Genomic DNA, 144,179 nt, shown 5'->3' with positions numbered 1-144,179 from the left:
ATGTCCTCTCTAATGACCAACACTTTCGGCTATTTATGGAAAATATAGAATAAATCTAATACACAACAATAATTACAATTTTTATACATACATGTATGTTCTTTCAATATTTACATGTAAAATTCTTTAACTTTATAATTTCATTTTTTACAACAGTAAACATGACAACTCTGACCTTGACCTCCTCTGTTTTGTTTTCTGTTTTTGTTGTATTGTCAACTTTCTCTGTGTCTTTTTTATCAGTTTTATTATCATCGACCTTTTTATCCTCAGCAGGTTTTTCTGTTGTTTCTTCTTTCTTTTTGTCCTCATCGGCTGGAATCTAGTAAAAATTAGAATATCATTAAGAACAGATATAAAACTGATCAGTAATGTAATTTAACTTTTGGAAGAAAATTACACTAGTACATTAAAACAAAAAAGGCACTTGACTTAATTTTCGGATATAGATCTACCTTTATAGATGTATTTGATGTTTAAATTATAATGACCTCCTCATAATCAACAAGTTACAGAACTTTACTGAAGATGGTTAAATTTTTATTCTTTGTAAAAAGGCAAGGCATAATACAAAGTTAGTTTATGTTTCTTAGAATATAAACACATATTTAACAAACATTCAAAATACAGATTTTAGCCCTTTAACCAAGTATTACATGACGATGAGAAGCATATAATCTGAACAATCTGAAACAAAGTGTTATACATACACACTATGACGGAAAACCATTGTCAACCGATACATATAATCTGAATGTCTTATTGATTAAGGACGTCAGCAAAAAAAAAAAACCGTGTCGTATTTAATGACGAATACACTCACCGGTTCACTAATCTCCTTATTGTTTGTTTGATACACAATCATATAAAGCTTCATTATTTCTGGCTCGCAAGCATGTTTCCTACACTCGCAAGCATTTCATAAAGTAAGCTTTATCGGAAGATTGATTAGGAGAAATTTCCACGCATATGGCATTACCGTTGTGTTACCCGTTGCCACGTGTGTTGCAAAGGCTCAGGGTAATTTGTTAACTGCGTCTACCAATGCATGAAAGTATAATAAAATAAAATGTACTGCAGTGACAGAGTTACATAAAGATTTGTGGAAGATGATTAGGAGATGTAAGCATTGAGAAACACATGTAAACACTTAAATACAGGAAGTTTAGTAAACGTAAATGAAAACAAGGACAGAAGCTATGATATTTTTCAGGAACCTTTTTGTCCCCCGTGTCTGTCTTTGGTTGTTGCTCGTCAGGCTCTTTTTTCCCCTCACCAGACTTATCGCTGGATTTGTCTCCCTTTATGCAAATAAAGCACGCAGTTCAACAAAAAAATACAACCAAACTCCAAAATAAAAGATAAAATGAAAATAAAAAATAATAATAAACCAAAAACAACAACATTTAAGGATGGGCGGATCAAGGATTTTTTATGAATATCATTTGCATAAAAATAAATGAGCTTTAAAAATCAAAACACTGACCAAATTTGTTAGTACAAGGTATGCAATGGGGATAGTGTTAATAGAATTTTTGGATCAAAACTTCTCTACAAAGCAGTATAAACATAGTTTATAAACAGTAAACCTATATTAATCAGTGGGACTTACCTCTTGAGCCGTTTCATCTGTAGCTGGTTTTTTCTCCTCCTCTTTCTTGTCTTTCCCTCCAAACAGTCCACTTATAGTATCACCAAGCTCTGTAAAGAACATTCAAGGCATTTTAATGTGTCAATAAATAAAAAATTAATAAATTCCACTTTGTGTGTGTGTATATACTATAGTTCATATTTCTTGAAGAAAATTTCTCTACTCACTTGACCAAGTGGATTCTTCTGCCTCGCCTTCTTTCTCAAACACAAATTCTACCTGTTATTAAAAAAGAAAACATTTTGATATCAAATATGCACTCCATTTTTTAACACAGTGTTGTACAAACTCCCATGCCTTACACAGTCGCCATACCTTATCCAGATGCAGGATTCCATCCTCGTCCATCCTGAAGTGAGACTTCACCCCTTTACTCTCGGCTTTTTCAGCATGTTTCTTTAGTGCCTCCTCCACTCCCTTCAAGTGATAGGTGTGGATCAGAGGATCAGGGAAGGATCTAAACAGAAAAATGAGGAAAATTTAATATCAAAAACCTAATATCTATCTGCAGTTGATAATAGTTTTACCAAAGAATGACATGAAAACATTAGTCGCTTATTTGACAAACTTCTGCATTTTAGTGCCAAAGCAAAGAAAGAAGAATTTACAAAAATGTATATATTCAAGATTTTACTTTGCTTACTTTAAATCCTCACCACTTAAAAAAAAAACTTATGACTCCATATTTTGGTGTCAAAGAAAAAAGAGCATATTCATAATCAAGATTTTTCTTGATCTACTTTAAATCCAGAGCACGCAGAAAACTATCGTCTCCAAATGTTGGAGTCAAAGAAAGAAGGAATATATTTATAAGATTTTTTTCTTGACTTACTTTAAATCCTCAGCACTCAGGAAACTTAAGTCTCCATACATGACATTGAAGGAGAAATCTTTCACATGCTTGTTGAAGGTCATCACTTTCTTCTGTGGGTATGGGTTCATTCTTCCAAACAAGGTCCTTCTGACAACCTTAGGTTTGTCCTCTGTACTTTCAGCTGTCTGTTTTTCAAATTCTACCTACAATAGAAAAACAAAACAATTTTGAGAATTTTTTTTTAATTGAAGTAATTGTAAAGAAATGAAAATCTGAGCTGGAAAATATTTCAAGTGAAAACTTCCTACCCAGTTTTCATCCTAAGATGGTTGTCTTCAGAAAAAAAAATCATTTTCCATATTGTTTACATGTATTTTTAACAACTTTGTTTATAGATGTAAAGAATAATAGCAATTTCTTTAAAGTGTGTTTTAAAAAACCTCTTCTGTTCTATGTAACAATGATGGTGCATGCAAGATTCAGTGAATATTAAACTACTAGTGAAAGTGTTGGAATCCAGTTTTAAAATTTTAATTTGAATCTGATAGCAAGCAAGGTTCTCTCTCTCTCTCTCTCTCTTAAAATGATTTCAGAATTCTTAAAGTTCGATACTTAAAAATATGTACAAATAAAGAAAATGTTAACCTAACTTACAACAATGGGATAGTGACAGGCATCCTTGATTAAGAACTTTTTAACTTTGAATCCCTTCCCAAGTTCTGCAGCATGATACACAGCCCCTAATGCTGCAGCTTCATCTGTGTTTATGCTTTTTCCCAGGACATCTCTGTAAAATAATTATATAGGTTCAAATTATTGCTAGACACAAAACAGCTGAACAAAACAGATGACTGTCTTGTTTAACTACAGGTGACAATTCCATATATTCTAGGAAAATTTAGTCTTTACATACCTTTTGATGTATTTCAGTAACATGTCCTGCATTTTAGGGACTCTAGTACCACCACCCATCAAAATGACGTCTGTAATTTCTGGCTGTAGGGGGAAAGGGAGAAAATAAATACAACTTAAAGTTAGAAATACTAAACCAATGAGAAATCATACAAAACTATATGTGTTGCAATTAAGGCTCATCAACCTTCTTTTAACCAAATAAACATTTTGATTTCATGCTTCTGATTTTCCAAATGAAATCTAATTTATAATTAAATATGCACATTTTCCACATACATCACAGGGTTGAAAGTTAAAAAATATTGTTTATGTTGCAAATTCTATAAAGGAAACTAGACATTCATCAATAAAGAGTTATCTCTCCTATCAGAGGGTGAAAGAACCTTAAATCCTATTGCCATACCAGTGTAATGTGTGATGTTTTAAGTGCATCTTCAATAGGTTGGAGGACCCGGTCAAACAAATCCTTGTTCATTTCTTCAAACTCATCTCGAGTGACCTTGGCCTTGAAATCAATGTCCTCCAAAAGGCCTTCCACCTGAGGGAAAAATGAGAAAAGCATTCAGTATACTTCTTTGCGGGGGGTAGGATTTTTTTAAAAAAATCATCGTTTCATATGTTGCAAATTCTATAAAGGAAACTAGACATTCATCAATGAAGAGTTATCTCTCCTATCAGAGGGTGAAAGAACCTTAAATTATATTGCCATACCAAATGTGTGATGTTTTAAATTTTTGCACAAAAACTTTCCAAGCTGGGATCAAATGAATTGTAGATTGAAATGTTATATGAACAGTGCACATAAGCTTGAAACAGTGTACATATGCTTGAAAAAAAAAATCGGCCTTACTTGTGCCATGTGTTCTGAGTTCGCACTGAGGACTTTCTTTAGTCTATTAGCCTCTTTAAACAGTTTGCCCATGGCTCTATCATTTGTAAAGACATCAGTTTTGGTTTTCTTTTGGGCATTAAATAACTTGGCAAGGTGCTCCCTCAGTCGTAGAGTCATCTCCAGACCTCCCAATGACTTGTCAAACCTAACAAGAATAGAATTGTTAAAATCAATTTGATTGGAACCAACAAATATCAAATATAGTTATATATATCTCTAGTCAAACACATATCATTTCCTTACCATCCTCCAAGATTGCAAGATGAAAACTAAACAGGCAAAATATAGTATTTCTTTTTTATCAAGGGGGGGGGGGGGTCCTGGTTATAGCTCATACACATAGAATGTTTTATGTTTATCCCAAAGAAGCCCTCTAACTGGGACAAGTCCTTACCCTACTCCCTTGACAGACAGCTGAGGGTATGTCTCCACTCTGTCTCCTTCTTTCACTTTCACCATCTGATATCCTGTACAAAAACCAACAGTTACCATTTATCTATTAATCAGTTTAACTTTGATATCTCAAACATTGATATCTTGAATACAATGATTATGTCAAAGTGATTTGAAAGTCCACCATGATTAAGGTATTTTACTCTTGATATCTTAAATTCTGGAATACAGTAGAAGTACTTTTTTCCGCATGGTAATTATTTACAATATGTACACCGTCACAAATTTTCTGCAGAAATTTGTCCAAGCCTACTTAATATAAACACAAGGCATATAGTGACAGTCTGAGATATCCACGTAATTTTCAACCCGCGGAATAAACGGAAATTGAGATTTCACAGAATTATGACCCCATGGAAAAAAGTATGTCTACATTATCTAAGAGATTTTTTGTAAAGTTCAAGATATTGAGATTTGACTATACTTGAAATCTGTCAAACTCCATATAATTTTCACTCCTTGGAAGTTTAGTACAAACCTATAATTGTGGCAGTTGTACTTGTGGCTCCAGCATCATAAAACATGTAGTACTGTGTAGTGCTATTGAACATTTTCCTTCTAAACACACCATAGTTCAAAGCAACTGTAAAAAAAATTGAAAATGATGCAGTTTAAAGATGTGTGCATAGATTTATTATTATTACAATAAACTCACATCAATTTATAAAAATCCCATTCATTCATAACTAGAAAAGTGTTGAAAAAGAACAAAAGATATGAGGCCATTAATTTTTTTTTTTGGAAAGGGGGGGCTGCCCGGGGGCATGAATGTTACTTTGAATGTATATGTATTATAAATTACCTGCTACATTATCACTGAGCAGCTGTAGGACATTTATTCCCACCATTTCAGCAGATTCTCTAACAGCCCGTCTCTCAGCTTGTGTAAAGTATGAGGGAACAGTGATCACTGCATCAGAAATAGGAGTATCTGAAAACAAAAACAAATTACAGGGGTATAATAGGTTCATTATAAACACTTGTGCATTGGTCAAGCACTCAGGCACTTTTGTCTTCATAAACTTTGCTTGGTTCAAGTCTAAAATTTAGAATTTATACAGATTATCTGTCACTATAAATAAGAATCAGTTTTCACTTGTACTATCAATAAATTTAATTCTCTTTAAACATGTTAAAAAGAGAACTACCTGCAAATGCCTCAGCTGAACTCTTGGCTTTTTCCAGCACCATAGCCAACAACTCTTCTGGGCTGTATGTGGTCTCACTGTAAAGAATCACTGTATGTTTGAAACAATGACAAAATTAAAACCTGCACTTCTTTAAGATGCATCTTCTTTTCTTTCAATATGCACTTATTGTAGTTACTACATGTACATAAAATTTAATACATGTGCATCTCAAATATTGCGGAAAAATAGATACATTTTTATACATTAATTAAAATAGGATAAACTCATCAATTGCTTTGAAGTAATTGAAATGTTCAGATTACTTTTATACTTACTCATCTACTTTAAATAGTGGTGTCCCTCGAACTTCATCCTTGATTATGTTATAATAGGGAAATCTTTTTCTGTACATGTCTACATATGGGTCTTCAAATCGTTTACCAATTATTTGTGTCAAATACCAATATGCCATCTTGGGAAATTTCACAGCCTGCAAATGTTTTAATAATCATATTAATTTAAATGTATGTATATTATCTAAGGTGAATCTCTCAGAGAAATGTTCTATAAACTAAAACAAATGAAATATTCAATTTTAAAAGCTAAAATGCTAAACAGATTATATAAACATCAACAAACCGTATTTTCTGCTGCTGAACCAAACATTCTTTCCCCATTTCTAAGAGCTACAATAGTTGATGTCTTTCTTGCAGATTCACTAAAAAAGGCAAAATATAGTAACACGAATTAATATGATTTCACCAAGATGAATTCCTTAATGGTGGAAAATGACAGAAAAAAGGTTTTCATGCCAAGCTGGCTTGTACATGTAGTAGTTTTGTCAATTTTGTTAATAACTGAAGTGTGTCATCACAAATACATTGTCTGGTTATGATAATATACTAACATAGAGACTTGACAAAATTCTTTACAGGTCCATCTCTAAACCTTCTACTTTATTTACTGCAAATTATGCAGAATGATCACATCTAACACCAGACATAATCTTTTTTTTTTTTTGGTATTTTTTTCTTTATCAACAGATTAATTTACTGAGTACTTACTCATTCAGGACAATTTCCATAGGAACACCAGGCTGAAAAATATGCAAGAAATATTTAAAAACCTTTTTTACTATATATACATCACATGTACTCCTTCTACATTATTATATCAGTTTCTTTGTTTTTCAACAAATCTAGATTTTATTCATCACCTTACCTTCACAATTCCTATTTTCATGTATTCACTTCCAAGATCAATGGACATCACAGCAAGACTGGCACCATCTAAAAAATTGGAAAGTCTACCAATGTCATTGTATCTATACATCACTATTCTTAATATTAGAAATATTTTGGGAAGAGTATGTAGAATTACTTAAGAATTAAAATATTAAAAGTTATTTTGTAATTTTTAAAACTTTATTTGTATTTGTTGATAAATTGGTATTATATTAAACGTGATATTCTTATTTCTACTATTCAAAATGCATTACTTACATGCTGTTGGTAACATTATGCTTATTACTGCTAGCAAAGCTAGCCATCCTCCTCGAAGGCAGTGCATAACTGTAATAAAAATAAACTTTATTTAGCAACAAAATTTTATTGTACTTATTCAGGGTTCATGATATTAACCTATAGATTTTATAAGACAAAACTTTTTCCACCATATAATTTTAAGTTATTAGTATCAAAATCAGGAAGTATTAATGAGTGTGTATCATAAAACCTACATTCTCCTCTGGGGCTTAACTGATGACAATAATTACATAATCTGCTGATAATAATCAAACTGTAACATGATATTGATAAACAAGATTCTGTATGTGCATGACAATTGAGTGACTTTGGACTTGATTTTCTAGACATTTAATTATATTTACACTGATCACAGCATATTTGAAGAAGTTTTATAACCATTTCAATGTATTACAGTATTTGACACCAAATTACTGAGAACATGTTTGCATTTTCCCAGGACTGTTGGAGAAGTTTCTAGAAATGTGAACATTCAATAGCCTATGCCAGAATAATTTGATACAAATATAACAGGTTATCCTTTTTTAATGGATTTTTTTTCATTATAACCAATATAATCTGATAATCGTGCACGATATGTACAATTGCAGAAAGATGCAATCAATGGTACAATTATCAAAAGTAATATTTTCCTGCAAGACAATGACATATGTCAGATATTTTTCGTCCTCATCAGTCAGATTAACTTTATTTGAAAGAGACGATTGGTCATTTTTTAAATTAAATTGCTATATAGTTTACTACAACTTATAAAAGATCCATATACAAATGACAAGCGAATCAGCTGGTTTAGTTGGTTGTAAACAACACGTGGATTTCACTGTCCACAGATCTGTTCACCGAAGCGGATGGAAGCAGACATTGGTGTATTTAAGTCACTTACCGACAGAGAATTGTCCCTCTACTATAGGCTTATGTTTTTTCTGTTCAAGTTAAGGTGTTTAGTTGATGCAATGTTAAAGTTATTTTGCCGTACCGGCAAATGTGGCAACTCTTGATTGGAAGTTGTCGTATTCCGGTTCTGCGCAGCTGTTGCTACACGTAAACTTCCGGATCGATGCATGAAATCGAATGCGGACAACAGAAAAAGACCCGAACATCGCACTTGAAATATTCTTCCTTATTTTTCCTTTTATATGTAAATATAATTGAGTATTAAAAATCTTTTCCATAGAACAATGTCAACGTAAAAATATTAAGTTCAGAAATTTGTTTGAACGGAAAATTCGATGATAAAAATTGATGTGTTTGTGAAATTCAGAGTTTTTTTAAAAGTAGGTCAAACTCCAAGGTTAAAGAATATGTAAAAGAATTTTAATAAGAAATGTTTGTATTGTAAAAAAAACAAAAAAAAACCCAATGGTTTGCCTGAAGTAGTACTCCTGTCAATCCTAACACCAACAGCTGAAAATTGGCAAAGGATAAAGTTTTGTTCCAAAAAGTACGTCAGATGTCAAGGTCAAAAGTAGCTGCAGATCTGTAGCTCTCCGGAAAAAATGTTGGTAAACCGGTTTATCAATATATATTTTTTCGGAGAGCTACAGATCTGCAGCTAGGTCAAAAGTAATGGTGTCCAAAGGAAGGTCCTGTCACATGTATTACACATGTGAAATATGAAAGTCCTAGAACCAATCATTCAAAATTAAGTGGTACCCAAGAACAGGTTTAATCAAAAGAAATACACATGCATGTAAAACATGAACAGCTGATGAAGGTCACAGCACTAACTTTTCAAAAATAGCAAAGTTTAAAGTCTTTTTTTTCAAAAGTACATGTAAACTAAAAGTCAAACTAAGGTCAAGGACAAGATCGTTAATTTTCTAAGAAAGGTATTGTCCCTAGCTAAGAATACACGCGTGGAAGAATTTTAACAAGCCCTAGTCCTTTCAAACATTTTGGATAAGGCTGAAGTTTTTTTAAGTGGGTCAAACTATAAGATCAAGGTCGTGAATAATTACATGTACATCAAAGAAAAGTCTCTTCACGAGGATTACACTACGAAGCTTTGATAACAATTTTTCTAGGATTTTCATTCTTCACATTTGCATTCAGACCTTTCCTTTGATATTAATATTTTTTACCTTGACATTTGAGTTTGACACACTTAAATAAAAATTATCCTTGGCAATGACTCTTGAATATTGAATATAGTACTGGAGAGGTTTCACATGTGAGAGTATGATAGATCTATAAATTAATAATAGATCAATAGTATAATAGATCAATAAATTCCAGAGTGGTAAAGATGTCGATAGTTTTTGAAAATATCTCCACTTTCTAGTATTGGTCAATCAACTACCTAGCTTTCACTCCCTAATTCTATACACATTATGTATTCAATAAGTTTATTTTATCCACCTCCCAACCATTTATAGTTTTCTCTACAGACAATAAACTTGCTTGAAGTGAATTTTCAGCAATCTAACAAAAAAAATTTAATCAAGCGAGTTTATAACTTGTAGAGACGACTATAAAGGGTTGGGAGATGGATAAAATATACAGTTAAGTTAAATAATGTGTCTAGGAGTAGGGAGTGAAAAATAGTTAATTGACCGATGCTGGAAAGTGGAGAAATTCTCCCCAAAAGTGCGCAAAAATATTGCGCCGTAAATTGCACCTTTTTGGCATTACAGGATCTGTAGCGTTATGGTCAAAGACAAATATAAAACCATAACGCTACAGATCTGCACCTATTTCACAAGTAAATTCATTGATAATACGTCCTTTCTTTGGTTAACATATCTCGTGCATTTGAGCATAAGCTGACATGTGGAGGCATCAGAGGTGGTTCACGACTTCTGAACTTCAAACATGGTCATACTTGAGGAACCGGGGGGGGGGGGGGTGATTAAAGTCGATTAAAACGTCTTCAAGAGTTTTTTGTTGTTGATGTTGTTGTTGTTGTGCTTGTCAGTGAATTTTGGGTAGTTGATAATACCCCCGTTTTTTTGCCCTATTTGTCAGTCTGCTGATCTGTTTGTCCGCTAAAACTTTAATATCGCTTAGCTAAATTACATTACATTTCACATATATTATGCATTCCTTGTGACAAGACTTTTCTTTTGGTATTTATATAACTGACCTCTTAACCCTTGTGTTTGACCCGCTTTTATAGAAAAAATATCAAATTTTAAACCCCATTTTATAAAAATTAGATCTTTGAAGACATTATTATTTATGCTCCGGATCACAGGTGCCTGTGCTCCGGATATGTTCTCGCCCTTCAAGGTTGATGAATATTATACTCCTCAGGTGGCTATATCACCGTATTGACCCATAGGCGCCTATGTATTAACCATGTTGAGCTCAAAAACAACAATTAGGGTGCTGAAAACAAGAACTGCGGAAAAATAGTCATTTTCTTAATTTTAAACATAGGGCATTATTTGTGGATATATTTCGATGTGGAATTCTTCTCGTTTATTTTATTTCGCCATAATCAGTTATCTTAACCATTTATAAGAATATTGCGACCCATTTTCACTACCCATGAGGTTTTTTTAAAAAAAAAACTGCTTCGCAAATGCGCGCTATCTTCACAGGATGTGACGTCAGAGACGCACAGCAACGATAAACAACATGGAAGTCGGATTAGCAGAAAAATCTGTGAAACCATTAAGACAACACGTTTTTCTACCATAAAAACATGTAGAAGCGTAATTAACTAAATTTCAAAAGGATTAATATTACTTGAGTCCACTGTGTGAATAAGAATGTAACTTTTTCTAAGTTAATTAGCCGACTTAGGTGTTATTTTAAACCAACGGGCACCTGTTTGTTTGCTGAAAAGATTTCAATGATGGTTGGAGGGGGCAGCGCTCTCAATCTCTCGCTGCTTAGCCGAGGAGTAGGCGAAATAACTAAAAATGGACATGAAAAAATTGATGTTGTATTTGAACCTCAGGTATTTACACTTTTGTACTACTGAAAATTTGTTTATAATAGTGTTAATTGTTCACGAGTTGACATTCGATATTAAAATTTGAAAATTGTCATTATTACACCAAATGAATGTAGATTCGTATGTGCCTGCCGTTTGAAAGATGTAACTTTCTGTTTCATAATTTAGATTTGAAAAATTAGACCCCTGCCCCCATTTCTTAATATAATTTCAAACATTTAATCAAATGTCAGACTCAAAACTCTTAAAATATGACAGTAGTAAAAAAAATCTTCACTTTTTCTAGATGCTTCCTTTTTAGTTTTTAGTAACTAAACATCTTTACATAGATATGTAACAATTAATTGACTGTTAAGTAAATCTGACTGAATATATGATTTAAAAAGAATAGGTTAGTGTGATTAGTTCCACTTGGTTTGATTGGAAACATAAGGTCATGAATTAGAAATGGGGAAATTAAACCCTAGAGAGAGAACTCGATTTAAATGCATTGTTGTGCTAAGCTTCAATAAAGAACTAATGAAAAATGTATACCATGCAGCTCATTAATGGTGGTTAAGCACGGCATCAAGATTTTTATCGATGTGATACAGATCTAGTTTAAACAAAAGATGATTGATAGCAGAGAATTGAAAGCTTCAAGTAGACGGTCGATATCAAATTTATTTTATTAAAAACTTCCTGATAGGACTGGTACATATTAATTATTTGATAAAATTTAATTGAATCTGGAATTTTACATTGAAGAAAAAAACTTGAAGTACATGTACATAAACTATGTATGTGAGTTTTGTTGTGCTAATACTAGTGTGAGATTTGCATGGGAAGAGATTCATGTATATACACATGAATTATTATGCTCATAAAAACAAAAGAAAGAAAGACTACCTGAGTACAATCATGTTAAATTTGTTGTATTAGTACTCCTCCCAATTTTTTTTAAAAAATGTATGAAAATTAATTTAGTTTATGAATTGATGATGACTGATAGTCTGCACATCTTATTCAACATGTTCAGTTCAAATGAATTTCTTTAGGCCATAATAAATAAATTGCTAGATTCTCATCCGTTTTTATTTAAAAATCGAGGCGGGCGGGCGGCTTTTATTTTATATTTTTTATTTTTTCAATTTTGCAGATTTTTTATTGACCTTGTCAACCGGTGTAATTTTTTCTACAATACCTGAATAAAAGTCATATTAAAGGTTCAGTTATCGCTTACTTCACATTATCACCAATCTTTTTCAACCAATGACCCTTGTTTACAATATATACGCATGTATAACAGCAATCACCACCTTTTCAGCTGTCAAAAATCATGACGACTTTCGCGGGGTTTTAAAACGAAAGTAGAATGGTAGATGAATACCGATCCCGATCAGAATTAAACCGTAGAAAAACAAAAATAAAAAAATCGAGGCGGGGGTATAAAATCGGGGCGGGCGGGGATGAGAATCTAGGAATATTTTTATTATGGCCTTAGAATAATTTTTTTATCCTAGAAAAAAATTTCCATATTAAGAAAATTATTATGTCATATACAGTATGCTAAAGTGGCATCTTAAGGTCTGCTGTGCAATATGTATGTAAATCAGATTCTATCGTTTTTACATTGTATTTTTGTATTTTACATGTCACTAGTCTAAATATGTACATTGTATATGTAAGACTCCAAAGTATTACGGACGCCAAAGTCCGATGGTCACGCCAATGTCCGATGGCTCGTTTCCTATGAGACACATTGCGCTAAAGTGCGATGGTCTGATACGCCAAAGTCTGATGGTGCGAAGGAACAATCGACATTTGTGACGTAACAATATTCCGACGTCATGACGTTGTCCTGCATTCAAGATCCATCGATTTAGTTTTTGTCTTGCATAAAATTTTACTGATTTTACTTATTGTATTCGCCCACCAGAGCTATTAGGGTTGTCCTTGTACACCATTCGACTGATAAGGCTTAGTTCTTGAACACCAATGTGTTTCTTTGAACTCACCCGAAAGATTTTATGGTTAGTCCTCGCACACTTTTGGACTGATTTGGGTTAGTCTTGCACCCATCCAAGATATCTAGATTATAGTCGTTACACATTTTTCGACTGATAAGTGTAAGTCTCGCACCTATATCCAAAAGATTAGGGTTAGTCTTTGCATTTAATATTTGTTTGTATTTATTTTAAACAATCGGGCCTTGGCATGGTGCGGCATCGCATTTTTGCGCAGTAGTACTATGACGTTATAAACCTTAATTGTTTTCATCACCGTCGGACTTTGGCATGTCAAACCATCGGGATTTGGCGCAGACCATTGGACTTTGGCGTGACCATCGGACTTTGGAGTCCCATCGCACTTTGGAGTCCTACAATACATATATAATCAAAATATTTACTAACTTTATACTAAATACAACATTATATTTTATAGAATCACTAGCTTGTGAAGTTCTATATTTCTGCATTCGTATCAAATAAGAATGGGTAAATACATGTAATTTAATATCAATTAACAGTATTAATGCTTTTATTTTTATTAACTTGTAGGACTACTACAATTTTGTGAATGACTCCAGCAGGGTCTACCTTCCACCCATACAGACATCTTACCATTATGACGAACCAACATATTCATTTTCACGGGCATCTAAAAAGTCTGTCCAAGAGATTAGCATGCCAAAGACATTCACCACCAGAAAAGGGGCTCTGCTACTGTTTTCTGAGGACATGGCACACAGAACTAGACAAACACACCACCATGTCCGCAAAAGTCACATGAGCATGGATGACAGAGAATCCCATCTGTCAAAGAGTGCTGATGAAATTGATTTGAGAACTGTTGATGATTTGGCTAAATCTATTCTTTCCTTTGGTGCTCAGGTAATCTTATAAATAAAAATTTAATTAAAGTAGCAAATTTTGCACATTGATGAATAAAATTTAGGATATTTTATGTGAATTGAATAACATATACTGAAAGCAAAGATCTTAATATTAACTTTGAAGCTTAACTAGTTTTGCACGGATACTTTATTATTGTCATTGGGCCATGTTTTTCTTTACTAATACATGTATAAGTTAAAAGTAATGTTGTTGCTTTATACAGGATTCAGACAGAGATGATGGCATGTACCTCAAGTTTGTTCATGGCAGAAGAAAGAGGGACTATTTTGATAGACAAATCCGTCCAGGATTTTCAGCAAAACGTTATTTGTCCTCCTGGACCAAATGCTGGGATGACACCGTCTTAGAAAAGGTTATCAGCAAAGGTAAGCATTATCATGTGTACCACAAAGATCTTGAAAGTCTAGAAGGGAAAATGTTATCTTTAATTATTTGAAGGCATTTCAAAATGTGTCAAGAGACTTTTGAATTCATAAAGGGCATTTATTCCATGGCTCTTTCTATTCATTTATCTATTGTAGGATATTTGACGGAGAAGTCTCTATTTTACTACAACCCACTGATGCCCCACCTCCAGCGTCGACTGAATGACGACATGTCACATTACCCTACCCCTTATAAACTGATGAGGAGTATGCTCATGTCTCCTGGAAGCCTGTCTGGATACACGTTCTACAGGATCCGACCGGAATCAGCAGAAACGTGTGGTGAGTATTAGAATTCTCATAATGGTTCAAGCCTTAAATATTACATGGACTTGTAATTTATTTTTCTAAGGATTTGAAAAAAAAAATTGCTGTTAGCTCTTTAAAGTACAACATGCTACTATTAAATTGCCAGGGACAGACAATTAGCTTTGTTATAAACATAACTCATAATACATGTTAAATTCACAATTTAGTGTAAAGCAAAATCACTTTGCTTAAATGTTAATTAATTATAAGGGGGTTCATTATAACAGTGTTTAACTTTATAAATATATAGTCAATATATATAGAAAAGAAACTTATCGTGTAAAGAGAAATTTTTAAAGTGTCCTTCCTCATTTGAGATTATTTACCTTCTTTATTACTACCTGAACAAACAAAATCTTCATTGATCATTATTTTCAATTCTTTCCGTAACAGTGACCCAGGATGTTGATATTTATCATGGATTGCCACCAAGTCAAGGGGCCTCCATTAAAGTCATCAGTACCAAAGATGGAGTTCAAAGGGAGGTAACCTATGGCAGTCTGGACAAAAAGGCCCAGGAAGAAGTCCTGACAGACTTACTAGTGAAGAGTGCTGTTCATTACGCCATGAAGAAACAACAGGTTTGTGTCTATCTACTCAGATTACTGGGAGTTTTAGGATGTTTAGTTGAATGTGATTTCAAAAGAAATACAAAAATAAGTACCACACATGACAGATGGCAGCTACTAATCAGTCAATATACCGTATAAGCAGAATTTTTAGCGAGAATTCAATTTTGGCATTATTAGCGAGGGTGCTGAGATGGCTAAAATTGAATATCGCTAAAAATTAATTGCATTTTATATGTAATAGCTACTTTCGTGAGCATTTAAAAATCGATAATATCTTATGCTACATAATGTTACATCTCGCAAAAAATACAATACCACTTTTTAAGGACAAATCGCTAAATTTGCGTCTCACTAAAATTTCCACTTATACGGTATTGGCTATTTAATACAAAATTTGTAATGAGTTACTCATTTTCTTTTCCTTTGTACGTTCACACTACTTGGTAATTGAATCTGTCAATTGCTTGATAAAATATTGAAAAAATTAATAAAACATAGATACCCTAAGGAAATAATAAGTGCAGTTCGGACACAAAGTCATACATGTGAGATAATGCATTGTTCATATTAAAAGCTAATGTATTTTTGAAATTTCACAGGAATACTTTGAAGACAATATGATCAGAGCCATAGAAACCAACAAAATCCGAGAGGTACCTGAGGGGCATGCTACCCCTGCCTCCATGCCACAGTTTGACATGCAGGATGCTGTTGAGGTGAGTACAATCAAATATTTAGATTTCCAATGTCTTTGTTCGAGATAAAATTACAGTTAGTCAATGTACTTCATTTCTCTATCAAAGTACTGGTTCATGGATAGGCGCGGTTAAAAAAAACACGTGCAGGGTGGGACAAATAGAGACAGAAGCAGGGCTTCTAGCACATGGATTGGCGGACTCAATACCATCTAAATATAAGGAATAACTTATTTTTCAATTTCATGACAATGTTCAATCAATTAGCTTGTGTGATAATTTTATGCATAAACGGCTTCGGCAAACAATTGCAATTAATTTGAGCAGTGATCTTTCTTCAATGTACCCTGTATGGAGACATGTTTAAACAAGTTTTTTTGGGGGGGAAAATTTATAAGACTTGCACCTGGAAAGATCTAGCTGATAAAATAGTTAAAGAATACATTCCTGATAATTGATTGTAACAATGTTTTTATTCTGAAATTGTAGTTTGCATGTGATGTAAAAAATGACATATGAGAATATGTAAAGAGGGTGTTAAAATGCCCCTCAAGTGACTGTAAAGGTGCAAAACTGCTTGATTATTTATTGCAATTTTTTCCCCTTAAATTCCGGAATGAGTTTTGATACTGTTTATTTACACAGAGTTGAGGGATACTTAATTAAAACATATTAATTACAAGTTGTAATTAATTAATCAATTATAAGTTGTGAAACATTCCAGGTTCAAAATACTCATTTAGAAAAAAAATGGATGCAAGAAATATTGAGATGCCCGCACCCTTGCCATATTTGTGATCTTTATATCAGTGTTTACGACAACAACACAATTAAATATTACAATTTTTAAAAAAACATACCAGTATATCGTCATAATAACTGACTTATCTTTATAACAATAACCTTGAATATGTTCATTTCGTTCCCACAGCCTCAGAGCTGACATTTAAATCATTTAATATTTTTCAAATACATTCATAAGTTTGCATTACAAGTTGATTGTTATCAATAAATAGAGATGTTTATCTCGTTAATTATCAGTTGTCTATGATCTGATCAAGACAAAACCATTGGCCTTGAAAATATTAGTTATTGTAAAAGTTGGACTGTTTAACCTGTGAATTGTTTTGACGCAGTTTGGTATTAATTTGCTTTGTTTTGATGTACAGATGCACATTGACATGCACAGTTTAAAAACTTGATTGCCCCCTAGATGTAAGATAGTGAGCATAGAGAGGGCACACTATTTGGGTGTGGGGGTTTGTCTCCCTGACTCTATGTTCTTCACTTTATAACCCAAGTTACACCTTCTGAACTATGCAAGATAACTAAAACTTCACATTTTGACAATTTGATCAAAGGTCAATGTCAAAGTGTCTTGCTGAATCAAGGTCATATAGGACACGTATCATGATGTGCACTCTGTTTTGAAAAACAATCCCAAGGTTTGCAAAATTTTCCCATATTAAAGTTTACTCATTTTCCTGTAATGATTTTACTAGCTTCTTTGAAATACTTTAAATATGTTTTTTCCAGTTCATGGGCAAAAAAATAAACTCTTCATCCTAAAGAGGTTTACATAGCTGTAAGATTCTGAGCAGCATAAAAAAATTCATAAATCACTTTATCCTTAGGTTTATATGCTATGAAAGGATAATAGTAAAATTAAAAGTTCTTTCTAAAATTAAAAGTAAACTTTAAAAAAAATTTATTTGATTATATATGATTAAAAAAAATATACCTAATGGATGTTTTTAATATTATGCTTTGCATCAACTCAGTTTCCTTTCTGAATTTGAATTTGCTTTTATACTGATGATTAATGGAAAAAATCAGATATGGATTTTCTAACAATACTCCCTTAAAATTTCCCAATATTAACTTGTTAGGTGTTAGTATTGTCAATATTTTACTTAATCCTATGAATAGACCCTTTTTTCCATAGATAAGACTGTGGATTAAGTCTAATGTGACTTTTCTGTTTATGAGAGATTACAGCTATGAAAGAGGTGTAAATTAAGTGATCAAACTTTTTTGAAGTTTCAAGTAAGGTAATGCAACATACAAAGAATACTATTCATATAGGCATGTCAACTCTAAGATTTGAATCTAACACCTGATCTTGCTCGTAAGTGTTTGGATGAAAGCCTTGGAATCTGTGGTGTTCTTTCTTTTATCTTAAATTTTTGTCACTACTCTTCTTAGATTGGTTATCATAATTTTTCTTAACTTCCAAAAAGGAACTGAATGGTTTTCTTTAGCAAAATGATAATGAGGGTTCTACAGCAGATTAGTATAATTTCTTTTAAAATCTTACATTGAGCTAGCTTTCTAATCTTAATTTCAGGTCTGTAAATTTTTTTTCAGTATATAGAAATCAAGCCTAAACATAGATTAAAAAGATTTGGTCCACTGCAAAATGTCAGCTTAAACACCAAGGGACCTTAATTAATTTACATAATAATTTACTGGGGAGGAATTGCACGTTTTCTATCTATATGTGTATTTTGAAGAAAAAACATTGTAAATCTGCTCATGCAATGTCTTGAGTAACTGAAAAATTATCACCACATTTAGCTTTATGGTTCAGTGGCAAAGCAAAGGTACTTCCAGACAAAAAATCCAGCGTACCATTTGGGACTTTGAATATTCTTTGACACTGCATTCTTTGACTTTCATAATGCTGGTTACTCCATGATGATGGTGGTCAAAAGAGTCTGGGTTGGTGGCATTGGAGACAAATACACTTAAGTTTAGAAGTTAGAAGCTTAGATTTATGGAAAGGCATCTCTCTACAGTTCAGGAGGGGATGAGTTCAAATCCTGGTCTGGTTACTGTCATTTTCTCCTTCTCGGTAAAAGACCTTGTTTTTAATGTTTTTAGGGAAGAAAGCACTTAATTAAGGCAGGAGTAATGTTTGATCACTGATGGCTAGGCTTCAGTCATTAGAGCACCTGATTAAATGGCATGGATCATGGGATTTATTCCTGGTCAAGCCTTAAAGAGGCTGGGGGGTTGCAGCCTATTTCAGACTTTTTCGATCTCCTTTAAAAGAAGAGCTCCATATAAAGATATACAAAAATGATCAAATTTTAAAACTAAAATGTATGAATTTTTTCTTTGCCAAATAATAGTTGACAGCTGAAGATACCGTATCGAAAAAAATAAGTTAAATCTGGTGGTTAATTTGTGGTTAATTTGTTGACCCCCCAGCCTCCTTAATTTTTTTTCCTTTCTGGATGAACACAATTTAAGGAGAGAGGAATATAGTGGGTTTGGCTCTATGGATATCTGCCTGGATTGCACCTGCCCAGATATATAGAAATTTTGTATGAGAGGGATCACAGGTTCCATTCCCATCAAACCATATTTTTTTCCAGTAAAACTGCCTAAGAACTTATAAATTGTTAGTATTTTGCAAAACCATCCCCTGTATGCAATTGAGACAAGAATCACTTAGAAACTATGGGTCAGTGTTTTAATATCAACTGAAAGAAATCTATAGTTTTGCAATTTCTATATAGACATAAAGGTTTTGCCCTAGTTATGTGTATGTCTTTACAGATCATGAATGTTTTGCCACTGTAAAACCTTTTTTGGACTTTTAAGATTCCTAAATATTTCATGGTTTCATATCCCAACACTTAAGCTTGAATTTCTGCAAATCGACATGAAAACTAGATTCAACTGTATAGATAATGGCCCTGGTAAATTGATTTTTGATCCCTTTTCGAAGTCTTATCTTTATTGTTAGTGTCACTTTGTCATCAAAAATGCAAAGAGAAGCTTTTTATATTCAGAAATTTTGTCACGATTTACCAATTTCTAAATTGTTATCACTTTATTCATTCCCATTGTAAAGGCAATTTTGTATTCAAAAGGGTACTGCAATTGGTTATCTTAGATGAAGGATGGAATAAGTGTTCTTGGTTAACTGTGTTTACTACTGATATGTATAAAAACTGAGCAATTTATGGGGTTACATTTTACCAGTAGTTGATATATCAAGGAAAAAGAAATGCTTTTTAAAACTCTTCATGATGAAGTACCGTATATCAGGATTTTTCCGCGTGTATCCAATTTCCGCTTTGTTCGTGACGAGTTCTGAATCGCGGAAAATAAAACAGCGTAAATTTAATACAAAGTTTTTGTCTTGTATAGTAGGATTATTTCTTAATGCTTATATAGTAGAGGGTAGAATAGCGGGATCAGAGGAAAAGCGCAAGATACCGGTAATAGGTCCAAGCCCTTATTGTTTGTTTACTAATTGACAAGCCAGCTAATTATATGGGTCACGTTTCTTGCGAGAAGCTATTAAAACTAATTATAACTGAGCTGCTAGTCAGTTTGGAACAGTAAATGAATTGACTGCCGTCATGAGAAAAGGGCCCTTATCTTTTGACGTCACAATGCTCAGAAAACAACGTCAAAGTCGCGGTATTGTAAACACGGAAGTAATTTTTGTTGACTGCATTTTGTAAACAAGAAATTAAATTGAATTTCAAAGCGTAAAAAAATTTGAAAGTTGATGCGGACATTTTTTTAATAGGTATATGATATTATTACAGTTTAGTAAATAAATTTATTCATAATTTTGTTTAAGTATTTAATTTAATGTTGATATACGGGGTATTGGACATGCACATTGCTAGCTCTGGAACAGCGATTAAACCGATGTCTATGCATGACTAAATTAAGGATGCTGCATATTTGTTTTATTAGCAATTTACAAATGCTTAAATTTGAATTCATGTTAAGAAGTCTTAATATTAAAAGGAATACTCCATATACATGGATATTTTTTTTCAGAGAGAGAGAGAAGAGCAAGCGAGAGATCTATGCACAAACAGCAATTACTGTTCTTAATTATAGGCGCTACTTTTTCCCGAAAAGTATATACCATAATTTAAAACGTATTTAGCCATTTTAATATTAACCCATAGTTAATCGTACTCAAGTACCTCGATAGTCAGCCTTCGGTGAACTGTCGATTTTAAAATGTGTGTAAATAAGGGGGGAGGGGAAAGAAGACAAGCCAAAAAAAATCTCCGAATAAAAAGACCGGTTTAAGTTAAAGCTGAGGCCATCCTTAAAAAAATGTTTGTTTGGAATTGCCGCCTGAAGGGTTTCAGACACAGGAGGGAGGAAGGGAAATTACTTTTTTTTTTAAATTGAAGATAAATTTTGATAAAAATCTCAGTAAACAGTAAAAACATTTTTTCTGACTTTAAAAAAAAAGCATCTACCATAAAAAACCCTAATTTTTACATAGATCTGAGACTATATTTCAGTGTTTTGTATGGTGCATGTGATACATGTAATGGGCAAAAAAAAATTGATTAAATAAAAAAAAATCTTACTTTTGGTCAATAAAATTTTTTCAGGAGGGGGGTATTTCAGTGAGGCGGGAGGCAATTCCAAACAAACTATAATTTTATTTTGGCCTGAGAAACATAATCCCTTATTGATTGAATAAAGGTACTGGTAACTTGGAAGATCCAAACCTTCTACATGAACAATATTAAATACCCGCGGTATTTTTTACTAAAATATGCTAAGGGGAACAGTGCGGATGATGGGGATCCCACGAAAATTTTTCTTAAATAAATTTTGTTTCAAAAACTAATTTAAAATGATCAAGTAAATACATTCAAAGGAATTGTATGGTAGAAACTACTATTGTTTCGATAATATCAGATATATGGCTACGTCTCTTGAGAATACATCACTGAAAGAGCAAAAAATATGTGACAAATGGTTATGGGTGTGTTTTCCAAAAGTCATGAAAATGTTTGAAATCTTTAAAAGCTTTAATGAGCGTAAAATATATATCATTGACTATTGAATTCATGATATGAAATAAATAAGTCACATTTTACGTTGGAATCTTCAACTCTGATACATGTATCAAAATACCCCGCATATCTCGACATTAATTTCTTTAAGGTCCGTTGAAATCGAGATAAGACTTTATATCACAATCCTATCATGACTCTACGGAAAGTAATTAATAAACAAACACATTTTTTCTTCTTTTAAAGAAAATATCGGCCATTACAGTACTTAGCAAGTAGCAACGGGGGTGAGGTGGGGGTTACAATGAAAGTCCGCCCCCCCCCCCCCCCCCCAACCTCCACACACACACATATACACTTTTTGTTGCAGCATAGTCAAATTCGTGCACTATATGGCAAAAGAATCAGGCAGTGTATTATGTTTGATTAAGAAAATTTGATACTGACAGAAGACTGAACCTACCCCCCCCCCCCTCCCCAGCGGCGAAGTTGGATTCGAGTTTCGACACCCCCTTTTTTTGGTTGAGTTGTTTTTTTTAAATTAATTTTTTTTTTTCTGACTGAACCCTCCCCCTCTTTTTTACACCAGTTTTCTGGGGACAGGCGAAGGTACGAGTTAAATGGGTTTTTTTATTATTATTTTAATATGTTTGGTATGTTCTGAGGTAATAACTAGGGAAAGATTGCCTAAATATTTTCAGTGAAAAAGAGTCAAATTATAAAGGTATGTTATTGCTAAATTAACAGCATCGCCTCATGCAAAAAGCATTAACGTATGTTGGATGTATTAGATCTAGTTCATTATTAGATAAGACAATCCCATCAAAATGTGAAAAGCTTATATGTATCAAGTTAATTAGCCATTGTCACCAAGGAAAATGAATAGATGAAGGAAAATTTGGTGGTTGGTGATCATAGTGGCGGTCCTTGTAAGAAATATACAAATGCTGTGTTAAAGTGAAACAGGGTACAGGTCCACAAAATAAATAAAAGGTTAATGTGCAGAAATATTTGTAACCGATTTTAATTGTGATTTACTTTTACAAAAATAAGAAGTTAAAAGACAGTTTCAATTTGAGGTATAAATTTAATTCAATGAAAGATTCTATTTAAGGTACTGTATATAAAGCATTGTCCTTTGATTGCCTCTTTACTACGTTTCTACTCCATAACTAAGACAGGCGAAGAAAATGAATTGTATAAACAATGAAGACTTAGAGCTTAAAACATTTTTAATAAAATATTCAAAACGTAAAAATTTTAGAATCCGCTTGCATGGAAGAAGGGAACGTATATTCTTTTAAAGAATGTTTATGAAAGGAATAAACGTTTTTAAAAACAAGTTTACATATCTTGGCGAATCTGAATTTATTTCTCAATGAATTTTTTCGGTGATACAGAAAATACATGGTGTTTTTTTTATATCGTAACAGTTATAGGGAATAAAGTGACGTGCGTGTGTGTTGGTGAGTGAATGCTGTCTCATAAGATTTTTTTTTAAATATTGGGATCGATGTGCTTTTTGCATTTGCGAGGGGTGTCCCGTTTTGTGCGCGGTGTCCTTCTGCATGGGATTCTCTCTCTATATATATATTTCTTTTCATCTTTAAGTGTTACAAGTGCTTTATGTATTTTATAAATTGAATAAGATTATTTTATATCAAAATTTGTATGGATTTAAAAATTATTATTTCCCTTTTGATTATGTTATAAACTGTTCCTAGATCCTGTCTAGACCCCCCCTTTTACGAAATTACTAGATCTGCTCTAAATTTAGCATGAAAATAGTAATAACACACGATCGAATCCCTTAGAAATAATAACATACTAGTCGCACGGAAGAAACAAATTAAATACTTTCTCAAGTTTTTATTTCTCAAAACGATTGAGTTTATTTAAATAACGGATAACGCAGGCGACGTCATTACGTTTTCAGTGAGTAACGTCAAAGTTATTTTTGGAGTGCCTCACTAAAATGCTCATAATATACCGAAAAAGTGAGATATTTTCAAAATTTATGTATATTTGCATTCAGAAAGAGTGTGACTATCAAAATTTACCAAAAAGTCAATTTGTGAAAATTTGACCTTAAGGGCCCTTTTCTCGTGACGGCAGTCAATTATAATTGTTTAAATCTTAAAAAATAATATCTGTGCACAGTGGATTTGAGAGTAAGTACGCAACACAGGTGTGTAATCAGCCGAGCGGATCTTCCGGAATTGACGAGGTGAAGGTCGGTCGATCTATTTCTCACCCGTATGAAGCTTAATGACTTAACATTTTACATCCATTTCCTTTATAGGGTTAAAAAATTGTTAATAATAAAATCACTGGGACTTTGAAATAGTGAAGATTCGTGTAAATTTAATTTACTGATTTAGGTTCTGATTCGCGGAAAAAACATGACGCGGAAAAAACCCTGATATACGGTATATTCAATGTTCAAACATGTATTTTGGCCCATTGGCCTCTTTTGAAACAACACCATTTATAAATATTTATTTTGACTTGAGAATTATGACAGATTACCCCGGGAGTTATAGGTAGGGTAGGGAAGATCACATAGATCTGACAGGTATCCACGAAACCGAAGCTAACATAGGTTTCTAAGTCATTGATTGGGCCTTCCAGCTGAGGAAATGTGCCCAATCCGTGGACAAGCACTGATCACTTCTATGATAAATGAGAGGATTTATGAAATCAATGACAAATATTGGGAAAAAAAACAGACTCCAACTAAACTAACTATCCAAGTGGAAGAAATTATCCTAAATAAATCAAAAAAGACTCCTGAAGTCGGAAATATGTGTATTCTATTATTGTCACTTGTGGAATTGATTAAATTTTAATACGCTCATAGAATACAATGTGCTGAATTCCGAGTGCCATCCGTATTCCACATATCAGATTTACCACAGGAGTATATTGGAGTACTTTTGAAAGGACCTGTATTAGAATTTGATAAATTGTCTTAAATATCAGCAGATTATGGAGTCAGCTGATTAAATGGGTATTGTTAATTTGTGAGCTTATGAAGGGCTTTGACAATCCACACAAGTCACACTGTTATCTTTGTCGTGGAGTTTCAAATTACGACTTACATTTAAATTGATTTAATAAAATTGACCTCTCCTTTGACACCTAGCAATACACATCTTTGGAGGGGGAATAACGTAACAGTGGAATATATTTTCGTAACATTTCAGGATTTAATTTTTTGGTGATCGGGGTGGAATTAGTGACACTTACAGTTGTTAAAATCGTTTTTATTTTTCTTTGGATTTTATTTATTGTGATTAGTCTGAATTTAGGAGATGATGGATACGTTTCATTTCACAATTATCTGCCATTGTAAAGGAACAATGGTTACCATCAAAGATTATCGGAAAGACAAACAGGGCAGGAATGGTCATGATTGACAGTGTGTAATTTAATGGCAATTATAAGGCAATTTGAAAAATTTCAGTCGTGAACGTAATATATGTTAATGGATAATGTAACTTTAAAGACGTGAGTAAAAATATGGCCAAGGAACTTTTAGGTGCAACAAGGAAAAAAAAAGTTCTGATAACTTATAAAAATACAATGGGTCTCTTTTGTTGTAAAAATCAAACAATTCTTTTCTAAATTGTATCAAATTTACATTGCGATTGAAAGTTTGGTGATTTAAATTTGTATATTGACTAATCATTAACTGCTGGGCCTTGCATCTCCTAAGTCAAGCGTCTGAGCTTTGTCTAAATTATAAATATTAAGTCAGGTGGGATTTATACTCAAATCAAATATAAGTAGTCAAGTAAGCACTTTAAAGGAAAATAAATAATTGTGAAAATAATATTGTGAATAGACGTTTAGTGTCAGATCTGGTCTTTGATCATGTTAAACTGTTTCCAGCAAAATGCTTTCCTTTCATCTAAAGCTGAATTTATATGGATTTTAGCCATTACACACTTTGTTTTATGTTTTTTGATATAATCTTGGTATGATAAATTTAGAAGAATTTTTAAAAAATGTAAAATTAAAATCGGAATTTGCATAAAATAAATGTATGAATCAAATTTAACTATAAGGATGTTAATTTAGTGATATAGTGTTGAGAACATTTACAACATGGAACATAGGACATGGAATGGATAAATGCTGGATAAATGATGAAGATTTTAGATGAATGACAACTAAAATGGGATAATCTTGTGAGATGATTCCTGCTAGTGCTTGAACACTGACTATGAAATGATTTTGGGAATAAAAGTGTCATATGCTTTCCTGATCTGTTTTTATGCCATTTCATGTGCTTTAAAAAGGGAATATTAAATATCCTAAAGATATTTCAAAATGGCTGGTGTGGAATGTCTTTTTCCACCCATAAACCTGAAAAAGAGCAGCATGCGTTCCAAAAGAAAGAAAAAAGATGGAAAATCAAACTTGATGAATATGTTCATGAGACCCAAGTTAAGTGATGTGCCTCAGAAGATTATCAAGTGTGCACTGCCAACTGTGTCCGTACCTAAACGTCTGTCCACACGTCCCCACCACACTCGCTTACGACGACTGGGGGTGGGGGCACCTGTCCGGCCGAAGTATCACCGGCTAGGTTCTGGTCTTCTTGGTCCTGTTTGCTTGGACAGCCAAATCTTAACTAACATGCTGGTACGGTCTTTATATTTATGGTCACACCTAATGTTAGATCTTTGTTAACCATGTATTTTTTAGGGGCCATTTATGTACGTTTTCACAATCCATGTACATGGTATTGCCAAAGGTTTCAGTAGAAATCCATACAGCTTTCCCATCCTGATTTCCAAGCCATTCCCTGAAATTTATGAAGTACAGTCAAACCTTTTTATCTTGAACTCATTGTGACTGAGAAAAAAATTAAGATATCTGAGAATTCAAAATATCCAGGTTAAAATACATAGAGAATAAGTGGTTAAGACTTCAAAATCACTTCAAAATATCTATGGTATTCCAAGGGAGTGAGGACCGGGGTAGTTATCTTGAGTTTTGCTAATTTTACGTTTTAATTATTGCAACAGTTTTTGGAGGACATATTAAAAACTTTTGAAATATTCATACACTTTATTATTAAATTTATCAGGTGAGCTACTAAGCCTTTTCCTGGGCTTTCTTACCTTGGTAATCAATGATTATCAAGATTGCACAAAAATTTCAAACATTAAAAAAAACAAGTATCTAATGGTTAATCGATGCAGTAGATTGCCTTCTATAACCATTAAAATATCAATTCATTGTCATTCAGATGTGCACTTAAACTTAAGATTTCCCTTGTCATGATTTTTTATGTCCTCATGCATCCAATAATCAATACAGATAGTGCAATAAAAATGAAATGCAGGAACAATATTGCGATACCGGTATTTTATGTACAGAGAAAAAAAGACAATTCCTGAATCATTGACTTGTATTGTATGCATGGCATCCTAAATGATTCAGTCATGCACAGAATAAAGTGATTACAACATAATTACTTCACATTCATAAAACTTTCGTTTGACAGAAAATTGCCGAATATCAGAATGAAAACTGGGTACTGTTATCATGGATTAGGGAATACAGTTGAAAAATAAAGACGCCAGTTACTGTTTAAAATATACATCAAATGATTTATGCACTAGATAACTCAAAGTAAATTTTTTGAAGAAAAATTTTGACCCAGTATTGACACTCAATTTTTCTTTATAATTTTTAAAATTCTAAATTGAATTACCTTAAAGTAAGGAAGTCCAGAAGGGTTTTATATTTTAATTGCTAAGGTGCCACATGGTTGAATTTTTCTTTTGTGAATTTTTTTTTAATCTTATATGTGAAATGGCTTGAGAATGGAGATATTTGATATCAGTGGCTTAAGATCAGATTAAATGTGGCCATTAATTGAGAATGGGGTAATGTAACAATTCATGCAGATCCCGCTGGCAAACCTTTGATGCCAAAGAAATAAAAGGGAAAGTAAATATGTCTAATTAAATCTTTACTTACCATTACACCTGTTCAGTCAAAAGTTGAAATAATTTAACTTCTGGAGGAAGACAGTTACACATAAATGAGCTTAGATATGGCACAAGAAGTTTTTGGTGGAATATCAATTTTTGATAATTTTCAACTCAAGTGTTAATTTAATGAGAGAAAGTCTTCAAAATGGTGAAAATTCTGAGGAGACAGTATCCCCATCCTAGGAGTTATCCATTTAATGTTATTTCAATGAGAAGCCATCAATGGAGACTAGATTTTTTACAGCCCATAGGATTTAGTAAAAAGCTGAGATATATCTTAGCTATACGTCACCCTACCAACCTAAGGGTACATGTACATTAAAAGATGCACCTAATCTTGGAGATGCTGTAGTGATCAAATCAAAAGAATTAAGGTTTTTGTGAATGTCTTATTTCTATTTTTGTATTTTTTCAGTCACTGTTAGATACCCAAAGAGCCAAGGGAGCTGTGATTGAGGCTGACCTTCCCGAGGATAAGTCATCTGTAAGGTCAGGGTCACTGAAGCCAAAACAGCCCTACAAGAAGCATGGCAAAGAAAGAGGTAACTATCACTGATTATCCCAACACTTCACTAAGTCAGTAAATCATAGTTGGAGCAACAAAAAAAGGGTTATGTACTAATATTTTTCAAGTGTAACATAACGAAATAAATTGCCAATATATTAAAACCAGTATGATCATGATGACCCTTCTTTGAGAATTCTTTAACTTTGTTCAATGTATGATGAGCAAGAATACAAATTGTACAGTAGATCTGATAAATTTTTGTATAGTTTTCTTTGCATAGTAAGCAAATTTTATATCATTGATGATTGTTCTGTTTTTTAGTTCGATCAACCTCCTCCTCCCCTGCCTTTGAGGATAAGGAGTACATTGGAGGGGTCCCTGTGGTCTCCTTCAGGGATGGATCAGGCTCCCCGAGCTCTGTCCCCCAGCTCCCCCACATACCAGGAGCAGTTCCCCTGACCCCCATAGGAGAGACCAGCAGGGAACAGACCACAGTAGTACCACTGCCACCAATAGGAAAAGGTGACATATCCCACCACTTTTATATTCTTTTTATCCTTTTATTCTCTCGGCATGCATGTATTCCATGATGTTCCAATATATATATCCCAGAATATTCTTTATGCTTAAAGCACAGAGGAATGTATATATAGTCGCTTTCTGTTGTATAAAGTGTACTTTTTATTCATACATTTCATAATTATTTTTACAGTTAATTTTTATTAGGTCTCTATATAATATTCAGAGATTTTGATTGCAAGAAGACATGCATGCCTTAATTGACTTCTGACCTTGGTGAAGGGAGATAACTCGGTGGAGGTTAAGATGCCTGTTTGAATATAATTACATTGATTTTCTTTTATTGCTCTTCTCTTGTCTACATAATGGTCCCTAAACAAACTGAATTGTCCACAAATTCCAAAAATTCTAACTAGGGTTTATGATAACTCATGAGAATTTAGAATCATTTGACAGACAATAATAATTTTAAGAGAATTTCTAGACATTGTTTACCTAGAAATAGTTAATTGTTTTGGATCTTTCTGACAATTATTTTTTCTTGTGTTGAAATTTCATTTGCTTTTAAAAGTGCAGGCTATAAAAGCTAGACAGAGGAACTTTAAATATTGATAAAAAGATTTTAATTAGATTTGTTCGTCTTAAAGGGAAGGCCGTCTACAAAGCCATTTCAAAAGTTAACCTTATTTAGTTAAAGATTACTGTAACCATATATATTGAATGATAACCAAAAGTTAAATGACTATTTTTATTAAGTTTTAACTTTATAATGAAGAAATGATGTCCAATTTTAAAAGGAAAAAAAATTAATTTGCGTAAAATAATGGATTTTTAACAAATATTCCTAAGCAGCCGGAAGAAAACAAAAATCGCAGTCTGCAGAAAAGTTAGGTTTATTTAATTTATAAAAGCTAATTAAAATTAATATATCTTTGAGAAATGAAAATAGCCATACTATTTACCGGTACATAATCATTGACACAGATTACTTTAAAACATGCTTCTAATGAAATGCCAGGGATAAATTTAAATTTTAATCAGTACTGTAACATTTTAAAAACCCAAGTAATTAAAATCATTTAGCTGTAATAATGAATTAAGCATGTTTGCTGTAACCCTGTTTTTACAGTAATGTTTTTGTAAATGATTCAAGTTCCATATGGATGTCAAATAAAGACCTGTAATCCATCCACCATCACAAGAAAAAAATTATGAGAAAAAGAAGGAAAAAATTGTTATTATTTATTTTCTAGATAAATCAAAGAGCAAGATACACATTCCATTAGGGAGTATGTCTATCCTGCATTATAAATTCCTGACCTGAATTGTCTAATCTAACACGTCTTTGAAATGTAATACTGTACCTTTGTTTACGACCTATCCGTAATAAATAAACACAAGACAAATATTGTCTGATCCCTCTGTTTGTTATTCTGTTTGTTTATTATCCCCAAATCCTAATTAAATCTGGGTGTGTTTTTTAATTAAATCTATGTGTTCTGATTTGAAGAATTTGATCACAGGTCTAGAATCTGAAATGTCAACAGGTCTGGTCATTATGAATGGAACCTAACAATCTGCTCAAGGTGATACAAGTTTAGTTTGGGTCTTTAAATGGATAAACATAGATATATTCAGTTTTTGGACTTACTGTAGAATTAATTGTGTAATTAAATTGTAAATTAAAATGAAATTGTGTCTTAAGTAAGGAAATATTAAGAGGTTTTATAAAATTACAGTTAACACAAGTATTTGAAGTTACCTGGCACTTTGTTCTTTGGCATATCAGAAAGTTTATCAAAAGAGAAATTATTGAAAATGTATCAGTTTGGAATTGCTTACCAGTAACCATAATACAGTAAGGAAAAAATGTAAATAAAATTTCTTTGTTGTTCGTTTTTTGAATAGTTCAGTCTGATAATTAATTTATGAATAGCTTGAACTTGTATCACCAGAGCTGCCATTTGTGTGCCACAGAGTTATGGCAGTTTGTACTAATATGGCTGACAATAGATTCTGTGTATACCAGGCATACCATCCCTGAACATTCAACCTCCAACCCCACAAAATACAACTCTAGACACTTATGATGCCACAAGGAAATCAAAAGAGAATCTCAAGTCGGTTAGCGAAGGTAAAGCTGGGTCATATTATAGCTTGTGTGCTGAGAACCAGTTGGTAATTATATCTTGTGTGCTGGGGACCAGTAAAGCATCCATATGTATATCCACCATTTTGTATACTGGTACTTTTATTCTGCTATTTTGATATATTAAAACTAAAACAAAAAAAAATCTAAATGTAATTAGCTTTTTTATGTATTTTGCACTTGGTATGATATTGGCATTAAGCTAAATTTTCAACAATTATTTCTGAATTTTAAAACAATATCTCTAATGGTTATTAAAGTGTAGTTATTTGAGAAGTGGTGGATTTTATGATATATTTTCTTTATAAATATATTTGACTGGGTTTGAAAAGGTGCACATTTGTATCAGCTAGCACTCTTTGCTTGTTTTCACAATTATAAATATACTCAGTATTTATTTATTACAATATTTTAGCTTTTATCAATTATTTTTGCTTTCTTTCCTTATTTATTTGAAGCATATTCTATTTAGCTCACTTGAGTAAAATAAAATAATTAATTTAACTTTTAGGTATTAAACTAAAATCTTCACCTCATGAAAATTTGCATTTCAACAGTACATTTTAAACTGTAATTTTCAGTGCAAGTGTAAAGTTTTCTTTTATCTTGAATATACCATCTTTTTATTTTAATACATGTACATGTATTAGCAATATGAATTTCAAAAATAGATTAATAGTATAAAATAGTTAAATGTAGGAAATAAATAAAATGGCATAACAGAAAATATTCCGTTGAGTTGGGATCTGACAGATTTTGACTGTTTTAGTTGACACAGAGGAGGAATGGGGGACTCACGTTTCCCAGGCAGCAGATCATACATCTGTTAGGGGGGATGTGGATACTGAGTCTAAGAAAGACAAGGGTAAGAAGGCTGTCTGTGTAGATATCATTGTCTTCATTGCCTTCACCAGTCTGTGTCTGTAGACATCATTGTCTGTGTTTTGTTGTCATTGCCTTTACCAGCCTGTGTCTGTAGACATCATTGTCTGTGTTTTGTTGTCATTGCCTTTACCAGCCAGTGTCTGTAGACATCATTGTCTGTGTTTTGTCTAAACTTTCATTGCCTTCACTAGCTTGTGTCTGTAGACATCATTGTCTGTGTTTTGTTGTCATTGCCTTTACCAGCCTGTGTCTGTAGACATCATTGTCTGTGTTTTGTTGTCATTGCCTTTACCAGCCTGTGTCTGTAGACATCATTGTCTGTGTTTTGTTGTCATTGCCTTTACCAGCCAGTGTCTGTAGACATCATTATCTGTGTTTTGTCTAAACTGTCATTGCCTTCACTAGCTTGTGTCTAAAGACATCATTGTCTGTGTTTTGTCTTCAATGCCTTCATAAGCTTGTGTCTGTAGACATCATTGTCTGTGCTTTGTCTTCATTGCCTTCACCAGCTTGTGTCTGTAGACATCATTGTCTGTGTTTTGTCTTCAATGCCTTCACCAGCTTGTGTCTTTAGACATCATTGTCTGTGTTTTGTCTTCAATGCCTTCACCAGCTTGTGTCTGTAGACATCATTGTCTGTGTTTTGTCTTCATTGTCTTCACCAGCTTGTGTCTAGCAACAACATTGTCTGTGCTTTGTTGTCATTGTCTTCATCAGCTTGTGTCTGTAGATATTACTGTCTTTGCTTTGTCTTCATTGCCTTCACCAGCTTGTGTCTAAAGACATCATTGTCTGTGCTTTGTTGTCATTGTCTTCATCAGCTTGTGTCTGTAGACATTATTGTCTGTTTTGTTTTCATTGTCTTCATCAGCTTGTGTCTTTAGACATCATTGTCTGTGCGTCTTCATTACCTTCACCAGCTTGTGTCTGTAGACATCATTGTCTGTGTTTTGTCTTCAATGCCTTCACCAGTTTGTGTCTTTAGACATCATTGTCTGTTGTTTTGTCTTCAATGCCTTCACCAGCTTGTGTCTGTAGACATCATTGTCTTCAATGCCTTCATTGTGTTTTGTCTTCAATGCCTTCACTAGCTTGTGTCTGTAGACATCATTATCTGTGTTTTGTCTTCAATGCCTTCACCAACTTGTGTCTGTAGACATCATTGTGTTTTGTCTTCATTGCCTTCACCAGCTTGTGTCTGTAGACATCATTGTCTGTGTTTTGTCTTCAATGCCTTCACCAGCTTGTGTCTGTAGACATCATTGTCTATGTTTTGTCTTCAATGCCTTCACCAGCTTGTGTCTGTAGACATCATTGTGTTTTGTCTTCAATGCCTTCACTAGCTTGTGTCTGTAGACATCATTATCTGTGTTTTGTCTTCAATGCCTTCACCAGCTTGTGTCTGTAGACATCATTGTCTATGTTTTGTCTTCAATGCCTTCACCAGCTTGTGTCTGTAGACATCATTGTCTATGTTTTGTCTTCAATGCCTTCACCAGCCAGTGTCTGTAGACATCATTGTTTGTGTTTTGTCTTCAATGCCTTCACTAGCTTGTGTCTGTAGACATCATTATCTGTGTTTTGTCTTCAATGCCTTCACCAGCTTGTGTCTGTAGACATCATTGTTTGTGTTTTGTCTTCAATGCCTTCACCAGCCAGTGTCTGTAGACATCATTGTCTGTGTTTTGTCTTCATTGCCTTCACCAACTTGTGTATGAACATATCATAGTCTGTGCTTTGTCTTCATTGTCTTCACAAGCTTATTCATACATCATATGTCTTATACCTTTTTTGTGTGCCTGTGTGTGATGCATTATTTTTACTTTTCGTGTTCAAGGTGTTATGGTGTTCATTCATATATTCATTTGTATGTTTGTGGTATTGTGTTATTGTGTGTTATCTGTATATGTCTTTGGTATAGTAGCATTCATTTTTTTTATGTTCATATGTAATGACTATTCCTAATAAGCACAGCTCTGAAAGTGGTAATAGTCACCATGACATAGCTATATCAGTGTCCTTAATTATGCAAATTTTATATAATCTCCTGCTGCTTATCATCCATATACGCACCAGAAATAGACACATTTTCTATTAATAATAATTATTAACAGCATATGCATGTTTTTGTCTTAATTGTGTTCATCAATCCATCTGACATTAATTTGAAATCTCAAACAATTTTTTCCAGGAATTCTTTTTTGTGATATTAGAAATATAACCATTTCATTTTGCAGGTGAAGTATCTTCACATGCCAAGGGTTCAAACGAGAGTGTTGGCACTGGTGTCCAGTCACTGAAGGAAAGTAAACTCAACCGAACACACTGGAAAGGAAGTCAGACTAGTGTCAAAAGCTCCAAGAAAGGATGTAAGTTATTGGTCAATTATAGGAAAACTTTATTAGGCCAAGCTTAAAAAATTCTTTGTTTGCAGTTGCCGACCTATAATTTTTAGAGTGGGTCGGTAGGTAGGTATGATTTTTTTTTTTTACAGATTTTAGTTATAAAGTTTTTGTTGGATTACAAACCATAGATTTTCAAAGGGTTATTTATGTAAATAAAAGTCAACTTATTTTATGCCACTTATCGACAGAAACTAAAATTTAGCAAATTAAAAATTCAACAAGTTTCAACATCCTTAAAATTTGAAACTTCCAAAAAAAATTCTCAAATAATGGCTGAAAAAAAGTTTGGGTCGGGTGCATTTTTAGTGGGACGGTCGGCAACTGCAAACAAACCATTTTTTATTTTAGGCCTTACTGTAGATTCCTAAATTTATAAGAGGAATTTATTCTCATTGTTATTTCGGAAAAAGCATTGCTAAAATTGCTCAAATTTATTTTTGTACATGAAACTCTAAATCATTGTCCAGCCACCTATTCATTATACTTTTGTATTTTGTTATAGATCTATGATTTGTTTCTTGAAATGATGTTTGAAAAAAGGAATCTACAGTATTTATTTCAGATTGTGCAATTTATTTCATGATTGTGTTTACATGTATGTTAATTTTTATAATGAGTAATCAAAATGGTATTTCAGCACAAACACAGGATAAACTACAAAGCGATGAATTGTCAAGTACAAACACTAGTTCTCTGGAAATAGCTTGTAAAACAATAGAAAGGTTAAGCAGGCTTCATAATTACAATCAAACACCCTCGAGTTCTCAGTCGCATGAGAGTTCTACTCAAACACTGCCTTCACGAAGAAGTAGCATTCAGAGCAGCTTCTGGGAAACGGAATGTAAAAGTTTGATTAGAGATCAAGTGTAGATTTGATTAGAGAGTAGAACACAAAAAATTGATTATTTTCTTTAATTTGTTTATTTACACACTTCGAATTAAGTTTTAGTTTTTTTTTCCTTCTTTCTTTATTGTTTTTGTGTTGTGGTATTAGATTTATTGATTAAGACAGTTTTATTGAAATGATAGCAGCACATAGTGGGGATAATGAAAGTAGGAGTTCTGTACATCAAGGTATTGTTACTGAAAGGATACTGGGAAAAAGTAATAAGCATTAATTTTACAGACTCTCAATTGGGATAAAGGGTCATAAAAAATAATACAGTTTATAAACTACACATACCTAGAATTAATGGTGGCAGGAAAAATATACATCATTTAAATCAAAATTTAATTTGTTAATAAACTGCAGAAATTTTTTGATCAAGTAGTTTGTATGTGATTTGCAGTGATGATTTGTGTTAGTGGTGTAAAATCAACTAACTTTGTAATATAATATTTACTGAAGATGTTAATTTATCTAAAGGAGAGGTTATACTTGTGTAATCCTGATGTAAAAAGTGAAAATAAGGAATTGTAAAAGTTTCTTTCAGAAGCTTTTTTTCCAGATTTTAAAAGTAGTTTCCAGCTATTATCAGATTAAACATACTAATATGTGACTGAAAATTTAATTTAATTAGTATTTTGAATTTTTATGTCAAAATTTTGCTTTGCATTGTTCTGTTGTTTTTGTTATAAAGCTCTATCACCTGTTTGTTTGTGATATAGCTGGCAGTATAGATGATGGTTCTGTGAAGGGAAGTGTTATCATGGGACCAGAAGGGGAGATAATTAATGTTGGAGGAACAATCAAACCACACCTTAGGGATATTGACATGGTTCATGATGCCAACAAAGTCTTTGGAAAAGGTAATCTCAGTGAAATGTATTTTTAAATTTGGATATCTCATGAACTTTTCATTTTTCCTCCTTATCAAGTGTTCACAACAAATGCTTTTGTATTGTATTAAAAGTGACTCAAGTTTCCATAAGTCATTTTAAATTGAAGGTGGATAATGGTGTATGTATATAAGGCTTCAATTTTATATTCAGTAAATTTACATTTTTTTTTTTTAATTTATTGCAAAAATTAGTCTTCAAATGTAATGAATTAAGCTTATAACTAGACAACTGTTCATCCCTGGCACTTTGTTATAAACATTTGACTGTAATTCTGATCCTGATTATTTCAGATCTGATGAGTGACGAGTCGGATGTAGATGACCAGCCAGATGAATGGAAAAAACACAGAACACTTCCACCTGGTGCACGCGATCAGATGAAAAATTTTGCTAACAAACGAGGTACTTTGTTTTACATGCAGTAAATTTTAATATTGACCCAAAATTCAATGTTGAATTTTTATTTTTTTTAGAAATCACCTCGAAGAATTAAGCAAATGTGCTTGATGCCACTCAAGTTAAATCAATAAATATATCTAGAATATTTCAAGTATCTAAGCAATTACTTTACTAAGTTTTTGTATTTTTATTCCGATTGTGATTGATTTATCCTCGTAAATAGCGACACCTTCAAACCTCTCCGTGACGGAGTCCGTTCCTCGTCAGGCTCATCACGTTGATTTCAGCAGTGAGTGGTAGTGTAGTCTCATAGCATGGCCAGTGCTTGGCAGTTTTTATGTAGCGTCTCTACAAATATATATAAATCTTCTCTTTGTGTATAATCTTCTTTGCTGCATGAAAGATTTGAATGCTGCATGAATGTTTCTTATTTTTCTGCTCTGAGATTTGATGATTGATTTTTGCTTCATTTCCTAGAATTGATTTGAGATAGAAAAGCTTTAATCTGTGGTTGATTAAATTATAATGAAAATAGATTCTAGTTTGGAGACTTGAGTTATTGAAATAATGCAGGTTTACAGAGTAAAAGCATGCTATAAGCATGCTATGCTATGGGAAAAAAAATTGAAAAGATATTCCAAACTTTCAGTGCTAGTACATGTATATTCTGAGTTTAATCCTTTCCTACCTTAAGGCAATGTACTTTTTACTGGATAGGGACAAATCTCCTTTGTATAAAGATTCAAAAAAAGATAAGAATATGTTCAAGAAGGGGTAGGCAAATTTGGGGTTCTATGAGGGTAGCTGGAATCACATAAAGTGGGGGAGGGGAGGCACTAGACTTGAAATGCCAAGCTGTTTAAAGAGTTATTTGCAGACCATATTTTTAGTGGATATTTGCCGCATGACGAAGTAAAAAAGTTTGTTTTAATATTATTTGTAATGAAGGTTAGACATCATATATAATTTTAGCTTTGTAGCATATTTAAATATTTTTTCTCTAAACTTGTTTTCTTTCTGTACATGTATACTGATTGCTTTGTATAGACTATATCTACATTCTTTTTTTCATATTCTATTTCAGTAGAGTTTTTTCTTCCATGTACAGTGTATATTCAATTGTGTTTCTTGATTTCATACAAAATGAGGATATGATTTTAAAATATCTGTAATATGTATCTCAACTAGAAATTTTAAACTTTTGTTGCTTTATCATGATAATTGTTTATTAAATTAAGTTGCTCTTTTTTTTTAAGTGTGTGTACCTATAATTATTTATTTGGATTGATTCCTTTGTTTGTTTGCCTGATTGTTGATATTTTTGTGACTCTGTAGAGATAGACTACACCAGCGGGGACATAGACGCTACCCTCTCCATCAGTTCCTGGAGTTATGCCCCCCGAGACCAGGACCCCGAATTAAATGACCTCCGAAAAACCAGTAGCTTACAGAGTCTTCCCAACCTAGAAGGTAGAGGGTATAACCCTGGGGTGGCTAGCCACTCTGTGGAATGGCTAACCCTAGGGTGGCCTGCCAAACAATAGAATGGCACCGATTTCTCTTCAGTTCTAGCACATCTTTACTCAGAAAGTCTTGCCTGGTATTCTACAGTAACTAAATTCTCTTCAGTAACCAAATTCTTTGGACTTTTCTTAATCACTCTTTGCTCATTCTTTGAGATATCTATTTTGCACATTCTCTTTGTGTATTTTGAAAATTTCTTTACTTTTCCTTAATTTCTTTTACACTTTTCTCAATCACTCTTTACTCAGCTTATGAGTAAAATCTAGTTTGCACCTTCTAACCATTTCTGTATTTCTTTCTCTTATACATTTATTTATAATATTGAACTGACAATCAGTTGGTGAGTTGTCATTTTAAAGATTGTTGGAATGCTGTACTATTATAAACTTATGAATCTTGTGTATTGGTTCATTGCTTAAACTTGCTATCAATTCTATAATCTATCATATAGCTATGAATTAGACTCTATATTGCATTAATTCTAGGTAATGGCTCAATGTATCCTTCTCATAGAAACATATCCAAAATACTTGTATACTCCTTAAATGACAGAATCCTCACTTCATATACTTTATTTCAGTTCAATTCTTAAAAGATTTAACCATTCTAAGTCGAGCAACTGAGAAAACAGAACCAATAGACCGACAAAATACTCAAGATGTGGACACCACTGAAGATTCCAACAATGTTAACGCCAGTTCTGGCGGCCCCATGACGGACGGCATCAGCTCCCTCCAGACCCCCTTCACACAGTCTGTGACCCCCGGAGGCAGGATCACCAGCATCCTAGACACGCCCATGGGTCCTCAAGAGGACACGGTTATTGAGGAGTCAGAACGAGAATCTCCTGAGCAGATATCCGAGAAAGATGAGGAGGAGAATGGAATGGAAGGGACCCTCAAGTCGAGGACAAGTGAGGAGTCAAGGAAGTCCCCCAGCAGGAAGGGCTCTGTTATGTCCAAGTCCTCCACTGTTGACCCAGAGATGAATAAGTCTGTGAGTGGGAGTCTGCCAAAGTCCCGGGCTCCCAGTGTGGATCTGTACACCAGAACGATCATTAATAGCAGAAATCGCAGGAGGTACAGTTTGGATCTTGGAGGTAAAAGTCGGGGTATGTTGATTGAGGCTGATAAGAGTCTTAATAGAGCAGCCAGTGTGGATCTGTCCAAGGATTTACAGTTGTCTTTGGAGGATTTAAAGAATAAGGTGGCTCTGAAGAGTAAGGAGGATGAGCAGAGTGAGGAAGGGGGTAAATCTAGGGCTCCCAGTGTCAGCGAGGAGAGAAGGGGGTCTGTGAAGTCACGTCTCACCTCCAGGGAGTCCATCCTCAGAAGTATGTCCAAACAGTCACTCAATCAGGAGGAAATCTTGTTTGAGGGTCCATCGGAAAGTGAAATTTTGGAGGTGGCTTCCGAGAAGAAGTCGACCATAACAGGTGATGAAGAGTCTGTGTTAGCGGTGGAGGGCCAGGGAATTCCTCCCGGTCCTTCATCTCCCTCTGTTGAACAACCCATTTCCAAACCCGAATCTCCCAAACAATCAGAAGACACTGCAACCCTCCGTTCAGGTATAACAGGCCTGGCAGGCATTCCTTAACATTTTATTACAACTTAATCCACAACTGAGATCACCAGTTAGAGTTGTAGAGACTCAAATTTTTTTTTTAACAGTCAGTTTTTTGATCCCCCTCACAAAAGTTTTGGATCCTCACAAGAAGTTCACCTACGTTATGATTTTCTGATTTTAGACTCCTCCCAACAACTTCCCTTTCACTTCAATATTAACCAATTTTCAATGTTTACTCATTTCTCACTTTTTCACTTACCGGTAATCTATTAATATAATTAATGTTTTTTTTTAATTTTCAGGTTAGAATGATTTAGATTTAAATGTAGTTAAGATATCGAATATTATGATTTCTTAGATATTTAAGAACACAAGATGTAAATCTTAGAATGATGTCACATTATAATTATTTTTTATTGACTAGGTGAAAATCACTGCATGTGTTTGCTGTTTTAGATGGTGTTGTTCACATTCACATTGAAACTAATTGTTTATTTTGTTCTATTTCATTTAAATTTTTTTCTTGTTTAATCATATAATAATGTGTTAAAATATTTAGAATAATCAAAACAGGTTGATATATATTTTATTTTAAATGATATACCGTATAATACCTATTAACCGCCCCTGTCCCTATAAGCGCCCCCTTAGGTCTTTTTTAATTGTCAGGAAATAAGGCCCCCCTGTACAGTAATTCAAACCATCTAGAATCGTATCAAAAATTTGAAGAAAGTGAAAATGAAACTTGTCTATTAACCAATTTTTCTGTGGAAAATGAATAATGTAGCATAATTTGGGTGGATTATCTTCACTGAAAATAAAGTCAGACATTATTTTAGTGGTTCCTTGTATTTATGTTTTTTTCAAAAGATTTTTTGAAGTTAAAATATGACTTTAAATATCATAAAGAGAATACCAAAATAACCCCCCTTTTTGCAATTTTCTAAGCGCCCGGGGCGGTTAATAGGGATTATACGGTATTTGAAACTGTGTATTATACCATAATTTTCTGAATATCAATAATATTTCATGGTATGATGATCATGCATATTTTCAATAATGACTGTAAAATTTTATTTTCTTAAAAGTTTTAACTCATGTAATCATGAAATTTTGACAGATTCTGCAAGATCCAAAGTTTCAGAAAAGGAGATTGTGGATGCCTTGGCAAATCATGCCCAGCAGATTGCTTCGAGCGTGCTCAGTCGCAGTACATCTGGAAAAGACCTTGAGGATGATGTTAGGGTAAGGGGAGAGAAGTCACTGCTAAGATTCTATGGAGGGCAATGATGCACAGTGTTCATGTTGTGAACTTTACTTTGAGCTTCAAAGTTAAAATGTTACTTTTAATCTATAATGTAAAAATATTGAATTTATTATCAATAACCTTTAAAAAATTCATTGAGTTAATTCAGTAAATGTAAATATTGAAAAGATTTGCATTAAAGTCATCAGTATATTGAAGAATAGCTAAGAAACTGTTGGATTATTTATGAGATTGAAATTTTATTTTGCATTTACAAAATGCTTCGAGTTCTGATATATGCTTTTTGTCAGCTCTATTAACTGTTTTGTTCTATATCTCATCTCTGGTTTTAAACTTGCTTCAAATCTGATTCAAATGCCTCTGACACTGCCAAATATTTTCCTCTGAATATGCATGATATGCAAACTAACCTCTGACCTCTTCTAGCGGGCGGCTAAGCTCTGGATGGACACCCACCCCCCACGAGATATTTCTAGAAGTCACTCGGTTCAGGACAAGGTATTTACACACTGGTTCACTGGTAGAATCTATTTATGTTAGGTTTGTCTGGGTTAAAAAATTATTTCTGAAATTTTGTCTTTGTTTACATTATCGTAAGTAACACAGTACTTTCATTGTTTGATACCTTATGGCGGTCTCATCTTTTTCTCATCACCCAGTGATGAGTAAAAGTTGGTATCTAACAATGCAGTACATGTACCTGTAAAAATAAGTGTTTCTCAATAATATGGCAGTTATTACTGGTAAAAATAGTTGGCACATGGTATTTTGGATTGAAGTTGTTTAATTTATTTTCTTTTTCAATTTTTTACCAAGTTACTTAATAAAATTTTCTTATTTTTATGCACATTTCTTTAAAATCTATTCATATTTACAAATCAGAATTATCCACATGGTAATATTTTCTAATTTATATTTTAAATATTCTTTAATGATATATTCTTACATATATATTTGTTTATCTTTATATATTTGTATGTAACAAATAAGATGAATGCTTCAGTTTGTGTGTAAAAGAAAGAACTGTAAAATAAATTAATTACTAAACTAACAGAAAAAAATACATTTAATTTTTACTAATGTGAAATAATGTGTTGATCTCAAACTAAATTCATTACATGCTTATAACCTAAAAAAATATTTGTATGGCCTTGAAATTTGTACTCTAAAAAAATCAGTGCAATTAATAACACCTGAGATATTTGATAATTAAATGATGGGTAATGTGGACACTACAATCCTGAGAAATATAATGCTAAATGCTTATTTGTTTGTAGTCCATTGTACAAGAGATAATGGCAGGACAGGAGAAGAGAAAGAGTGCAGGACCCACAGCAGGAGAATACAAGGAACTGATCAAGGCCAACCTCAAGACAGCCAGTAAGTATCTATCTCAGTGACAAAACAGAACAGATGCTGTGGTAAATTGACTGTGTGTAAGATACTGTAAACTAATTTTTATTCGCTGTGAGAAATTTTCGCGAAGTTCGCGAGAGCCCCGTCATTGGGAATATCTCTCGCCGCGAACCGTCCTTAATGTGTATGTGTCTATAAACAACAGATCCAAAAGGCTTGATCGCAAAATTAATCGTCGCTAACTAGTTTATCACGGTAAATCGCGAAATAAAGTTGTCGCGAATAAAAGTTGGTTTACAGTATCTGAAACACAAAATGTAAGCGAGGAGAGGAAAGATGGCTGAAGAGTATTGGAGTATAAATACAGTCGAGCCAATAATCTGGAGGCTTCACCCTCTGGACAAAATCTGTTAGGAACAAAATTAACATTTATATCTCGTATATTTAATTTTTTTCAGTACTCCAGGCACTTCACAAGCTCTATGATTTGTTTCGAAAACTCAAATGTCTAGATTTATTAGATTTGACAGCTTAATATTGTTACAAACCTTCATTCTCATTGAACAGACCACATGTTCTTTTATACACTGTAATTTTCTCGGTTTGTTCCTGTAGTGTCCAGTGCTAGTGGTGAAAATGTTCCGGCCGATACAGAGGTCAGTCCAGAACTGATAGACACACTGGCCAAGGAGGATGTGGCTGCCGAGGACTTAGAGATCGTACAGGACGACGACGGAAAAAGTCTCATCCGCACCAAAAGTCAGGTCTCCATGGCAATGGGCGGAGTCAAGGAAGGTCATATCTATGTACCAGTGGCTAAAAGTAAGCTAGTGTCTAGGTATCTGCTGCAGATGTCATGGAAAATTTTAATAAAAAAATAAAAGTGGGGCGTTTTTATGATAATTCTATAACAACAAAAAATCAACATCAAATACTTTCAATTTACTAAAGCTTATTATAAACAAGTATAATTTCAATTCTTTAAAAAGTTAAATTTTGTATAAATATCCTCACATTGCTATTCATCAATATACATAGGTATAGATATTGATAACAAACTTTTCCTTTGATGTACAGTACTTTCAAAACCTTGATATTTGTTGCACACTATAGTTATAACTTGGCTAACATTAGGATAACCTTTCTATTAGGAAATAAACTGCTAGTACTTATAATAACTCTGGTATATGGTACAATTTGAACATCTTTTAGTTAACAAGCCATCATTTCAACTGATTCAAAATTCATGAATAAAATTCAATGTTGTAATACTGTCTGCTAGTGAAGCTAGATAATAGTCTTTTGTGTAATTATAGTGTAATATATATATAGCAAGCTTTTAACCTGGTGATGGTATCCGCTTGGGTGTTGCGGTTGCTTGGTAACACTGCTTAACCCTGTTGCTTTGCAGACGGGCAGAAGGCTCCTTCTACTAGCATTCCTGTGGATCGGCAATCTAACGCTGATATAGGGGAACTGGCTGTCATTCACTATTCTGGGGACAAAGACTTGGTAAAGGCCGAATCTGAGAAAAGCCCCTCAGAGAAGGGCAGTAAAACCAAGTCCCAGCCCCCCTCAACTCTCGGGGAATCTATTGTAGAGGAGGAGCCGTTTCCCGATGATACCTCAGAACGAAAGTCCCACGTGTCATTCAAGGATGAAGAAGAAATTGAGGATGAGTTTCAGAAAGCTGTTAAGGAGGCAGAACAGGTTTGTAGTGTTGGGATGAGGTCACATAGACAAAAAACAATCCCTTACAAATATTTACGGGGTGGATAAAATTTTTTTCTCCTAAGATATTGTAAACAATTGTCTTTTGAGTGGATGAATAAAGTTTTTTGATACATTCAGAAGTCTGACAAGCAGAGCATGAAGAGTGGGAAGACCGAGTCAGATGGTAAAAAGAGTAAGGTGTCAACAGAGAAGTCCACATCTCCAGTCAAGAAGAAGGAGGAATTTGTTGTGGGTAAGTTATAATTTTTTTTAAAAAAACGTTATTATGTCATTCAATTTCTCATTCAGTATATTTAACAAGGAAAAGTTAATGATTAGGTCTATAGAAAATGAATTTATTGAAATGTATAATAATAATTGACCTCATGCATCCTCCGGGGCACCCAAGAAGATGATTAATTAAGTATGGTAATGATAAGTCAACATCATAATTCTGTTGATAAAGTTAAAAATTTTAACCCATAAAGTTGTTAAATATATTATTTTTTCATTCTTACTTAGGTAAAATGTTTATTTAATTATATCATATGTACAGTCATAAAATGTTTAGTTTATTTAGTACATTTTTGTATATCTCGATTAAAATTGGGGCCGTTCATCATAAAAAAGGTACCTTTTTTCCCAAAAGAAAGGTGTAAATTTCCCAATTTCCATCCAGAGTTAAATATTAATTAAAAAATAAAAGTCCATCAAACCTAATCGCAAAAAAAAAAAACCCAAACAAAACACATTTGCAAATGAAAGTGAAACTGTACTACTATTTTATTAGTTCGCGCCAAATGCATTCGTAAACTGGTATACAACTATGAGTGCAGAGTATCTTGTTATGTAGTTTTGACAAAAACCAGCATTTTGGTTTCAAAAATAGACATTTCATTTAAACATTAGTAAGCTGCACCTAAAACATACCCGCGCTTCGGCATGTTCAGTCTCGCGCTGTATTGGTAAGCAAAGTTGCCTATGTGATCGAGGAAATTGTGTGACTAGCGACTGTCACGCAGTAAGACATATAACCACAATATCAACACTCAAAGATATATATAATGTACTTTCATAAATAGCCTACATACCCATGTTTGTGCTGTTTAACTGTTTATTCAAACCAGAGTTAGCATTGATGATAAAATGCTAGAAAAGCAAAATTTGAGGATTTTTTTTAAAAATGAATTTGTGTTATCCAACTTTTCCCAAAATGACGATAATTTTCCCAATTTGAACGGCCCCGGCCCCAGTCCCCAAAAGTGGTGTGAGAGCCCTGAGTCTATTAACTTAAAACACAGGTTTTACAGCTTCTTTGCCAATGAATTTTGTATTTAATAACTTGAAATATTCATTATATGAAAAATTGCCATAAATGCTATTTTTATGAATGCATCAAATAGTCTGTGACCTATATTTGCAGTACATGTATTGTGGAAAAGTTGTAATAATTACATGCATGTATAGTATTTCATCACTATTAAACTAGCATCTCATTATTTTTACATGCATTTATTCACAATTTTGATGTAAATACTCCTCAGGCAAGGTAGATACAAAGGATGATATTAAGGCCCTGTACGGTCAGCCTGAAGCCCCGCCCAAGGAGCCATCAATGGGTGAGAGAAGATTGGGACTAACCCTTCACTATGTAACGTCTCGCTGCCACTTAACCCATTAAATTCATCATGTCTAGGTCTAAGCTTAACCCTGCTTCAATGATTATACTGTATTGTAAATTGTCATGAGCATGTAGACTAAAAACAATTGTTTTTATTGCAGGAATTTTAACCACTTTCCCCTGTACAATAGGAGATTTTTAATTTAATTTTCATGTCTAATTGTCTCTTGTTCTAAATCATGCTTGTCTGGTGAAGGATTCATGTCATGCATTTTACATACCATTATTAATTAATTGACTAATTATGATTTTGATGTTTCTTGCTGAATTGTACAACTTTCCAGAATAAGCTTCCATCATTCCTCATTGTTAGAAGCCAAAGGTTGGTCTCACTTCTCTTGCATAAGAGAAGAGACGTAAAAACTGGCTATGGGTTTCTTCTTATGCATTCCTCTATCCCATTCTAAAATAATAACATCTTACAAATGTGATTTACTTATAGAAAGATCAAGTTATGTTGTGTTTTAGTAAATTCATTGATACATTTATAAAAGTACTTACTGTGTAAGTTTGCATGTACTTGCTATAGGGGTTAAGAAAGCCAGTCCTGTCAAAGAGTCGCCTCCCTTACCTTCCCCTCCCAAAAGTGCTGGTGAGAGCGTGTGATGTGCACTGATATCACAAACAGACCAAATCTGTCTGCATTTAATCACATAATTCTAAAAAGAATAACATATATATTTAAGGTGCACACAAGAAATTTTTTTATGGATAATATTCATTAGAGTATATTCACTTCACTGTGTATAAAGACCATAAATATAAAGGGCCACTTTCTTGATCACTTTAATATTGATTCACAATAACATAATGATAATTATTTTTTGCACATGCAGTAAAATTGAACATTTTTTTAAATAATTTCCTAGAATTCATGGTGATAACATCAAAGAAAAGACAAGAACTTGACCCAAATCCAGACAATAAGGGAGATAACTCCTCCATTTTAAAACCCTCATTACCAATGCTAGAAAGTTTAAGTGAGAACAACTTATTTCAATTATCAAAAAGGGTCATAAGGTACCTAGCACTCACAGAGTATGATTTTTCTGGATGGAGTTGATGCATATTGTAAAATATTTGAGGTGAACCCTGTGCATTCCTAAGGGGAATATAGGTGTATACTTTTAAACAGTCTTGCTATATTCATGGGGTGATATTGGAGCAGAGTACTTGTAGAACTAGATAGGGGATAATGCACATCTTAGAGTGGCTGGTTTTGAGGAACACTTGTGCTATTTGTTTGCTTTGCAGTCAAAAAGTCACTGGAACTGGTCAATAACGTTTAAAGATTTAAAGAAAAACTGAGTTCTGAGTATTTTCTAAATATCTGTATCAAAAGTTCACTAAGAATGATGGGATCTTTCTGATACTTGAAGGAAAAAAATCAGTTGAGGAAGAACCAAAAAAACTTGTGGTTGAGCAAAAAAGCATCAAATCTGCAAGTACGGCCAAGAGCAGTACCACTGGTACTAAAACTGCGACGTCAGTTAAATCGGAGGAAATGGGTGAGAAATCAACACCAGGCAGGTCACATGACTACACAATTTGAGTGTGAGAGCAGGAATGGTTGTACACAGGAATTCTCAGTCACTGAAACAGCAAGACACTTAGCTTTTGAACAGTTAGGGACTTGTCACATGCATCTAGTTTTAAAAAGTTTAGAATAAGGAAGAATTTTAAGTTTTTGAAGAAAATTCACACATACACAATTTGATTCACTTTTTGGAGTTTGGACAGGTTTTTTTCCCATTCAAACACTCTTTGCAGCTTTAATCACTAATAATAGTTTTGCTTTCAGGTTCAGTGCCTACAACAATAGAAATAATTTTAATGCTTATTTGAATTTTGTAAATTCTCTTTTAGCTCAAATCCAGCAGGATTTCCAGAATGAGATAAAAAATCTTATGGGCAAACAGCCAACCCAAAAAGATGTGAAGGGTAAATTGTTCCCTCTATAACTGAACCACCCCACAGTTTACTGGATGTAACACCCCACCAAGTGACTCTCTAACAAACTGATTTAACAAACTCAGTTCTCTGCTAATACTTTGTTTCTCTTTGTATTTTTTGCAGGTGTCACTCAGCAACATTTCCCAATTAAATTCTTCAGTCAAAAGATGACGTAAAACAAAAGGCTATTTTTTGTGTGTTAACTTTTGCTAAGATGCCTGTTTTGTTGAGAGGCTAGTTAATTCATAGATCAGTGTGGTAATTAGCCAGATCTTTTTATGTTACAGGGAGAGTTGAATACAAAGATGAATTAAAACATCTGTATAATAATCAGGCTAGAAAGCCTGAAAAACCCAAGGGTGAGACTCAGCTCAGAGCGTCCATATTTTAATTTTGCATTTAGAGATTTTTGAATTTTTAGATACTACATGTATTGCTTTATACTCTATATACCAGTATACATTTTTTTTTTACTACCTATATTTTAGGGATGGCAATCCTTGTACATGTAAGGGGTGATACTTGAAAACTGTTTTACAGAGCATATTTAATATACAATGTACAGATATAAGCCATTAAATGAAGTCAATTCATAGATACCTCAACTTCAATAAAAAGCATATGTTAAAAGCATAGAGTGTGATGTGAATTTACGTTTATGTGAAGTCAATGTAAATGTATTCATTGATTGATAAATTAAAGGGCTACATGTGTTATATCATTTTTTTTTTTAAAAGACACACAAAAAAATTCTCAGACCATAGAAGTTGGCCATAATCAACATAGACCATACAAGAAATAAGTTCAGTTTGACCAATAAGTTGGTTCTAAACCAGGAGAAAATTGCCATTCCTACTAAATTTTTTTACTCAGCCTCTTGTATATATACTTTACTGCAAAAAATGAATTTGATTTCTTTTACTTTATTGAAATAATATATAGCCCTCTGACTTTGTATATTTATACACAACAGAATATTCCTTAAGCACTGTGTTTTGATCTTTTTCCACCCTTTGTTTCAATTAATAATACATGTATTTATTTAATAACTTCTTTTCTTTGGTCCTGTTGTTTGAATTTACTTTTACCCTTTCTTTTGTATCAGATGACATCTTATAAATTAATGACCTTTATATGTACTCCAGTGCATTCTCTTATTTTCAACTCTTTCCTGTCTGTTCTGCTTACATGTGTTACCATTTTGTTTTACAGAAAATTGTTCTTTATTATTTATTGCATATATGCATTTTTTGCATCTTTCTCTGCAAATTATCTTAAATAATTGTCCTTTTGAAATATACTATGAATGATTTTATTTTTTACCTAAAAATTGCAAATGTTACATGCACTTAAATTTTTCCATTAAAAAATGTTTCTTAAATATTCTTTAATAAAAACAGTTGTAACTCTAACATTTCATTCAGTAAGCTTGAAATAAGCCACAAATTGTTAATAACTGACTATTTATCAACTTTTAAAGGTGGCAAGACCAAAAAAAAGGTTCCTTCCCCAACAAAAAAGCCTGCAGTCAGCAAGGAGGCTAAACCGAAGGCCAAAGGTAAAGCCAAGGCCAAAAAGAAGGAGGAATCGCCCGAACCAAAACCAGCCGAGCCAGAACCAGTGCAACCAGAACCTGAACCTAAACCACCCACACCGAAACCTCCCACACCACCCCCACCAAAGGAGGAGCCACCCTCAGATCCGGAGACTGACAGAGTAAGAGTCAGATACAGTGTAACTGGTTTACAGTAAATACTGGTATAACAGATACCTTAATAAATAAGAAAATTGTCATGTTTCCGTATTAACTTCCTTAGGAACTACAAAACAGAGTTCTATTGATAAAGTAACTTTTGCCATATTCCAGAAGTTCAGAATGTCCTTAGCTTTGTTTGATATAATTTAAAAATGTGCTTGAGAAATTTAAAGTAAAATGTAAAGATCCATTACAGTGGTGGGTATATTGTTTTGCAGAGAAAATCTATTGCTTCCAGCATAAATGTTAACCTTAAGAAAGTCAAATCAAAGGTATAAAGAGTGATACATCACAGGTCACTTGTTGACTAATGAACCTATTCTTTTTCAGTGACATCTATGTTTCACTGTAATCATTTTGCAGTGCCCTTTTTTATAGAGATGACATTAAGACATTCATATTAATGTACCACTTTCTTTTCATACAATTTCATGGTCACGTTCAGTTCACTGGAAAGACCACAAAAATGTCAAAGATTTCTTTAAGTCTAATATACATAGATCATTTTGAATTAATGATGTCATAAACTTCACTATTCATTAAAAGTGAGATTTTCTCACTTTTTCACAACTAATAGATTAAAACTATGCTTGTGTTTACACAGACTATTTTTTTTTCTAAAAGCGATACAAATGCAAAATGGGGAAAACATTGGTTTATTTAATAACAAGCAAGACTTCTTCCAAGAGTTTCCTACAAAATCAATAAAAGAAAGAAAAAAATGATGATTTTAATCATACCTTGTAGGAGTCTGTGTCAGACTTGAAGAGTGAGGAAAGCTTTGAGTTCCACATTGTCAGGGATTCCCCCTCACCCAGTCCACCCCCTCCCAAGGCCCCCTCAATCCCGTCTGTGGAGGAGGAGCCAGAAACAGAGGAAGAGGAACCCATAGAGGATGAGGATGTAAGTTATCTTCCCTTGTACATGTACATAGTCACCTTAAATGTTGTCAGTTTTGGAAATTTAATATTGGTGATGGGTAGATTTTGGTGAATTGGTAATGGATGATTTTATTTTAGACAATCTTAGAAAAATAGAATACATAAAAATCTTGGTAATTCTACAATATTTAGTAGATGAATTCCATATGAATTATGTATCAATGTCATATTCAATGACAATGAGCAAGTGAAGTTCTTTGTTTGAATCAGATTTTACATTTGTCAGAAAAGGATAAATTTAGTAAATTATCTTTTCACATATTATGAGGTGCAAATATAAGGTTTATTTTTCATTTGAACTTGAAGGCATCTAAACAGGTAACGAATGCTTGATAACTCTGTCACAACAATGTCAATATCTGCACCCTTCATGTCTTCTTAACTAGTCTTCAATTATAGGAGATTCCCAATCAAAAACAGAACTCATTAACAGTGAAACAATCATAATAAACACATTTCATGATATATATATTTTTCATGATTAATAATCATTAAAATTTTAATGTAATATTCTCATAAAAGGTACCTGAAACTGAGTTAACACCGATTTTTTTTTTTTTTCAACAAATCTATTTATCTTGCAGTCAGCCTCTATATTTTGGCTTTTCCTGCAATAAACTACTGAATAACTATTACCTACAGTAAAATCCTTAACAGTGTGAATTTGGTTTGCTATAAAAGTGTTACTTATTTAAACAAATAATGATATTCCTATTCCTAAATTTTAGCATTATTATTTGTCAAAATATTCCAGGCATAACCATGCTAAATTAGATCCAGCATTCATTTAGATACCTCCAAATTAATAGATTCCTTTCTTATCTGAGGAAAAATACTGTATTGGTTTACAGCTCAATCAAGAATTAAAATTAACAATTATGACTGATCAATAATGAAGACAAGTAATCAAAACCAGATTCTTTGCCTACTTGTTGCTTTATTTTGCACATTCTCCTTACCAATAAATTCTCATCTTAACTTCTATCCTTTGAAAATTTACTTTGAGAAGATGAAAATGTACACTTTTACAATTAGTTAATTAATTTATCATGTATAAATCTGTGTTCTATTCAATTTTCTGAACATGTATGACTGATTGATTGTTCCTTTGTATGTTTGGATTTTTTGGAATGATGTTTGTGTATTTATATCCATTTGTTTGGTTGATATCCATTACATGTTTAATATTCTCTTTTTTTCCTCTAATTCCCACCTTAAAGAAATTGGTGAAGAAGGTAAACTTAACTATTGTAACTGCACGTGATCTTAACATTGGTGGTAGTCAAAGAGCAGATCTGTTCACATATTATTTCAAAAGCATAAATAAATGTATGGGAACGTGTATTGAATAATTTCTATAAGTGATGAATTATCAATTCTTTTTCTTATTATTGATAAAATCGAGATTTTTTTTCTAAATGTTACTTTTGAAAATGAAAAACTGCAGTAGATATATACTAGCTGGTAATTGAATTTTTTGTGCTTAAAGCAAATTGTCAAGAAGACAAAGGTATTTTTGTTTAATTTGCATAGAAATTGCTTTTTTATCTTTTTAATTTTTATTAATTTTATTCTATATCATATTTTAAAAAGAAGTTTTAGCATGAAACGTGCATCTCAGTTATATCCCTTACTGCCCTACTACCACCAAATATCACCACGGTGTGAATTCTATGTCAACCAGGGTCATTTAATTGCATGTCATGTGACCAGTGAAAAAGCATGTCATGTGATCAGTAAAAAGTGTTATCATGTGATTTGTTTAAGTTAAAATCAAATGCATGTCAATGGACTTAGTTACTTTTCAAACCAACTAAAAGCATGTCATATGACAATAGTATATGTAGGATGGATCAAAGTGTATGCAATATGTCTTGACTTTAATGTATGTTTGCTATGCATGTCGTGTCAATTTTAAGTATGTACTATGATCAACATTAACACCAAGACTGACAAACTGCATGAAAGATATCTATATATCTAAAAATTATAACAAATTAAGGAAATCATTTAGTTATTTTAAGTGATCAAATGTGCTAAAAGAAAAAATATTTCTTATGACAAAGATAAAATTTTTATGAATGTAGGAAAATACAAATAAATCTCTTGTCACTTACTTAAGTTTTTGTATTGCACACTTTATCTAAAAAGATCATTAATCACACTAGGTGACAATTTTTTAAATATGTCCTGCACAGAAATTGTACAAACTCTCTGTACAAATGCACATATTTCAGTTGCTACAACCTAGCATTCTGCAATTCTTCTAGCTTGTAAATGTTATGAAAGATCTGTGTAATAACGAATTTTAATTTGAATGTTAAATTGTATATTCTCAATAAAATATGTTTAAACTAAATTGTATGTTCAGAATCTTAAGGTGTCTCTATTTTTGCTTGTGCTTTAAAAATCAATGTTTTGAAGAAAAAAAATGTTTTGTGATGTAAGTTTTGCATTAGATATTATTTTTTGATGGTAATTTTTAATATCAGGGAGGACCTAAGGTAATATATTGTGATCATAGATTTGAAAAAGTGATTTTCTAACTAAAACTATTTCACAATCACAATTGCAAATAAATAATCCAGGTAAATATGCTTTCAAAAAAATTATTGGGAGGGGGGGGGATTTGTCTTGTGGATATATACCGTAAGACTCCATGGAATTAATCCCCCCTCCTCTCCTCCTGAACTTATTTCTGGGAATCAAAACATAAAATGCACACAAATATCAAAAAGAAAGATTTCCAGAAGTTATTTTTCTTTGTATATCATAATTTCAAAAGAGAGAAATTAATCCTTAAGCATGAAAGCCCCCTCCAAAACACACACACAAACACGCATGTCACATGCAACCTTGAAGAACAAACATGTTCAGAGGTGAGGTAATAAACAAGACACAGTGTGTTTTGTCATCACTTTGATACATGATTTAACAGCAGTTAGAAATGTGCCAGTAAATCATTAACTGAAATTGGTGACTTTTGAATTATTGATCAGAATACCATTTGGTTTTTTTTTTTTTAATGAATAAAATCAACTTTAAAAAGACATATTGGAACATCTATATGCTTAATATGTTTACTGCATTTTTTAATTGAAGCATGGCTTGGAATACTTTGTCTAAAATTGCATCTCCATTTCCATTCACTTAGGACGAAGCGGCCAGATTGCGCATGATTTCCAACAGAGAGGCCAGGGCCGCCAAGCGGGCTGCTCAGGCGGAAAAACGACGACAGGAAGTAGAAAAACGCAGACGTGAAAGGGAGGATCAGCTGAGGAGAGAAAAGGAAGAATTCGAGAGACAACAGCAGCTTAAAGCCGAGCTAGAGGAGGAACGCAAGAGACAGGAGGAGCAACGAAGGTCAGCCATTTATAATTTGTGTTATACAACACTGTACATGTACTTTGAAAATTTGTTTGGTTGCCCTCTCCTGACTAATGGCTAAATATTATGGCCCAACTCACAAAAAAAACTTTTATAAACATCCAGAAAACAATTATCTTTTTATGCATTCCAGAAAATAGATTTTCAAAATTCAGCAACAATTTTCTCTGAAAAAAATCCCATCTACCTACCTATCCAAATTTTTCATCCTGAATTGTGAGAGGGCAAACAAATATTATTTAAAGTTGGCCTTATACATTTTGAATTTTTCATATGAAATTCTCAAAGGTGTGTCTTGGGAATTGAAAATTTGAAGTTATCTCTCTTTGGTTGTAATGTTTTCCAGACTTAAACGTGAGCAGGCAGATGCCGAGAGAGATGATGAAGAGAGAAAAGAAGAAGAGAGATTAAGGAGGCAGAAACTTGAGGAGGAGAAGGAAAGAAGAAGAAAGGAAGAATACCAGAGGAAACTAGAGGAAATGAAGAGGAGACAGGCAGAGGAGGAAAAGAGGCGTCATGGTTAGTAGAGTGGACAGAATCAGGATAAGTCAAGCAAATTAGATACTTTGAATAACCTTTAACTTGAATTAGGACATACAAATTGGAGTGCAACAAATTCTGAGAAGGTTACAGATGAATACATTGTACCTTGAGTATTTTAAAGATATTTTAGTGATTAGAGAGGTTTTGACACAAATGTTTGTAAATTACAGAGTCATCATTGTTAGTAAAAATTCACTGAAATTAAATGAAATTCTGTTTTTTGATTTAATGCACAATAATTTAACAGCCCAAGGCCTTCACTGTTTCCAAGTGAATGCATCTAATCTGTGCAATCAAAACTCCAATGAAATATGTAAGATAGAGAATTATGATTTTGATTAGTTATATAGAGCCTTCATATTTCATAATTTTTAAATTGCTTTGGTTTGTTCAGAGGAGATGTTGAGGTGAAATCGCAGGAAAATAAATATACCTATTTCAGAAGAGGAAGAAACAGAGGAGGATTGATATTTTAGGCAGGTTTTGACACAAGATGGCTGCCATGGAAGAGGAAGAGAGGAGGCAGTATGAGCTTCAGAAGAAACTGGAGGAAGAGGAGAGGCTGAGGAAAGAAGAAGAGGAGAGGTGAGATGTTACCACAGTGTGATAGCTAGAAGGGAATACTGTAATCCAACCGTTATTTGTAATTTTAAATTAATATTTAGGATTTTGCTGTGGTTCCTCATCGTCTGAGGGCCAGAAAACTTAAACAGCTCACTTTTGATCTTGGTCTCACTTTTTCCAAAGGAACTAATAGTGGAAAAGTCAGACTGAGATCAAAAAAGAGCTCATCTAAGTTTTATGGCCCCTAGGCCAGATACCCAAAGGTGATCTTGTCTTCCATTTGTGATGAGTCTGGTATATTTTTTCCATGCTGATTCATATATTTCTTAGGCCCTAAACTTATATCTTTTTTTCAGAATTCGTCGTGAGGAGGAGGCTAAGAAAGCTATGGAGGAGGCCCGTCGGTTGGCCGAGGAAATGGCGAGGAAACAAGCAGAAATGGAGGCCCGACTCAAATTCAACCGTACCCTTCAGGTGGAGGCTCGTGGCTTGGAACACTCTCAGGACATCACGCGAGCGTTTGTCTTCTCGTACTTTGAATTGCTCCAGTGGCTTGGGCTAGACATTCCAGAATTTGAATTGTTGAAATTGAATCAGTATTGATTTGAAAAAAAGCACCTGTTGTTGCTTTTTATGGTTCTAATTTAAATTTACATTGTAGCAGTATTGCTGAGATTTTTATGAAGAAAATTTTTCATTAAGATGACTAGTCCAACAACTGTTTCAGCTTAAGAAAGTTCTTAGTCTTTCACTTTGTGTCTTATTCTGACCTATTTTTTGAGAAACTATATTTCATAAAATGCCCTTTAAATTGTATTTTTATATTTATTTACATGATTCAGAAATGTGTACATGTATTGCACTATGTTGCACACTGTACCTGCTAATTTATTTTTAATATTAAGAAATATGAATGATTTTTTTTTAATGAACATCCACTTAACAGGACAATAACACCCCCCCCCCCCCCTGAATATTTATCCACTTAATAAAAAATGCATTTTATAAAAGAAACATCCACCTTACAAAAACGCACACACACATATCAGGACCTGTATATTTACAGTACATAGGCTATTTTCAGATTTCCTGCTCTGCATGTTACACACGTATAGGAGGTATTTGGTGCAAAATCCTCCCACAGTTTACGTACTTGTAATCTCAAAGTTGTTATCATAGATAGCAAGTTTATTTTGATAGACTAGCTAGTGAGTATGTACTGCTAGTATTTGGACATTATTTACTACTTGGGAACATTTGTATTTTTCTTTCCAAAGTACTTAATTTTTATAGCAGTATTGACTGTAGTAAGGTCTTCACAGTATTACGTACAAAATCCTGCAGTATTTTCTATTCAGAATGTATTTTTTCAAATTATGCTCTATTTTACTATTAATTTACAGATACTTCTCTATTATGTACAGTTTATAATTGAACAATGAGATATTATATTAGTTCATAATTAATTTTTAAAAATTTTTCAGTAGACTGGAAAAGGGGATATCTTTGTGCTATATATATAAAGTATCATTTTTACATCAACTTCATTTTAGCATGTTCATTTTAATCACATCAAAAAAATCACATAAATCCCAATTTTTTCAAGATTTTTAAATGTGATGTAATGTTTTGGAACAATTTTGTTTGATATGACCACCTTTGAATATTGTTGACCACCACCTGCTGACCACCTGTTTGATGGTCACTATTGTTTGCAGCACCACCCAATGTCCTGCCAGCTGATATATCTGTGATGTATTGAAATTTTTATGTACTGTGATATCATGTTTATTTATACTCATATTTTCAGTGAAATAAAATAATTTACACATTTTATTTATTTATTTTTTTTAATTTTATATGTAATCAACAAAACTTATTTTTTTATACGTAATTAAATGTATACCTCTATAGTTGTGATCTGCAGTTTTATAGACATGTGTATGAAATTTGCTCTTTTAAAGTTAAAAAAGAATAATTAGGTACGTATTCAGAGTTACGAAAAAAGATTCACCTACATTTCAAAAACTTTTGACATTTGTTAGCAAACATTTTGAAGAACAACATACAATTAACATTTTTTTTAAAAAATAGGTCAATTTATAATTTTGTTTTTATTCTTGTTGCATTCTAGGATCCCTTTTGTTTCTTGTAACATAATGAAGGAAACAATGTACTTTATAACTACCAAAAGTTAAAGGGCTTCCTTTGAACCTTTTTGTAATGAACTATACATTACAGTACTTTGAAATTGACGAACTGTCAAGAGGTAAACCATTGCATTGAAACTAAATTGGAATCTGATTTCCTTTTTTTCCGACGCTTGACTCAATATCTTGAATATTTTAGCCTTGTTGTAATTTCTTTTGATGTCGAATCGACATGAAATGGTGAATCATTGATAGGGTTGAGGAGGGGGAAACTATACCAACTCGATAATTACTAATTAGCCCAGGGAAACACGAGAAAGCAAAGATTTCAAACATTCAATCAATGCAGGTTAAATTGCATTTACCCTTTTTCGAGAGACGATGTCAATTATCAGGTTTTTAGTATCAGGAATCCTGTAAATATTCTTGGCAACAACCTAAGACGAATACATTTTTTTTAGAGAAGGGGGTGTCTTTTTTTTGTTCCAAAGTACACATGACCTGTAACAGATATCTTTGTGCCACTTTGCATCAAATATACATATAAATAAAAATGTTATAATCAATTGTAACATGTTCAGAGAAATTAGATATAAAAGTGTATCCTCTAATCTGAGCTTTTGTGCGTGCAGATTGTTAATTAGCTTTGTGGGTTTAAAGGCAGAGTAAATAATCCATTAATTTTCATGCTTCAAATCCTCAAGTTCCCACCATCGGGTGATAACAGTTTACGTCATAGCATTCAAAACCTACACGTGCTACGACGATAGTCGCAAACCGCGAACTGTGCAATATAGCCGAAATTAAACTTGTGAAAATCTCGATATTCTGGAGTTATTTTCGTATTTGGACGAAAGTAAACGATAGGTATAGGTAAATATCTAAATGAACATCTTTCAAGTCGTAAAACACTGGCTCGAGGCATCTGGAACGTAACAACTCGCATCAAAAGGATGCTTCGATTTATTGCTGAAGAGGAAGCCCAGACAATGCTGTTCTCAAAGCAATAATAGCTACTGGAAGGAACCATAAAACTATGCACGTTGAGGCGATCTTGAGTGTAATCTGTCAATTATAGTTCACTTGTTTAAATGAAACACCCCATCACGATACCATCTTTCAAACAATATTCTGTCATTCATCCTGCATTTGTTAGACTTCATACTAGCCTATGTGAGGAAGTTTACCATAATTAAGGTACCTGACCCAAAATAGCCTCAGATTCATTAAAATCGAATGCATAGCAGTTACGTAGGGGTTGCATTCTCAGTTTATTTGAAAATACTTAAAAATACTTTTCATGTTCTCGTATTAGTACATGTAAGAGCAGAACACGCCCTTTCCTTGATGAGTTAATTATTATGAGAGAATTAAATGATGGACGATTAGGTACCAACATCGGACAATACCTTAAGATACATCAAAATGCAAGTATTGGTTGTTGTTCATCGTCTCATCGAGAATATTATCTTTACTTTTAAAGATTAAATACATTTGGAATTAATTAGGTCACTGGTGATTCAGTGATGATAATCCACACTTTCTTGCCATGGGGAAAACCAAAACAAATACTTTCTCAGCATGGCCCTGCAACAAAATCTCGAACTAGTGTACAGGGCTACAGGCGAACACCATGAATGCGTTCTGAAATAAACCTTAAATTTCAACAACAAAAAAATTGAATTGTATGTTCGTTTGTTTTTTGATTGAAAAAATTGCTGTTCCACGCTACTTTCTGGCCTTTATGTCTAGCGAGCTGCACATCTTCGTCTTCCAGGTGGACGTGCCTTGAATACGAAGCCTGGCCCGTATATACTGTTTGAATCAACGCTTCTAATGGATTAGATGTGTCAGCTTAATACGACAGAGTATCTCATTATCTAGTCCCTCTACAAAATCAGGCTCAGCTAGGGTGGCAGCGGAGGGGATCGATACACGACCATCTTATCTCCTCTATAAATACCATGACTCACTGCAACACACAATGTGCTCTGCAAACTAAATAAATATATTCTGTTCAATAAGAAAAAATAAATCGATAGTAATTGAACAGAACAAATGGAATATTGTGTCTGATTCAACTTTAGGGTATATAGGGAAAGGTTTGGGATGGGTTAATCGAAAGAATTTTGTACATTAATATTGTGCGATACGTTGATTATGGAACCATGTTGCGCAGGCAAAATATAAGTACCATAAACTCGTAAGCACTTAGATATATTTACTTATTACCATGTACCTCCCATTTATTCAATTAACAACGCTCAGAGGCTCTGCTTTACCGGGACGATGTACTTCAGGCAGGTGGGTAATTTGGCGGGGGAGGACGACTCGATATTCGGAATATACCTGGGGCCGTGACGCCAGGTAATTCTGGGATAAGCAACAGGGACATGGTATTTACTTTGAGAGTTTGTAAACACAGGTGGCAAGTTATACTCTGTCCTTACAAAAATGCGTCAGTTTAGCCAATTTTAAATACAAGCACAAATAATCCTGACGTATTTGTCTTTCTCCCGTAATCCCTGTTATCTTTGCGGATTAAAATCGCTACTGATTTTGTCATTAATGCCCTGGGCAAACTAAGACATAATCATGAAGTCAATATTACTTTTGAAGAAAGGAAGAGTTAATATCAATATTTCGGAAAAAGACAGATTCCAACCATTGGAGAAATACATATGATGGAAGTTCACACATTTATTATTTGAATTCATTTTCCCCAAAACTAACTTACAATATACATACACATACCACATGCTGTTACTCCTCATCATATAAAATAAGATTTGGCAATCAAATTACGAATTGTTACAATTCACGTTGACCGAAAATTGACCGCCAATCCCTTTATTAGTTTAACAATCTATACCAAAAAGGACCAAATTTTATCGGGTGCCACCAGTCCGTTTTGCTTTAGCGGGCACTGCATCCATCACCTGGAGTGAACCATAGTTTACCAAGCAACCCGATCCAGCCAGGATCATTACCCATAACCTTGCGGCTTTTCACAGGAATCTGATAGCCCTGTTCCGGCCGTGTACGCAAAATAGATTCTTTCTTGCTTCAATGAAAAAGAATGATGCCAAAAATAACATCTTTGCAGACAGGATATGTTTTTTTTCCTTTATTTCGTGGAGGGGAAACTGATCTGTATTATCTACTCAATGACGCAGAATTTAATGAGTTCCTTTTCATGCAATATGAAAAAATATTAAACATTGATAACATCGGCTATTCGTAAAAATGCAAGTCAAAGAACATTAGTCTGAAAATATACAGATCATGGATCACGGATATTTTTTCTCTCCAAAATTTAATACCCAAATAAAACTGATATTTCAAAGACACTGAGAGCAGCTCATTTGTTCGTCTGTCTGACAGTTGTTTTCAAACATTAATAATTTACATAAGTTGACAAAGGAATCTAGTAAATACCAATTAATTGTAATGTATATGTTGATAATATACACCGGCAAGTTCTAAAAAAATAAATGATTTTTCAGAATATAAAATAATGTTACCAAAATGAACATTGTCAAAGTTCGTGCGCTTGAACTAACAAGATCGACACGTGCATTGTGCTTACATAGGTAGTAGCTAGAGCACGATGCGGTTCTTTTATTGAGGAATCGGGCACTTGTTTCTGAATAATAATTTTTTTGTATCCTTTTGTTTAATATTAAACTACGCTATGGGTTTTACACATTATTAAAGGTCCGTGTGCAAAATGGTCATGATCTGCAACTATGATTATTAATGTATAGTGGGTGTGAATCTTTGGTTTGTATCGTAAAAAAACATTTTTGTTACATTAAAAGTACTTTCAAGGGAGGGCGTAAGCTTTCAAGTGAAAAGTCTATCAGTTCTTTATAAGGTTGAAGGTAAAGGCTTATTGAAAGATTCAAGTTTAGCAAGAGGAAAGGTATGAAAATCATAGAGTATTTATGAATTGATAAATTGCGGATAAAATCACAAAGTTGGGGGACCTTCACCGATTTACATTGCTTTTGTATACTAAATGTATAATTAAAAGAGTAAAAATGTAAATTAAATTTCAATAACAAATTTTGACCGTTGAAAAAACTCTAAACAACGATTCAACTTTTGGTTATCCATCCTAATTCCATCGTCGCAAACCATGGCCAAAATAAAATGTTAACCAACATTTATTCGCGACGACTTTATTTTATTTCGCGACTTACCGGGAGTAAACTAGTTTCGCGATGATTAATTTTCGTGATCAAGCCTTTTTTTTTTATTTGTTTTTAATAGACACAGTGACTTTTAGAACCGGTTCGGGACGAGAAATATTCTCGATAACGAGGCTCCGGCGAAAATTTCTCGCACGCGAATAAAAGTTGAAGAGAGCTACATGCGGACTCCGGGCTGTGGCTTGAGACGATGTCCTTATAATATTCCAATATCCTCGTGACGTTGATAAGGGCCCCTTCTCAATCGTTGCTCACTGGACAGAACACAAACGGACATATGTTATTATGAGCTTTTACTTTCTGTGTAAGCTTTCTTTGACCTTCATATGTAATAAATCATATTTGTCACAAGAAAAACGGAAGAACTTATTCAAGGGTCATTCAGACCCTTAATCCTCTCCGACATAAGATTTAGACGGGAAATTATTTGTGGCAGTTCATTCTTTGCATGGATGAGTTTTCTTTTGTACATACAGAATCCTAGCTTATGTCTCTGAAAGTTCTGTGGTCTCATTCTATCTTTTGAAGTTTATCGTGAGGATAAATAAACGTTGACTGGATCTAATATACTTGTCAGTCTAAATCCATCTTGTATTTAAAAAGTTGCGATCAGCCTTTTTCCCTTCGTTTGCTCTGAAAAATATAACTAGTTCCTGCAAAGCGAGGATCCATCCCTTCAAAAACCAGTTAATAAAGGTAACCGATATACCAATTTATCTAAAGTAAATTAAAATACGCCGTGTTCCGTCACTAAGAACTAAAATGTTAAGTAGTAACATAAACAAATTATTGAAATTCATGTTCAAGGGGTGAGTTTAAATCAAAGTAAATGTATTTTGCGCCATTGCAAATATGAAGTATTCAAATGCATCACAAAGAAGGAACTCATCACGCTTGCGTAACTGATATTGTACCTGTATATATAGACGAAGACAAGATCAAAATTCAAAGCGGGGATTTAAATCTTTTCAAATCGATCTGTATTTTTGAAAGGTGATTTAGTGCATACCCACAGAGAATACACAAAGACGAAGACAAAAAATTACCACAGATTGCGTTAACGACCCCTTAGTATCATGGTTGGGCATTGAAGACCTTTAGTATAGAATGTTACTCGATTACACCTAGAATTAATGCCTGTTAAATCGACTTGAGCGATAAAATCTTTGATGTGAATCAGCTCATTCTTTGATGCCTCCTTTGTTGTGACATCGTCTTTGGAATCCGTTTTCTTGATGTCTATCAGCCATTTCACATCTTCAGTCTAAGTACACAAAAAATAATCACCAGTATATAATTTCACTTCTTTATATTACTACGCGCGCAGGACAAAAAAGGCAAAAGGTATCAAGACATGATGCCAGTATTACAAATTAACAAGGGAGCAGGGCATCCATAGTTTAAAAACAAGTGATTCGATTTCAAATATCATTAGTTTCAGACAATGGGTATTTGAAGACCCCTGTATTATTTTACCCCCGAGAATTGGAAAACAGTGGGAGTCCCTGAAGGTGATTCTGGGTAAAACAGTTTGAATCCCTCTTGCTGACGCATTAACAAAGGCTTCATATCCTATCTGACATTTTCTATTTTGTACAACTGAGCACCATGTGCCTGAATAAAGTAAGACCCTGGTGCAAAGTGGATTATTTGGATCTTCAAAGAACTTCAATAAATGAAAAATCTTTTTAATAACTGAGTAGATTGGCATAATTAACAGTTAAATTTGATATCATTTGCAACTGAATTGAAATATAAAAATCCAATAATAATTATATCAAATATTTTAAATTAAATTTGAATGAGAGGGTTAATTTTATTCTGAACATCATATATACTAAGTGTGTGAGAAATATATTGCAATTTGAGTGAAGTCTTGAGATTATTCAATATTTGAGTATTAAAGTAAAACTATGACACAGCAATAACAAATTCTCTCTCTCTCTCTCTCTCTCTCTCTCTCTCTCTCTCTCTGGTCATTCACTTTCACTTGCCTGTAGGATATTTTTATGGTAAACCCTTCATAACAATTGTGAATCATAAATTAATGACTTTGTTTATGTTGTTGTTTTTTCTTCTTTCTTTTGCCAAATGCTTTATGATTTTAGTGCCCATCCCACACATATCTCAACGAGAGACCTAGGTGCCACATTACTCACCTGAACACTTTGGTAAGAGAAAGACAGATATCAGTTCAGTATTGAAAAAGTTAAAATGTTTTATATCAGAATCTACAATAACCACAGATGGTTACACATTTTTGACAACATATGGCTGAAGAAGATTTTAAAAGATCCTTTCCTATATATTCTATGCAAAGCCTGTTCCATTTGCATTGAAGTTTAATTTTTTTCTGCCTCTTATGTTCTAGTGCAAACAGGAAAAGACTTAAAAGATGCCTTGAATTTTTCACTAATCCCCCCCCCCTTTCAAAGATGTTCATTTAAACTCTCTCACCCATTATGCTTTTTGGCACTTAGTTTGGATGAAATTCACCTGTGATTCTGAAGAAGATTAATTAAGTATGTGGAAAGTTTACAGACAAAATGACAGACTAATGGAAGCAGAACACGTTACAATCGGAAAAACTCACTTGAGCCTTCAGCTCAGGTGAGCTAATTAAACCTGTCACCATAAAGAACAGTCTCTCTGTAATATCAGCTGCAGTTGTGATGCATCTCAAGGCAAAATGAGTTCTTTCATTCAAAGAAAAAACACATACACACTAAAATATGCTGAGTTATCCATGTTTTTTGTTTGTTTGTGCAAAACATCTGTTTGAGACCCTTAAAAACCTCTTGAATTCATTAGCACTAATGCTGGTACATTGCAGCCCTCAGACAGAAAATCTCAACCTATTTCCAAACAATGCTGTTGATGAAAGACACTACATTTTCAGAATACTGAATAGTCAGACCATTTTGTCTTTCTAATCCTCCATGTACACATAACTTTTTCTTAAAACAGGTAAATTATATTATCTGCCTAAACTAGGTGAGTGGTACAGGGGATGTGACTAATTACTAATTAGAGAGTCTCGCAACAGACCAGACTGTTCCAAAATTTATGTAACAGCTGTATTCTAAATTAAACTATTAAAAGAATGATGAACCCATTATACACTCCTCATTGTCTTTGCCTGCAATATATTGCAGCATTTACATAATGTTTTGCACCAAATACACCTGCAATCATTGCATTACGTCATCCATTATACTGCAAACACCTGAGAGAGTGCAATGACACCTGAATCTGACAACTTTTGACCTTCGACCCTACAGGTAACAAACTCTCTCAACCCAAATTCCATTTTCAATTAGAAACGGTGTAAAAATAACAGTGTCTGTGTGTAAATGTCAAACTCTTCAGTGATCAATGGCAGAATTATGGGAGGAGAGGAGTTGACATTGGAAGAAGGTTACCTAGATGTTAATTATGTATCCAAATTAAAAGAGACTTGTCATTGACAATTAACCTTGTGTTAATTTTTTTTGAATGTTAAAAAACTAATTTACCTTTCAATGGTGATAACAATTAAGTCAGTTTATGGATTCATTGAGTAATTATTTCTAAAGATAAAATAAAATAGGCCAGTATAAGCTGTGAAACGGCAGGGGACATTTAGAGGTACACAAAACCCTAAGCTGGGCAAAAACGAGTAGACATTCCAAAGGACAGGAAGAGCCCCGGAAATCTGGGATAATCCTGGTTAATCAAACTTATGGACTAAACAAACTGTTATAATCTGTTTGTCAGCCACAGCATGGGGTGATAATTCTTGGTCCTAATTATTTACTTATTGAAAGAAGCCCAGAAAAAAAGTCAATAAGCTATTTAAGAAATAACAAAAATTTATGAAGCAGAAATAGGAACAAAACAAATTTTTATCTAAACTTCCTTTAGTGATCATATGTAGTGATGAAGGGGGGGGTTCAATTTCTGTATGTCAGCTTCGCTCTCCCATTAAAAAAAAACAAATTACTTGTAATATTTTCCTGAAATTTTGAATACTTTCTCACCAAGAAAACTTTTCATGTACCGGTAGTAGTTTTCTGAAATCTTGAATCTGTTTTCACATTTGTGCATGTTCAGAAAAACAAATAATTTTAGAGCCAGAGTAATGCCAAAGTTTACTTCCAACTCTTCATCTTTATCACTTTGTACTTGATTTTCTATTTTGTGAAAGCCTAATTGTAAATCAGTGCCTTTATAAATACCCCTTTCAACCCCTCCATTACAAAACTGAGATTGGGAAGCTGGGAATTGAAACTTCAACTGAAAATCCAATTTTTATTTTGATTACACCATACTTTTATACAGATAGGAAATTTCAGTATCTCCCTCACTTCAATAAAGTCAACAACATCAGATTGAACATCAAAGACTCCGAAACTAATGAAAAATTCGACTTCAAAGGAAGTATGGGATATCAAAATATATCTTAATTTCCTTGTTTTGACAAGATGCTTTGGAAACACATTTGTTTGTATATAGGAGCAGACAGCCCAAATGTACCAAAAAATTGCCAATACTTTAAAGCTGCCAGATTCATGAAAAATCATGAAAACACATGCTTTTACCATTCTCTTGTATTAACCCTGGCTCCAAACTTCATGTCACATTATTTTTACTAAATCCTTATGTACTTTTGACAGAGAAATTTTAAATCCAAAGAGAGAGTCGATATTAAGCATCAAATCAACCGCAAAAATGTTTATTTTCAATAAAATTTACAACAGTGCAGTTTTTATGATCTTTACTTTTTTATTTTCTTATTATTTATTCAGTTTTTTAACATCTTGAAGAATCACTGTTGCCTTATAAACTCCAAGTTGGCAACCAATATAAATGATTCTTACTTATTAACCTTGGATTTAACTCTTTCTGTAACAATGAACTAAAGAAAATCACTTTAATAATACACTGTACAAACAACAGGTGAGCAAAATAGCCCTTACGGACTTAAATCATTTCATTAGAGTAATAGGATTCAGATAACACAAATTAATTCCTACACTGGCAACTGATTAAACTGTAATAGAATTGTACATCCCCAACAATAGGGTCACATTGTTATCTCCGATAATTATTAACATTATCTGCTTGTGATAGACCATGGAGCATTAGAGAAAAATTCACATGGCCCATTAGCTCTCTTTAACAAGATCCACACAATTCATAATGAAAATAATCCCATGTCTGCATGCATTTCCAGGTAGGGAAAGGTGCACTGCATTGTGGGAGACAAAAACAGTGTTCAGCACATATGCCAGTAAATTTTTTTAGGGTCACCACTTAGAGAGCTTTGATGTCTGAGAAAATCGGTGACATTAATCAGACATCATAAAGCCTTTTTGATAGGTAAAGTTTCTAAATGCTTGGGAGAAGGTTGGTTACCTTGAAGATGTTATGCTGGGCAAGGGTGGTTTTTAAGCTTGGCAACATTGAAGATTTTTGGAAATTCAGAAATAATATAAATTTATGACCAATATTTTAATGTATGTCAAACGTTATTCCTCAGAACTGTTGACTCTATGAATATAATTAAGTCTAATAAATGCAGGACAGTTTAATATTTGTTTTCAGTTTTTTTGATTAAAATTCATATTACATTTTACACAAGGCACATCAAAGGGTTCCGTATTGTGCTGGTGAATAAATGCATATTTATGTACCATGCTCTGACATATGAACACATTATAAAACTGTGGATGAGAAGATAGAGGCAATTTTTCCAAGACTGTTTCCTTAATGAGATATCGTCTCGCCTTTTATACCGGAGAAACGCCCTGTTTTTATTTCCACTGAGAATTTTTTTCTCTTGGTTAAAAAAAATGTTCGATCGTTTCGACATTGAAAAAAAAAATAATGATGGGTGACCAATGTAGGAAGTAATTCTTTAAAAACCTTTCCAGAATTATGTTCTAAAATTCTTAAGAGTACCCATTTACCGATAATTTCATTCATAAAAACGTGGGTTGGGAAATCTTTAATTACTTGCATGGCTAAAAATATGTTTTTATTAAACTAATCAACTATCATTAATAAATCCTGATACTGCTAAAATCAATTATATTGATCTAGCTAGAGGTTCTATTAATGTTGACAAATAGAAATATCCTTCCTGCAATTGCAAGAAACATATCTTCCCAGAATTCATCCAAGATTCACTCCTGCTATGAAATATCTTTTTTGGTTTGGGGGTAGATGCATGGGGGGGGGGGGTTTCTGATCTGGAATATAACTGCCATCACCATATAATACCAGTGTAATTTTGTTTAACGCCATGTTGCATAACTGATTCATCCTCAGCGGCCATGAGTCATGGGGGATGAAGATGCAATCATCTGCTACAAATCCATTTTCACATCATCTCTGTAATTTGGTTATAAAGGCTTGATATTCTGTTAGATTTTACTGCTGTCTAGTTTAGCCTGTCTAAATATGTTGGAATATAATTGATTAAAGTATAAACTTTAATCAATAAAGCAAATAACCCGTTATTGGAAGATGTGACAAAACAATGTATTGATACACATGAATAGATTTATTCCATGAGAAAAAAATACATAGTTACAAGAATATATAGAAGGTATTTTACTGTGCATCTGTAGCGCAATGAGGATAGGATCTAATGAACATTTTAAGCTAAAAGCTAGGCTATTTTTGTTCTACTAAAAGATAGAATTGCATTTAAACAGTTAACTTCAATCAATTTTTTTCTTTGAAGTTTAATTAGAAATGTAATGCTCAATTTTTCTCTTTCTAAAATATTTCATTTTAAAGTATAATGAAAAGGGTCTTAACCAAATCCTCTATTCCAAAATCATCTTGAACAAAAATTGTGCAAGCATGCTTTGTCAATTTATGCAGCATTAGTACCCCGTGGACATCAGACATCTAGAAGATATCCAGAGTTAACTCACGTCTGAATTGCTTTGTTTCCAGTGGGTTTATTTAAAGATGTTTTCCTGCAATTCACTGCAGGAGTTCCTTTACCACAAAATAATGATGCAAGATTCCGGATAAAAGAAAATCTAAGCCTTAAAAATAATCATATTCTTCTACTTCTCACAATTTTCTGGCAGAGGGTCTGAAAATTGAGCAAAGAAGATAAGAAAGAACTTTGATTAGAATAATGTTTTTCTAGACTAATGCAGATATCTTGAAAACATCACATCAAATATTGGATATAGGTATAACATGCTGAAGGCTTTATGGGTTAAATATTTAACCCTTGTGCAAATGGATGCTTATTTCTATTACTTTGCTTCAATATCTTAATTATTTAGACAAGAAAGAATGGCATGCAAAATCTGCCTGCATATTACAAATGTGTGTGGGAACTTTGAGTTAATGTATATTTGGTTATGGCACAAACCTTCTAGCTAGGCTCATATACTTATGAAGGAAACATCCTCCACCCACCCTTTCCCTTTAAGTTAATGCTTTTCCAAATAACATCTACCATATACATGTACCATGATTCACATAGACATATAGTCGGAGTGCAATGACCACACAGTGTAATATATGACTTATATGAACAAAGATGGTAAAAATGTTAATGCCCCACTCGGTGTTGTTTGGTGACATCTCTCAACTAGGTGTGATGGCTATCACAAACATCAACTTGATATATATAACTATAACAATTTTGATGAGATGCACAAGTACATTGTAATGTCATCATAATAATAAACACTATGGAAAACCAGGTTTCACAAAGACGCAATTTATAAAGAATGCACAAAAAATTATCAAAATTGGCATAATTTGTTTGTATCACCAGATACATTTGATGTCATGCATTTGCAATTGAAATTTGATTGCAGAAAAAAAGTATAAGGCTTGTATATATTTTCAATAAATCATTGCATGCACTTTAGTCGCATTTGTTTTCTTAAAAAAAGAACAACATATATAAACCTTGGTTTATGAGTTGTTTTTGTCATTTTAACATGATCTTAGCCCCTGGGATGTTTATATTCCAATTGTGAGATGCTCTGATGAGAAGAAAACCAATGTCCCATGTACTTTAATTCACAGCATTTACATATATACCATTATTATCATTTACTTAGCTTCTATATACAGATGGTTATTTTTATATTCATCATAACCATATACCAAGGGCACCTGCTTAATTAAAACTTCAAACAAACTTTAGACTTTATTAAAGGTTGTATTGGCCTGATTAAATATTTAAATTGCGCTGTTTCACTGTCTTTGCTGGAAAAGGTGATAAGATCTTTGCATTTTTTAGATAAAACAACATCCCATAAGCTTCACTTTGAAAATACACAAGAACTTCAAAGAAAGATGAAAGTGTTCTAGATTATTACTGCTTTGGGGATCAATTTTTTTTCCAAACAGTAAAATATTTAACACATTGAAAATCACAAGTGTTTTTTCTTAACACTTGCTGAGGGCAAAATTAAAGACTGCTTAAGTTTTATTACATGTACATGTATAAGCAATTATAAAAGTTTTATTTCAAATACAAGTATTTTTTTAGTAGGACAAGTGCACACAGTACATTGGTTTTTATTCATTTAAGTTAATGTATAAATACAAGTTCCAACCCTATTTGATAACATTAAAATCCATTTAATATTCAGTAAACATGTACTGAAAAATTGTATATTTTACATAGTCACTGACAACAGCTGTATATGTACTTAAATACATTAGCTAGCTAGGACACACTTATAGCAGCTCATTATATACCATATTAACTCACTTTGTCTTGAAAATTGTACAAATTACTTGATAGAACATTTGTGCAAAAGAGGACATTTGTAAAATGTCACAAGTTCTTTGTGAAAAAAATTTGAAAAAGTTGACTTTTATAGTTTTACCATTCTAGTTTAAAATCCATTGCTGGAAGCAGTATAAATTTAAATCTGATAAAAAAAAAAAAACCTTATCACAAGTCAAAAAAGTCGACAACAACAACAACAACAAAAAAGTAATAGAATTTAGACATTGCTTTTGTTCATGCAAATGTTCATATATACTTTTTCTTCAAATTTTTGTTATTTTTTTCAATTCATGCAAATGTTCATTAATAATTCAATTTCAAATAAGCATTTTTTTTGGAATCAAATTTTCTATATAAAATTTTCATCTTAATGTACTGTGAAACATTAAAGTGTATTTGTTGAAAAATACACACAACTTTACATGAAACATTTGGGTGACTCAAAGATACACATTGGTTTATTTTCCATAATCATCCCCAATTTTTATTCCTCATGAACAATGCCTGGATCTGCGGTGTCATTATGATATGATATTAGGACAGGGAAAATAATACACATGTACTAATATTCTGACATGTTGTCACTCTCATTCAATTTAGAGCAGACTTGACACCTGAGATAAATTTCTATTTGCAGCAGACTGTGCATATAAAATTTATCTTTACGATGCGGTTAATCTCTAAATTACAGCATGGAGTCGAAAATTTGCTAAAGGAATAGCTCAGTTAAATTAAATTAAAGTTTATCATTCATAAACTACATCCAGAAACCCACAAAAAATAAAGTAAAGTTTGGTGTAATGTATTGGCCATGGTGTAATCAGTAAATGTCATAATTACATAATATTAGTCATAAAATTGCATGCTGTTAAATTTTTATAAATGTGTGGGAAATATAGTCCAATAGATAAATTTCCCCTACCATGACCATCAGCAGAATAAACTATTTTTTATTAAAATTTAAGTAAATTGTATTAATGTTTGTGATTTCAGTGAAATTGAAATTTTATAAATCACACAGTCTATGTACAGATTCTAAAATTGGTTTATGTTTCAAATCTAAAGTTTTTATACAAACAGTCCTCCCTGTGATCAACTTTGCTGATCCAGAATGTGTCAGCTGAATTCAGTTATAATCTAGACTACTCCTTAAGGGTCTTTGATCTCCAATAATATCCTACTCATATGTGAAAGTGTGTATGTGGACGGTAAATATTGTCCCAACAGATTGACTACACTCCACTGAAAACTCGGAGGTCTATTTGTACAAGATTGGGCTAGCAGTAATGTAAAGCGTTATCATCTGTGTAGACAAGAAGTGTTGTCCCCAACATTCCAGGGCCAAGTACATGAAAACAACACACTTCAAGTGTATATCCGATACCTATAGAAAATCGGGAACAACGTCACAGCATGATTTCAGTCATTTTAAACTCCGTACAGTCTCAATTTCAAAAAGAAATCATGATCAAACTCTTCCTTTCAGTACATATTCAAAATCTACATTTAAGACAGACAGCTTTAAACCTTAATGATAACATATTGATTTCTCCGAGCTTCACCTTTGGTGGAAATTAAGAGAATTTTTACCCACATCTTGCCTTTTTTACAGCTCAGGAAACAAATAAACATTTGACTTGTGGCACTTGATGTGTGCAGGTTTGTTATTGCAGAAGCCTCTGATTCTCTATAAATCATCACAACTCTGGCATGCAGTCTCAGCTTGAACATAAGATTGCAACAACTGTATACACTGCTTAGCAGCTGCTGTGGATATCCCAGACTTTTAACGAGGCAAGGAGGAATGCAGGGGGAAAGGAACACTTTAAGCAGTCAAGTGGAGCCTGGAAATCATGAGGTTCACAAACTTCAGACACACATACAAAAGCTGGGCATCAGGAGGTTCAACTTTTTCCTGATAATTTTGGGCATCAGGGTTCACTTGATTTTACCTTCCTGATGAAGGGAAGTCAGGTGTTTGGAAACAATATAAACATAGTGTAATCTGAAAGGGAACAATCAGCCAAAGTGTTCCAGCTGTAACAAGATTCAAAGCTTGAAAGGATGTATTTAAAATTGATTGAGTACCAAAAATAGCCTTTCCAACTTCATAATTCTCTGTGTAAAGGGGTCTTTCTCATAAGACATGGAATCTTTTGTATACTGTAACAGGTCCCTTGCACTAATCAAGGGTTGGTCAACTAAAACATTGGCCGAGCAAATAAAAAAGACTGGAACTTTGACCTTTTTTGAATTCTACACCTTGTATAATTCCCTTGAAAATTTCTTGCCAAATCTTAGCGTTTCATTGTGTTTGGGAAGGGTTCTCACGAGCATAATATAGTTATACCAGTATGAGAATAAACCAAACTAGAAACTCTTGTTGCTACAGCAACAAAGAAGGTCTTCCGTTCTCCTCTATTTATCGCATGAATGAGCTTTTATCTATGTTCAAAAAGGCATATGCTATTTTAAATGATTTCAGGAAAACAAACAGCCGGAGGTGTAACTTACCAAGATTCTTTATTTTACTTTAGACAATAATAGTCTTAATAACATGTACAAAAATCTTTTTCAATTTTTGTATCACTCCCGGTGACGACCTGAAGTGACGGCGGACGCATTTTACCCTATATTTGTTGCCCAATCTTCATGTTTTTTTATTCATAGAATTTTAATGTCTTGATATGTAACAGTTTAAGAGTTCTCGTAATATTATCTTCTCATTTTGAGGACAAGAAATCACGTGACCGGAAGTTAATTTTTGATATTTGAAGTTATTCTAGACACATCAGTCTGAATAACATGTCCTAAAATCATTTCAAATGCTATTTTTATCAAAAATATTTATGGGATAGTATGATACTAAATTTGTGCAGTTTTTCTTTCATAACCGGAAGTTGTCGATTTTGTTTCCTTTAGGACAGACATATTTCAAAACTACAAAAAAGATGCTATAATGTATTACTAAGAAAGATTCCATAAGAAAAGTTTTTATTTATTTGTTCACTTCCAGTGACAACCGGAAGTGAGGGTGGACAATCTTATCCTTACTGGTTTGCCTACTCATCAAGATATACCACTTGTAAAAGTTTGGTGTCTTAATCTCTTACCCTTTACGAGATCTAGTAATGATAACTTCTCATTTTGAGGACAGGAAATAACGCAACCGGAAGTTAATTTAACGTAGATATTTGGCGTTATTGTAGGCAGTTGCAGTCTAAATAACATATCAAAAAATCCTTACAAATACTTCATCTATAAAAAATATTTACAGGAAAGAAAAATACTCTAATTATGTAGTTTTTCTCTTATAACCGGAAGTTGTTGTTCTTTGTTTCCGGCGTTACTGACATATTCCAAAACTACAAATAAGAAGCTATTATGTGATGCAAAACAGGTTCCAGAAAGAAAAGTTGAATTTTTTGGATTTCTTTGATTACTTCCTGTGACGACCGGAAGTGACTGCAGACGATCTTATCCCCTATGGATTTGCCTACTCATCAAGATATACCACTTGTAAAAAAATTTGGTGTCTTAATCTCTTACCGTTTACGAGATCTCGCTATGAAAACTTCTCATTTTGAGGACAGGAAATCACACGCAACCGGAAGTGAATTTTACATATATAGTTGATGTAACTGTAGACATTTGCAGTCTGAATAACATATCCAAAAATCATTTCAAATACTTTATCTATAAAAAATATTTATGGGAAAGAAAAATACTCAAATTATGTACTTTTTCTCTTATAACCGGAAGTTACCGTTTTTGTTTCCGATGGGACTGACATATTTCAAGTCTACAAGTAAGATGCTATAATCTGATGCAAAATAAATTTCAAAAAAGAAAAGTTGAAATTTTCGATATTTAGAAACACTTCCTGTGACGACCGGAAGTGACGACGGACAATCTTAACCCAAATGGATTTGCCTACTTATCAAGATCTATCATCCCTGTAAGTTTGGTGCCTTAATCTCTTACCGTTTCTGAGATCTCACTCGGATTAAATATTTTTGAAAAAAGCGGAAATCGGACATATCTGACGACCGGAAGTGAATTTTGAAAAAATGAAAAAAACGTCTCGGGGTATTATTAATATCTATCATCCCTGAAAATTTCAGAAAATCCGTGGATCCTGCCGATTTGGGGAAAAAAATAATAATAAGAATAATAATAATAAAAAACAGTAGAATCACTATAAGGTCTTCCGTCTGAAACGGAAGACCTTAATAATTTGTTCAAAATGCCTGAAATGGTGATGGCTAGTTCTCATTAAATTTAAAAATCTGGTAGATTTCCTTTACAGAATTTGAGAGATGGTATTTTCAACCAAGCGGGGAGTTCCTCTATCAATTTCAATATAATAGATTTACTACATTAGTTATTATGTTCCCTAATAGGCAAAAACTGGTAGATCTTACTAAATATGTTCATCATAAATCAATCTGCCTGTCATCCGATTGTCGGGAAGACTAAATATCTTACAGATAAGTGGATATTAAATTGATTACCAGAGACGGTCATGCAAGTGTACTGTCGTAAAAATCATTAGACGCAAGAAAGCCATCAATACAGAGACAATATCCACATGGTGGGCAAAATTCTGTTGAAGCTAAGTCAGACTGAACTGGAATTATATTTAATTTTGTCCTCTCAAATGTTACTTGTCACATGATAAGTACCTAACATAATGTGCCAGGTATGAGGTATGGTTATGATATGACCATTTTCTCGGTACTTGTTCCATACATTTATATTTATCTCATTTATTTAAGGTAGTTAGTTGCATTGACAACACTTTCAACTTGCAAACTGATCTACTTCAAGTTCATCCAAATTGTTGGAAAACAAGTGCATCAAAAAAGTATGTCACCCTAAAAACACATAATGTGCTGCATAGAATTTTTGAAAATTGTTATCAACTTAAAATTTGAAAACTGCTGGTTTCATTCATAAATTAGAGAGCACTCTTGTTTCCATCCTCCACATTATATTCTGGAGCCCAAATAACTATAAATAAACAAAAAATTGCATAATATAGTAAGAGATCAGATGATTCTAATTGTCTTGCTAAGGAAGTTGAGAACTGCATAACTGCTATTAAAGCCTAAGATTATGAATAAAGTATATCAAGTGAGCTATTGAGTGTAAGTGTGTTTTTGAGTGAGGATTTCCCCTTAAGAACAGTCAGAGTGTGACTAACTGTTACTCTATACAGTGAGGTACTTATAATGCATTAGATAATCTGCTCCATTAAAATAATTAAAGTTCTTATACATTGTATTACTAAGTAATTCTCATAAAAATTCTTAAGTTTCAGGAATTTATCATATCCTCCCATTCGCTATTCTGTACACTACATTACAGTGCAAGCCATGGTTTTTGTAAATCCTAACTAGGCAGTTGAATTCTGTACATGTGCTTACAGACTGAACTATAGAATAAAAACATGATTTGAATTTAACTAGTTTTTATTACACATACAGCACTGGCTGTTAAAAATTACAATTAGGCATGCAGAGATTTCTATCTCTCACAGACAAAAAAAGCTTTAAACACACGCGTCTCCAGGTGTTTTAAAAAAAAGATTCACAAAAATAAAAGTTGACTGGCACCCAGCCAAAATTCCTTTAGCCCCAAAATATGATACATCTATTATCAATGAACTTTATCAATCCCTCTGGTGAAACACAAGAATTCTCCCTGAATAAAATTTTAAACTAGGTAAATTTAACTAGATTTCCTAATCTTTCTTCAAAGAAAAACAAAACACATGATACCAGATTGAGAATTTAAGTACTACAGTTTGCTGAGGGGGAAAATAGAACTTGTTCTCTTGGATACAATGTTCACTTGTGAAACAAATGTAAAGATTTAATACAATAGGGTTCCTTCCAGTACATGGGAACAGTTTTTTTTCTAACCTTTTTTTTTCCAAATTAGAAAATTAAATCATATCAAAAGAGCAACCTGTGCATTATAATAATAAATTTAAAAAATATTCCACTGAATTCAACTTCAGAATACAACCATTTTTGTTTCTGTTATTTCTATACATTAATAAAAAACACTTGTATTTACAGCAAGATGTATACATTACATAAGAGAAGTTTACTCCAATATATCAAAATTCTAGATAAATTCAAGCCCAGACAAAATGAGATATTGTATTTGGTTCTTCACATTTCCTTGTTTCATGTGTCACCTGCCAAAAAAAACATCTTGAATAATTTTTGAGTGACACTAGCAAAATAACTTCATTTAACAAAATCAGCTACTACTGTGTCATTAAACGTTTCTTATATTTATAATACCGTGATTTAAGTATAGACCCAATTTATATAAACTTGAGAAACTTGTTCAAATTAATACAACACAAGTGAGAAATTAATATATATAAAATAAGAATGACTCCTATACACATGCCATAGACAAAATACTCCCATAATGACAACGTCTTCCAGCCGACACTTTCACACCTCAGAATTGGCATCCTGATCATGTATACCTTGTATGACCAAGAGGCAACTTTGTATGTTTTACAATCAAGCCTGTAACATACTCTCATAAAAAATGGGATTTAAAGCTAAAAAACATGTTTATTTACAAGTAAAAGAATCTAAATAAATTGACACAGACATTTATACACATAAAAAAACATGTAGAATTATATTAGTGTATAAACATATTTTTAAAAAAGTAATAAATATACATGTATACTTTAAACATGTTAAAAGAAAGAAATGTAATCGTATTAAAAAAAGTGTTGAAGAATCCAAATTTTCACATTTTCCATATTTGTTTTCACTGTATCAATGATTAAAATGAAATATATTACATGATTCAAAATATCTTTGTTCATGCAGCTATCAAGCTTGAAACCAGAAAACTTTTTTTTTTATTTTCCCTTTTTTTAAACATAGATTTTTGGCACATGAAAAGAACGTAGAACTTAAGAGATACAATATACACATATGTTCATTTAACACACAAATTAACTTAATATAACTTGAGACAATTATACATGAACTATTTCACACACATGTACATTATCTCTGAATGTGTACTCTTATGGCAGTTAAATTATTTTAGCACAATCACTCATGCAGCAAGTATTCACATAATTAAATTTTACACCTGATGAATTCAATTGAAATTCTCAAGAGAGCTATGTAATGGCATCTTTGGAAGGTGTACAAATTATTCAAGTCAATGTATTACAGTATATATTTCACTGACAACATGCTTCTTATTAATCAATTTATAAAAAAATTTATAAATTCTAATGAAGTCCACTTAGGTTTTCCTTTTGCTTGCCATCCAAAGAAGGTTTTCACACGTTACTTTCACGTTTGTTAGATCCACAAATTTTGGCATAAAACCTCTTCCACGAACTGAGGGTTTTTCCAGTCCATATCCAAACCCCTGAGGTAATTCCGACAATGACTGTCATTAAGTACTTGATCATAAACACATTGAAGTCAGGCCACGGTTTGTCCCCTGACCTCAGCAGTTCAATGCCTTCGGGAGGAGCATCTGTAGAGGATGCTAAACACTCTTTGGTAAACCAATGTAACATCCAAGTGTCTCTAGATGCTTGTTCATAAAAGTAACATGCAATAACAATGGTAGCTGGCACAGTGTATAATACTGAAAAAATTCCAATACGGACCATTAATTTTTCCAGTTTGTCTGTTTTTGTTCCATCACTTTTCATAATGGTGCGGATTTTAAAGAGCGAAACAAATCCAGCTAATAAGAAAGAAGTTCCTAATAATAAATATACAACTAATGGAGCCAACACAAATCCTCTCAATGCATCCACATCGAAAATTCCTGTGAAACAAATCCCACTAAGTGTGTCTCCATCCACTTGTCCCATGGCTAAAATGGCAATGGTTTTGATGGCTGGCACTGCCCAAGCAGCAAGATGGAAGTATTGGGAGTTGGCCTCTATAGCCTCATGACCCCATTTCATTCCTGCTGCCAGGAACCAGGTCAAGGTCAAAATGACCCACCAAATTGAGGAGGCCATGCTGAAAAAGTACATCATCATGAATAGAATAGTGCACCATTCTTTCTTAGTTCCTTGTGTAGTTATAAGCACCGTCTCTGGTCTGTTTTTAAATCTGTTGCATGCTGCTGCTTCTTTGTCAAGGGAAAATCCAATTACATATGCTAGAGCAACCATGAAGTAACATCCAGACAAAAATATGATTGGGCGTTCAGGATAGCGAAAGCGGGTCATGTCAATGAAAAAGGTTAAAACCGTGAACAGCGTAGAAGCCAAACATATGCTTGACCACACACCTATCCATAATTTGGCAAAGTGTCGCTCATGTTCATTGAAATACATGTTTTCACATGGGGCCCCACATTCTGGGTACACTGTAGATCCAACTTTCAAACGGTAGTCAAATCCTACTGAAATACGGTACTTTATGGGGCATGTTTTGTACGAGTTGACCACATCACCCTTTTGGTCTCCCCCATATCCCGGTCTATACTTATTTTCTTCATCATCAGGAATAAATCCAGGGAAATGTTCATCACGATCATTCCCACCTCCTCCATTTCCATCAGGAGGATGGGGTGTAGACTCCACTGGATCAGTTCGATTTTCTCCAACACACATACCACTCTCTGGAAATTTTTCACATTTTAAGCTGTCTGGCCATTCAAATCCGAACTTATTCATTAATGATTCACATCCATTGCGAGCCTCATTACACATAGAACGACAGGGTGGAATAGCCTCTTCTAGCACTGTACACACAGGTGCATACATTGTGCACAAGAAAAATTTCAGTTTAGGGCTGCACTGGACCTTCACAAGAGGAAAGAATTGATGCACCTCTAATCCGGCATCTTCTTGTTTTTGATGGTTCAATAGATTCGGCATGATCGTATAATTGTACGGCAAGTCTTTGCACAGAGGAATCGAAATCAGTTGACATTTTGCATGTGGTTGAAACATTTTCTGTCCATTCACAATAAAGCAAATCGAGAAAAGAAACGTAACAAAACACACTACTTTTAAAGCTGCCATTTTTGTAAATAATCCGCTGGGTTGAGCCAATATCCAGGTAATCAATATTAAGACATGGTCCTGAAATAATCAAAATCACACATTAATTAACTACACACATCGTCATGTTTTCTAATAAGTCTAAACGTTAAATAGAGTTCGACTTACATGAATCAACTATGTGCATCTTCTTTCTCCTGTCTTTGTGCGGTGAATTGAATTAGAATTTCGAAAGTTTCTAGATCAGTGACCTGGAATACCAAGCACTAGCCTGTGTGAATTGGGGATCTAGAAACTATTTATGCGCCAGAGAATCTCCGAAGTAACGAGGATTACAATTGGTTAAGAACGCTGTTACTTTTACACCCCCTTCAAAACTATTATCAGAAAATCCACGTTCTATAGTAATGTTTTGATTTCGCAAAAAAAATTAATGTTATTCAGTGAGAAAAAATCCTTTAGGCAATTATCATATGGTCACCTGAGGACTCTAAAGGGCGTTTATACAAGTACTAAAAGATTAAATCTTGTTTGCCCCTGTCAAATGCAATTAAAAATAAATCACTCAATTAAAGTGGACATAATTATGCTCATTAATGACATTAATCCTGTAATCATTGATGTTAACTAAATTAACGGTTTTAGGGGTGGGCGATATTATACATAGAAGCGTCTAAATACCTGTCCAAGTCTCAATTATTTAGTGTTGATTAAAAGTTAATTGCGATTACCCCCCCCCCTTTCAACTGATAACATTAATTTAAAACCCTTTTCAATGAAAATGGGTATTACAAATTCAAACTTACTGATTTGATGCAGGTATTAAGTTTATAAATTTGATTATCAACTTCAGATTAACCTTTTATAGTCTGAAAAAAGCATTTATCAATCGGTTTGTTTAATATTTATACGACATTTCATTTTTGTGGGTATTATAATGTGTTGAGAATGAAAAGCTTTCAGGCTTTGTATTAATTTAAACCACATTTTAATTGAAAATAACGAGCAAAAATTTACAACCGCTTTTAAGAGTGATTGGATGTGAAAAATTGATTATTTTAATTACCAAGTAGATAAAACTTTAAAAAATATTAATTAAAATTACAACTTCAAACCAACTCACAAAAATCTCAAATTTACGAAATTTTAAAGAACTTTGGATGTGAAAAACACAATAAAACAAATAAACTTCGATAAAAATGAACAGTATTCTCATTGTAATGGTGGAAAACCCTTTTCCAGATATTTCACTGTTTCGGGAGATTTTTAAGTTACGAAATACTTCTTGGAAATAGAAAATGCGTTCTTTGTGAGTATTTGGAATATATATTGCTTTTGATTTTTACGACAACCGAGAATCTGGTGGGCTTAGCGGTAAAATAAAACGAACAATCGTCTGATCAAACGACTGTATGCGAAGGGATCACTGAAGACACAAATGACTTGTTGAGTAAGAGCTGGTTTATTTGAAAATTTTAATTACAGAGCATGTAATAAGTCACTCGAACACACTTCCGGTATAATATATACAGTGAGCGTTAGTGACGGTATTCTCGATGTAATGGCGCGTAGTCCTATCTGCCTATTTCAGACATTTCTGTATTATTTTTTTTTTTGAGACACGGATTACTCATAAAGCGGAGAGATTCTTTCCCTTTCATTTTTGTTAGCAACCAACTATCAATATTATAAATTGTTATGAAAGTTATTGTAAAGAGGAAAATCATACTTGACCAAATAGTTTGGACCTAGCATCGGTTTTGAAAGGGGGGGCTGGAAAAAATTGAAATGTAAATAGCTTAGTTAAAAAAACTTTCAAATTATACTTACCAAAGGAGCAATCAAAATTACATCAAATTTACATCAATCTAATTATACCCCACTCAGAAGGAGGGGGTATACTGATTTACCACTTGTGTGTGTGTGTGTGTGTCTTTCTCTCTACAAATTTTCATCACAGTTTTCTCAGTAACGACTCATCGCAGATGCTTGAAATTTTAGCACACCCTTTATTTAGGCATGTCATATGGTGGGATTTATTTTTATTCAAATCCCTTGTCAATTTTCTGTATATCCGCGCGTTCGATCTTGAGTTTTCCTATGACCTTGAACTAACTATTTTTTTGTATGTGTTTTTGCTCAGTTTCAAGATAACTATTCAAGATATTTTTTTAATCAAAACTCATATTTTGAAACATATTAATGCCAATTTTATTACTGTAATTATACTTGGAACTCTGATTTTTCTCTTGACCTCACTATCTCCCATTTTATTCAATGTGTCATTATTTTCTGACTTTGGCATTCCCCATATACATGTATTTAATTTCACTATTTCTAATTATGCACCCGGATCGCTGGATCCGGGGCATATATTGTTTTAATCCTGTCTGTCTGTTTATCTGTTTGTCTGTCTGTTGTCAACTTTAACCTTCAACGTAACTTTTATAATGTGAGAGATAGAGACTTCATATTTGGTATGCATACTCCACTGATTAAGCTCTTTCAATGACACCAAGGTCAATGACCTTATAACCTTGACTGTGACCTATATGCTAAAAATAAATTTTTCGAACTTTCGCTGTAACTTTGAACCATAGGAGATGGAAACTTTACATTTGGTATGCATACTTCACTAATTAAGTTCTTTCAAATGACACAAAGGTCAATGACCTTCGGACCTTGACTATGAACTAAATGCTTAAAACAGCTTATTTGAAATTTCGCTATAACTGTTGAACCACAGCAGATAGATTCTTCATATTTGGTATGCATGCTCCAATAATTAAGTTCTTTCAAATTTCACCAAGGTCAATGACCTTTTTCTTTATATCCAAATTATTGATTAGCCTTGAGCCCTTGACTGTTTTCCGACAGGTCAATGTTTATGCTAAAAATAGCTTTTTAAGACATGCAACTTTTTGTTGCACTCTGCTATCCATTTTGTGTTGAGCAGTTTCTTTGCCTTTGACATAGTGTTTCACAAAGACATCTTGTTTTTAAGTTTTTACACGCTACTTTTTTTTCACAGTTTTTTACTTATCTCAGTGAAATTTCTAACAGATAAAAATACTTAGATACTAAATTTGATTGGTTTTAATGAATATTGTTGCCACAATAGCTTAAAATAAAAAAATATGAAAATTTTTCAAAAGTACACTGTATACTACTTACAGATTTTGTCAGATTGAAATAAAACTTAGCACCAAAAGAAATTAAACCAAAAGATCATTATTTCATTCATTGCTGTTATAATAGATAAAGGACAAATTGCTACTTTCAATCTTTCTTCTATAGAGGTACAATCTCTTCAGACACTTCTTGTTTACTCTTACTCTCATTTGATTAAGATTGAAATTTATCTACTTTATACAGTGTAATGCAGCCCCCTATCCCCAGCTGTGAAGGGGAGCCTGTCACCTGAAAAGCAAGAGTGCTGAAAGTCGAGGGGTCCACTGCGGCCACACCAAGGACGGCAAGATGCTATGCATATGCCTTGCACTCTGTCGCTTTCTTTATTTCCAAATTATTGATTAGTCTTGACACTCCTTGACTTTTCCACATTCGTTATTAACAGGTCAATGTCAGACTATCCTCATTCTGGAGACAAAGTGCGGACCGTGGCCTGCAAGTGGGAGTGGAAAGTCTTCAAGGATATACTGCAGCCAACCCAAGCATGTAAAACATGCACTGTGTACATCTGTACATCTTGCACTCTGTGTACATGTACATATCTCATTTTGTGTTGAGCAATTGTTTCTTTGCCTTTGACCTGTTGACGTCTCTATTAACAGGTACAGGGTTGGAATGATCTCCTTCCGCACAAGAAGAGCAGACCGTCACCCGCCAGCAGGAGTTGGGTGACTGCAGCCAATCCCCAGACGCCAAGGTAAGTTGCAGAATGCTCATCTAACACCCAGTCTCTTTCATTACTGTGCATGTAATAAGGAAATATCTAAACTGTGTTCTTTGCATGGGGTGAATTTCTATAGCTCTAAGTAAGATTGGGACTCTAGCTCTTGCACTCTTTTGTGAACCTTTACTAGTTAATCAATGTTGAGCATATCAGGCCTTGACCTCTCTCGACTTCCAATTGACAGGATGCGCAGAGAACAGAAGTGCCTGTGACAGGATTCCCAGCAAGCAGCAGAGCCCGGCAGACGTTGCAGCAACCGGGATCCAATTCCGTAGCCAGGAAGCCTTACAGAGAAGCATTTTGAACTTATTTCATACTGTCTCCTTTCCTATCATCCTAATCTAACATAGCTAACCATTCCCCTCCCCCTCCATCATGCATTTTCCTGACCTAACTGTCTTCATTTGCTGACTTCCTTTTGTATTAATTTTCATGTCATGTCTCTGAATTTCTGTGATTTGTTGGATTGTTTTGAATTTGTACTAATTTTCTGTCAGTTGTGTATTTTCAGTGACTCGGACGTGGTACGACGCTGGAGGATCAAGGCCGGCCAAAAGATGAAGATTCCATTGCCCAGTTATGTCCGTCGGCCAACATTGGCCAGAGCGGTAAGTTACATGATTCTTTTGTGGCACTTTTGAATCTCTGTTTTACCATCATAACTTGATCAAAGCAGCTAGGGTGCTCCTTTTCACTCTTGTCTTCTGTGTTATCAGGAAAATGGTCAGGCAAGCGTCGATCCCACTGTGACGTACAACTCTGTGGTCTGTCTGCAGCAGTCTGGAGAGCAGGGAGCGACTGCAGCCAACCATTGAAGAGAGGGTAAGAGTCAAGTTTTAACACCTGTCCTGTGTTGATTCCCTACTATCTCTCATTCTCACTTAATGTAGATTGTGACGCCTGTTGATGTCTTGTGTTTCTGCCTCAGAGATGCAGTGTAATGCAGCCCTCTATCCCCAGCTGTGAAGGGGAGCCTGTCACCTGAAAAGCAAGAGTGCTGAAAGTCGAGGAGTCCACTGCGGCCACACCAAGGACGGTAAGATGCTATGCGTATGCCTTGCACTCTGTCGCTTTCTTTATATCCAAATTATTGATTAGCCTTGACACTCTTCTTTGACTTTTCCACATTTGTTATTAACAGGTCAAGGTCAGACTATCCTCATTCTCGAGACAAAGTGCGGACCGTGGCCTGCAAGTGGGAGTGGAAAGTCTTCAAGGATATACTGCAGCCAACCCAAGCATGTAAAGTAATAAGACATACACTGTGGACATCTTGTACATTGTACATTTTGCTCTATTTACATCTTTCACTTTGTACATCTTGCACTATGTGTACTTGTATATCGGATTTTGTGTTAAGGGATTCTTTCTTTGCCTTTGACCTGATGACGTCTTTGTTAACAGGTACAGGGTTGGACTGATCTCCTTCTGCACAAGGAGAGCAGACAATTCAAGGTGTTATGGTGATGCCCTTGTGAGGCAAAGTGTTTCCCCATACAGCTGAACGGAGGAAAAAAATGTATGGCCAGCCTACAGAAGGAGGGGATCAGAAGAGGATTAGAAAAGAAGAACGGAAGAGGAGTTACCTACAGAAGAAGAGGAGTACAGAAGAAGAGGACAGATTCAGAGGAGAGGAAGAGAGAAGAGGAGTCCCTTGTCCAGTTAAGACGTACCAAGATTGAAGAAACTGGTAAGTAAAACTGCTTTTGTTAAAGTTTTTGATTATTTTTTTTTTATTTATTCTTACTTGTTTAAAGGAGCTTCTGTATTTTTGTGTTATTAGAGGGATGGATAGATTAGCCTTGATCCCACTATGATGTTAAACCATGCTCAGGAGTCTGGCGAGCAGGGATCAACTGATGCCAACCATTGAAGAAAGGGTAAGATTCAAGTTTAATACCCATAATATGTGGATTTCTTTTTAGCTCTTCTGGCCAGAAATTAGAAGAGATGTGATAGTAAAGTCTCGGTCCTCCTTCTGCCTGTTTGTCTCTTATGATTTTTGAAATGCTACTCCTCTAGTTTAGATCTGATTTCAATAGAACTTGGAACACAGACTACACATAAATACATAAGTCTATTTATCAGGTTTTGATTCAATATACAGTTTTGATTTTACTTATTTACCCTCTCTGTGCCCTAGAGGACTTGTGTGCCGTTGTTGTTTGAACAGTTTTGATATGATTATTAAAATACAAAATTTATGTAAATAATTTAAATAAAATACTTGCAAAAAAGCTACTGCTCCTAAAGTTTTATTCTAATTGCAACAATTCAATTTTTCTACAATAAAAAACTAAGAAGAATTATTCCTATTTTTGCTGTTTCATAGTGTCAAGTCCAACTGGTTTTTCTCTTCCTTTGTTTTAAGAATAAACCAGTAGAACTACAATCTCCTTAGTCTTTGTCTCTTATTTTCACTTGATGAGAATTGTTTTCTTCCTCAGTGACACAGTGTAATACATCCCTGGGATTATCACTGTGTGGAAACTATACTTCAAGTACAGATGCAGTTAACTGCAGCTAATCCTTGAAATGAGAGTAAGAAAGAATTTCTAAATGCAGTTTTTCATCTTTTCAATTTTTAAATGAAAGCACTCTCTTTAGATTTTTGAAATTTCTTTTTTTTATAAGCAGAAGAAAGACTGACCTTGACCCGAGAATGAATAGGAGACCTCTGAACTGCCAGCCAGTGTGAAGAGATTTCAAGAAATCACTAGCCATGCATGCAAAGAAGAATTGGTGAGATATTATTTCTATACCTTGCTCTTTCTTAATTTTGTAAATATATTATGGTCATTTATGGTCATCATAATGACCTTGTCAGCAAATGCTGATGCCTCCTTATTGTAGTTTGATCATGTCAATATTTAATTTCTTGTGCAGTAGACTTCTCCAGTTTATGGGAGTAGATTAGGAAAAGAAAATGTAATTTTGCACAGTAAAACTTGCTTAGAGGCTAGTTTAACAGTAAAGGACTATAGGTCTCTTATTTCTATATATAGAAAAGTATATACCTTTTTATAATATACTCCTATATAAACTGGAGAAGTCTACTGCACAAGAAATTAAATATTGACATCAGCAAAAAATGCAAGTTAAACTGTTGTATCAAAATGTTACAGCAATAGCAAATCAAAGAGACTTCAATTCTTATGTAAAATCCAGTAAGCTACTGAGTGTCAAACAATTTGTTGACAAAGAAAGCAATTCACAAAATGCATTGTCATTTCTGATTTGTGGTCCATAATTCCTACCTTTCATTGATGGCTTTATTATTATCATTATCATACAGAGTATACATGTAACATACAATAAACTATGCTATCTCTATAAACTTTTGAGTTTTGTATTAAACTTAGATTATTGCCATTTTTAAAAAAAATGATATCCTGGTCCAGTAAAACAATCTTATATACATTTTCTTTGTTATGTTTGGCTATTTTTGAGTATTCAACCAGTGAACAATACTGTTAAATCCATGATGTGGCATCTGCAAATACATGTAAATAAAAAGCATAAAAATCCGAATGTAATCTTTATAATTAAGTGCAGCCAAGTAAAATGACAATTGAATTTGATATTTATCATTTAAATCTAAATCTAAACTTACATAATAATTAAAATGTGAATAAATGAATTAAGTATACAGTAAAATCATTAGTCTTTTTTACTTTAGATTATAGTCATCCGAGAGAGTACTATGGTGCAATGACTTTGAATTCATAGTTTATTGTCTTCTGGAAAGTTAAATGTAAAATAAATTAATAAAATTTTGAAGAATTTTATGTACACAATATTAGATGGGTTCAATTAATTTTATGTTTTTAATTTTAGCAGTGGTATATTCTTTGTTTTTAAACATAGTATTTCTTGCCTGAAAGTATCAGAATCATATTGGAATAAATTTTCAAGTGTACTTAAAGTATGTCAAAAATTTATTAATTTCAAATTTTACACAAGTGTCTATCCAATCGACAGTTATCTCTTTGTTTAACAACAAAAATGGACTCAGAAGACAGAAGGCCAAGCTAACTTACATTAGAAGATACCATTTGACTGGAGTTAAAACAGAAATTGATTGTATTAGCTATTCTTTTAATTTCAACATTTGTTTGCTCCCACAAACAAAAGGAATGGCCTTTTCTCTCTCCCCCCCCCCCCCTCTCGCTCTCTCTCTCTCTCTCTCTCTGCAATCTTGCCTTGCAAGGTTATAACTTTGTAATCATTGGCACAGGTACAAAGATTTTCTTTAACCTGAGGGTATGCCATGACCTTGACCATGACCAAGGAGTCACGTAAAGCAAGTTCAAGATCACTGAAAGAAAAAAAGTATATGTAATTAAGTTTCTGTCAGGGCTATTTTTTTTCACTTGTAATGGAGTATCATTGGAAGCTCATACTTAAAATACAAATTCATACTGTTTATGCATGACCTGACCTCAGGATCATGAACGATGTTTAAGAGGCAGTCCACCGAAAACCAGGCAATAGGTGGCACATCGCATGCCATGGATTTTAATTATTTTTTGCATGTAGACTTAGTATAGTAAGTGTTTACACATGACAACATCAAAATTTTTTTTAGTGGTCCTCTAGTCCTATTTTTGGTAAATGCCTAATTTTAAGTGCAAAAAGGTCAACTTGAGGGTAAAAAAATTACTACGTATTTATTTTGTTTTATATGTAACAGATACTCAAAAGCTGGATGTGTCAATCAATATTTTTTATAGCATAGACTCTTATCTTTTATTTTATAATGAATAAGACTCCAAATTATATTTCTTTAGAAAAAAATTTGTGGTCCAAAATTGAGTTTAACAAGTTACTTTTTGAATTCAGTATCCAATTTTCGATACGTTATAAAATCCAATGCATTACTATGACAGAATTTTTTCCTCATGTTATTATGAATACAAAGTACAAACTTTTGAGTCATTTAATAAAATTGGTGGGAACAGGTATATTGTATTTGTCGTTTTTTTCATTTTTAATCGTAACGCAGATTGTTTCTTCTGATTTGACTGCATAGGTAAATATATTTAAGTTTTTACAAATATCATGAAGTAAACATCTCAACTTCGTTGAATTAAATGTTGCGTAAATATAAAACATTCATCATTGATTCCAAACTTTAAAAGTACTTATCAAAACGGACTTGTTTTAATACATCTACATGAGACGCCGCCCGTGTATTAAAAAAAGTATTCTGCAGATTAATTACACAGAAAAAGAAAAATCATTTAAATCTTTTTCTTTACACTTTATGCAAAGAATTCACAAACTTCTCTTGGAAACTTGCAGCTATTTCATTGTGAAGCAATATTAGTCAGGTATATGACGTCACTGATATATCAATGGAAACGTGATTTCAACCTGAATAATATAGCCAATTTTTATTTAAATATTACGTTTGGATGCGAAAATGAATTAAATTTTGAAAATAAATAAGTTATTTTTTGTTTAATAATTTTCTTTAGTGTATCAATTCTAAATATTTCACTAGGATTCCGATAAAAAGGTGTTTAGCAGATTTACCGATGACACGGGAGGTAACTCTTGCATCACAAAATTTCACAAAAACGTCTATATATTTTGCCAGAAAACTACTATCAAAAGTGTTTTTCCCACCGATTTTATTTTTTAAACAAAAAGATGAAATATTTCTAGATTTAGTTAAGTGTGAATTATAGTCCTGATAAAAATGTATTAGAAATTACAGTTCTTTGTTTCTGATCTACATTCAATGGTTTATATAGGGGAATTCAAAAACACAAAACACAGGGATATTTTACTAAATAAGCAATTTTCAAACAAATCTTCAATTACATTATTCCTTTTGGACTACATTAATATTGTTTTTAATAAAATATCAAATATTCCTCACATTCGATGTGCCGCGTATTAATACAATATACTGCCTGGTTTTTCGGTGGACTGCCTCTTAAAAGCTTATGTGAAAGCAAATCTTTTATTAAGCTGAAAAAAAATTAGTCAAGATGTCCAAATGAGAATGATTTTGAATTTGCATAAAGTAATACACTGCTGTTGTATGCAAATAGAAAGTTTCAGTTTACAAGGAATGAACATTTTACAGATGCTTGAAGTTTTGACCTAAGTTTATGTATATTTCATGATCTATTTGTAAGCCTGTGTCATGACCTTGAACCAAGGTTATTCTGACAAGCAAACAAAAAATTTGTCCTTGTTAAACTTTGTTAAGAATGTGTTCTTGCTCTGCATGTGTGCCTGTGCCTTGACTCAATTTCATTTTGGCAAGTTCAAGGTCACTGGCAGGAAATGGGATAAATTTCTTATCCTGAGTGACTGTAACTTTGTAATGGAGAATCCTTGAAAGCTTTTGCTATGTGCAAAGATTTTTAATGACCTAAGGATGTGACATAATGACATAATATTGCCCCAATTTTATTCCGACTAGTTCAAAGGTCACAGAGATAAATTACTTCACCATCATTAATATCACTCATTTGACAAGATAATTTAGTGTTTTTCATATATATGTGTGTTCTTGTACTTGTTGTACTTTTCCCCTTTATTATCCCTCCACCTTCTTCTCCCTCCCGGTGTTTTCAATACATATCTACTTTTACCCGTGACACATTAACGCTCTCCAGTAAAGGGAGGTACATTTGGTAAAAATTTGTTTACACTCAAAATGAAAGTAGCTTGAAATTATGTTTTATTTTGAATCACCCAGAGGCGTGATAGCTTTAAAAAACTTTGAGCATTTTGCAACAGTTCGATTGAAATTCTTATTAAGAGTTTTAAAATGTGGAAGCCAAGTAGACGACTTCATGTCGATTCTGTCCGACCCGGAGGTTGTAATAGATTCTGATGTGTTACTTGAAGGGTCCCATAAAGATATTATTTCTCATTTTACCTTGAGGTTTGCTTTTTATAGTATTTTATGTACTGACATAAATTCTTCTTTCCAATGTATTTGATTAGTAGTTAAAATATTGAAAATGCGGACTGCTTTTGCATCTCGGAAGTGAGCACCTAGCTTCTTCCACGAGCACTGGATGTTAATGTAAATATTGAGTATGTGCTTGTATTCATATTAAAGCTCATAACCGGTTTGTTATAAATAATTTGGTTGTTATTTTCAGTGTTTATCCAGCTTCTTTTGAATTATTCATTCATACCCTGATCCTGAATTTTTTGGTCAAATATTCATATATATCAGCTAGTCTACATGGGCTCTGGTAAATTAGGATTACAAGCTGATAAACACACAGGGACCGGTAACATACTGTATTTGATTTTACATAATCACTACATGTATACAAAAATCTCTTTTTGTATACGTGTAGTGATTACGTAAAATCGAATACAGTATGTTACCGGTCCCTGTGGATATAAACAGTACATGTATAACTTCAGACAGGAAAGGACAATTTGAGTCTTAAAAGATTGAAATCACTTGTATTATTATCTATAATTGCATATCTATAATAGCAAAATTATACTGATTTTTTTTTAATTGTCAGACTTCTGTTGGCAAATGAGGCTGATACCTGTGATTTTCTTCTACAAGCTGAAACCAGACTGTTCCAATTCAGACTACAGAGCATGAATGATACAGAAATATCAAGGTATAGATGCTAAAACCCTGTGAAATGTATTACATTGAATGCTGATATTCCTCACCAAGTACTAAAGAAGTATTCTGGACATTGATGAATATTCATAATTGTATACTGTAAAATCACTTAATTTTTATGGGGGGTTATTTTTGTGGTTTTTGAGGTATGAAGAGACCCACAAGTTAATGTCCACCATGAAATGTAATTTTTCACAGGTTTTACTACTCAACAATACTTCATCTATGAAATTAAATCCCATGAACCCATAAGTTTTCCACAAACCATGAAAATTTGACCCCACAAAAATATTTGATCTTACAGTATAGCATATACAGGTGACTCTCGATCTCTCGAAGTTCAAGGGACCGCAAGAAAAGTTCGAGAGATCGAGGGGTTCGAGAGATAGAAAGTAAATAAAATCCGGAATTTTCAGTTCCGATCATCGAAGTTCTACGTTTATAGATACCGGAGGTATATGTAAATAAATACATTGCACGTTTTCTATCGTATTTTACAGGTAATATTTACTTGATATCAACAACAATGATCGTATTTCGGCTAAATAAAACGAATTCCTAAAGTTTTAATACTTATTTGTTCTTATTTAATAATTACATGAAATCTGAATAGTAATTGTCGGTTTGACTATTCCGCGGCTTGATCGGGTCCTTCACCTGTTCACCAGTGTTCACAAGATTTTTCTTATTAATCGGTATTTAGACTTGAGAAAGAAATTTCTTGTGCAATATTTTCCATACTGGGATTATGTAGACTCTAATAAAAGTTCATAGCCGATGGGAACTTATAGATTCGACTATAAATAATTTTCTAAAAATTATATCGTCTCGTTTTAGAGTCAAAATAAGTTATGAATTTAAAAACAGTTTAAGTAAAATTTAACAATCATAATCAATCATATCAACACAAGGACTACCCACAGGCGAAGTGTCATCAATGTAAACACCCAATTAACACCTTAATGCCAAGCCCCAGGCTTTCACTGTTTTCCAGGTAAGTTCAGGCTGCGTCAATTTTACGCTTCATTGGCTTGTATACACACGCAATCAAAACTTCGAGAGATAGAGGGTAAAATTCAATGAAATATGTGTAACGGGACCCATGTTTTGGTTCGAGAGATAGAGAACTTCGAGAGATAGAAGTTCGAGAGATCAGGAGTAAATTTGCTTAGTTATATAGAGGAAAAAAACGGGACCAGAGGTTCACTTCGAGAGATCGAGAACTTCGAGAGATTGGAGTTCGAGCCATCGAGAGTCACCTGTATTTAAATAAAATCTCATTTTGCAGGAATTTATGAATAACAAACTGAAATTGTGATGTAAACTGAAGTATGAACCTTGCTTATTAAGTACATAATAAAGTACATGTAGATTACCGGTATATGGATGTACTTTAAATTACCACAGAAATTTACTTGTAGGTATCTGTCACGTGTCGAATCAAAGCTGAAGAAACTCCATGATTCCATACATCCATCATCTCCAGACTTGTCTCTAGTGGACCAAATTCAGAGCATTCTATCACAGATAAAAAGTTCCCCCAGAAGCTGGAGAAAGGTGGTGTCCTATAGTCATGACAAAAGTAAAAATTTATCCTTCTGTGTCCCCTTTTCTGTTGTACCACAGTTAGTGGCTAAGAGAGAAGTTACCATTCATTATGGACAGGCTGATGTGCAATACTGTTACCTACATGATGTGCTGGAACACTGCTTTAAGCTTATTCTTCGACATGGCTTACAGAAATGTAAATCCATGCAGGGAAGCTTGGATAAGCGTTGTAGAATACTCAGACATAGATTGCAGGTAAAAGTTCTTAATTTCCTATAAGTTTTTTCAAGCTTTTCCTCCAATGCACAATTGAATTTTTTGTTGAAATCTCAGACACTATATCAGTTACATTTGTATTTATTTTTTTAATTCATTAATACAAGTATGAAGTATGGTCTTTCTTAGTTTTTAGAGTTTGAGCATGAAGAATTAATTAAGATATTTCATAAATAAATTCATGTGTTTTAAATTTGTGTCTAGATAATTTTACGGAATGACTACAAGCCATATGCTGACATGTCGTGGGCAACCTCCTCTTCTTTAGAACAACAGGAAGTGATGTCAGAGAGCAAGTTCTTCCCACCATGTATGTCAGTGCTATTTCAGAATCTCCATGACAACCACAGACTTCAGCACCATTCCAGGGTATGTCCACTATATACACACATACACTGAGAGTGTCTTATGTTGCTTAAAACAAACACATCTTCCGTGAGGATTCATTTTTATATGAATTTGATGTCTTTAACTGAACTTGTGTATATTCACGAGAGCACTAATTTTCATTAGGGTGGGGGTATTACATGTGAACATTGGCTCACATTTTTGTTTAATATGTATGATGAATAAAATTATTATATGAAAAGAAAAATGATGGAAAATTCTTTAATACACTTTGCCTATTCCAGATCCAGCTGACGTTGTTCTTAAAAGAGATTGGTCTGCCTGTCCATGAGGCTTTACAGTTCTGGAGGCATTATTACAGCAAGGCCAGTGATTCCCTGGGTGGGTGTCGTCACAAGTGGGAGGGGAACGAGAGGAGGTACCAGTACAGTATCCGGCATCTGTACGGACTGGAGGGGTCCCGGGTCAACTACAGGGCTCACTGCTGTATCTCTCTACAAGTAGGTAGAAGTGAGGACTGAACAACAATAAGTTAAATACAGTCAAACTTGGATATCTTGAACTTGAAGAGACAGTTTGAAAATTCAAAATATCCCAAGATTCAGGATATCCAGGTTAAAATACATAAAGAAAAGTGGTTGTGACTTGCAACTCACTTTGAGATATCCATGGTATTTGAGATATTGGTTTTTGAGATGCCGAAGTGCAACTGTAAATGTATATGACATTATATAAAGATTTCAGAATAAATTCTTGTACTGCTTCATTGATTGTACAGTGTTTCATTTTTAGGAATTTGTGCCACCATGTGGAAGTAGTGGAGGTTGTCCTTTCAAACATTTTGATGATGCTAAACTGATTCATTTTCTGTCAGAGGAGAAAATTGAAGATATGGAGGACATAATGAAACTGAGGGGTCAAGGGCAGTTTTCCAATGCCTGTTCCCTGTACCTGGGGAAAAAGACAGAAAACATATTACAAAGTCAAGTAAATATCTAATTAACTTTTCATTTTTTTTAATTTGAACTCTTATTACAGGAACTTAGAAGAAATAATTTAAATAGAGGAACTGATCTATTATATGAATGGAATAAATTCACTGAGCTAGACAATAGCAATTATACACTTGAACATGTTTGAAACAGAAAATAAGCTACTGAATATTGATATATATGTACTGTAATAATTCTGTATCTTAATTTGTTTAGATTCTTGCCGATTCTAGTTCCGAATCAATGTGTGAACCCTCAGCTAAAAGAGCAAGGTTGGAAACTATTACTTCAGACATTAAGATACCAGACAGTAGTCCATGTGTTAGTCCAGGAGAGAGTAAAGAGGAGCAGATTACCACAGAAAAGTCTCAGTGTTCTAGTTGTACAGGGTGTGAATTAACCTCTTCTCTATCTACAAAATCCACACAAAACCAAAGAACTGAAAAAAGCTTAGAAGATTCTGTGTTAAAACCATGGGAGACAAATTCTAAAATACCTTTTCATGTTCGAACAGAGGATGGTAGGACAATCATTAATGAATGTGAGAGAGAAACCAAGCATTTACCCCATGTTTCTATTCCAAATCAAAGCAAGATGTCTATCTCAAGGAAGTTTGAAAGCACCCTGGATGTAAACTCAGAAAATAACAACAATAGTGAACAGAATACAACTGACAACAAGGAAGCAGTCTTGTGTTATTGTCATGATCTTTGTTTATCTCAGATAACAAATGAAGAACAATTGTCAAAAGACCAAAGAAAAGTAACAGAAACTAAACCTATTATCAAACCATCTGAGTTTTATGTGAACTTCAAAAATTTCTGCTCAAATTCAAGGACAGAATTGTCTAAATAAAAAAAAACACTTCAGTTGCCTAAATAGATTTTTTTGCTTGTTAGGAAAACAAGATGTGTAAACTTGTGAAACACTGATACCATATATGGCAGTTTTTAGCAAAGGTTAGAGTTTCTCAAATGCAAATTAAACTCCAAGGTCAAGAGATGAAAAATGCTGTTACTCAAAAGACTTGTCTCAATAAAATATCAAAGCCCAAGCACCGACCACTCAAAATTTATGGCCCAGAATAATCTTTTTAGAATGTGGGTCAAACTCCAATATGAAAGGTCAAATTAGAGATACCCAGGGGAAGGCTTTTTCATCAGAAAGATATACCTGTATTAAAGAAACATGAAGGCTCAAGTAATGACTTTTCAACAGTTATGACCAATGTAATTTTTCTCATAAATGGGTCAAATTCAAAAGTCAAAAGGTCAAAATTGTTGGTCTGTAAACAAAGGTCTTGCATCAGTGAAATATGAAGGCCCTAATTCTATGTTGTCAACTGTTATGGCCAAGGATAAAGTTTTTAAAGTGGGTCAAAGGTCAAGGTCACAAGGTAAAAAATATTTTCATAGCCTTAGAAAGGTCTTGTCCCAATAAATATATGAGTGAAGTATGAAAGCCTTAGCACCAACTGTGTAAAAGTTGTAGCCAAGGTTAATGCTTGAAAAAAAAATGCAAAAGTGGGTCAAACTCAAAGGTATGGTAAATCTGTTAACCCCCCTCACCCCCCCCCCCTTCTCAGTTTATAAACTTTTTAAAAATGTATTTTTCATTCGACATCAAGAAAATGTGTTCCCTAATTAGTTATAATATATATACACTCAATAAAGAACTGTAAATGAAAATAGACCCAACAATGATATTTGCTTAAATCATTGATGTTTTTGCTATTTCAAAATTCCGGCTGTTCTTTTCCAATTTCTTCAAAATTTTATCATTTTATATGTATACAGAGTGATTTAAAAGTGTCAAAATATAAACAGCAGAGGGCAGATTAGTTAACGACGTGTAACACTAACAGGTTGGCGTTATTGCATGCAGCTTCCGGATTTCGGTCTTCATATGTACTGCTTTTACCACGATCCTGGCTGAAATTGAAAGTAGCGATGACATCTCTTACAGGTTGCGGTCGGATGCTTCAACAACATTCCGTGTTATTGAGATTTACACAAAAGGGTGTCAGAACATTTTCTTCAAGTGCCTTGAGAAGCATTTATGATTACAATAGTATGTATTTGTAGAAGGCATTCAAATATCACTGCATTATTTCTGCATTTATTTTCACGTTACAGACGCAAGCACTTGTTTCGTAAACAGGGCACACCCTACTAAAAATAGGTAGAGGTGCCTTAAAATTGAAACAAGTGTCTGCGGTAACAGCGATTGTAGTAATCAGGAATAATGCTTTAATTTATTTCTTGGGCTAGTGTTAAAAAGAAAAATGAAATTATTCTGCGATTATGAGATTAAACGAAAATACATAATTCCTTTCCAAGGGCAATGAGACTAAAATGTATTTTGTAAATGCTTTATATATGTTCACGAGATAATACCTCTGTGGCAAGGGTGTTGCTAAAACGCGGAACGGAAAACGGAACGGAAAGCGGAACGGAACGGAAAACGGAAAATTTTTTGTCAAACAAATAACATAGATTCAATATAAATCAGATAAAAAGCAGGGGCGTAGTATCAGGGGGGGCCAGGCCCCCCCACTTTTTCTCCCGACATTACCTTTACTATAGAAAATGTTTACTGAAGGGAAGGTTGGCCCCCCCACATTTCAGCGAAGGGTAGTGTTATAAAGAAAATTTACCCCAAAAGTTTCAATTGAAAGACAGTTGGTCTTGAAAAAAGTTAGCCCCCCCCCCCCCCCCCCACGAAATAGGATTTTCGACTTCGGGCAACTTTTAGTTTTTCGGTTTTTTTTTTTTTTTTTTTTTTTTTTTTTTTGTCAACTTTTTCAGGTAAGTAAAAAAATTTTTTGCTCAGGTTGGCCCCCCCACTTCCAAAAACGATGCTACGCGCCTGAAAAGAGCAATATTCTTGTTGTAAAAATTATTTCTAATAAAAATTTATTGTAAACCATTATATATATTCATGAGTTATACACACTCTCCGTGGAAAAAATGCTACTGAGAGCCCCCCCCCCCCCACACACACACGAAATAGGATTTTCGTGTTTTGGCATAGGACATATCCCCCCCTTTTTTTTTGCTTGTCAAATTTGTTGTTTGTTGAAAATTTTTTCTGACCCCCACACCCTCTTTCAATGTCAATGTCTGAAAAGATAAAAATATCTAATTATGCTATTCAGATTATGCATGCGGTGTCGAATTCGCGAGTCATGAAAGGGGGTGGCAGTTTCGGGTTTGTGTAGGGGCCCAAAGCCACATTAAAAATTGATTTATTAAACCTTATGTACATTTTGGACACAAAAACGGGGGGGAACCTATTACAACTTCTCAGATCTTTCCGATGAGCGGTAAAACAAACTCATTTTTTACGGGGTCATTCATATACCCCCCCCTCCCCCCCCCCCCCCCCCGCAACATGCACACATATATGTGCTGCAAACAAACAAAATTTAACTTCAATGAATGCAAAAATTCTGCAATCTGCATTATACCTACCAAAACTTTGTCTATCAAGAAAAAGACTCTATTTTGAATAAAATTTTAACAACCAGTGTGTATAAGAGATGTTTATTCGAGCTTGCCGTAAAGTTTGCCCTAAACGTAATCTTATTAATTTTTCAAAACTTTTTTCTTCTCTTTCCATTTCCATGGTTCATTTAGATATCAAATATTTGCCCCCTCCCCCCCCCCCCCCCCAGTAATAACCTTTTTACGACGGAAATGTTCGTTCAAGTTCACATTTTCACCCTTTTTGTGAATATAATAAATGTAGTACCGTATATACTCGCCTATAAGTCGGTCCGCCTATAAGTCGGTTGTACTTAATAAGCTTATATTTCAGATGGACTGACCTCATATAATACCATTATTTTTATAGCTCGCCTATAAGTCGGACACAGAGTTTTGGACCTGATATCAACTCCCAGAAAACCGACTTATAGGCGAGTATATACGGTAAGTTAGTGTAAAAAAAAATATAACTAAAAAATGTTGGGAGTTGGAACTTATCCCCCCCCCTCCCGAATCAAACAATTGTCTTCTTTTTCCAGTTCGTTTACCCCCCCCCCCCCTTTTTTTCAATTTCGATTCTATGTGACTGCTATGTTAGCGACTTTTGTAAATAAGAGACTGAGCATGACAAAATCAACTTTATTTAATAGCGAGCGCAGCGAGCGTCGCGAAGCGACGCTCGCAAAGCGAGCTCAATAGACTAACGTGTATGAACAGAGAAAATTCGGATTGAAATCTGTACATACGTCAGCCAAATTTCTCTGTGCAACATTCCCAGAATTCCTGCACTACCCAATGTCCTTTGCGCGAATAAATCAAAAATAGTAAAAAAATTAAAGGAACATTGTTTCTTACCGAAATCTTAACGAAATGATTTTGCCTTACCTTATTCAAAAAAATACCCCACCCCCCCCCCATGCCACAACACCGTCCTTCACCTTGCCCTTCGGAAATGATACAAATGACGTCACCGGAAACTTACGAATTTTGACGAAGTCATGTCGGTTGCTTCCGTGAAACTCGGAAAACATGTTGCGGTGCATAGCAACATGATGGCTAAAACATAGCAACAACTTACTTGAAAAGAACGATTTAATGCAATCTCTTTTCCATAAAACCAGCGTTTGCGTCCTAAGTCAACAGAACTTTTTATCTGACGTCATACTTTCGTCACTTCAACGGTTCGGGTATTTCCGATTTTGTCGGAAACCTCCGAGAAGTTTGGAATCTTGATCCCGATGCTTGGGAAATGATTTCTTTTCATTGTTTTGTTTTATTCATTTTGCTTTCTTTTTCTTGAATGATAGACAGTACATGTGTAGGTTTATGATAGTAAATAAACTGCGCTCGCCCCAACGGTCACACCGTAATACATATTATCGTTTATGATAAAATCTGAGTATTTTAAGTGATTTAATCCAAAATAATACATTCCGTTTTCCGTTCCGTTCCGCTTTCCGTTCCGTTTTCCGTTCCGCGTTTTAGCAACACCCCTGTGGCAACGCACTTTGAAAAATTTTTTCAAAGTGCGTTAAAATTGGGACAAAATCAACGCACTTTGAAAAAATTTTTCAAAGTGCGTTAAATTTGGGACCAACTCAACGCACTTTGAAAAAATTTTTCAAAGTGCGTTAAGAGTCTACATCAATATATTTTACCGTGGAGACACTTAACGTACTTTGAAAAAAAAATTATATTTTAGTCATGGAAAGATTTTATTTCTTATTTATCTTTCAAAAAACTAAGCCTAACCCTAACCTCAAAAATGAATTGACTTACTCCCGTCGAAAAGAGAAGACGGGTATAAGATCCCCCAGTCCAAATCTTTATCTTTCCAATACATAGGTGTCGGTAAAAAATGGGGGAGGGGAGCAATAAACCTAAAATGGGTACGCTGCATTTTCAACGCTTATACGATGTATATATCTTTCCAAAATAAGTGGGGGGTTTAGCCCCCCATCCCCTCCCCAGGCCCTTCACCCAGTCTCGATGTCTATGCTATACTCAAAGCAATCATATAATTATGTATTTACCTAACTGGTATGACGTTGAAAACTTTCAATAATAAATGAGTTAATTAAAACAGATGAAAACTAGGAATATTTAAGTACAGTAAAACGTATGAGAGAGAGTTTTGAACAATCAAATTGGCCCCTTTATATTATTATAAATGCTAAGTTGCTTGAAGCTGTCGTCTGTTGGTGCCCCCTATACACCTTTACATCTACTTATCAAAGACCAGAATTTAAAAAAAAAACGCATTAATGAACTTACACAATCGTCACTCTTTTTTTCAAGACCCTTTAATTTTCCCTTTTATTTTATCAAAACCTTAAATATTTAAAACGTCAATATCTCAGGTCCTACAGTGACTTTGTTATTTATCATACCGATTATTTGAAGGAATATTGATCAATCTTTACATTTTTTTTCAAAGTGCGTTAATATGGTCGATATTAACGCACTTTGAAAAAAAATTATTTTTTTCAAAGTGCGTTAGCTTGGTCCCAAATTTTAACGCACTTTGAAAAATTTTTTCAAAGTGCGTAATTTTTCAAAGTGCGTTGAAACATACCTCTCCCAAAGGCAAAACCACTGTAGCGAGTTTCTGGGTCCTACTTCTGTTTACATGTAACAACCTTACCTCCCCACCCCCACTTTTTAGCTCTTCTGAGCCAAAGGCTCAAAGAGCTAATGCTATGGCCATTTGTGCAGTGTGCGTTAACTTTTTAGAATATGGGCCATAACTCAAGAACCCCTTGGCCAATCAGTATCAAATTTGTCACAGGGTATCCTTGGCCCAAGGGCTACTTTTTATACTAAAATAAGGGTTGGGACCCTTAAACAAGGGGAGATAATCAGGAAAACAAAACCAAAAGTACTGGTTGCTAAAAAATCTTCTTCTCCAGAACCACCGGGCAGATTTTCACCAAACTTACATACAAGGATCAGGATATGTCGAAGATTAAAAATTGTTCAAGGCATCACCCTGGGGCAAAGGGCGTGGTCTCAAGGTCACTTCAAAGTTGACCTAAATTTACAAATAATAAAAACATTTATATTTTGCTTAGTTTTAGGACTAGGATCATCAAATCTTGTAAGTTGATGCATCTTAGGACTTCACATCATGTTAACTCAAAAGTAGGTCACGGTGACCTACTTTTTAAATTTTGTGGGCATTTTTTTAAAAATTGATTTGAAGGCATATTTTGGACACTTTAAGGCCTATGATCATCAAACTTTGTCAGTTGATGCATCTTGGGTCCTTGAACAACGACAACTTAAAAGTAGGTCACCGTGACCTACTTTTTGAACTTGATGACTAATTCTTTTTATAACATTTAATCCAATTATTTCAGACACTGAGAGGTTTAGAATCATCAAATCTTGAAAATTAATGCATCTTTGGACCTTAAAACGTATTTATGAAAAAATAGGTCACTGTGACCTACTTTTTGAATTTTGCAGGCATTTGTTTTTGAATTGTTTAAAAAGGCATATTTTGATTACCTTCAGACCTAGGATCATCAAACTTGGTCAGCAGATGCATCTTGGGACTCTGAAAAATGTTGACCAAAATGTAGGTCACGATGACCTACTTTCAACATTTTATGGCTATATTTTAGTATCTTAGGTACTTATTGGCTTAGAATCATCAAACTTTGTGAGTTGATGCATCTTGGGTTTTCAGAGAGTAACAACCAAAAAGTAGGTCACTGTGACCTACTTTTGACATTTTATGGCTTTATTTAAGTATCTTAGGTATTTATTGGCTTAGAATCATCAAACTTTGTGAGTTGATGCGTCTTAGGTTTTCGGAGAGTGACGACCAAAAAGTAGGTCACTGTGACCTACTTTCGACATTTTATGGCTTTATTCAAGTATCTACAGTACTTATTGGCTTAGAATCATCAAACTTCATCAGTTGATGCATCTTGGGTTTTCGGAGAATGATGTCCAGAAAGTAGGTCACAGTGACCTAATTTTTTACATTTAATGGCTTTATTTAAGTATCTATGGTACTAACTGGTTTAGAATCATCAAACTTTGTTTGTTAATGCATCTTGGGTTTTTAGAGAATGTCGACCGAAAAGTAGGTCATGGTGACCTACTGTTGAATATCTCAGGTACTTATTGGCTTATAATCATCAAACTTTGTCTGTTGATGTATCTTGGGTTTTCGAAAATCGTCTACAAAAAATTAGGTCGCAGTGACCTACTTTTGACATTATATGGCTATATTTAAGTATCTTGAGTACTTATTGGCTTAGAATAATCAGACTTTGTCAGTAGATGCATTTTGGGTTTTCCAAGGATGTAGTCAAAAAAATAGGTCATGGTGACCTACTTTTGACATTTTATGGGTATATTTAAGTATATCAGGTACATATCGGCTTAGAATCATCAAACTTTGTCAGTTGATGCATCTTGAGTTTTCGGTGATCGCAAACCAAAAATTACATCACCTTGACCTACTTTTGACATTTTATGGCTATTTTCATATCTCAAGTACTGGTTGACCTAGAATTGTTAAACTTTGTCAGTTGGGGCATCTTTGGTTTTCGGAGAATGTGGACCAAAAAGTAGGTCATGGTGACCTACTTTTGAATATCTCAGGTACTTATTGGCTTAGAATCATCAAACTTTGTCTGTTGATGTATCTTGGGTTTTCGAAAATCGTCTACAAAAAATTAGGTCGCAGTGACCTACTTTTGACATTATATGGCTATATTTAAGTATCTTGAGTACTTATTGGCTTAGAATAATCAGACTTTGTCAGTAGATGCATTTTGGGTTTTCCAAGGATGTAGTCAAAAAAATAGGTCATGGTGACCTACTTTTGACATTTTATGGGTATATTTAAGTATATCAGGTACATATCGGCTTAGAATCATCAAACTTTGTCAGTTGATGCATCTTGAGTTTTCGGGGATCGCAAACCAAAAATTACATCACCTTGACCTACTTTTGACATTTTATGGCTATTTTCATATCTCAAGTACTGGTTGACCTAGAATTGTTAAACTTTGTCAGTTGGGGCATCATTGGTTTTCGGAGAATGTGGACCAAAAAAGTAGGTCATGGTGACCTACTGTTGAATATCTCAGGTACTTATTGGCTTAGAATCATCAAACTTTGTCTGTTGATGTATCTTGGGTTTTCGAAAATTGTCTACAAAAAATTAGGTTGCAGTGACCTACTTTTGACATTATATGGCTATATTTAAGTATCTTGAGTACTTATTGGCTTAGAATAATCAGACTTTGTCAGTAGATGCATTTTGGGTTTTCCAAGGATGTAGTCAAAAAAATAGGTCATGGTGACCTACTTTTGACATTTTATGGGTATATTTAAGTATATCAGGTACATATCGGCTTAGAATCATCAAACTTTGTCAGTTGATGCATCTTGAGTTTTTGGGGATCGCAAACCAAAAATTACATCACCTTGACCTACTTTTGACATTTTATGGCTATTTTCATATCTCAAGTACTGGTTGACCTAGAATTGTTAAACTTTGTCAGTTGGGGCATCTTTGGTTTTCGGAGAATGTGGACCAAAAAGTAGGTCATGGTGACGTACTTTTGAATATCTCAGGTACTTATTGGCTTAGAATCATCAAACTTTGTTAGTTGATGTATCTTGGGTTTTCAAAGAATGTAGACAAAAAAAGTAGGTCATGGTGACCTACTTTTAAATATCTCAAATACTTATTGGCTTAGAATCTTCAATCTTTGTCTATTAATGCATCTTGAGTCCTCAGAAAACTTCAATCTTAAAGTAGGTCACTGTGACGTACTTATGGTTTTTTATAGCTTTATTATTAAAAATATCTACAGTCCTAATTGGCTAAGAATCATCAAACTTTGTCAGTTGATGCAACTTGGGTCTTAGGATACTTAGGGCTAGAGGCTTCAAATAGAAGTGATAGATTGTACAATTTATCAGAAGAGCGATTCAAGGCCCTTGGGCCTCTTGTAATGCTGCACAACATTGCCTGTTTATAATTAATATTGTAAATATGCTTGTTATATGGATTGTATGCATCTTTTTGATGTGTTTCAAATCATGCAATGTATATTTATATTAATTAGACTTTTTTTAATGACAAAACTTGTAAAGCACCAAAGCAGTATTAACAAAATGCTTTTTCTTTATTTTATACAGGCCCCCATATAGTCAGCTTTTCTGCAAGTCATCGACATATTAACCAAGTAAAACCCATTGCATCCCTTCACTGCCACTGCTTACGCAGACTGTATAGTAATTCCTCATCTAACACACCACAAAGGCCTCAGAATGAACAGGAGTCTAAAGCAAAGCCAGAGGAAGGCCCAAAAGACACCCCAAACACTAGTCAAGAGGGTACAAAAGCTGGTGATGCTCCAGTAAAGAAACTCTCAGTCTTTCAGAGGTTCAAACAAACTTACAAAGAACATGGCAAAGTACTTATCATTGTTGAGATAGTGACTTCAATATTTTGGTATGGGCTGTTTTACATCATTGTAAGTTGGTAAGTAATAGTTTGTTCTTAATGAATAGTCACAATGGTCTAGAATTATAGAATCCTCATAGCACATACTTTCAAATTTATATATATACATTTGTGGTATCTCTCCATTATATAAACATACAGAGAGAAAATATCTTCAATTCTGTATGAAGTTTGTCAGAGGTCAGAGGTCAATACGTGACCTAATCACACGGCGCAATAATATCTACCGGTACATAAATTATAAAATGACCTGCTCTACTTGCTTTTCCTGTATAAAAATGAATAAAATAAGCAAGTAAAATAATAATTATTTTATTTCAAATGTAAACAAGTATTTCATACAGTTTTTGGGCTATCGATTCAACCTGTGTACATAGAGAAAATTAGGAGCCTAGCGTTTGTTTACATTCTTCTTCACTTTTGTCAGCTGCACAGTCTCTAACGTTCATCCTTATTTTTTGGATAGACCTTTGGTTAAATTTTCATGATAAACTTTTATTTTATCTTTAAATTTTACTCATGATAAATGTGTAAATCTGTTGGAAAATATCTTTGCAATCATGCCATGAACAGCTGCCAAACACCTCGGTGTTTTCGTAGTTCAATACACAAGCGCCTGTGGTTCAATATAAAGCTGTCGCCAGTGTCTCCGTGTTTATCAGTGTTTTACGATAAGTATGCCTTTAGTTACTGAAACCGTGGAATATTTTTGATCAAATTGCAAATTAACTGGCTCGGACAAGTGTCTCAGTCCATCGGATCCATCCATCCCTTTCCAGCGACCGAAATTCCTCCAACTTTTTATCATCAAACTTCGGACGTGTTTCTTGTATCTTTTCAGCATCGATTATCATTTTCACGAATAAAATATTCCCAGACAACAATCTGTTCACTATTACTGATCACAAGTAGCCTTTCACAAAATATTCCCTTCGAAATAGATTCCCTAGCCTAATAAATTTGAAGCGTAACCGCCATGCAAGCCGATTTACACCTTGCGTCATTTTTCAAAATCTACGACGGACGGTTAGTGCAATAATTAAACTCAAAAATATTCAATTGTCTGTCTCAAATGTATATATAAGTAATAAATAACAAGTTTATAAACTTCAATGGGAATTGAAGTGGGTCGGTACGTGATCAAATCTTCTGAGAAGGCCTTCGGCCTTCACAGGATTTGATCACGTGACCGACCCACTTCAATTCCCATTGAAGTTTATAAACTTGTTATTTATTTCTTAAGAAAAAGAAAACCCAAGACCATAAACTGATGAGAACAGACTGAAGCCAAAATTTCAAATCAATATAACTTTGGAAAGAAGTTTGGTAACAGAACAAGATTTTTATCATATGTTTAATTTAAAATTTGAATATGATACAAACCTGCAAATTTTTGATAAATATGTATTATAAATGAAAAGATACTCAAAATCAGAATTTTGACTTAAGTTTGGTCTCTAGAAAGTTCTCTCGTGTATAATTTTTAAGTTAGGTTACATGTAGTTATAGAGCTAAATAACTCCATAGGCGTCGGAACCGGGGGGGCTGGGGGGGCTTAGCCCCCCCACTTTTTTAGCTCACCTGAGCCGAAGGCTCAAGTGAGCTTTTCTGATCACATTTTGTCCGGCGTCTGTCTGTCCGTCTGTCTGTAAACTTTTCACATTTTCGACTTCTTCTCAAGAACCGCTGGGCCAATTTCAACCAAACTTGCCACAAAGTATCCTTGGGTGAAGGGGATTCAAGTTTGTTCAAATGAAGGGCCACGCCCTCATTCAAGGGGAGATAATTGGGAATAAATGAAAATTTGGTGGCATATTTTAAAAATCTTCTTCTCAAGAACCACTGGGCCTATCAAAGTTTTACATAGGAATATATAGGAAAAATCTTTAAAAAATTTTTTCTCAAGAACCACTGGGACAGGAAAGATGAAACTCATGTGGAATCATCCTCAGGTAGTGTAGATTGAAGTTTGTTCAAGTCATGACCCCCGGGGGTAGGGCGGGGTGAAAATGGCTGATCAAAGTTTTACATAGGAATATATTGGAAAAATCTTTAAAAATCTTCTTCTCAAGAACCACTGGGACAGGAAAGATGAAACTCATGTGGAATCATCCTCAGGTAGTGTAGATTGAAGTTTGTTCAAGTCATGACCCCCGGGGGTAGGGCGGGGCCAAAATGGCCGATCAAAGTTTTACATAGGAATATATAGGAAAAATCTTTAAAAATCTTCTTCTCAAGAACCACTGGGACAGGAAAGATGAAACTCATGTGGAATCATCCTCATGTAATGTAGATTCTAGTTCGTTCAAATTATGATCCCTTTGGGGTTAAAATTCAAGCCCACCCCCCCCCCCCCTAACTTAAGTTAAATTTCAGGTCTGATCTGATATGTGTTTTTTCCTAGCTGATGTGCTCAGGTGAGCGCTGTGGCCCCTGGGCCTCTTGTTTCCAAATATATACTTAGTATAGACATTGAACATATCTTCGTAGGTTTAGCCCCCCCACTTTCCACAGATATGTCTAAGTTTAGGTTAAAAATGGGGAAAGTGGTGGTGTTTGGAGGAAAATTTTTGGTACTAGAGTTTGAATCTACACCCCCCCCCCCCCCCCCCCCCCCACCCCCAACGAAATAGGGTTTTCACGTTTGGGAACTAAACATTTCCTTTTTTTTTTTTTTTTTTCCTTGTCAGGTTTTTTTTTTTGAAGGTACAAAAATTTTTTTTTACACTTAGCCCCCCACTTTCAAATAGCTTCCGACGCCAATGAACTCATTTGTGCTTCTTGCATAGCTTTAAGCTTTTGTTTAGTGGATCATATCTCATGTTTCCTTCTTTCTCTTTCTTTTAAATATGTAAAAGTCCAGTAATATAATTGAAATAATAAAACATCATAGCCATTTTAAGTTTAAAAAGACAATTTCATAATGTGTTTAATATTTTTCCTTTCAGTGGTGTAGATGTCATATCACTGCTAGAGAAATTGGGACTTAGTGAGACAATGATGAAACCATTCCATTCTACAGGCCTTGGAGACTATTTGCTGGCATTTTTACTGTACAAATTGATATCCCCCATCCGTTATGCTGTCACATTAGGGGGGACTGGCTATATTATCAGATTAATGAGGAAAAGAGGAAAGATACCCCAAGTGACAGAAAGTACAAAACTCAGGACCCTGTATAAAGACAGTAAAGAGGAAATCAAGGACAAAAGTTCAAAGTTCAGGGAGAGGAGAAGGTCAAGTGTTAAGGCCAGAGGAAGAAGGAAACGGAATCAGAAATGATGAACTAGTCAGAACTTTCTTCTTTTCTGTGCCAAAGTCAGATCTGTGATATATTATTTTTCTGCATATCACCTAGTGCTCAATTAACTTTGTATTGAATTGTTATATAATTGGAAATGATTAGAGTAGAGTTTAGTTTGTATTTAAAAAGTGTTATTACAATAGTAAGCTTCTGATTGATTTTGGTCAACTATCAGTAGCTTTCCATGATATGGAATTCAGAGCCTGAATTATTCACATAAAAAAGTCATGTAATGTGGTGTCCAATTCATCCGCGTAATTTGCAGAAAAGATGTTGTGATCAATCAATGGTACAAGGATGTGAAACTTTGGGTTTGGATTCATTGAAGATAAAAAAAATGTATTGAAGACAATAATTACCGGTAGCAAATATGCAAAGAAGGAGTATGTTTAAACTGACAGTGTAAAAGTCATCTCTTATTTGCTTCAAAAGTTGTAACCAAGGTTAAATGAAAATAAGTAGACCAAAGTTCAAGGCCAAGGACGCAAGAAAAAAAAACCCATTTAAACCAAAGCCCTAGCCCTAAACGTTCAAAAGTTATGGCCAAGGTTCAAGTTTTTAAAAAGTAGGTCAAACTCCAGGGTCAGGTCAAAGTTGTTGGTTTTTAAAGGAAGGTCTTGTCACAAGGATTACCGTATATACTCGCTTATAAGTCGGACTTTTGGGAGTTAATCTCTGGTCCAAAACTCTATGTCCGACTTATAGGCGAGCTATAAAATTGATGGTATTATATGAGGTCGGTCCCTCTGATATATAAGCTTAATTAATACAACCGACTTATAGGCGGACCGACTTATAGGCGAGTATATATGGTATATATGTGAAGTATGAAAGCCTTAGCCCCAACCGTTCAGAAGTTATGGCCAAGGTTAAAAGTTTTTATAAAATAGGCCAAACTCCAAGATTGAAGTCAAAAGGTAAAAGATGTTGGTATCCAATGAAAGGTCTTACAAGAATTACATATGTGAAGTTTGAAAGCCCTAGCTCTTACCGTTCAAAAGTTATGGCAAAGGTTAAAATTTTTAAAGAACATAAACCTCTAAGGTCAAGGTCAAAAGGTCATGTTGGTATATGAAAGGTCCTGTCACAAAGAATACACATATGAAGTATGAAAGTCCTAGTATCTACCGTTCAAAAGTTATGGCCAAAGTACAAGTTTGGAATTTTTTTGTAAAAGTGTGTCCAACTCCAAAGTCAAAAGGTCATTTTTGGTGGTACCCAAAGAAAAGTCTTGTCACAAGGAATACACGTATAAATGTCATAGCTCTACTAAATGAAAAGTTATGAGCAAGGTTAAAGTTTTTGCGGACAAACAGACAGACGGACGGACACGACAAAAACTATATACCCCCGAATCTTTGATTAAGGGGGCATTAAAACAAAACAACAAATGAGAGAAGGAATGAGGAAGATAGACAAAACAGGATTACCAGGGAAATTCAAGGCATGGGTTTACTAACATGGTCTCTTACCACGCTTAGCCTGACCATTGATTTATACGAGATTTTAACAGCAACAGTGGAGACAGATTTGAGGGAGTCGTCAATAAACACTTCAGGAAATGCTTTGGAGAAATGCTTTTGTTCAATCAGCTTATATTGCAAATCAGCAAAACTACAACTTCTTCCTGTGACATCAAGAATTATCAAGAGTAGAAAATTTTATGGCCAGCAAAGCAAGACTTGTCATGACCTTATATTAAAAGGCTCAAGAGATGATAAGGTCCAATTATCTGGAGTAGAAGTACTGACAGGGTGAAAATAGTCAGCAGCAAAGGCAGTAGAAGAGGTGGAGAGCAGATTGAGACACGAAGACATTGTAGGAACGGTGGTGGTGGGAAGACAAGGTCTAGGGACGTCCAAAAGCAGTCTTGGAAGAAGGTTGACACAAAGGAGAGATGTAACATTTTGCAGAAAGATATTCAAGCCAGAGAGGAAGAAAATCCACAAGCTAAGGCAGTGGATATGGAAGTCCAGGGTGCTTGGACAAGATGGGAAAGACCAACAGACACTATCCTTGGCAGAAATCTGGAAAAATGCAGTTCCAACTACAATTACTACTATGCTCAGAGTATGATCTGCTACCAACACCAGCCAATCTCCATAGAACTGATCTCATAGAAACACCAGAGTGTCCTCTCTGGAAAAAGAGGAACCCTACAGCACATTCTATCTTCCTGCCAGGTGGCATTATCAATAGGGAAGATACATATGGCGTCATAATCAGGTTCTTAAAGAGATAGCAGACACTATAGAGAGTTAGCAGAAGAATAAAAGCAAACAGACAATTGTGAAACATACAAGATTTGCTTTGTAAAAGAGGTTGAAACAACAAAGAAGAAAGAAGAGAGGACCTATGGAATACTTAACCAGGCAGACGATCGGAAGCTGGGATAGATCTAGGACAGAAACTAAAATTCCCAGAGGTAATTCTGACTAATTTCAGGCCTGATATGGTACTGTGGTCGTCAAGTATGTAACAAAGAAGATCATTTTCATGTAGCTGGCAGTTTCCTGGGAAGAAAGATGTGAGGAAGCATATGAAACTAAGAAGACAAAAAATATGACGCATTGCTGGCAGAATGTAGGGAGGAAGGATTGCGACCTGGAACTATCCAGAAGGTTTGGGATTCCCAACACAGTCAGTTTGGAGGTTGTTCTCTGTGTTAGGGATGACAGGGAGAAGCAGGAGAGGAGCAGTCCAAAAGATGACCCAAGCAGCAGAAGGATCATCGTGCTGGTTTATAAAGAGAGAGACTAGTACCGGTAGCTGAATACCCAACATCAACACGCAGTGACATTATCACTGTGGACCCCCCATCCTGAGAGTGTACCAAGTAACTTTTATTAAATATGATAAAATTAATCTACTAATGTGAAATTAAGTACTTTTGATTAAAATTCGTCTTAAAAAATCTTTAAAAATATGATTTTTTAAAAAAGATTAGCCCATTGGACATTGGCAATCGGCAATGGCTATATAATTGTGGTGGGGTTCTGGTAGTACTTCATCTCGACGAAAAAAGAAACGACTGGCATTAAAAACCGTTTACATGTACAAACTCTATAAGGCATTAAATTAAATGCCTTAGCTCGTAAATAAATATAAATTTACTTCATATTTCAACAATAAAATGCTTCTTTGATGTTATCAAGGGAATTCTGAACATCGAAGCGGCAAACGTTGCAGAAAAATACATAATCCACTAAGTGTTTTTCCCCGTAATAAACAGATAAACTGAAATGGTTTTCATAAGAAATAAAGTGGATGTAGTAGTAAAGTGTTATAAATATGAAAAAAAACTATAAACACCGCAAAAATTCAAACTATTTTAAAATATTATCAAGCATATCCATATCGTACAATTTTTAATATGGAAGTTACATTTACATATTTTTTATATTGAAATATGTTTCGTTCAGCTTCCGTATTGAAAAGGTCAAACTTTTCAAAGTTATATTTTGCCTGTGAAGATGAATAAATAAGAATAATTATTCGTTTTACATCCAAAAATGCATGAATGTGTGTTATGCAGAAAACCCAATATTTGATAAGTGTATTTCCTTTAGGACATGTCTTTTAGGGAGTCCTATATCTTTGAAGGTCACCCTTATATTTCATTGAGACATTTGTGTTTCTTTGATTGGTATGTTTACTTCCTACATGCAAATCAATTGTAATTTTTCATTGTATAATCATTTATCAAACATTAAGAGATTCGAATTTCAATTAAAGGATATTATTTCCTTCTTTAAGTTCTATTTATATTCAGTTAGTTTTCAAAGATTAGTGTACATGTGTTAATTCTTCCTTTCAGCTATATTCTAACTCTAATTTGTTAATATCACTGGTGAAAAGACTTGTGACGGCAAGCTGAGGTTAAAAGGCTGAAACAGTAATACATATACAGTAGGTTCATCTTGACCATTGTCCAGATTTAATTTTTTGTCCTGGCACGAGCAGTAGTGACTGATAATTAATGAGAATATCTTCAATATACCACGGTATAGCTTCAGATTCAACAGCATATCACAGGCATGCAGTACTGTATTTCAGTATATGCTGGGGTGGGTGGGGGTATTTGACAACAAACCTACCATCTTCGTTAGCGAAGATGCAAACCTACAAAAAATTGAGAGAGAAAAAAATACATGTACTTGCGTATACTGAGTATGCTAATGAAGGTTGAAGCTTGTGTTTTTGTGCGGAAAGCATAATTTTGTGTTATGTTTTGTAAATGTTTATTCCACAACAACTGTTTTTACGTGTGTATTGGATTTTAATTTTATTTTTTTACCTTTTATTTAACTTTGTATGATAACAAATTAATTAAGTGTATTTAAGGGTTGTTTAATGTATTATATTTCCTGGTTTTATGAGACATAGCATATAAACGCACGTACTGCACGTCATTTGAAAAGGAAATGTTTCCAATACTGGCAAAAAAAGCTGTGTAAATTTTTTTATGTTTCCTTTTCATTTAGAAAAAATTTTCAACCATGCAATCTTACAGTGGCAGACGATTTTTTTGATATTTATCTCAAAGATTAGGGGGGCATGTCGCGATTGTCTTTATTGACAAACAAACAAACCGTTCAGACACCAAAATCACCTCATCCAATCGATCGATTACACATTGTGCTAATATTAAAAATGACAGGAGACCGAGTTTTAAATTAACGTTAATATATCGGGAATTTAAGGTCAACCTTCGTATGAGTCAACGTGTACAGATTTAAATTTTCACTTTGGATATCACCCCTATATATATGTTGCTTGTGTCAGTGTCTCGTGAATTGTTGCTGTGGAATAAACATTAACAGAACACAACACAAATATCTACAGGAATCGGAAACTTACACGAATATAAATTACTTGAGAGATTTGTAGAACAGGACTTTTTACAGCCTTTGGACCAGAGCGTGAAAAAACAGTTCGTGAAAAGGGGGCGTTCCCTAGACTGGCTTATGTTATCATCATAATGGGGCATACAACGGTCCGATCCTGCATATGTACTGAAATTATGTAGAATACACGTATATGGACATAATTTGTGTGCACAGAGGATAGCTTAATCAGACAGGTAATTTTCAAAGTTAAAGTCTAACTACAGAACTGCCATGCTTGTGAATATTTAATTCCTGTTTTAACCATATATGGTCTAAACTTTTATCTTACATATATCTATAGATGTATTATGAAAAATATTAATACCGTTGAGGTAATAAACTATGTCAATGCCATAATATTCTTGTTTTAAAAAATGGCAAACCGTATATGCACACATAGGAAACTAAATAATCGAATTCTTGGAATTTTCATCTCAACTCCTTATAAGAGGAATATCGGTATTTATGTTGTACACCTGTACATTGCACATTGACAGGTGAAGAGAGGTTATAAATACCTGGAATATTTCATAAAACAAAAGTTACAAATCCTTTTTCGTCTGACATTTTACCTAAGAATATTCAGTTGAAGTTTGTAACAGAAGAAAGACTAAACAAAAATTGAGTATTGTGACCTTATTCTTGTCTGTACCACGATCAGGAAGTCATCACTTTAAACGACATGATTATGTTCACATATATATACTTCATACCGCCTGGAGTCAAAAATGTAATTCCGTGAATAATGACTATGCCTGTGTTCTGTATCAGTTTATACTTCTTTAGAAACTTATTAAAAGCATAGTACTATTTTGCTTGGTGTGTACAGTTCATTCAAGTTTAAAAATGAACGTAGATTTTCCTTATATTTATTTCCTGTGTTCTCATCGCATTTAAAAAAAAAAATCTTTCTTGTATTCACACACGGAATTTTTTATCGTTTCAGGAAAAGTTTAAAGTAGTACTGCTATGAGCACAAACAGACGACCAAATGGTCGCGCCTCCGGCCCCCCGACTGGGTCACGGAGCGGCCCCGAGGGAAAGTCCAAACAAATTAAACTGGTTCTGCTGGGAGAATCTGGAGTAGGCAAAAGTAGCATAGCCTTAAGATTTGTTCGAGGGGAATTCAACGAGAATGGAGAAGCTACAATTGGAGGTACCTTGGCCAGACCTTAGGCCTGCAATTGGCCAAAAGTTAATTGACTTTCCAAACTCTAAGAAACACACCTAATTTTCCTTTTAAAAACCGTACAAAGCACAATATTTTTTAAAATGAACACTGGCTCACAATATTACGTTTTCAGGTAAATCCTGTTTAATTACACTTTTACCTCTTGTTAATTGTAGCAGTGATCGACTTTTACATTTAGCTTCTGTTTTTAATTCCAGCTGCTTATTTGACAAAAACAATAAATGTCCTTCAGTCTGCGACAATTAAGTTCGACATTTGGGATACTGCGGGACAAGAAAGGTACCACAGTTTAGCCCCTATGTATTATCGCGGGGCACCTGCTGCCGTTGTGGTCTATGACATCACAAGCCAGGTACGTAATAATAAGGACTACCCAGAACGCCTTGTTTGACCATATATTGTAATTTTATTTCTAAAAATGTATAAATCAGGATAAAAAATCAGTAAGTCTGCTGGAGAAATATTACGATCTGAAGCACTATTTTGCCCTTATCAACTTAATGAAATCAACAAAGAATTAAAACATCGTTATTTACTGCAGAAAATACCTAATTTAACAAATATACATTCAGGTATATATGTATACTGAGTATTCATATATAAATAAATGACTTTTATATTTATAACGAAAAACTAGAAAGAAAACACCCTGGCTTTATTCTGATTACGGGTGCTCCTGAAATTTCAGAAGATAAGAAAGACATTTTTAATCTATTCATGCGAATGCAGTTGAGCTATAAGGAGGAATTTGAATTCGATACGTGGTTTGTATAGAGCAACAGCTGCAAATATTGTCTCTGTCTCTACAAGTTTTTGCAAATTTGGGAGAGGGGACGAATTTCTCGGAATTGAGAAGTAGAGCACTATAAAGCAAAGTATCTTGACAAGTAATCCCAACCCCTGAAACATTTTATTACCACTTACGAAAGAGGGGATGAAAAATTTATTCTATGTACAAGCCCAGAATATTTTTGCTTTTGTTATAGAGAAGGACCCTTTCTTCAATATCTAACGAATCTAGTGTACAAAATCGATGTATGTGTATATTATGACATAATCCCTCAGTAATTTGAAAATTCACTTTTTTAATTAAAAAATGATTTACCTGAGAGTAATTTTGTAAAATAAAGTTAATTATTAGACCAGATTACATTTACCTATATATACGCAACCAAGTAAACAAAAAAATCCCATAAAGAGAGCTTTATCGCGCTGGTTTCGTGTCAATATCTAGTTACCAATGCTGGGCCTTATTATGTTCCCCAAACGAAGTTGGGGAACATATTGTTTTTACTCTGTTTCTTATTATTATGTTCCCCAAACGAAGTTGGGGAACATATTGTTTTTACTCTGTTTCTTATTATTATTTTTCTTCTTCCTGGGCACTTATTTGTCCGCGAATGATCTTGTAAACTGTTCATCCGATGCAGGTAAAACCTTTTCAGGGTAAGTAGACATGTTACGTAGATTTGCGGAATCAAGGTCATTTTGCGCGCACGTGCTTGTAAGAGCGCGCACGTGCAACACGTGAAATGACCAATATAATAGATGAAGCAGTAATTTTTCTATATTTTGATGAAATGTTTTGAAAATAATAATATAAGTATATATTAGTACTATAGACAACAGGATATGGTCAAATTATCATGAACTCACGCACATGCACATGCGCTTCGCTCTGATTGGCTGAAACTAAAGTCTCAATATCTTTCTTATTTTTTGACAAAATACTTTGAAATTTTAAATATAGTCATACATTAGAAGGTTCTACAATGTGATATACAAGAATTTTCAGGAAAGCATGTGCATGCACGTGTGCTGCAATCTGATTGGCTTAAACTTTAAATGCCTATAACTTTCTTATTTCTCAATAAATCAGGATAAAATTTAGAATATGAATAGGTATAATAGATACCTACATTATGCTACTATCAAAATTGAAAGTATGGACATGCAAGCACTTGCGCATGCGCAATGCGTAAAATGACTAAAATACTTGAAAAATAGTAATATTTATCTCTGTATTATTTCCTTTGATTCTCAGGAATTCTTTAGCAAACATGCCATGATTATCTTGCATATGCATGCGCGGGCATGTGAAATGTTAAATAATATATAGTTGATATCATTGTAATTTTTATATTCTTAAATAGAATCCGTCGAATCTGAGCAAATAAAAAAAGTCTTACAGGAATAAGGCACAAAAAGGGATCTGGGGAGCATTTGGGGAACATCTGTAACGGTCCCCGTTACAATTAGCACTAGTTATGTTCCCCAAACGGAGTTTGGGAACATATTGTTTTTACTCTGTTTCTTATTATTATTATTATTATTTTTTTTCTTATTTGTTCTCCGGTACTTTTTTGTCCGCGAGTGTTCTCAGAAACTGTTCACCCAACTGAGCTAAAACCTTTTTAGGGTTAATAGGTGTGTAGTATAGGTGTGCGGAACGAAGGTCATTTTGCGCGCATACGCCTGCACGTGCGTGCGCGTGAAATGAGTGAATTGACTGATATACTAAATATAGCTATAACTTTTACATTTTTTGATGAAATGCTTTGAAACTCATTACATAAGGATATATTAAAAGTGTTAATAATATGACACTGTCAAATTAGCATGAACTCACGCGCATGCACGTGCGCCTTCCCCTGATTGGCTGAAACAAAAATCTCAATATCTCTTTTGTTTTCCCACGAAATGCTTTGAAATTTTTAACATTGTCATGAATTAGGATATCCTACAATATAATATGGAAAAAAATTCATGAAATCACGCGCATGCACGTGCGCTGCAATCTGATTGGCTGAAACTTTAAATGGCTATATCTCCTTTATTTTTTGACGAAATGCTTTGAAATTTAAAACATAGTCATGCACTAGGATATCCTGCAATATGATGTACAAAAAAATTCAAGAAATCACGCGCATGCACGTGTGCTGCAATCTGATTGGCTGAAACTTTAAATAGCCATATCTCCTTTGCTTTTTGACGAAATGCTTTGAAATTTAAAACATAGTTATGCATTAGGATATTCTACAATATGATTTAGAAAAAAATTCTTGAAATCACGTGGATGCACGTGTGCTGCAATCTGATTGGCTGAAACTTGAAATGGCGATAATTCCCTAGGTTTTCAACCAAACAGGATGGGATTTAGAAAATAGATAGATATAAGGGCCTCCTACAAGAAGGTATGGTCATCATGCACGTGTACGCACGTGCGTGCATTTGGAACAAGAGAAATTGAAAATACACTTGAATGAGTGATTTTTAATACTTTTGGACTAAATGCTTTCATAAAAAGTATATTTTAATATATAGAAAGTGTAGACAAGATTATATGATCATTATTCACGTGCATTCACATGGGCAGGCGTGCAATGTTAAAATTTGAATATAATTGGTATCCGTTTGGGAAAACGTTGTTAAAGTAAAAAATGCACAGATGTTGTCTTATTTAATAAGGCTTACAGGGAATATGGCACCAAAAGGGGAGTTGGGGAGCGTTTGGGGAACATCTGTAACGGTTCCCGTTACAATTAGCACTAGTTATTATTATTATTATTATTATTATTTTTCTTCTTCTTCCTGGGTACTTTTTTGTCCGGGAATGATCTTGTAAACTGTTCGTCCCAGGTAGGTAAAACCTTTTTAGGGTAAGTAGACATGTTATGCAGATTTGCGGAATCAAGGTCATTTTGCGCGCACGTGCTTGCAAGAGCGCGCACGTGCAACACTTGAAATAACCAATATAATAGATATAGTCGGAACTTTTCTATTTTTTGATAAAATGCTTTGAAACTCATAATGTAAGGATACATTAGTAGTATAGACAAGTTGGCATGGTCAAAATAGCAAGATCTCACGCGCATGCACGTGCGCTTTGCTCTGATTGGCTGAAACTAAAGTCTCAATATCTTTCTCGTTTCTTGTCATAATCTTTTGAAATTTTGAACATGGTCCTACATTATGAAGATCTACAGCATGATATATTAAAATTTTAATAAAAGCATGCGCATGCGCACGTGCTGTAATCTGATTGGCTAAAACTTTAAATGGCTATATCTCCTTTGTTTTTTGACGAAATGCTTTGAAATTTAAAACATAGTCATGCATTACGATATCCTAAAATATGATATAGAAAATATTCATGAAATCACGCGCATGCACGTGTGCTGCAATCTGATTGGCTGAAACTTCAAATGGCTATAACTCTCTTGTTTTTCAACCAAACAGGAGGAGATTTAGAACATGGATATATATAAGGGACTCCTACAATAAAGTGTAGTCATTATGCACGTGCTTGCACGTGCGTGCACGTGAAATGAGTAAAATAAAAAATACACTCGAATGAGTGCATTTTTTAATACTTTTGGATTAAATGCTTTGATATTATTAAAATTTAAGATAGTGTAGACAAGATAATATGGTCGTTACGCACATGAACACGCGTGCAATGCCTATTTTTTTAAATATATTTTGTATTTTTCTTGGAAGACCTTGATTAAGTCTAAATTCCATAAAGTATTTCGTATTTAATAGAGATAACAGGGAATATGGCACCAAAAGGGAGTTGGGGAGCGTTTGGGGAACATCTGTAACGGTCCCCGTTACAATTAGCACTAGTTGTGTTTGATTAACATCGTACCTGGCCCCAAGACCATCGACTGAGAACAGACTTAAAAAAATTCAAATCTATATATTTTTCGGAAATAATTTTGATAACAATTCAAAATTTTTACCATGTGTTTAATTTGGAATATTTAACAAACCTGCAAATTTTTAATATGCTTGTAGTATGTATTAGAATTCACAAGCTATTCCAAATCAAAATTTTGGTCCTGTTCTCAGTTTATTGTCTTTATTAAGGCTGTTCTTATTTTTGCGACCTTTAAAGGACTCCCTGCGATTTTAGTTTTGTTTTCAGTTTCGAAAAAATACTATGCTTCACTGTTTGGAGATTTCTTAAATTTGTTGCTTTTCTGTAGTGTAATCGTGTATATACATTTTTTGCTCTAACTTGCTTTTATCTAATTTTTGTCTCCATGGCTTCGTTTTACAACACTTTAAAAGCATGTATGCTTTGTTTTACTTTTCATTATTCTAAGTGGTGTGGGATTTTTGGCACTTAATTGTGTAACGTCCTGTCAGAGCTCTTTAAGATGTCTACTTTTGCATGCTACTCACATTTCTGCTATTCTTTTTCTAGACTTCCTTTTCACGCGCTCAAACTTGGGTTAAGGAGCTCATTCAGCAAGCTAACTCTCAGATCGTCATTGCTTTAGTGGGCAATAAGGCCGATATGGCCAGCGAAAACAGGGTGATAAGCAAAGAGGTAAGAAACACCATTTTGTACATATTACAGGTTTCCTTTAAGGAGGCTCAACGATGGACAAGGGAGATCATTGATTTTGGTGGATCTTGTAATTATATTATGCTGCTGGGAAATAAATGTGACTTAGCCGATGGTTGTCGAGAAGTGTCCTATGAGGTATGACTGTCTTTACACAATAAGGAAGCTGCAGTCAAGAGTACTTAATTTGGTCGAACCTGCGTATGATACATGATGACTGTTCTTTGTAACTTGTAAACGGTAGTAAAATGTTCGTACTGTTGGTTTCGGTATGAATTTTAAAAGTTTTTTTTTTAAAAACTTACTTTTCGACATTTCTGTTGTTTTTAGAAAGTGCAATTTAAGACAATGAAGAGATAAGCTACAGAACTGTAGAATTAAGGTTTTTTATGTTATATTTTAGTCTTTGGCCATGAGCATGGTCAAAGAACTAAAATCTTTTTTTTAACCACAACGCTACAGTTCTGCAGCAAAAAAGAAGTGTTACACACCAACAGAATATATGAAACTTTTGACCTTGACATTTAATCTTTTTACCTCAAAATCAATAGGGGCCCTCCTTAGGCCAAAGAAAGTATTTAGAAAAGCCAAGAAAACTAAAGTTGAAAAATCTGAAGAATGTTATTTGCAATGTATGAATTTCTTACCTTGACCTTTGTACCATTATATTTTTCACCTGTACTCTAATTGTTTTGATCCACTTCATTTGAGTGCATATGCTTGAGAGTTTTCATAGAAATCTTGAAAAAATTGAAGCATAAATGCATCCTTACTTTGCATTATCATGCCATTTCCAAAGAAAAAAATGTTTTGACATCAGGTTTTTTTTTATTTTAGGAGGGCAGTGAATTTGCAAGTAGTAATGGACTGATGTTCATGGAGGTGTCTGCCAAAACAGGAATGAATGTCGAAGAAGTTTTCCACAACCTAGGTATGTGTCTCTTGATATTGTTTTTTTTTTAACGTTTATAATTTATAGTATTCTTCTTTTAAAACATGACACTCCTCCGTTACGACATGTTTATATACATGTATATATGTTTTAAAGATGGATTTATAAAGAATTTCCTTTTCGGCATATTCGTTAAGATCCTTTTGAAATCAATAGATATAAAGCAGAATCGTAATTTTTCTTGAAAAAATCTGACAAATTAATTGTAAGAAAGAGAAGGGAAAGGGAACGATCCTCTGCTTATTAGTACAATTCTCAGTTAAGGCGTCTGTCAAATGGCGAATAGATTCTCATTTGTTAAGAAATTAATAACATCAGAAACTTAAAATTGTTGTTGACAAAGATGGGTATTTCTACACTCATTGACATTTGCCCCAATTTCTATCCCATATATATTTCAACAGTGAATGAGAGCTGTGTATATTTCAGATGTTAATTATGTAACGTCGAGAATGCCACGCCTTACTGAAAGTCCAAGGTTAACTGAGAATTGTACTACATTGATATTTTACGAGTTTTTTCTGCAATAACCAGTTTTCTAATAGAAAAGGAGATCATAATAAAATCCAAGCAAATTAAGTGTACGATTTAAAAAATTATCATTTTATCACATAGAGTGTATATAAAGGAAATGTAGTATTGTATGCAAAAAAAAATATATGGTATTAAAAATAGGATTTTCAAGTTTGTGCAATTTCCTTTTTTTTCTTTTTTTTTTTTTGCTTGTCAAAACAGGTAAGTAAAAAAAAAATTCTACTTTCAAAAACAATTAATTAGTAGAATCTAGGAATGGTATTTAATATCATTTGGATGAGTTATCTATACGTATTTACAATTGCCTTTCTTTCATACAGCTACCAAAATAGCCTCTCAGTCAACACCGGAAGCGAAATCAACCACCGTCCGTCCGACCACAGTAGAAGGCACTGGAAAAAGTGGATGTTCTTGTTGAAAACTGCAGTTGCATAGATAATCAGTGATTTAGGATTAACATGGCATTGTTTTTTTGTGATAATCTAACAATATTCTGTTGAAGAAATGCTCCTTGGACTTCGTCTTGAACAATTGTGGTTTATATTTTGCTGATATATGTAAAACATGTTCAACCTGTGATAATATTGCAAATGTCACCTTGTGCATCATCATGTACACTTGAGATAATCTGAAGGGGATTTTATGGTCCAACTATTACGAATTGCACATTTATCAGCACGTGTAAATATGATATCTTGGTGCAGACAAGTACAAATACCGGTCCACCTTGCTTGCTATTTTTATTTTAAAGGTTTATAATTAAATTATATAAGCTGTGACTTGCTTACCATATTACCAATGCTAAATTATATGACTTCGTTTGAAGGAAAGGAGACGTATTGTTTTGTCTTATTTCCTTCTTGTTTAATAAAATAATTATTTACGATATGTAAACATCAAAAAGGAAATTTTTATTTTGCACTTTTGTAAAATCCTTCACCTTTAACTATAGAAGTATTGAAGGACATAAAACAGCTCTTAATGCTATGAAAGAAAATTTCTTGTAAAATCGACTAGCATTTTATTATTATAGCGACCTGTGATGAAATTCTTAATAGATAAGGAAACGATAAATCAGTTTAATATGCCAACAAAGTATACGTATATTTTTTTCATTCAGTATATTTTTTTCTGTCGGAAACAAATGCAATGACTTTTACGGAAACACAGATACATGTATATTGTATCAATATGTAAACTGAGCATTTGTTGACCTTGAAAAAGTTGAGATGAATGTGCATTTTTCATGAAATTTTTTTCCCCTCTTGTGAATTTCACCTGTGCACAGGTCTTTATTATTTTTTTCATTCAATGTTCTAAAATAATATAATATGTATAGTGTACTTGCAATATAATGTGTCAACATGAAATTAATATATCTATGTACATGTATATTACTTACACTATACATGTATCTTTTTTTTAATTAATGTGAGATGAAATGAAACTCTTTTTTTATAAAAAGAAAATGTATTTCATAATTTTATTCAGATTTTCATTTAAAAAGTCTGCATTTCTGCATTGAGTGCATGTGCCTTAATTGTCTTCCTTTTGTGAAATTGCAACATCGTCTGCGTTTGCTTTCCACCTTCATGAAACGACACAGATCTATGATGCTATTTTAAAGACAAGATTCTTGTAGATTACCAGTCTCAATCTAGATTACCCAATGTTATCTTATTTCTCAGGAAGTCTGTAAGTTCCTGTCGTATCAAACCTTGATGTGGAGAAACTAATGAACTAAATAAATTTGACTCTTCTCTATACGAGGATGGTTGTCTATCGAAGTTCATCCCAGCTCTTGACAAGATACAAGTATATAAATGATCCCCATTTTTACCATTTCTCATGATATACCAATAAAATATATCCTTTATTTTACAAAAAAAAAAAAAAACAAAAAAAAACAACAAAAAAAAAAAAAAAAAAAAAAAAAAAACATTTATAAAGTTCCTCGATACTCTGATTAGAGAGATAACTCTTAATGATATAAATGTCTATTATTCCTTTATAAATTTGCCAAGTTGAAGTGTCTTTTTTGTCCAATTTTGCCCCGCAGTATCTGTGCTATAATTGTTTGTATTTTACTTATAAAATACATTTCTTTTGGAAAATCATTAAGGTTCAAGCAACATTTTATATGAGTGAGCAGAGGGTTTATGAACCTTAAAGTTTACATCACATTAGACAAAATATTGGAATACACAATATCTGGATTAAACAAGTTTCACTGTATTGAAGTAAAAAGATTTGCTTCTAATTTTGTTGAAGGTAGCTTGATGTAGTAGAGTGTTAACTTTACATAAAGAACTTTGGCCACAGACAGCTAAATGGCTCAAAAGGACCTTTAGCCCAAGTGAGCAAAAATTGTATATTTCTATGCAGTGATATACTCTGGGTTATAGTCAAAACATTCATCATTTGTGATTCTATTTGAAACATTTACAACGTTATTTTTCTAATAAACAGGTCTTTTATTTGTTTAATTTGATCGAATTTGCTTCAGTAATTTAAGATTTTTTTGTATTTAAATGGAGAGGAAAAGTTTTAAAAGTATTGATTTATGCTTTCAATCGTACTCGGTATGTTACAAAGGTTGAATCCTTGTTTTGTGAGTCTTTTTTGAGGTTTTAATTTATTCACTTGATCGACTTTGTCCCCATTGCTGCTGATAGGTGCCTGATTTTCCCCACTGTGATATTTACACCAGATCTAGATAGTCCCTCTTGTTTTTGAATTTCTGGGTGAGGGTGAGTGAACATCTACACACGTACTGCTGGATGAGGAAAGGAATGACGCCGATCAAAGTTCAGAGACAATGAAAAAGCACCGTAAGTTGACTTGTTTTAACAAGCCATCACTATTTTTTGACCAACCCGACCAAGGATAAGGGACCTGTAGGTCTTTGGAAGTCCTTGACTAATGGGAGGGAATCGTCTTTCACGGGATCTCGGTATGATTTGGCCAGTCCCCGCGTTTCTGGGATTGTATGCAGTTGATGTCAGTATAGTTTTGATTTGAGACAACTGTTACTGCACATGAAGTAGCATGTCGAATATCCCTGTATTTTATGGTTGAAAATTCGTCTTGAGAAGGTCTGTCTTTCACTGACAAATCTTTTTCAAATGTCTGACCATTCAAAGTTTCTGAAAGTTGCTGATCTTCCGATGTATCTGATGAAGAAGGCGTGTGAGGGTTTTTTGATGTGGCATTAATATTTGAAAGACTTGTGTTTATATTTGACTGATTGCCGCCATTTTCTTGTTGTGTTCCCGATATAACATCTCATATGGTATCTCATTATATTCATCGTCTACATCTTTGTCTATTTCAGGTGGAATTTCAAACAGATTACTTGAACTGTATCGATGATTCTCATATCCAAGACTGACGTGCTTCTAACGGGAAAAATGAAAACTGCATCAATATTTTCTCAGCAAGGACATTTGCTTCGGATACGAATAATCAATCATTGAAAAAAATCATTCTTAATTGAAAAAAAAAATTACATGTAGATCAAACTAAAATAGATATACCTTGTGTAATTTCAAAGAGTTTCTACTGAGCTGATATTTTTTCCTAAGAGCGTATAGAAAAGCCGCAAACAACACAAAACCAAAAATAACTCCAAGTACTGCTACAAGGGCCACAAACCACGCTAAAATAAAAAGAAAATATACGAATGACGCTGATGTGAATTATGTGATAATAACAATGAATCGTCAAAAATTATATCAACTTACGTTCTTTAATGATTGGCGTCTCTTCACCAGGGGCTAAGTTTCTGGGCGTGGCCAACTGTATGGATTCAGTTGTTGTGCTGTCAGACTCAGTAGGTGTGAACACTAAGGGCGTACTTGAAGTTTGGGCATCTGTTGTCGATATAAATGTTATTGATGTTGTCTTGGCAGCAGTGGTTGTAGATTTTATTGTAGGTTTTGCTGCTGTTGTAATTTCTGTAGTAGGCTTAAGCATTGTTGTTGCTTCTTTTGTTATCGTTGTAGATCGAAGTGTAGCTTTCGTGCTTGTTGTTTGCATTGGTCTAGTTGTTGTTTGTGCAGATGTAGAAGCAGCTGTGGTGATAGTCGATGTTGTTGGAGATGGAAAGGTAGTAGTTGTTATGCTTGTTGCTGTGGGTATTTGTGCAGTAGTTGTATTAGATGGATGCTTTGTTGTGGGGTTTGTTGTCTTTGCTGGTGTTGTTGTTCCGATATGTGGAGATAAATAGGTGGTGATAGTAGATGTTCTTGGAGATTGAGCAGTTGTTGTTGTTTTGGCCGTAGTTGTGCTTGTTGTCGTGGGATGTGGTGTAGTAGTTGTAAGTTTTGTTGTGGGGTTTGTTGTAGTAGTTGTATGTTTTGTTGTGTAGCTTGTTGTTATTGCTGGAGTTGTCACTGTTGTTGGGACATGTGTAGATGAAAGAGTAGTAGTACTAACAGTCAATAATGTTGTTGGAGATTGAGCGGTTGTTGCTGTTGTAGCGATTGTTGTGGTTGTTGTAGTGGGATATGGTGTATAAATAGTAATTGTAAGTTTTGTTGTTGCTGGAGTTGTCACTGTTGTTGGGACATGTGTAGATGTAGTACTAATAGCCGTTGATGTTGGAGACTGAGTCGTTGTTACTGGTTTTGTCGTTCTGCTAAACTCAGATGTAGATGTAGTTGTGGAGATCGTTGTTGGTGTTGTTGATTGACTTGTGGAAGTTGTTGTTGAGGTAATAGTTGTACCGGAGGTACCTGTTCTAGATGTTGTTGTAGATACCACTTTGTTACATGTAGCACAACAGTTCGTTGACGCTTGTTGACCTGAACAACTGTTCTGTGCATCACAATTCTCTACCCTATCACCATACTCGCAGCCTAAAACAAGGAATGCGTCCTCGTTACGAACTGTGAACAAACTTATACATGTATATCTATATCCAAGTACGTTGCAAAACCATGGCTTGCAGGAAATCGTATTCAGAAAATAAAATATTGCAATTCAACAGACTTATTGGGGAGGATACTAAACTAATATCTACAATCCCGAGCAGGTCTCATAAAACGATGGAATTGTACTTTTTTGATATCTTATGTGACTTGATCTGAGTACAAAATGCTACTGGAATTCCTATCACCAAACTCACATACTGATTGATTATATCTGCAAAGCTGTAGCTTCTCGAAAAAATATATTGAAAGGCCGAAGAGTCTCTGGACGTTCATCTCATTTTTTTTTTCTTCAGACCAGCAAGCTGCCGATTTGCAGCTATTAATACGTACGTGAGTTAATACATACAGAACAAAATTAAAAAAAACCCTTTAAACAAATGGAAATAAGCCATTTCTTGTTCAGAGGGATTGTCTAATTTAGGATAAAAGACGTTAGGTTACCGTATCTCACCTGAAATATTTGTAGAGAGGTTTTTGCAAGAGCCACAGCATTCCGAATACGTATCAAGATCGTAGCAATGAATGCGATTATCAGTTGTTAGGAAAGAACAACCGGGAGCACGGTCTCCAAAGGGACAGTCTGAAAGTTTCAGGAATATCATCATATTTGCCAAGTATTGAAGCGTTTAAGCTGATTTGGAAGAGCATTTTTCTATTTTTCAAAAGCTTTTTTTGTCGATAAACATGTACTAAAGACTTACTGGCATCGCTGGATCTGATTGACTCGCAAGAATGACAGCATTTACGGTAGTCGTTACCATAGCAATCCCAAGAATTAGACTTTATCTGGGTACACACAGTCCCTGGCTCGTCCCCAAATAAGCAGGTCTCTGTGAGGAGAATCAGAAAATCAAAAGGATGCCTAGAATCGAATAACACATTTTGGAGAATAACACGATATACTGACCATCTGCTGCGGGGCTAGAACTGTTGTACGTGCATACACCATTTTGGCACCACTGTAGAAGAAGTCAACTTGTATTGATAATTGCGTCGAATTTTATATAGCTGCAGGTTTGTAGCTCTCCGAAAAAAATATATTGATAGACCGGAGAGCTACAGTGCCACCCATTGAAAAAACTGTATATTTATTGCGCACAAAAAAGTGCGCTCGGTTCTCGATTTATTTCTCCATGTTTTAATCTGTGATATCAAAACAATACTAACCGTGTGTTCCAAACATATTCTTTCGCTGTTTCCACAACCAAAAATTCCTCATAATTGTTGTTAATAGTCCTCCTGACCCTGATATTGCAATCATAGAACATTTTGCTTATTTATACTGCCATTTTGGTTTCAAAGATAATTCGGTCCAAAATGCTTCGTTCAGATGTCAACTACGAGAGTACTTGATAGAGGAGAAAGGATTGTTTAAAATCTTCCCTTTTTGCAACTAAGGTAAGAATTTGGAAAAAATTAATCAAGAACCGAGCGCAATTTTTTGTGCGCAATAAATATACAGTTTTTTCAATGGGTGGCACTGTAGCTCTCCAGTCTATCAAAATATATTTTTTTCGGAGAGCTACAGATCTGCAGCTAAATTTTATAGAGGTAAAGAAATTACAGATCGATTTTTATAAAAGCAGAAGAGGGTAAGACACACCTTTCGGTTCCCACAGGTGGTGCCATCTGCAGGAAGAATGGTATCGCAACCTGTACTTCCCTGTCCCTTACAATACAGAGTCGTGCATATTTCTTGATAATTCGAGGAATTGTAAAATTCCTGTAATTCAGAAAAGCAGAATGCTGTTAATGAAATAAGCAGTTAGTTGAAGATGGGATTCATTAAAAAAACACCATTAGCTTGATTTGCAAAATGGCTTTGTGTTTTTCAGAATTAGTTTCAAGGAAAATTCTCTGCAAATTATTTTTACCCTGCAGGTAAGAGCACCAGCACCAAAACTGAGCTCACACTGTTGGTCCGCTTGGTACTTCTGTCCCAGTGGTATACTTTCGAAAGTTTGTAGTGAATTGCGATCCACAGATGATGTTTCTTGCAAGAGACAATTGGGTCTGTAACCAAACAAATACGTCAGTACGTTTGCTTTTAAGTTTACATAATATGCTGTCTTCTTTTTCTTTCTTGTTTTATTTTTAATTCATTTGTACTTACGACAAAGAGTTGATGTAATTGGCTATTTGGCTAACAGAACAGGAGGAAAATCTCCAGGGATTCGTGGATTTATCATGGGGTCTGCTTACAGCAGACATGACGTATCCCTCATCTGGGCATGTGTTTGTCCCCACACCCTCGTGGGTGGCCCCTAAACTAAATTAATGATATAATATTGTCATTTTTCTTTCACATAATGATATGTATGTTTTAAAAACGTTTCATATTATGCGAGTTAAAAACTCTTTTTGCCCCCGTTATTGAAGATTCGGGGGTATAGAGTTTTTACCGACCGTATGTCTGTCTGTTTAGCTGTTTGTCCGCAAAAACTTAAACCTTGTCTATAAATTTTGAGTTGACGGACGGACTATAGCTTTCATATTAATTAAGCATATTCCTTGAGACAAGACCAATCTTTGGGCACCAGCAAATTTGACTTCTTGACCTCGACCTGAGAGTTTGACCCCTTTTCCCACAGAAATTCAATTTTAACTTGTTCCAAAATCTTTCAATGGGTATAAATATCTTTGACCTTGACCAAAGAACATAGTATATATTCATTTTGCGATAGACAACTCGTTTACATCTTTAACAATGGTTTAGGGAAATGATGAACAAAATAAATCTTAGGTAAACTTTTTTTTTTTTTACCTATGACCCAATTCGTGCGCAGCAACGGTGTAACTAATCAAGTCAAATTTTTCCTCGACTAAAGAAATTGAGCCTTCTGAGCACACAGAGGAGACGTATGCAAATCCTGAAAAATACAAGAAAAAGACACTGAATAAATTTTTGCTTGGGAGTATGCCATTGTGTTTTTACATAAAACTCTTTTGTACTGTAAATTTTTAAAACTACCTGTAGCAGCAGTTTGGTTGTGAAGAGCCAGGTTATACCTAAATAAATATAATATAAAAAGGTAAACGTAAAATGATATTTTTAAATTCAACAAACAAAACAAAACAAAGCATATTTCTGTTACATTTTACTGAAAATTCATACAAACCTTGTAAACAGCATAGCATGGTCGTGATCTGGAATGGAATTGGAATTTACTTGTGACGTCCGCCATTTTTCAAAGGCGTCACCAGCAGACATGGCATCTAATCTATTCAGGCTGTCCAAACTCCCACTCCAAGAGGCAGCTGTCTTTTGGACAATTTGTGCTTTTTACAATATTCAATCTCCCACATAAACAGTACTCGTATTATATTAATGAAAAATTCTAACACAAGTCCATGTATACAATGAAAAAATAATTCTTTTAAAAAATGGGTACCCTAAGTTGTTTTCCATCGTAAGAAGGGGCCCTTCTTGTAAACACTTATCGCTTGGATCTAGATCTATAGAATTTCCAGTAAGTTATAAAATAGAGTTGCTCACCTCAGCAATATAAATCCCTGCAAATATGACATTGATGGTATCAGTGGACCCTGGTAAATTCTTGTATCTGGCATCGACCTTTACAAAATAGAAAACCAGAACATTTTAACCTCTTGAAGTGTACTATAGACCCCTATTTTGTTAAAGGTAAAAATGAATATGGAATGAACTTACTCCATTAAGAAGGAAAGCGTAGTACTGCTTTATGTCATTAATGGCTGCGTTTCGTCTCTCCCCGCTACTGGAGATGTTGTTGTTCTGTTCATACCAACTACAACAGTTAAGAGCAAAAAACAATCATTGGTTGACATCGCAGTACTATTTGACTTAAAAATTAATAATATTTGAAAAAAACAATGGATAGCATCATGAAATGAATTTTTTGATTGAAAGAACAAAATTGACATCAAAATACTACCGTTAATCTGGAAATTTTTGCTGTAGATAAATTTTTAGCAAATTTGCGAGTTCATTGCATTCGCAAAAATATTTTTCTTAAAAATAAATTACCAAGAAAATGTAAACAAAGCAGTGGTCATTCGCAAAATTTTGAAACGTAAAAATTAATCAACAGTATTTTGACCCGAATTCGCAAAATAAAATCGACGTAAAATTTTCCTTATTTACGGTATTTATGACAAAAAGTGATTTCATTGCAGATAAGCAGCACTGCATTTGCAAATACAGATTTTAGCAGATCGTATCAATTGCAAAGAATGATACTCACAACTTGTAAATGCTGTAATCTACAGTTAGAAACAATTCCACTGTATACACCGTCCCAGATCTTTTATGGCGAATTGGAAGATCTCTCCTTAATGGTTTGTAATTAAGTGTTTTTGGATCTGAAAAAAAAATTATTAGATTAAAAAAAAAACGATTTCCAATTAATGTTATATTGAGATTGCATTGAGAAATTGACAAAAGTTAATTTTATTAGTTTTTTTCTATATGAGTTTGTGTTCATTAATATAGTTTCTCTAGTTTAAGTTTAAGCTTTTGAAACTAAATTTTTAAAGCCGATTTATGAAAAGGTTGTTCTTTTTTTCAATTAAAAAAAATCGATGTGTAGATTCTTACTTAAAATAATGTAGTCAGATCGTAAATCTGAAGACGTAGTTATTTTTGAAATCATGAATGGCACTCTTGAAACTTGATGGAAGGATTTGATACTGGTGACTGTCTTCATGAAATAATGGTGATGGCCAAAAATAAAAGTTCCAGACTGAAATTTAACAAATTGCGTTTAAAGGTATCACTGCTGTAGTATTTTCATTTTTTAAAATGTAATCATTCCGTCATTCTTTTGCTTGATACGGGTTCATAGGGGTTTCGTTTGTTATGTATTTTTTGAATGTTTTATATAATACAATCTTATAGTCATTAAATCATTAAAAATCAAAAAAAGGTTTGAAATGGGAAAAGAATTCCTTTATTTCATAAGTTTGTACAAGAAGTCTCTTCCACAGAAGTTTGATATATTAAGTTCAATAAATGAGGATTCCTTTTTTCATAAAAGAAAAGAAATAAATTTATATAGAAGATTTCACTGTATAATACGCACAAGTAGTCTCTATAGCACAGTCATTAGATATATTAATTGATTGTTCTAACATCAGAACATCATACCAGACTATATCGTCCTGCTGCAGAGGTTTGGATCTCTATTGATGCTTCATGAAGTGGGTCCTGATACAAGTCAACCTGTCAACATGTATTTATATAAATAAAACTTCTCGACAAGTATAGTTAACATTGGATTCTAACTCAATACTTGCTATGAAATAGCTTTCTTCTAAAATTGAGAATTGACGTTGAACTCGCATTTTTTCTAATAAAGCATTTTGTCTTTGTCAAAATAATTCAATGTTAATGCAGAGGTTATATTATAAATTTTGCATTGACCTGTTTTTATCTAATTCAAAATTTACAACATAATACACTTACTTTCTCTTCTTTACTACAGATATTCTCTCTTTGAGGGTAGACCATGACACACCCAGACAGACGTTGGTTAAGGGTCAAGGACAGTCTCAGCGGACGACCTTCGACCTCTACAAACAGACTGGGTCGAGGAGGTGACCAGTTTGTCCTTCGTCTCCATCTCGATGTGGGAAAGAGGTGATGTACCCTCCCGTACGTCAAATCTGCAAAAATATTTTTGAAGCCTTGCTCTTAAATTCAAAACAACTGAGGATCATCGTTCAGATTAAGGATAACGAGTGCTATAGTGCTAAGAGTACAATTAATTGAATCAAAATATGCTATTAGTCCTTTATTTGACTGACAAAAATCTTATGTGATTTATAACATCTCAAAATAATACGTATAATTATCAATTTATTAAAGTACATGTATAGGTAAATGAGATGTAAAGTATAGCTAGGGTTGTAGTAGCCTCAAAGATACTTACTGATGCACTTGAGACAAATTAAATTGTGACAAAAATCTGAAAAGGTTTTTTTTTTATCTCCCTAATGCCAGTGTTTGGCGGCTTTTCTCTCTTTAAAGAGCCAATTTCCCAACATATCCAGTTTCTTTCGTACCTCTACGACAATTATCAGTCAACAAACGCCTTTAATGCAGAAGTCTCTTTCTATTCCAGTAGAAATTTGAACCCTTTATGTGACAGGATACGTGATTTTGAGTCACGGTTTTCCGTGAGGTACTTTTTAACATTTGGTCGTGTCTTTTAAAATTAACTTTTTTAACATAATTTTTTTGCACAATGATAAATCTTTTAGATATGAATTGAAATGTTTAGAATTTTTTGAGATCCCAAATGTTCATTTTTTTTTTAAAAAGAACCTTTTGTTGCAATATTCAATATGTTGATGGAGGCTTGGAATGTTTATTTTTTCCTACAGTGAAGAGTGTGAAATGAAAAATATATAAATTATAAGGAAAAGATCAACACTCCTTTAAAATACCGCACATCCTCAAGATCTTCAAGAAAGCAATTCCTATTATTGAAAGTATACGGATATCACTAAAAAGCTTTATGCCTCGACCTGGATATCGAATTACCAATATTGGCATGGCCGTATGAATAATAAACGGGTGTGGAAGTTTCAATTTCCTCAATATTTTATAGTGAAAATCTTCATATAAAAGCAATATCTGTGTTTATAATAAAACAGGATTGGTACTTAGACCCAAAATAGACCGATTTTCGATCTCTACACCAAAGTCAAAATACTCTGTCCATGTTTAAAGTTAATTAGTGATTAGTTGTTTCTCTGAACAACTAAGACTACTTACCCTCATCATAGTTTCCAAAATGTTTCAATGTGGTGGCATATTCTACAAATATCGTAAGAAACAAATATCCAATAACATTCAACAAATCCATAAAAAAGCATTGCAAGTCACTTGAATCTTCGTTGTCGATTCACCACCCAATTATGCAATGTGTGTATACATACCCGTGTGTTTTCTAGCTCAATTTGATCTGTCACGCTTGACAAAAGTTACGCTATCCGTATAGTTTAACAAAAAAGATTTCAATTAGACATGTAGTTCATTAGAGGTTTTATCCAGTGATCAAAGGTGTATAAGATAATGCAGATATGGGCCTTTTCTTCATCAGCACAACATATAATTAAAGCATGGACTAAAGATCAATAAATTAATCAATTTTGTATACTATTATTTGTGAAACGGAAACCTGTTTCCTGAAGGGAGTGGTTTAAAGAATTAGAATGCAGAAATAAGGATATCATAATGCCCAACCCTAAAATGCCAAAATTGGTCATTTTTGAAATATACCGGTATATTTAAGATCATTTGATCCTCTTTTTTTTTTAAAAGGAAACTTAATACACAACGACAAACTTTTAGCTTTATTCGACTTTTTTTAACTGCAACAGAAAATTAAGACTAGAATATCCAAAGAACTTTTTAAAAAATTTTGGTTTCATTGACAACTGCTTCTTCTGTGAAGATGGATGTCGGAAATTTTCATATCTTATGATTGGTCATCTACAAAAATTCTTTATTAAAGACCACTTTAATTCTACACACAAATACATGTACTCCGAGGCTGAAGTTGAAACTAAAAGGTCATGCCCGAGTTCCTCGACAACATTTACGTAGTCTTCGGAGACCAGGTCTTCTCACAAACTGTTGGAATTCCGTAGGTTCTAATAGTGCTCCTTTATTGGCTAATTTGTATTATTTATATTCATATGAAGCAGAACTTATACACGAAAAGACGAAAACAATTGCTGTGGCCTTCAACTCGACATTCGGAAATATCAACGATGTATTATGAATGAAGAATAGTCACTTTCGTTCATATATCTGGGCATACCCCAGTGAACTTGAAATTAAAGATACCATAGCGTCTGCCACATCTTTCTATAGGCCTATATGTATATTTGGATGTTTTACTGATTTACGTTATCTTTCCTTTTTTGTAGTTACATCCCGCTATCGTCTGCATATGATGTTTACATCTTCAAACTTATTCGAGATCAGTTTTTAAACCGAGACAGGCTCCTGACAGATAAGTTAATATTACAGGGATTTCAATAATCTAATTTAAAAGTCAGCATTTTGTAAATTCTATGATCGTTATAATTGCTTGTTGGCAAATTAATCCTACCATTAGATCTTACGTTTTCTTGTGTGATACCAATCATTAGGCCTTTGTTTTTATACTGAATTTGACCACGGAATTTTTCGTTTACCTGATCACTGCATGTAGGACTCATGGCGGGTGAAACTGGTCAACAAGGGATGCTTGCTCCTCCTAGGCACCCTATCCCACCTCTGAATTTCCAGGGGTCCATGTTTATGCCTTCTTAACAGATTTCTTCTGTTTAAAGATTTTTTTAGATTGATTATGTTTGTAATCTTCCTGTTCATCAGTTTAATTACTTTCAATGAATATGTAACAAACACAAAAAAGCAAACAGTGCTCCTTCAATACCAATATTTTTATACAGTTGTATACAAGGTATGTCGGGGAAATATTTCACAACTAAAACAGAAATCGGAGTTCTATCCCATGTTTGAATGCATTTCACAATTCCTGTAAACAAAATAGATCTTAACAGGGCAAAAAAACGCATCCCTTCTTGGAATCGCTAGATGTGGCATTAGGTTAGCATTCCCTGTTAAATGGACTCACCACCGTGAGTCTCAGTAATCCGTAGTTCATTTGAGTAAAAAATGACTTTATACTATTCGTATTAAAAATTCAGTCTTATACGACACAACAATGTTGATATGTTGTATTTGGAAGTAGGGTCATAGTACCGGCTATAGTATTTTTGAAATGCTTGCTATAAGCGATTGTTGAAAGCCCTGTAACATCAACTTATTTATCAGTAGGCTGCTTTGGAATAAAAATTGATCGTTAACGGAACATTGTTTTGAGATCTAGCTGCAGAAATGTAGCGTTATGGTTTTATGTATAAATCTTTGACCATAACTACAGATCTCGTAATGCAAATAAGATGCAATTTACGGGTCAATATTTTTGCGCGCTGTCGGGGTGAATTTTCTCTTTCCTGCTTTGGTCAATCAACTTCCTTTTACTACCTATTTCAAGACCCATTTTATACTCAACCTGTATATAATTAATCCACCTCCCAACCCTTCATAGTCGTCTCTGAAGATCGATGAACTGGTTTGTTTTGAATTTTGTGCAACCCGACTAAAAAATCAAAACAAGCGAGTTCATCGGTCTGGAGAGACGACTATAAAAGGTTGGGAAGTAAATAAAATATACATGTTGGTAAAAGTATGAGATCGTATTTAGAATTAGGGCTGGAAAGTGGAGAAATTCACCTCAACGGTGCGCAGAAAATCTGCCGCTATTTAGAACCAAATAAGCCGATAGAACTGAATACACAACTGTATATCTGTAGGTAATATTTGAATATTGCTGCGTAAATAGGTGAAGTTGATGATATATCGATCATATTTTGAAACTGGGTCGCAATACCGACTACTGGATTTGGGAAATGCAGTACAGACGATTCACTACGAAAATAATAGTCTAACCATTTGTTAAAATGTCATTCATTGCTAGCAATCTTTTTGTATCAAGTTATCAGCCATAGAATTTCCGAAATGTTGATTTATGTGGAACTTTTGAAATCCTTGTGTCAGCAACGTATTCCTCCATAGCTTACATTATTTAGAAATTATTCATATCAAGAGGACCTCTGAGGTGGCTCTTATGTATCGAATCAACACAGAGACATAATGCAGCTGATAATGGTATATTACAACATAAACAAGGAAAGTTGACAAGAGAAAAATTGAAATCATCCTGTTTATCATGATGATTTGTTGTTAGGTTGCCATTAATGCTTTTTTGCAGTAAAATATCCAAATATGAAACAGATGTATCAGACTCTGTGGTGTTTTGTTATTTTGGGTTTAAAGAATTTATCGAATCAGCATAGGTATGAAAATGAATATTGTTAATTGATAAAACGTCGTCAAGATACCGGTATCTAAACGTAAATCTAAATTAAAAGCCACAGCAAGAGATCTCTTCTTTTCATAAAGAATTTTTTGAATAAATTCTGTTTCATATATGATCTGCCAATAATGGTGCACAATTAGTACCCATGGATATCCAATAGAATGTAAGAGGATTTGGTCTCCAAAACTACAAAGATATTGTAAATCAGAAACTAAAGCAGCTTTTTAATAATATCATCTCTGAGTACTTTCACTTGTGTCTTCAATCAGAGTAATTTTTTTTAACTAAAAATAATTTTTGCAAATACAAGGTATGTTACTTTCACAAGTTCCATTTTTATTGAAAAAGCCTATGATGGCAGAAAGTCTGAACTTTAGTTTTCTCTATTCATAGATGTTTCAGCCAATTTCAATGGAAATTTTATCTCGTCATTCTACAGCAGTTGTCATTGACAAAGTAATTAACAGATCAGAAGAACTTGTGCATGTGTGTGTGTGAGTTTTCTCAAGGTGAAACCTTTCTCTCATGATTAAAGATCCACTTCAGGGAATGTTACATTTTTTATTCAACAAACAAATGTATAGAACAACACAAAAATGTTATCTATTTTGTTTTTATAACAGGTATTATTAAAGTTTGTGTAGGTAAGTCAAATCTAAAAATAGTAAGATCCAACAAAAAAAAAATTATGACGATTCTTAGCTTTAACATGAAAAACATGGACACTAGGTGTCACTTGTTTAGAACTTTGAAGTTTTCACTGTCGACCACTTCATAGTTAAGGGTGTTGAAGCCTAGCAGGTTGTTAAACCTTTCCAGCATCACATAGTCATTAAGCTTCTGCATGACTGGTGGGAGGGCCTCAATCCCAGCCCAGTCTGCCAGCTCTTTGTTAAACTTCCACTGGCGATCCTCATCTCCGAAGAAATGGTAGTACGTGACTGGTTTCCCCGCGTCCAGAAGATCCTGATATTCTTGGTCACTCTCGGCCCTCATTTCCTCTTTCGATGGAAGTGGTGCGATGCCCTCCAAGACTGCCACAGCGACTCTGGACTGGTTGTGGATCTGTGGAAAATGGTTCCACTGCTTTGGAATTCCCACGAAGATGAGACTTGGATACTCGATGTGAACCATATGTTTGTAGAGTGGTGTGACCCTCTCGTTCTTTGTACTGACTAGACCTTCCTGTAGAAAGGGAAAGCTGTATTTGTATCCAGTGCAGAAAATGACGGAGTCCACTTCAGCCTCGGTTCCATCGGCGAACACAAGGCTTGTTTCTGTCATGCGTACAATGGGTGGCTTCTGAATGATGTCATCAGGGAATGATGGAGACATTGTTTTTCTTCTGTGGACGGCATAAACCTACAATTAAATTATTTCAAGCATTCCATTACTCATATTGTTTTTTTCATACAGTCAAACCTCATTATCTCAAACAAAATGAGACCTGAGTAAAACTTAAGCTTTGAAAAATCTAAGGAATATATTTAGAAGAAAATGGTTGGAACCTCAAACTCACTTTGACTCATCTTGATGATATTTCATAAATCAATATTTGTAATACCAAATATTAACTGTTACTGTACTTTTCTTTTATTATCATTAGATCTTCAGAGTGGGCTGTTTGGCTTAGAAAGCTTATGAAAGTGTTTTTAAGTTTTGACAATTTTATATCTTGTTTTGTGTCATGAGGAACATTTGGGTAAAATCCCTAAATCTTGCATACCCTTTTTGCTTTCGTTGAGACCTGAATGGCGATGTCTTCCCCTGAGTAGTGCATGCCAACAATGGCTACTTTCTGGTTGGCAAATGTCTCCACATGACGGTAGTCTCTGCTGTGTAAAATTTTACCGCAGAACTTGTCCATGTCGGCAATATCAGTAGGAATGTTTGGCTTGGAGTCATGCCTACAAATTATACATCTAAATGTAAAAAATAATTCAACGGTTATCCGGAAGACCTAACAATTCAAAACATATTGGAGAAACTTTAGGGATTGGAACATATATTTCTGTGTCAAGAGTTTTGAAGATTTTGCTCCAATAAGTAACTGATGTACTGGAATAGCTGCCATTTGAAAGTTTTTCTTTTAAGATGAAATTGTTTTTGATGACAAAGAAATATATCTTTCTTCCAATCTGTCATATGTATTAAGATAATCCTGTAAAAGTAACAACTTAGATTATCAGTTGAGCATCTAAAAAAGATTGATGTGCTTGAAAAAAAGGAGGACTTTCAATTGGTTTTTTTTTTGCAAGGTGAGGCTCAACAAAAAACAGCTAGATTTAAAATGAAGAAAAGGTCTCTTTCTCACAACATAGTGTTACATACAAACCGCCCATTCCAAGTGCTGATTGCAAAATGTACTGGTGTAGCATCATTACAGACACTACTTTTTACAATTTGTACGGATGATTTCTCTAATGTTTTCAGAGAAATCTAAAATTTTTAATTTCATTCGATCAACTTGGACTCAACATCTGCCTTTTATATAAGTATACAGAAAGAAGTCTTCAAATTAATAGTTCTTTGGACATAATTAATCCTTTAATAATTGGTTTCGATAAATAATGTGATATTGAAAATGTGAACAAATTTTCACTTTTTTCCCCAAATTCATTGCCATTTGCCAGCAAAAATTTAAAAAGAGAAAATATATAAATAAAAAGGTGTGAAAACCACAGTATCAAATAATTCTTAATACTGTAGGTGGTGTAGGTTCAAACATTTGCAATCATGATGAATGGGCGGTTATACATACCCATTACAGACAAAAATGGCATCAAAGATCTCCTCGGTGGACACATCTTGTTTACGTATATCAGAGTATTTCACGCTCCATTGCACTTTGTCAGTCGAGCTGATCGGACTGACATCTCGGACGAGCGTATTTGTCTGAATAACAAATCTCTAATACATAATTATCAGCCCACAGGGTGGGCAAGATCTAGACCTTTTCCGGGTTCAAGAGAGGACCTGGGGGGTCGTGCTAACAGTGTTACACTGTTACTTCTGAACTGCCTTATTGAACAAAAGTTCTTATTTCTTATTGAAAAATTCATTCATAAAAGGTGTCTTCAATTCATTTTGAGATTTTAAAGATTTTGATGTCCAAAAATAAAACATTTCATCAACAATCACTCTTTTAAGGAGATTTTTTTTTCTGTAAGTGCATCACTTTAAAGCTTAAACTAGTAGGGTTATATTGAACTCTTGTTATTGCCAGTTCAGAAGGTAAATTAAAGGGGTTTTGGCGAAATGGTGAAGGAACCAAGTTTGTTCTGCTGAAAGGCGAAATGGGGAAATTGAAGGTCATTAACTGGCGAAAGGGGGGCGAAATGGGGATGTACCAATCCTGTAAACCAAAAGGCCTAATGCGAAGATTAAGTTTGCATAGATTTTTGTTTCTTTGCTATTAGAAAAAGATATGATTTACATTCTAATTGTGCATGATTTTCATTTCTGATACAGTAATTATTGGCATGGCTTGAAAAGGTCTACATATACATGAAAATGAACTGATTGTAACAGTTCAGTGATACGAAATAAAGTTACCTGATAAAATATGAAATAAATTCTTCTTTTAAGTCTTTGCAAATAATTATTTTGTTAAGAATTCATAATTAAAAATTTATATTACGTTAATAAGTACTACAATAAGCAATATTAGTCTCTTTTTAAAAAAACCTGAAACACTGGCATCTGCAAGCATATAAGATAATGTACAAAAAATAGAGCAAAATTCCGGGAAAATGCAACCTACACAAAACTTGACAAAGTCATTGATAAATGTCCATCTTCAAATGACTACTTAATGCACAAATACAGGTACAAATAGCTTCAGTGTTAACATTTCTCCTTAAATTAAGTTAACTCTAGCATCTGTACCAAATTCTAATTATGTTATCGTTAACAATTAGTACATTTGATGTTCTGCATATAAAAATGGCAACCAGTCCACCATTTTGACCGTGAGTAAATTTTTGTTCCAAGTTCAACAAACCCAGCACTCAGAATACAGTCTACCCCAGAGAAGGCAAAAACAGAACAACAGAATTTGTGTAAACAATGACATTCCACCCCTCTACTTTCAACAACTGTGTGTTCTTTTCATACTCATCTTCAACGGCATTCACTTCTACATGAATGGAACCCAAATTCCAACACAAGATGAACAACTCTTTAAGGACCACACACCCTCTACCCTTCCAGCTTGGTGTCTACTTACTTCTGTGTTAATTTCTGTCTACTGTACTATTTATTTATGAGCATTCTTTACCTTTATATATTTCCTAATGTCAAAGTGGTCGATGAATTCATTCAGGTACTGGAGACACTGTTGCCTGGAGATGTAGGAGTTCCACTCTTTTGGGTAGGGGAATCCTGGAAACTCTTGAAGTTCTTTTGGTAAATTGGTCCTTAAAGAAGAAATAAGAAGACTATTTAATGATTCACTTAAATTATCATTAAGTAGTATATACTGTTGAAATTTCAAGTGAAGTTTTTAAATATACTCTACTTTTTAAATAGAGCACTTTGAAACAGTTAGTTTTGGTATTTATTTTTTTTTTGTCCCAGATACATGTATATTTTTTGAAATATCATATATTGCATCCCTCAAGAAGATCAAATCCTGGATTAAATCATTTTTTCAAAGATATATTCAAAACACAGTGGTTGACTTGCTTGAGTTTCTTGTACATTGCCGAGTGAATGGGTACCCCATATTCATCCTTGCCAGTCATATCGGTGTATACCCATAATCCTCCAGGCCAGAAGTTTCGTTCGAATGCCACAATGTCGTATTCTTCTGAACTCAGTGCCAGGTGTTTGAGTGTGCAGAGTCCAGCAGGACCTGTACCGATGACAGCGACTCTCTTCTTCTCACAAGCCATGGTAGAATCTTCTGTCTCACCTAGATAGAGCTGGTCACTGAAAATATATGAATTACTGCTGATTAATACTGCTACGTACAGCCTATGATACAATTGTCAAATGTTCAATTACATCATGAAAAGACTAGAGTGCATTTTTAAGGATTAAAATTGCATCATCTTGGTACAAAAAAATTAATGCTTTTTCAATTTCTAATGTATGATCCCTTATTGTGGCGCCATCCTAACCCCAGGATTCAAGAATTGAATTGAATTATACTTAACAATCTATATTCTTTATTAGTTTCAACTTTTCTAGCCCATTCATTCTCGATAGGGACTAGCTGCAGATCTGTAGCTCTCCGAAAAAAAAAATTGATAGACCGGAGAGCTACAGTGCCACTCATTGAAAAAACTGTATACTGTAAACCAACTTTTATTCGCGAAGACTTTATTTCGCGATTTACCTTGAATGAACTAGTTCACGGCGATTAATTTTCGCGACCATGCCGCCTTTTTTGAATATGTTGTCAATAGACACAACGACTTTAAGGACCAGTTCACGGCGAGAAATATTCGCGATGACGAGGCTCTCGCGAACTTCGCGAAAATTTCTCGCACGCGAATAAAAGTTGGTTTACAGTATTTACTGCGCACAGGAAAGTGCGCTCGGTTCTCGGTTTATTTCTCCATGTTTTTAAACTGTAATCTCAAAATATTACTAACGTGTGTTCCTAACATATTCTTTGACTCTTTCCACAACAAAACATTCCTCATAATTGTTGTTAATAGTCCTCCTGGCCCTGATATTGTAAACATCGAACATTTCGCTTATTTATACTGCCAATTTGGATTCAAAGATAATTCGGTCCAATATGCTTCGTTCAGATATCAGCTACGAAAGTACTTGATAGAGAAGAGAGGATTTTTTTAAATCTTCCATTTTATGCAATTTATGTAAGAATTTGGAAGAATTAATCAACAACCGAGCGCACTTTTTTGTGCGCAATAAATATACAGTTTTTTCAATGGGTGGCACTGTAGCTCTCCGGTCTATCATTTTTTTTTTCGGAGAGCTACAGATCTGCAGCTAGATAGGGACAGTTTTAAGGATTTTTTTAATATTTCTTTTGTATGCATGGATATGTGTAACAGTAAGTGTATGTTTGTGTATGTGGGTATGCATATATTCAGATTAGAATGTTAAATACCTGTTGAACTAACTCCAAGAGATTACTTTGCATCAAGTTTATGATTATATGCTAAGTACTTATTAATTGAAATTATTATTTCTGTTAATACTTAAATGATTTTTTTTTGAATGACCGTCTTCAATACTTAGGGTACAGGTTTGCCAGACTGGCTGTATAGAGGTATCATCCCCTGGTGCCCTTTGTATTCAAGATGAACTAGTTATATATCAGAGTACTGCCATTATTACAAGATTTTTTTTTTTTTTATCTTATATTTATTATTTTGATTTAATTGTTTTTGTTTTTTATCAACCTATGGTTTTCTATACTTTTGATCCAGTGTGAGACTGTACTGTGAATATGTAACAAATCCTACATTTTCATGATGATACATGTACATCTTGTGGTGATGCACATCTCAATGTCAAACTTAATCACTAGTCATACATGTATTACATTATACACCTATAATATAGAATTGTAATCAGTGTAATCATATTGTAATAATTTGTTCATGCCCCCCAAGGCCCTTGATTGGTGAATAAACATATTATAATAATAACATAATTATAATTAAACTTATTGAGACCTCAGGAAGTCATAGTTTAGGGGAAAACTAGAATCTAACTTCCTCAGGAACTTTCTACTTGTCAAAAAACAAGTTTTTATCTTTTTGGGCTCACTGTTTCTTTGGAAGATTAAAAAAAATTTTTTTTTTGGAATATAAAACGTTCATCCCAGCAGTGGGGGGCCAGCCACAGAATTTTTTTCTTTACTTACCTGAAAAAGTTGACAAGCAAAAAAAAAAGGGGGGGGGGAATTGCCCAAAGTCGAAAATCCTATTTCGTGGGAGAGGGGGAGAGGGGGGTAAGGGCAAACTTTTTTCACTACCAATTCCTTTCAATATCCATTTTTTAAGCTTACAATACTATATTTCCTTCATGTTACTTTACTTAAGTATAAAGTGGGGGGGCCAACCAGTCTTTCAATGAACATTTTCAATAGTAAAATTATTGTTGGCAAAAAAAGTGGGGGGGGGGGTTGCTACGTGCCTGCATAGTTAAGCTGAAATGGGAACAAGCCTTTTGTGGAGGCACATCCCACCCTTTTCACACAAAAAAAAAATCTTTATGAAATATCATAATAGATCTAGATCTGCAAATATATCACAGGCGCTTGAAGTTTTAAGCCTTTCTCTTTTTTGATGAAAAAAAATCCCCATTCTGCATGATATTTAAAATATTACAGTATGTCTATAAGGATATCTTTATCAATGAAGAGAAAGAATTAAACTACGTCGAGCACACAGGCACCTGACGTTACTTATTTTTCTTTTAATAAAAAAAAATATACACATAACTAATAATAAACCCTTGTTTATTATTAGTTGTGTGTATATTTTTTTTAATAAAAGAAAAATAAGTAACGTCAGGTGCCTATGGTCGAGCACTTGTGAACTTGCGTGAATTTCTGGATCCGCTCCAGAAAAAAGGTTGTCCCTTTGCTCTGGTCCACTGACCGTGCAGTACCTAGAACGACTGCATGCTTCACGAATCCTCTTGGTTGACCTGCCGTGACCCAATTGCTGAATCTGCAGAACACATTTTCATGCATCACTGTGCATGATAGAGTGTTTATTGGTGCAGTGGTTAAATTTGAATGTTTTTTCCAGTCGCCTCCGAACAGACAATCTTTAAAATTTCCGGAAAAAAATGACAGTAAGAATGAACTATAGAAGCATAAATGGAAATAAATTTTTCGGGCGGGGGTGGGGGGTTATACTATCCCTGTCCAAAGGTTAAAAGGTTACCACGTACACTGATTTTTTTTCTCGGGGGATGGAGTGAGATGGAATACGACCAAATACCAAATACTCCAGGGGGAAAACGTCCGTTACAGAAAATCTTTATTAAAAAGTCCGAAAAAGGAAAAAATTGTCCAAATAGAAAATCATTTAGCGTTACAAAAAATACAAAATGGTCCCATCTCGCATATCTGATTAGCACTTAAAATACAAACTATAAGCGTAGGGTGTAAATATAAAATCCCGGAAAATTGCACTCTCTCAACTTCCTTGTACAAATTTTAAAAGCTCTTCAAATTCAAAATTAAATTAAATGAAACAATTAAATTCTCTTAAAATTATAAATTCTAAGAATAAGTTATCGGATATATCACGCCATTAAAGAAAATCATGCAATTATCGTATCTTTATAGAAAAAAAAATATATAGAAATGTACTTTTAATTTACAGTTTTAGTTGAAAAAAATTAAACGTTTGATATGAATCTCAAGGTCATACTATCTAGACATAAGCATGAAAGTATATAAATAGAGACAAGACGGGTCAATAATAGGTAACACAACTGACCGCGCGCTCTTATCTTGCCATTTTCCTTGCATCAGTATAGCTAGAATGCATTAACTTTCAGAGAGAGAGAGAGAGAGAGAACAAGAAGCTATTATTTACTCTGTGTAGATTCGATTTGAAAATTTAAAATTCAAATCAATATTTAATTTAGTCATTTGTAAATTTTTTTTTCATAATGAGTATTGCTTTCTTCTACAAATGCACTCAACAGGAAAAATTTTTTTTTTTAACAAAAAAAACTCAATAAATAAATTCAAAAAAAAATTAAACTAATATATTAATTGAAATGAAGCGATTTATTTTTGCTTTTATTTCTTACCTGCTTCGACTTTGCCGGCAATGGATTCACTGGCAGGTCAACATGATATGTCTAAAGACTGAATGAATGCAAGACGAACGAGGGGTACCGTAAGGGTGAGATATATGTGTTGGAATACAGGAAAAATCCCCAAAAATATATCATCTTAAATAACAAAATATAACTGTGTGTTAATGTGAAATAATCCATAATTCACATGTAATGTTTCCATGAATAAAATATCTGAGATGGATGTTTTCATCCCCTTCGGGTACCTAGTAGTTCACGAACTCGTGTGAGGAATATGTGTGATGGAATATTTTTCTTTGACCATAATTCCCTGCGATCGGTGGCGGATCAAGGAAAAATATAGGCGAAGATCGATTTGTAGAGTAAGCCATTTTTTAAAATTCGATCGTACAAATATCTAAGAATTTTCATACAAGATTAAAATAAAAACTATGCACTCTAATTAATTATAAATGTTGAGATAAATATCATTATATATATATAAATTACAATTAAAAAAAATAATTGTCCATTATCCCAGAAATCAAAATATACTGCTGATTAAAAAAAATATTATAGTTAATTTA

The 144,179-nt window shown here is 33.9% G+C and overlaps 6 protein-coding genes and 1 long non-coding RNA gene across 9 annotated transcripts in view; 3 read left to right on the top strand and 4 right to left on the bottom strand.

Moving 5' to 3' along the window:
- The window catches only part of LOC134229009 (hypoxia up-regulated protein 1-like), a 12,037-nt gene extending 3,620 nt beyond the window's left edge, over positions 1–8,417 (bottom strand). The window contains exons 1-21 of the mRNA XM_062710717.1: positions 8,283–8,417; positions 7,358–7,426; positions 7,077–7,144; positions 6,920–6,951; positions 6,495–6,573; positions 6,191–6,345; positions 5,874–5,950; positions 5,528–5,656; positions 5,204–5,308; positions 4,667–4,739; positions 4,231–4,417; positions 3,784–3,918; positions 3,379–3,461; positions 3,120–3,252; positions 2,484–2,668; positions 1,967–2,108; positions 1,819–1,870; positions 1,613–1,701; positions 1,218–1,301; positions 176–322; positions 1–29 (exon numbers count right to left, since the gene is read on the bottom strand). The exon at positions 1–29 is cut by the window's left edge and continues 69 nt beyond it. Coding sequence (XP_062566701.1) covers positions 1–29; positions 176–322; positions 1,218–1,301; positions 1,613–1,701; positions 1,819–1,870; positions 1,967–2,108; positions 2,484–2,668; positions 3,120–3,252; positions 3,379–3,461; positions 3,784–3,918; positions 4,231–4,417; positions 4,667–4,739; positions 5,204–5,308; positions 5,528–5,656; positions 5,874–5,950; positions 6,191–6,345; positions 6,495–6,573; positions 6,920–6,951; positions 7,077–7,144; positions 7,358–7,424 — 2,051 coding nt within the window. The 5' untranslated portion in view covers positions 7,425–7,426; positions 8,283–8,417. The remainder of the gene's footprint in view (positions 30–175; positions 323–1,217; positions 1,302–1,612; positions 1,702–1,818; positions 1,871–1,966; positions 2,109–2,483; positions 2,669–3,119; positions 3,253–3,378; positions 3,462–3,783; positions 3,919–4,230; positions 4,418–4,666; positions 4,740–5,203; positions 5,309–5,527; positions 5,657–5,873; positions 5,951–6,190; positions 6,346–6,494; positions 6,574–6,919; positions 6,952–7,076; positions 7,145–7,357; positions 7,427–8,282) is intronic.
- Positions 8,418–10,931: 2,514 nt separating this feature from the next.
- On the top strand, positions 10,932–54,748 carry LOC134229018 (titin homolog). The gene is made up of 31 exons (XM_062710729.1): positions 10,932–11,303; positions 13,841–14,173; positions 14,400–14,562; positions 14,719–14,904; positions 15,325–15,512; positions 16,103–16,219; positions 28,420–28,546; positions 28,834–29,034; positions 31,061–31,165; positions 31,950–32,045; positions 34,303–34,434; positions 36,079–36,219; positions 36,543–36,653; positions 36,874–36,939; positions 37,986–38,120; positions 38,755–39,741; positions 40,861–40,985; positions 41,434–41,505; positions 42,285–42,387; positions 42,979–43,185; positions 43,775–44,073; positions 44,215–44,329; positions 45,621–45,695; positions 47,998–48,069; positions 49,191–49,426; positions 50,214–50,369; positions 51,628–51,642; positions 51,897–51,917; positions 53,562–53,770; positions 54,141–54,313; positions 54,732–54,748. The coding sequence occupies exons 1-31, from the start codon at positions 11,196–11,198 to the stop codon at positions 54,746–54,748; spliced, it is 5,091 nt and encodes a 1,696-aa protein (XP_062566713.1). The 5' UTR covers positions 10,932–11,195.
- Positions 54,749–75,485: 20,737 nt separating this feature from the next.
- On the bottom strand, positions 75,486–79,363 carry LOC134229008 (frizzled-2-like). Its single transcript, XM_062710716.1, has 2 exons — positions 79,229–79,363; positions 75,486–79,141 (listed from the first exon to the last, which is right to left on the bottom strand). Exon 2 carries the CDS (start codon positions 79,079–79,081, stop codon positions 77,366–77,368), a length of 1,716 nt encoding a protein of 571 aa, XP_062566700.1. The 5' UTR covers positions 79,082–79,141; positions 79,229–79,363; the 3' UTR covers positions 75,486–77,365.
- A 3,276-nt stretch (positions 79,364–82,639) lies between these two features.
- On the top strand, positions 82,640–84,433 carry LOC134228998 (uncharacterized). Of its 3 annotated transcripts, none has more exons than XR_009984115.1 (7): positions 82,640–82,738; positions 82,855–82,949; positions 83,130–83,584; positions 83,693–83,798; positions 83,905–84,012; positions 84,118–84,223; positions 84,381–84,433. It is a non-coding gene; the product is annotated as an uncharacterized LOC134228998 (long non-coding RNA). The 3 variants fall into 3 exon arrangements; XR_009984114.1 differs by having other exon boundaries at positions 83,107–83,584; XR_009984113.1 differs by having other exon boundaries at positions 83,161–83,584; positions 84,381–84,430.
- A 5,206-nt stretch (positions 84,434–89,639) lies between these two features.
- LOC134229002 (uncharacterized) lies at positions 89,640–121,745 on the top strand. Its single transcript, XM_062710711.1, has 20 exons — positions 89,640–89,883; positions 90,488–90,592; positions 92,022–92,403; positions 92,629–92,793; positions 93,057–93,272; positions 93,565–93,759; positions 93,981–94,456; positions 95,629–95,834; positions 103,421–103,766; positions 106,697–107,029; positions 108,566–108,703; positions 108,794–109,122; positions 109,498–109,523; positions 109,633–109,791; positions 112,899–113,097; positions 113,331–113,485; positions 118,346–118,471; positions 118,502–118,627; positions 119,327–119,420; positions 120,296–121,745. The coding sequence occupies exons 1-20, from the start codon at positions 89,672–89,674 to the stop codon at positions 120,391–120,393; spliced, it is 4,086 nt and encodes a 1,361-aa protein (XP_062566695.1). The 5' UTR covers positions 89,640–89,671; the 3' UTR covers positions 120,394–121,745.
- Positions 121,746–121,933: 188 nt separating this feature from the next.
- On the bottom strand, positions 121,934–131,799 carry LOC134229007 (serine-rich adhesin for platelets-like). Its single transcript, XM_062710715.1, has 19 exons — positions 131,667–131,799; positions 130,353–130,552; positions 130,035–130,109; positions 129,486–129,630; positions 129,133–129,250; positions 128,580–128,676; positions 128,406–128,483; positions 128,029–128,171; positions 127,881–127,918; positions 127,674–127,779; positions 127,023–127,178; positions 126,784–126,922; positions 126,513–126,632; positions 125,817–125,868; positions 125,611–125,739; positions 125,361–125,489; positions 123,719–124,834; positions 123,512–123,633; positions 121,934–123,373 (listed from the first exon to the last, which is right to left on the bottom strand). Exons 1-19 carry the CDS (start codon positions 131,755–131,757, stop codon positions 123,209–123,211), a joined length of 3,219 nt encoding a protein of 1,072 aa, XP_062566699.1. The 5' UTR covers positions 131,758–131,799; the 3' UTR covers positions 121,934–123,208.
- A 3,593-nt stretch (positions 131,800–135,392) lies between these two features.
- Positions 135,393–143,754, bottom strand: LOC134229004 (uncharacterized). The gene is made up of 6 exons (XM_062710713.1): positions 143,605–143,754; positions 139,534–139,779; positions 139,127–139,265; positions 137,609–137,742; positions 136,574–136,754; positions 135,393–136,209 (listed from the first exon to the last, which is right to left on the bottom strand). Exons 2-6 carry the CDS (start codon positions 139,740–139,742, stop codon positions 135,580–135,582), a joined length of 1,293 nt encoding a protein of 430 aa, XP_062566697.1. The 5' UTR covers positions 139,743–139,779; positions 143,605–143,754; the 3' UTR covers positions 135,393–135,579.
- Positions 143,755–144,179: the final 425 nt, after the last annotated feature.

This window comes from Saccostrea cucullata, unplaced genomic scaffold, assembly GCF_032062105.1.
Source record: "Saccostrea cucullata isolate Sc308-1 unplaced genomic scaffold, CSIRO_AGI_Scuc_v1 ctg253, whole genome shotgun sequence".
Classification (NCBI taxonomy): Eukaryota; Metazoa; Mollusca; class Bivalvia; order Ostreida; family Ostreidae; genus Saccostrea; species Saccostrea cuccullata.
This window is presented reverse-complemented; position numbering and strand designations above follow the sequence as displayed.

Bases quoted from the DNA above. Each gene is read 5' to 3' on its own strand.
- LOC134229018 (XM_062710729.1), top strand. From the start codon at position 11,196: ATGATGGTTGGAGGGGGCAGCGCTCTCAATCTCTCGCTGCTTAGCCGA. The intron at 36,654-36,873 runs GTACTTTGTTTT...CCTCGTAAATAG, and splicing joins AAATTTTGCTAACAAACGAG to CGACACCTTCAAACCTCTCC. The intron at 53,771-54,140 runs GTCAGCCATTTA...AATGTTTTCCAG, and splicing joins AGACAGGAGGAGCAACGAAG to ACTTAAACGTGAGCAGGCAG.
- LOC134229008 (XM_062710716.1), bottom strand. From the start codon at position 79,081: ATGGCAGCTTTAAAAGTAGTGTGTTTTGTTACGTTTCTTTTCTCGATT.
- LOC134229002 (XM_062710711.1), top strand. From the start codon at position 89,672: ATGTTTTATTTTGAATCACCCAGAGGCGTGATAGCTTTAAAAAACTTT. The intron at 92,404-92,628 runs GTAAAAGTTCTT...ATTTGTGTCTAG, and splicing joins TACTCAGACATAGATTGCAG to ATAATTTTACGGAATGACTA. The intron at 118,628-119,326 runs GTATGACTGTCT...TTTTTATTTTAG, and splicing joins GTCGAGAAGTGTCCTATGAG to GAGGGCAGTGAATTTGCAAG.
- LOC134229007 (XM_062710715.1), bottom strand. From the start codon at position 131,757: ATGGATTTGTTGAATGTTATTGGATATTTGTTTCTTACGATATTTGTA. The intron at 128,677-129,132 runs GTGAGTATCATT...TAACTGTTGTAG, and splicing joins GATTACAGCATTTACAAGTT to TTGGTATGAACAGAACAACA. The intron at 126,633-126,783 runs GTAAAAATAATT...TCTGAATTACAG, and splicing joins CTGGTGCTCTTACCTGCAGG to GAATTTTACAATTCCTCGAA.
- LOC134229004 (XM_062710713.1), bottom strand. From the start codon at position 139,742: ATGGCTTGTGAGAAGAAGAGAGTCGCTGTCATCGGTACAGGTCCTGCT. The intron at 137,743-139,126 runs GTAAAGAATGCT...TTTGTTATTCAG, and splicing joins ACATTAGGAAATATATAAAG to ACAAATACGCTCGTCCGAGA. The intron at 136,210-136,573 runs GTATGCAAGATT...ATTTAATTGTAG, and splicing joins TCTCAACGAAAGCAAAAAGG to GTTTATGCCGTCCACAGAAG.